The sequence below is a fragment of the Pelmatolapia mariae genome, linkage group LG17 (genome assembly GCF_036321145.2).
Source record: "Pelmatolapia mariae isolate MD_Pm_ZW linkage group LG17, Pm_UMD_F_2, whole genome shotgun sequence".
In the NCBI taxonomy this organism is placed as follows: Eukaryota; Metazoa; Chordata; class Actinopteri; order Cichliformes; family Cichlidae; genus Pelmatolapia; species Pelmatolapia mariae.
Window position 1 is genome coordinate 32,982,947 of NC_086242.1, and position 103,742 is coordinate 33,086,688.

A 103,742-nucleotide genomic window follows, 5' to 3' on the forward strand; every position below is an offset into this window, starting at 1 on the left:
GTGCACCTCAAGGAAGGAAAGGCTCATATATTTCTTGCCAGGTGTGTTACAGTCTTTTGCAGGGCCCTGATTAAAACACATTTATGAAATCTTGGTGAAATCTTGGTGACTGTGGAGGTAGCATCCACGATTCCAAAAGCTGTCAGTCAAGTTTATTTGGATCATGCGTATTGAAAGTGTTTTCGGAAACACTATGAAGGAAGGGAGGGAATGATTTGGATGGTGTTGTGGAGGAACAAGTGGAACACCAGATAAAAAAATAGACACCAACTATAAACGAAGGAGAAGTAAGGCAGAAACCAGAGAGAACGTATGGATGATGACACTAATGCTACAATTGTAAAGCAAATGCTGAGGTAATTATTTTAATTATCATGGAGATAATCCTTTGAGATACTCAAAACTAAAAAATGTGTAGAAGAAAGATGTAAAAAAAGAAATACAGTTCAAGATATCTCATCCACATTAGCATTAGAAAACATATTTCTAAAAATTGGAGTTTTATGTCATCCTCAAGTCAGTTTACCTTAAGGCAGACATTGAAGAATCAGGAAAGCTGAACTAAGGGCTAAGAGTATATGAAAGCGCCACAGTAACATCAGGTGCTTTAAATTATTTTAGACATCCTGCATGTTAGTAATAAATTCAACACAAGGAATCAGTGTAAGGAAAATGTGAAAGAAACCTAGCATCAAATACGAAGCATGAGCACTGTAATCATTTAAACAATGGTCAAGTCTACCAACGGCAACGTTGTGGAGACCTTATATAGCCAAGTGTAGCAAGCTAATATCTCAGAGCAAATGACTAAGGAGCACAAATGAGGTATCCTGTAGCACGGGCCAGGTGACTGCACTGATGCAATATGATGTCTCTTCTAATTGGTGCAAATGACTAGTGGTGAACCCGGAGAGCTAGTTAATGGCTGGTTTCACATGGATCCTAAGTATCTAGGAAAGCAATATTGAACAAACTGAAAGCAAACTTGGTGAAGCTTTTGTGCACCGAAACATTTGAACATCCTTCAAACTTGAAGGTGAAGAATCCTTATATACCTACTCATTTTTTAAAAATGTATGCTGCAAAGCCATGATGGATACTATCTTTCTGAAAGAAATGATCAGTGTGGCCAACACAAAAGCCACAACCACAAAGCTTTTTTACAAGATGATAGAAAGATGTTTGTCCTCTAATTATGGTTGACTTTATTAACGAAAATTGCAACACATCCCATTTTTGGCTGTGTCACAGATGACCGATCAGACAAATTTGTTGCACAAGGGCACGCAAAGGGAAGAAGGGGAAGGAAGAGGAAAATATGCATCACAACTATGACAATATAACAACCACAAATTTTAAGACACAGTGCAGTGAAAAACTCATGCATGTTGGGGAAAACACTAAAATACATAATCTACTGTAAAATTGCAATGAAATACCTACAAAGATTTTTCCATTGGAAAGGAATGCTGTTTAAAATATGTACATATAAGCAAAAGCTGAAAAGAGAAGCTTCTAGTTTGTTCTTTAAAGCATCCTAAGCTCTTCAAAAAACACCTTACAAGTTGTAAACAATGTAAATGATGGACCCTATGCCTCTAGGACAAAGGGTAGGATGAGCTGTAAATGGGCCAATAAGAGCAAGTACCGCTAAGTAACAAAACTAATACTAGTACCTCTTCACCTAGATATGCCACTTTCACTCTAAGGAAAACCACAGAAGAGAAAGCAGTTGCGCTTTACTGGGATCTAAGAGCAATTTGTACAAAATGAGGTTTCCCCCTCACAAAATAGGTCAGCAACAGCTGCAAAGTCCTTACTACAATGCCAAATAGTGTCTTGGCCAATACAGTAAATAAATAAATACATTTGAGGTGTGTGAAAAAGGTTATATGGAGTTAGTGTTAGTGTGACATTAGTGTGACTCAATAGTGAGTCCAGCACTTTTAATTTTAAGATCACAATCAAAGCCTATCCTTTCTGCTGTCAGGTGTTAGTTATTAGTTGTTAGTTCAATTTACGAGTCGTTCGGAATTCTTGCAATTCTTGGTGTTGCCAGCAAAATCTTGGGAAGTTTGAGTAATGGAAATGGGTCAGTATTGTGGTTTACCACAAGCAGTTAAAGAGTGGTGGATAGATTGGCCAGGAAAAGTTTGGAAAGCATGCTTATGTGGACTTGCATCACTTTGCGAGTGCGAGTCAGCTACCTGCTGCTGTGAAATGAGGTCCACCGAGTTCATTGCACCTTTTTGAATGGATCCTTGAAGAAATTCAGAAATACAGTACAACAAAAAGAGCCATCTCAGTGGAGCATCACACAAACCGAATTGGAAAAGAAACAGAAAAGCCTTTAATAAGTTAACTGTTTGTTTCAGGATGGAGTCTTGCATGTGGGAGGAGGACTCAGGTGAGCTGGCTTGGTAGTTGAGTCTTCTTCCCTGACATAAGCACCTTATCATTTTGACCAAACACCAAGATGTTTGCTAACTATCGAGAAGGCCAACAATTCAATTCAGTTCAATTCAGTTTATTTATATAGCGCCAAATCACAACAACAGTTGCCTCAAGGGGATCAACAAAATCACAAAATATTAACAAGCACACCGGTGACACAGGAAAGAATCAAGAAAGAAAGAATTGCTGCAGCAATTAAGAACACTATCTCTGTCAGGCCTGCCTGTGTGTTTCCCCAGATGGGCTAGTTTTCTCCAGAGTTAGCATTGACCATTATGGACCAGGATAAAGTGAACATTGTTTAGTAAAGAGAAAAGGGGTAAGCTTTAATATGTGCTAATCAAAGGCGCTTCCTCCTTGGATGCACACGCTATACACTAGGGCAGGAGGGGACTAGCGATGAAGATCTGCTAAGGTAATAATCAGTGCAGCCAACACAAAAACCACTGAACATTAGGTAATGCACATCATGTTCAGACTTTTCTTTTAAAACTGCTTTTGTGGACTATAATAGGGATCATGTGTCGAGGGCCATTTTATAGACACTGTGCAGTGCTTCATGAACGGCATCATACAACAAGTTGACATGAAACTGATGTCATGTGCACTGTTGCTAGCCACCATTTCTGTAGATTGTGCACTTCTTGTTTTATTGAAACCTGGTGCATTGGAAACCCTGTTTACCCAAACTTCTACAGCAATAGTAGCTAGTGTACTGTTTGGATGAAATGAGTAAGCCATCCAAGCAGTAAAAAAAAAGACAACTAACATCTGAGAAGACTTTTGTTTTTAATTGGCACTAATTTATACTGTCCAAAAAAGTGGCTGGGTAGCTACAAACGTTTTAAGCTAACATTAGCACCCACACCACACTCCTCTCCACCAAAACTGGGCATAAAAACTTGGCTTTTTCTCTTCATAATCATGTAGCAGAACAGAAGCCAACCCAGAATGATAAAATGTCTGCCCATTAAAGATTAAATTCTGGATTTCAACTGGTAAGAGGTTTCTTCCTGTTAAAAGGGAGTTTTTCGTTCCCACTGTCGCCAAAGTGCTTGCTCATAGGAGGTCATATGATTGTTGGGTTTTTTCTCTGTATGTATTATTGTAGGGTCTACCTTACAATATAAAGCGCCTTGAGGTGACTGTTGTTGTGATTTGGCGCTATGTAAATACAATTGAAAAATAATAACTATAATACAGCCAACTGTGCTGCTTAGCTTTGCTTGTTTCTATTGACAACTGCTTAGATGGACCACATATCTAAAATATGCCTGTCAGCAAGTCAGGCGAGGTCCCATGTTTTTACAAAGTCTGTTGCCGTGCTTTCTTTTTCAGTTACCTTTTTATAAAAACCCATTTTAAGGTGAAACCTGCAGCTGGCTAACAAGTTAAATATGTATTTTTTTTTTCAATACAGGCAAACTATTGGATAACAGAAGTAGCTGTAGACAACCTAAGTTCAAAGGTCAGATTTTTGAGTAATATGGTATAAAAATAAATCTAGGGCCACTGCTGTTCCCTTGTTACACATGTGCCATAGTCAGGAAGCTGGCAGGCTTTTACGATGTTTGACAGTTCTATGCTTGTGGTTGGTGTGTAAAGGAAACCCAGTGACAGATCAGCTCAGTGCAGGCAGCCAATGTTCCTGAGTTCACTTTGGTCCCCAGTAGCCTGGCCTCTTCCCATCATCTTAACTATTAAAAGGGCCAGCACACCAAAATAATCACCTCTTTCTGAAGTTGAAAAAAAAGATCAGTCGCACAAAATTGCACTACGACAAAAGGAATTAAACTACTTGTGGTGATGAATCCAGTCACCACATAAAACCTTTATTAAGGAAACCAGTTAATGAACAGATACTGTACATACTCACAGAGTGGATTATCGTCAGGGTTACATTTTTATAATGTTAAAAAAACTACAAAGGTTACTTCTCTGTATTACTTGTCAGCTTCCAAATAATTTCTCTTGTGATGGAAATTTGCATGCAACACATGAAATCCATCATGGTTTTTAAATCAGTCTATAACTCTGATTATATTCCTATAATAGGAGAGTTTGAGCTCTTAAAAATGAGGCAAGATATATACAGTCGTAGTTACATCCATATGGCAGTGATAGGCAAATAGTAAAAGCACAAAGATGACAGAGTAAAGCTACTTTTAAGTGCTACATTGGACATCTTTCCATCACAATTGATTGTCTTGACACTTGAGCGGCGTTGAGAACTTGTCGTGTCTTATTTGAGAGCACTGTCTTTTTCTTTTATTTTCTCTCCGTGAAAAGATGTTCTCCATTTTGAGAAATGGAGGGGAAAATTCCAGCACGGACACCCCACAGACCCTGTGGTGTTTCAGCAAGTCACATAGCTCCATATCAGTGCTCAGAGAAAAACTTCCATCATTATAACTGCTGGAAAAGGAAAAGATGGAATGCTGTATATGTTTCTCTAAGACTTTGTGTCTTCTTTCCTTTTTTTGTGACAGGGGTTCATAGTTCCCAGAAGGTTAGTAGCAGACACATCTATCCATCAAGGACCCAGCAGTATGCCTCTTCTCCTTACACCTGTAGTACTTCCAGACAGTGTCCTTTCACAGTCCTCCATCTATAGCTGGGAGGTTGAAGTAGAGCGCCTAGTCCTCCTGTCTTGACGCCTAGTGGGTGGGGGGTGGCAGTAACGTGGCAGCCTCCCTTGTGATTTTCTCTTGGAGCTTCGTGGCCTGCGAGGGTCTGGGGGGGCTGGTAGTCAGGCCTCCTCGGCTGTGGCATCAATCCCAGCATAGGTGAAGTTCTCAAAGAGAGCCATGTTCACATAAGCCTGAAAAACAGATTAAACCTCATGATTAAGAAAGTGAATGCAAGTGAAGTGTCTTACTACAACAACAACAAAAACCCTGTTTTAGCCCACATTTCTAGTTCTGTTTTTTATGCCCAAATAATAACAACAGGATGTTTTTGTCTATTCTTCCCTTTCTACCAACATAATGCAAATGAAGCCTTACCTTCCGGGCCTCCTGCATCCTGTTGAGCTGCAAAGAGATTTGGGAGAAGGGGGGTCTCTCATAGGGCCGATCTCTCCAGCACTGCCTCATTAGCTCATAACTGGAGACAAACATTAACACAGTGATAAATATGGTAAAACCCAGTGCCATAATGGGCTGTGTAATTTGATAATCACTAGCTATAAGATACAGATTACTTACACCTCATCATCACAGTTTTTGGGCTTCTCCATTCTGTAGCCTTGTGGCAGTTTTTCATAAAGCTCAGCACATGTCATCCCACAGTACGGTGTGCCACCTGAAGCACATACACACAGAACTTTATAGAACTTGAATAGGACAACGTGGGACGATGTGTAAAATGTCAATTAAAAACACTCTCACAATTATTTTATTCAATATTGTCTCATTTTGAATTTGATGGCAACAACACATTTCAAAAATGTTTCAGGGATATATTTATGTATCACTGTGTAGCATCCCCGCTTCTTTAAACAAGAGTCTGTGCACTGAGTAGAGCAGCGTTCTGGCTTTTGGGAGAGGGATGTTGTCCCATTCTAGTCTGACATATGATTCTAGCTGCTCAACAGTCCTGGGTCTTCTTGGTCATTTTTTTTTTTCACGGTGCACCAAATATTTTGAATCGTTTAAAGGGCTGGACAGGGCAGCTCAGTTCAGCACCCAAACTCTGTGCTGTTGTCATAGCTGCAGTATGCGGCTTAGGCTTGGCTTGCTGAAATATATAAGGTCTACCTTAAAAAAGATGCTGTCTGGATGAAGCATATGTTGATCTAAAACCTGTATACATCTTTAATTAATGACACCTTTCAAAATGTTTGAAGATCACAGGCATCCAGCATTGAGTTTTGACCTTGTCCACTGCGCACAGAGATTTCTCCAGATTTCCTGAAGCTTTAGTCCATGTACTCTATTATGTACTGTAGATCAGCGGTCCCCAACCCCCGAGCCACGGACCAGTACCGGTCCGTGAGTCGTTTGGTACCGGGCTGCAAAAGTTGTGGCTCGGGTGTGAAATTTATGGTTTTCAGGGGTTTTATTGGTTTTTATTGTTTTTATCATTAACTCGGTTTCCCTGGGTTTTGTCCCGTGTGTTATAAATAAATCGTCTTTTTTTGGTACCAGTACTGGTTTTATTTTGTTGTATTTATCCGCGACACCTTAGAGGCCGGTCTGTGAAAATACTGTCAGACATAACCCAGTCCGTGGCGCAAAAACGGTTGGGGACCGCTGCTGTAGATTATACATGGTTCAAAGTCTTTGCAATTTTACACTGAGTGCATTATTCTGAAGACACAGATTTTTACATCTTTACTTCTAAGAAACTCTGTCTGTGTAAGGTCTTCTTTTTACACCCAGTCATGTTACAGTCATGTTGCTAATTAAACTAATTAGTTATAAAATGTTCCTCCAGTCATGTCTTTGTAGTTCAACTCAAGTTCAAATATTTAATAAAATAGTAAAATGCTACAGCTTAAAAATGTTGATATTTGTTCTATATTCTACTGTGAATAAAAGATGAAATAAAATTTAAAATGACTGCCTTCTGCTTTTATTTAGATTTTACACAATGTCCCAACGTTTTTGCAATTGATGTCGTAAAATGTTTTCTTGAAAAAATGGCTGCTATAAAACTGCACATGTGACTTAAATAACATCACCTGAAGACAGAGGTCCTCAGCTTTGACAATCCCTGAATATGAAAACACATTATGGAAGTTCTAAAGAATTCTGAGTCATAACATTGACGCAGGTCTATAAGGGGAAGTGTATTGGTTTTGTACTGCCTTTTAAACAGTAACAAAGGGGAAGTATAAACATTATAGTATAAATACAATTGATTATGACTGCAAACTTTATTGTTGACTGTGTGATTGGTCGTCACGTGTATTTACATGCACATATGTGTTTACACATGTATGCAAATGTAAGTCATCCTGTTTTTCATTTGGTTTTAATTCAGATCATTTATTTTTTCTTTCCCATAGACCCTAGAAAGAGCAGATGCTTCATTACAAACAGTTTATGGGGATTCAACGTTTGTTAGCCTGTCACAATGTGGCTCTGACATCTGTATTAAATATATAGAAGTAAATGGTGTAGTTTCTGCACTATATGAGGCTGTATGCTTACCTAAGCTTACAATTTCCCAGAGAAGAACTCCAAAAGACCATCTGTTAGAGAAGATATAAAGATAAGACACAAAGCTTAGTAAAACTGTAACAAAGCTTAAACAACTTAAATACTGGCTCTTGGAAACATTTTCATGTTTCTTTGTCGATCATATCTTTGTTGATTATATCTGGTGCCTTGCAATGCAGCGAGCTGCAAAAATATACAGATTGTAGATGACAAATGATTCTGAAAGATTCTGATTATCATGCTTTTACAAGCAATATAGATACCTCTTACTCAAAATGTAAATGTTTAACACAACCACAAACATTAAACAGAATAACAGGAGGATATTTGATTCTTTAATCGTTAAAATGAAGATTGTTTGTAAAATGAACGCAGAAACTTAAGGGGAACCGAGCGTCAGAAAACCACCCTCTTCCCTGCCATCTGATTAGCAAATTTCTCTTCAGAGAAATACCACGGCTTTCATATGTCACAGAACAGTGTGGTAGATCATATGAGCAGACAAGTGTTGTTTGTGCCGTCAGCCTGTCCGTTTGTTTTGTTCGATTTCTTCCCCGCAGCACGTTTCGCGACGTCTCACATTGTGTCTCTTACAAATGTCTCCAACTCTCTGGCCTTCTGAGCACCATTCACACTTCTTCCGTTGGCCATGCTGCACTCTCTGCTGTGTATAAATAGGTTCCAGTTGACATGCCAACGTGTCTGTCTGTCTGCTAAGTTGTACCCAGGGCTTCCTGATTGTGCTTATCAGTTGTGCAGCACAGTATTATCACTCCACCAGTGACAGACGGATGATTTGTTGTTTTCTGTGGTGAGGCACTTTGTGGCATGCCTAATCAAAACTTTGCTAGGAGTAGTAGCAAATAAGGTTTCTGAAGATATTAAATAAGAAATAGAGGGAGGACTTATGATTATAAAGACCTATGTATTGTAATACGGAAACCAGGTTTTTCAGGAAGTGTTTGTGAAACACTTTACCAATAGTTCTCATTTCTGAGGAATAATATATCCCAGCATATTAGTAAAAAAAAATTAAAAAGACTTACACATCACTCTTTGTTGTATAAACACTGTAGTTCAAGGACTCAATGGCCATCCAGCGTACCGGCAGTCTCCCCTGAAAGTGAAGCAACAACAGATTCATGTCAAATCTTGCGGCTTTGGTGTGTTATGGCATGTTTTAATCTTGTTCTTGTTTGAGTATTAAATAGAAAAGATGAATGCATGAAATGATAATAAGAAAAATAGGGTTTAAGCTGTATTATAAAGTGGTGCCACATTACATTATTAAGTCTATGGCCCATTACAGTAAGATGGTAATCTGCTCTACAAACACTGCACGTGCTGGAGTTTACAAACCTAAACATGACTGCCCTCTGCAGGCGCTCTATTATTGTGAAACTCAGTGACTGTCTGAACAGTATTATACCATTAAAAAACAACAACAACAAAAACAACTGAAAATATAAAAAAATAACAACCTCTTATCCCCTTGGACTGTTTCATTTGATCAGCTTGATATAATCTTTTTAGCTAACCATATGTGAGATAATACAGATCTACAGATACTCTGACAGCCTAAAGATATGACTTTATGCAGTCACAGACTGCAGCGGCCTGCTGATAAATGTTTTGCTGTACAGCTCCTTTGTCTTCTGCCGTTTTCAGCATGTGAAAAGTGAGAACAACACACGCAATCCACTCTCATAAAAGGAAAAAAAAAGGGGGGAGGGGGGGGGGGGGGGAACAACATCTAACACTGCTTTGTTTTAGTCTCAAGCAACCGGTGCCTTCTGCAAGGCTAAACCAAAACATAACCCCCACCACTCACCATTGTCTTCTTAACATAGACTTCCTCACCACGGGACAGACCGAAATCTGCTATCTTAGCCACAAGATTGTCCCCAACAAGAACATTCCTCGCTGCCAAATCCCTGTGGATGAACTAGGACCAAGAGAGCAGGGGAGAGGAGGGAAGCGGTGTCATGACAAAGATACAGATACAACAATTTTAAGCAAAATTAAAAATGAACCTGTAAATGAATCTGAAAAAATCTAGTTTTAGGTCACAATTTCATGCAAAACTGAGACTTTGATCAGATCTAAGATCATTTTTTCAGAAAAAAAAAAAAAGCACCATCACCAACAGGCACAAAACAGCAGCTAAAGTTGCTCATCCTTCCTTCTCCTACCTGTTTGTCACTGAGGTAATGCATCCCATTCGCAACATCCACAGCAAACTGCAGCAGCTGCTGGGAGGTGAGGGTGGAAGCAGTACCGTGCTCTTTGGCAAAGGCAGGGTCCGTCTCCAACACCCGACTCTTCCTCAGGAAGTCAAGGAGGTTACCATAGGGGGCGTATTCTATGGCTATGTACAGATAACCTGGAGCAGACAGAGAGACAGATGGACTGATATCTCTGTCAATAAGAAAAGGCTATTCCACCTGCTAATAAACATATTACCTTCCATCTGTGCAAACTGTTATTGGCTCAGAGAGACCATTTTAATGAAATTGTATTATTTTTAAGACATACTGTGACTTTGACCTTGGCTGACTTGCTTGGATTTGCCTGGAAAGAGACCCAGCTACAGCTTGTACTGGGCTTGACCTTCAACTCTTTGGTCTTTGACACAGCAGAGGTACACCAGACCTTTCGTAAAATCCTCACAGAACTCAACCAGATGGCTGAAGCTTTGTTAATAGATTACAGCTTCCAGCCAGAGCCAGAGTTCCTACAGGCATTTGTAGTTGTTGGAAGAGTTTCATGTTGATTTCACTAGGACCAGGGACAGTGCCAACACAATTACTAAGTACCATATGTGGAAGGAAAGAATAACGGGTTTATGGGCAGAGTGGTCAAAGAACTGGAACATAATACAATTATGTTACTTGTGAGTTACAAAAGCTTCTGTTAATCAAGCACATGCTATGTTTCTTGCAATAGAAGAGTTTCTCAATGTGGAACGGTGACAGGTCATCTGCTCCGTACAGGGGATATAGTTTCAGTGAATAAAACAGGAAATACAAGACAAAGTAAAACTTGTGATGAGTGGTTAAGGTTTTAAAACCCCCATCACCTTAAGAATAACCTAGCTCAGTAAGAATGTGAGGTCATGTTAGTATTAGCACATAGCTGGAATAGAGAGAGAGAGACTGTGCTATGAAAGCTCTGTGGAGAGGCGTGACCTTTTCGTTCTTCAATCGTTATCTTCTACTTTTAAGAGTATATCAAATATCGTCTCACTTTATTCCCTCCTCTCTTGTGTTCAGTAGCTCAGCAGTGAATTCCTTCCGGACACACCTCGTTTTTCTAGTACGGGAGGAGAGCAAATTTGTTCCAGAGCTCGGTAAGACGAGATAGGGTGAGAGCTGAAAACGACACCATAATCTCTCCCTTAAAGACATTAAATGCAAAACTGACAAAAAGTCAAGTTTGTGTTTCCTCTTCTAGCCAGCGACTTTTCTTTACAGCTTTCCTTTTAAAAGAAAGTGCAGTTACACAGACAGTAGCAATACTTCCTGCCAATTAGCACTTTTTCTTGATGACCATCCGTCGAAATCTTCTTTGATGTTAAAATTTTTACTTGCTCGCTCTCCTCTCTCCCCACTTCCTCGCAACATTCCTCCCTCCTGACCTCTTTTCCCTCGTGCTCACCCCCTCCTTCCTCTGTTGCTCTTTCCATGAAATTAAATGAAGAAAACACTCGAGGTTTTCTTTAAATCTTTTCAAGTATGTGTGCTGCATGTGTGTGCACATGCATGTTCATGATTGTTAATCAAGGGTGTAAACAAAGAAGAGATAAGGTCTGCAGAGCTAAGCGCTACTTCGAAGCGAGCGTTTATTTTTTCAAGGTCGACTTGTTTGTAATGTCCTCACAGAGGTGCTTCTCATGTGCTTCCAGTCTTTGATCAAACAGAAGTAATTAAATGATTCAATTTAGAAGACACTGGTGTAAACTGATACTTCGAGGTAGGGACCATGAAGGAAACCTTATACAAATACATTAATGCATGCCACAGCTGTTTGGTTGTTAGGCGCGCGGACAAATCAAACACATGTGATAGCGCAAATGCTTCTGGCAGGCGAAGATTATTTCGTTTGGACACATTCTGGGGTTTTCCAGGTGCAGATGACAGAGAGTCAGATGGGACGGGCGTATCTGTTTGCATCTCAAGTAAGAAGAATTTAACCTGTTCAAGTACAGCGCTGCATATTAAGAAGGAATGAGCTGAATAAGGAATCTGCTGAGGGTACGGTTTGCTGAAGACAGGCTTTTGTATAAGATTACATTTAAATCTTGATAAAGATATAAAGATGCTGTATATTAGCACCATATTGTTTACCTATTTCTCTAAAGAAAACCTTTTTAGGCTATTTGAATCTTTAGAGCGAATCTAGGTGTGTTTTCTGACACATACCAATGTATCTATCACGCAGTTTGGCATATATTCTACAGATGAAATCACACCAACAACCAAACTAGATGGTGTATCTGCTTCCATGAGAAGTGACCAAACACCATCTGCTGAGGAAAGTCATATTGTATGGTTGTTGGGTTTCAACTGGATTTGTTTAGGGAAACATCAGATTGTTGATGTATAGGTTTCTGTAGTATACAGTTTATACAACCTGGTCACTAAACTGTAAGGCAGTCGTATACTTGTGGCACTGAAACAGTAGTTTGTTTCACCTGTGAACTACTGTTCCCGAATAGCCAATAGTGCGTCAATGCTCATTACAGCCACTAGATGTTGCTCACTCACCTCTGTTTTCACAGGCTCCTATTAAGTTGATGATATTGGGATGCTGGCCTAGTTTACACAGGACCTCCAGCTCTCCTGCAAAGTCTCTGTGGTCATTTTCTGAGGCAAACTCTGCAGGAAGAACAACATGATGGACATTGTTAAGCAAAGTGCAAGCAAAGCAGTATTTGAAATGAAAATTTAACATCAGAATGCCGTACAGTGTCTTAATGTTACTGCATCTACATGTCTGCGGTTTTATGTCTGACGACTATATCTGTATCAGTTTAATGATAAATGTGTGGCTCAGATACCTTTCAGCATCTTGATGGCTGCGCTCATTTTGTTGCCGTCCTTCTTGATCATGGCTTTGATAACCTGTTATTGAAACCACAGTTAGCTCAAGTGTTGCGAAGAGAATGGCAACCACAGGGAACATTGCAACGTTCAGAAAATCTAAACACCTGGCCAAAGTTTCCCTCTCCAATGACATCTTCAAACTTTATGTTCTCCCACTCAAGGATTGGATAGGTGAGGGGCTCTGGCGTGGGCTTTGGCCTTCGTGTCAGGGTCAGAGTTCCTGAGTTAAACTGCAGAATAGTTTCCTCCCCCTGGAGATATAAACAGTGTATAGTCAGCAAAATAATTTCTCTCAGTGGCTGCAAAGTCAACCGGAATAGAATGAATGCTCACCGATCCAGATTGGTAGGTAAACGTGCGACGACGGTTCAGCAGCGTCTTCCTGATGAAGAAAAGAGCCAACAGTGCCAACAGTATAGTCACACAGGTGACAGTCACTGAACCCACCACCGCAATTAACAGCTGATAACTGTCCCCAGTGGGCTGGCCAATCACATCCAGGGTGGTAGGGGTAAAGGTTGGAGCAGCTTTTTCTGGCATTGGGAAAAAGACAGAGTGAAAAAAAAAGAAGAGGAGAGAAACAGAAGATTTAAATACGGGGGAGATAAATATGGAATTTTTTGTGTAAACATATTACTATCTCAAGTAAAACCCCATCCATGTGTGGGTGGTCTGGTCAACTGGAGGAGCCAACCAAATATAGTAGTGAAGAGGTTGGACATAAGATTATGAGGTCCCATATTTGAGACTCAAAATTTATCAAAAATATCAAACTTAAGAATATAATACAGTCTCATTTGGAACCTTTTGCATGTTGCCGTGTATATTTTACCTTCTATGTGACTTGATCATTATGAGGAGCTTCCTGCTTACCATCCCCCTGTGTCTTTGCCTGAACATAGTTGCTCCACTCTCCTGGCACTTTAGAGAAAGCCCTCACTCTGAATTGGTAGATTGTACTGCCATTGAGTGCCGTCACATCTTTGGTGGTCTTGTTCCCATCATCCGTGTCCACCCAAGGGTGGGGGCTCGCCTGGCCGACTGGCTGGTACTCTATGATATATTTAATGATACCTCCATTTGGGTCGTCAGGGGGCTGCCACTTCACCTGAATGGCTGACATGGACAGAGGCACGGCCTTGATGTTGAGTGGGGATGATGGACCTTAGATACAGAAACATTAGAGCTGTTACAATCAATCAAAAATATTTTTTCTTACCACACATTCTGAAATCAAGCAGGTAATCTAATCCAGACGCTTCAAGACTGGTTACTTGAGGAACATTTGACTATTAAGGATTTAAAAGAATCATATGCATAGATTATGGCTTTACATCTATCAGCTGCTATTTTCCCCCTTTAATTTACACATAGCTTCTGGGCAGAGAGAGAGTTTCTAAGTAAAAGGCAAGCTCCAAATATAGCTGAGTGTTTAAACCAAGGCTAAAACCTATAGGGCGCTATATATTGCAATACACCTAATGTTGTGCCACAAGCTTCGAGAAGTGAATTATGAACTGCTTTACATTTTAAAACTCCTTAAAAGAAGACTTCTTTGCAGCTTTTTTTCTCTAACCAGCAGGTTTTAGTTACCCTGGCTGTTGATGTGGAAATGGTAGCGTTTGGAGGGCGGGCCCTGGCTGCCACAGTTGATGAGGCGCACCACCACAGTGTAGTCTTGTTGATACTCCAGGTTGTGGAACTTGGTGGAGAGCACATTGAGCAGGGTGTCAACCTCCTGAAGTTTCTCACTGTAGCGTGGCGGCCCGAAGAGCTGCACTAAAAAGCCAGTGGCTCTGCCAGCATTAATGGCTTTGCTGCCGGGTAATCGCCAGCGTACAGTAACATTGCGGCCTTCCACCGAGCTGCTGTCAATCTCAGGTTGAATTGTGGGCTCTGCAGCAACAGAGAACACAAGATGAGCTGTGGGGACTACGATCTATTGGTACACTTTTTGGTAACACTTTATAATATGCAACATTTCACTGTAATTAAATGGACTTCAAATGTATTGTGTTTGAAATTAAATTGTGATTATATTATATTCACCAACAAATACTTAGAGTGAGGTGCACAAGAATAAGGAGGTAATAAGTTGGGATGGATGTTCTATTGTTCAATTTATATATATAATATACACACTACTGGTTTAGGAACACCCCAATTTTTCCACTTATTTATTGCAATTCAAGTCATTCAAGTCCAATGAATATGCCAGAGGTTATTTTTTTTTAAAAAAAAGGTAGGGCTACCCAAAACTGAAAAATAATGTACATTTCAGAATTATACAGAAAGGCCTTTTTCAGGAAGCACAAAATGGGCTACCAATTTAAAACTGTTCTGCAGCAATGGAGGTGGATTAAACCTTGAAAGCTGGTGCTACTAATTCCTACAGGTGTTCCAACTTTCCTGGATTACTTACAACCCCCTCTGTCTGCATAAACACTGCAACACGCTGTGGTGCCATACCCTCGTGATCATCAGTTGAACAGTATTGTACCGCAGAAAGTAGTGTGTTGCAACAAAAACGGCGAGAAAAGGGAAATTAACAATGGAAGAGAGACAGACCATCATAGCACTTAAAAATGCAGGTCTTTCTTTCAGAGAAATTGCAAAGAAAGTCAAGGTGTCAGTGAGTCCAGTTTCCCTCGCCATCAAAAGGCACGCAGAAACTCTGACAGGAAGAGGTGTGGCAGACCCAAAGCCACAACTGAATCAGAGGTCAAGTTTCTGAGAGTTAAAAGTTTGTGTGATAGACAGCTCACAGGACAACAGCTTCAAACACAGCTTCATATTGGTCGTAGTAAGCAAGTCTCAGTTCCACTGTGAAGAGAAGACTTCAGGCTGCAGGTTTGACAGGACGAGTTGCAGCAAGAAAACCATTGCTAAGACGTCAGAATAAGACAAAGAGGCTTGTCTGGGTCATGAAGCACCGCCATTGGACTACTGAAGACTGGAAGAAGGTATTATGAACTAATGAATCAAAATTTGGGCAGCATGGTGGCTAGCACTGTTGCCTCACAGCAGAGAGTTTGCATGTTCTCCCCATGTATGCGTGGGTTCTCTCCGGGTACTCCAGCTTCCTCCCACAGTCCAAAGACATGCAGTTAGTGGGGTTAGGTTAATTAGAAACACTAAATTGCCCATAGGTGTGAATGTGGGAGTGAATGTGAGTGCGATTGGTTGTCTCTGTCTATGTGTTAGCCCTGCGACAGATTGGCGACCTGTCCAGGGTGTACCCTGCCTCTCGCCCTAAGACAGCTGGGATAGGGTCCAGCGCCCCCCGCAACCCTGAAAAGGATATGCGGAAGCAAACAGATGAATGGAAGGATGAAATATGAAATTTTCGGTTCATCACGCAGGATCTTGGTGTGCCATCAAGTAGGCAAAAGGAGGATTCCACAGTGTGTGGCATCAACTGTCAAACTTAGAGGAGGAAGTGTGATGGTCCAGGGTCGGTGAGTTGTACAGAGTGAGAGGCAACCTGAACCAAAACGGCTACCTACCCGAGTGGTAGGCCATGCAGAATATATATATATATATTTTATGTTATGTTTTATGTTATGAAGTTATGTTTCAACAGTGAAAAGTTAAAAAAGGAGTTTATACACAATCATATTTGTAAAGTCAAAGGGAATACTGAATAATAAAACATCTATCATGCAACCAATATAATGAATATTAAATAAAGATGTAAAAAGGCAAGATTAACCCCCTCCATAATATGGCCCGTGCCCTTTAAAGTACTCCATACTTACAGTAGGTTAGACGGGGATATATTGTTTTGTGTTGGATTTTTTCACTACAAATGAATTTGAACCCCCTAATTCTAGTGCACCTGCTTTTAAGTATTTGTAAGTAACATAATTACATTATAATTTCAAATAAAATAATTTAAATTCCATTCAGTCACAAGGTAATTAAGCCCTTAGTTGCAGATCATATTTTAGTGTTACCCATGTATCCTAATTGATGGATGCTAGGTGATTTTCTTGATGTTAATTTGAGTTTTCACAGAAATGGGGTGAGCAGCAGTTAGTTTACAACAGCGCTAGCTTTAAATGGCGCTGTGTTTGTCTGCTTTCCGCCCCTCAGTTATATGGACCTCGTTACTCTGTTCTTTTGTCTGTGATTAACCAGCTCAGAATGCTATATTTTCCCAAAAGGTAGACTTCAAGTCCCTTTATGGCAGTACATTTCAAAATAAAATGGACAAATGGCTAAGATAAATCCAGTATTTGTTGATGCACGGTTTTATTTATTTCATTTTCCATTCCAGTTTTTGACTTAAACATTAATGGAACGTCCTCAGTTCAATTCCAGGCAGGAGAATCTATTTAGTGTTGCTTTTCCAAAATTTACACTAATGTCAATAGTTTATGTTTGTGCAAGAGACAGGCATAAACTATCATCAACAGATCATTTTAGATCCATTTCACACGCGGACCTCAGATATTGTAAGAGACTCAAGCTTAGTAGAACTACGCTTAACTGCACTTCAAAACACTTTTTCATGTTCTTTTTTCTGCACTTGCTCTTTCTAATATGCTCTCTCCCTCTGCCCAACCTTCACTTAGGAATAAACCTGCTATTGCTTCTTGAATACAGGTTGTTACTGCTTTAAACGGGGTCGTGACGTCTAATAGGTCGATAAAAAAATTACACTTTTTAATACCTTCTATGGCATTCCGGGGTTTTTTTTTTGTTGTTGTTTTTAAAAGAAACAACCATAAATCATTCCACTTCCATTTTTCTATATTTGCTCTAAACTTGAGTCAGGCATGGGAAAAACACTTCACTATTACGCTAACCAGACTTAAAATAATTGAGCTTGCTTAAGTTCTGTGGTCAGGAAAATTGACATTTTTTCCCAGGCGAATTTTCCAGATAAATATACACATGTCCAAAGTTTGTGTGGTCTGTAACATTTATCTGCAGGTCTCACCAGGACAGTCGGTCTCCATTATGGCTTGCGGCCCCGGGGCCCCCTCTCCTCCTTCCCCGGGACGACTCAGCTGGACACGGACGTAGTAGCGTGTTGAGGGCTCCAGGTTCATAAGCGTGATAGGCTCTTTGTCACTATAAACTGAAAGGAAAATTGACTTAGGATAGGCTGGTGAGCGAAAGTTTTCATTCATTTTTAGATTAGGATTATTAAGCAGAAACACAAAGTGTCTGAAGTGTTTTAAATAACATTACACACATAAACTTCAACACATATGTTTAACATTTGTTGTCTTTAGGGGAAAAACAGATGTGAACTCAAACTTAACAGAACACGATGTCCAGTCTTTGAGAAGATCTCTTTTGTTTATAGACCCGATTGGGGTGTTTTTTTTAACAAATACAATTTGTTATTTTTTAACTTTTTTAGATTTTCCATTGAGAACAGTTTTTATTTTAAATTTGTGCAATCTGTTGCCCTAATCATGCTTCTTGCTTCAGCTAATACATTATATCTCTGGCTGAACTGAGAGTGTGTTGAAATAACGGAGATTTACGCAATCTTTGTTTTTGTTGCTGCAATGCAATAAAAGAAAAAGTAAAAAAATAATTATCTGTGATTGCTCTTCTTTCTGATAAAAACTGACTGCATGACTACATGATTATGTTTTTCCCGTATACCTATGATGGAGGACCACAAGTCTTCATTTTTATTCTCCACAGGCTTATAGAGGACTCTGATTGAGATGATGGGGCCATCTCCCACATAGGTGTACACTGGCATCACCAGCAGCTGCTTGCTTCTCTTTTCCAGCAATTTGGGAGCAGTAATGGGCATCGGGGGCACTGAAAAGAAGCAGGATTTTTTTATTATCATTTTGAAATTCACCTGTCTGTACAGAACTTTAAAATGTCATAAATCACACACCTTTAACAGTGAGGGTGAATTCACGGGAGTCCTGGCCTCCATCGGTGGACACCCTGCACTCCCACAAGCCTTCTTGTTCAGCGCTCAGGTTAGGGATATCAAATTCAGCAGTGCTCCTGTTTGAGTCCATGACAGTACGAGAGGCCTGCAAATAAATGTGTAACACAGGGAGGCAATGAAATATGCTGCAATTTTTTTTTTAGATCCATCTGCTGGGATATTTTTGATTTTTTCCACCACTTTGAGAAAATTCTGGTGGTCAAATTTTCTTTTTCTTTTTTTTAAAACAGTGTGTGTCTATTATCAAGGAAACAGCAGAGAAACAATAACACAGAAACTGAACATATCACTTAAAGGCAAAACATGGTGACTGCTGCACTGTGGAGTGATACAGCCTTATCTGGTTGGGCCATTGTGCTGCTGACTTCCTCAGAACATGCATTCATTGGGCTTGACATAAAAACAAAGTTTAAACCCCAAATAAGAGTTGTTTCATTTGTTCTATTTTACACTGTCTTTACTTTTTAGAGAGAGACTTTACAAATTTAAAGAAACAGTTGGACTTGTTTGAAGACTCTTCATAAATTTTCTTGCTCGATTACACTAGAAGGTCAGTCACTCTCATGGCTGTGTTAGCTATATCACTGTGTAGCATTAAGAGTGGAAACAGGGTTTCAGTTAGCTAACAGCTTACGGCTAACTTAAACATATGCTCACTTATTCCTGTAAAGCTGTGTAATGTTTTTGTTGTGTAGATGATAGCTTTTCATAGTTTATTTTTTATCTGAAACAGTCATTTGTAGGCAATAGGAAATTAAGTAACTATTTTCTGATCATTTATATAGCTGCCCAGCTATGTCACTTTCTATCACTTAAGCTATCCGGCCCTAGTTAACCTTAGCCTGGCTAACCAGACCTACATTTTTAGTTAATTTTGGTCCTAAATGAATAAATCTTTCCTTATTCAGTATAATCAGAACTGATTATTTCCACTTGCAGAGTCCATATTTGGGAGAATGGCACTTTTTGGGGGACTTCAATGCCTTTTTCCAGAATAGAGCAGGCATTAGTAACATCAGATGGAGGTGCCTAGGTTGCGGTGGGCTACAAAGCAGCTTGCAGATGTGCAAAAAATGTGGGAAAGCTAATGCTACAGTCACACTACAGGAAAGTTGTTAACCACAACACAAGCCTTGCATCAAGGTCTGTGACCACCCGCAGTCAGTTGCTATCTTCAAAGTGAATTTGGGGTGATAAAATGACATGATAAGACAGAGTCAGTCTGCAGCCAGTCTTTGGGACTAAATGGGTTTGGGTTGCTCTTTATACAGTAAATAACTGTGACAAATTAGAAAAAAAAACAAATACGTTACCATCTATTGCAAATCTGCTGCCATCCACTTATGCAGAAATTAATATTAAACAGAAATTCTCATTAACTGCTTACATTTTGTTACATTCCAATCAGAATCCACTAACAGTGACGTAGTTGCTGTAGTGATTTAACTGCAAACAGTTTATTTAGGAATATAACCACAATATAACCATTTAGCAACTAGTTGAGCTGAGTCTCCTATTGCAGGCAAAAAATGGTTTGCAAAGTTTTGGCATGCAGTCTGTGTTTACTAATTAGGCAGCAGTTATTTGCAAATGTTCAACAGTCTGTCCGACCGTGATTGCAGTCACTCTGATTCAAACCATGATAGTTTGGAGGCATGGTTCCTCCAACTGGATGACTATTTAGTTGCTGCAACTACTTGTAATCAGCTGCTGAATGGAAAAAAAAATCACTGTAATCACCAAGCAAACACATCATTTTCCTGGTCAACAGAGGTTGCGCTACTGCTTTTACCCTAATGTGACTGAGCCATTAAGCAGCTCAAGCAAGAATTTGGCAAATATCATATAGTAACAGATGAATGTGTAGAAGGATATCAGGTGAACCATTAGCTGATATGGGCCGACACGGAGGTCTGCCAAGATATTCAGCCTGAACTAACACTCTTGTATTCAGGCTTACTGTGAGTTTTCCTTGCCGGAGTGCTGCTGGCAACTGCTGGTCTTCCTACCTTAAGTACTGTGCTGTCCAACTTTCGCAGCTCAATGCTGTTGTGACTGGGCAGGGGGTTCCCTGTGGCTGAGCAAAGGATCATGGCTTTGGAGTTGAGATTCAACTCCAAATGCCTATCCAAGTCCAAAATCTGAGGAGCCCAGTCTAAAGATGTAGAGAGAGAGAGAGACGGGACAGGAAACGAAAAGAAAGGAACAGCAAAAAAAGACAAAAAATTATGCTTCACTAATGAGCACGGTAAAGAAAGAGATCATAAAAGCAGCAACTCTGCTTGTAAAAACATTTATATAAGTACACCCATTGGTCAAATTTTGAAATCACATCCCCCAGTGGTTGTACTTTTTGTGTGTGATGAAATAGGAAAAATACACTTTTGACAAATTCAGGTGCCAATACAAAGGCTGTTTGAGCTTTAGCATTAAAAAAGGTTGCACATTCAAGAGTAACTTGTTCAGTTAAATCATTCATTATGGTTTGTGTGTGGTGTGTGCAACAGTTTTATTAAGTTGCATAGCTGGTCTATATACAATATTTCAAGAAGAATGCAAATAAAATTGAAATAGTGAAAAAAAACCAAAACATGCATATCACTGTAACTGTTAAGATACCTACCAGACCTATCACAGTGCTGTCCTCTCCACCCTCTGGGACACTGGCATCCACTGAAACGGCTGCAGACGCCTCCGTTCTGGCATTTGCAGCTAAACTTGCAGTCTGGCCCATACATGCCATTATGGCAGGCTGACAACAGAATAGAAGAAAACAAAACTTCATAGTGTGAGACTCGATATGGTCATTATTGAAACTCCATTAAAAGAAAATGACATTGAAAAAAAGAAAACAGATGATCTTATTTAAATTATGTATCATACCATTCTCACAGTGGCTCCCAAACCAGCCGCTGGCGCAGGAACAACCATAGGGGTCTGGTAGGCAGAATCGAAGCCCCCTGCAGTTCAACTTGGAACCACATGTCTCCTGGCAGTTTTGACCAAACATTCCTTCTCTGCAGGCTGCAAGTCATCAGAGAAAGAAAAAAATCACAAATCTGTTTGTTTAAATTCCTCATGTTTTGCGGTATCATGCCTTAAAACTCTGAAACTCTTTTTTTCTTGGTTTCACAGTTGCATTAAATGTTTTACTGTACTGCCAAGAACTTCAGAATTTGTAGAATATGCTGTCTTCAGGTATCTCTAGTGACAGATTTAAATTCAGTGTACCTCATGTGTAGTTTTCTATCTATAACTATAACTGGAGCTCAACACACAAGACAATGCTGGATGAACTTCACCAAATATAAATTAAAAATGATCATGTCCAAGTTAGGAAATTTATGTTTGTTCAATTATGTTGAAAAGCCTGTTCATTTAACCTTAAATGGAGCCATGTTTATGAGGAAATGCATTTATGAGTTGAGCAGCAGAGTTGAGTATGTGAGCTGCTCCCCTGTAAAAACTCCTCTCTGCCAATGCCAGAGAAGACCATCCCATCTTGAAGGACAGACCAAACTCTGTCCTTCAAGATGACAGCGCTCACCCGTTCAGAGTGGGTTTTTATAAGAGACTCTAGAACTTGTGAGTTGAGAGAATGGAGCTGCCTGCCTGCAGTCCTGACCTCAATTGAACAGCTGAGAGATCAGCTTGGGCGTGCTGTTTGTGCCAGAGTGACGAGCACAGCCACACCGGGACTTGGAGATAATACTGGTTGAAGAATGGGATGACATCCCACAGCATGAGGAAGAGGATTTTTCATGGACGCAACTCACGTACTCAACCCTTCTGCTCAACCCACAAATGCCTTTTCCTTCCAAATGTAAAAAAAAGATTTATATATGTTTATATTTCGATGATCTACTAGTTTTCTACCAGTGGTTAATGAGTGAACTCATTTTAGTGTGTGTTTACAATATAGCATTTAGCGAGTTCTTTTTTCTGATTGGTTGATATATGAAATCAGATGCTTAGTTAAAAGCTAATCTATTTCATTCATGCATAAAAATTCTTTAAAAAACCAAACCCTAGTATATTGAGAAAAAAAAATACTTGTTCATATAGAGACAAGTAAGTAGTATGAACTAATGCTACATAGTTTCAGCAAACTAATGTGCCTTTTACTAGATGTTCTTTTAAATATAATAACCCTAACAATAAAGTGCATACAGAAAAACATGTAGCACAAAATAGCTACCGCATACAGATAATGACAGTAATGGAGTCTATGGCTATTTGTGCAGTTACTGCCATTTGAGAGTACGTGACACAAGGTGCTTTCCAGAATACACAATCTTTTGTTAACCAGTGTCATTTGCACAGAGGCTGATTAGTGATACAAACACCATTAAAACATCCATCACTCTAATGACTGCTTAACTTTCAACTCAGGTAATAAATCTAAGACTGCGTACAAGTAATTTCGACTCAAAAACTTGCATCTTTTCTCTAAGAAGTCAAAGTAACATCGCTTTGATCCTACAAGGAATAATTTACTCAGAACAACAGCGTTTCTGCGCAAGGCTATATTAATGCTTTAGACGGAGCACGTTCCTCGGCCTCACTTGATCAGCCTAACGCGGTTGCCAGTGTTTTTGCTGATTCATTTTTCAACCTTAGGCTCCACACTGGCGTCTCCCTTTAAAGTCTGTCTGTCTCTTTTTGGTACTGTTTATGTTAAGGAGTCAGACTGCGAGGCATTGACTCTGATTGTGCATATTTATTCCAAATGTGTAAGTGAGTCAACATAATTCATGTGACTTATTAACACTACTTTTTCACCTTGCACACACTTTTTGTATTATCCTCCTCTATCTTCCTTTTTATTGATCTCATTCACAAACAGAAAGTTCTCCTATACAATACTGCAGATGCAGATGTTTGCCTGAGTAGAGTACAAACCTGTCTCACAGCGTGTTCCCATAAATCCTGGAGGGCAGATACAGTCTCCGTTCACTTCATGACACACGCCACCATTAAGACACTCTTGACAATCTCTGATACAGTTAGGACCCCACTTCTGACTGGGGCACCCTGCAAAGAAACACAGATTCTTTACTTAGAACAGCACAGAGACTTCAAACACCTTCGATAGCATTTATGTGTATTTCACCTTTTGTGTAGTTAAATTCTGTTTTGGATATTTTTTTAAGCACATGTGACCTATTTAAATGAAAAAAAAAAAAGGATACATAGTACAGAATGCATGCTAAATGACAGTAAAATGTGCATCTGGTGGAGACAAAAAAGAAGAAGCCGGCTGCAGGTGGAGGGTGGAGATAGTGTTAATGCTGTAATTTTTCTTTGGGGTACTGAGATAAAGGAAATGACACAAACATATGTGCTGCACATGCCTTGCCAAATAAAATGTGCAGATGTAGCCTATAGTGAATTCACAGTTTAGGGTAGGCTAGTATTTAACAGTAACTTTCCACAAGCTTCCATTTAAATAGAAAGATTTTGAGCTGGGGAAGATTCCCAATCAGTCTAGCAGAACGTGCACTGAGTCAACCTTAGCATGTCTTGTGTAATCCTTTGTGAGTTCAGCTGCACATCTGAGCCAAAAAATGCTACAAAACCCTTGATTTAATCTGACACCGATTGATTGTGTGTGTGTGTTTGTGTGTGTGAGACCCAACAAACCTCTGACAATGAGCCTCATCCAGGCACCCTTGATAGGCGTGTCTCCAACGTAGCTGGCACTGTAGATACCTTGATTGTCAAGCTTTACATTCTCCACCGTTAGCTCAACAGTTTCATTGAACATGTCAATCCAGTGTGTCATATAATAGTAGTTTCCTGCAAAAAACAAGCGACAACATTAATGTCATTGTTTGAGCCTGCGTTTGCACAAAAATTTCCTTCCTTTATACCGAGTTGCATACGTTGACTCACCGTTGTACTTCCAGGTCACATCTCTCCTTTGGGGGTTGAGCAAGTGCATAGTGAGGTGAACTGTCTCACCTACATTAGCAATTAGTGTGAGGGAATTTGGAACGAAATCTGTTGTAAGGAACAAAGATGCTGTTATTGTTTTGTTTTTTTAATGGCACACCCTTGAAAGTAGTTGCATTTAAACATGTATTTCATGCATAATGGATTTAAGCAATAAAATAAATCTCTCTGAAGAAAGTCTTGTTTTGTGAAGTGCAAACACACCGTTGTCAAGGTTGTTAATCATTGTGATCTTTTCAACTGGGGGAACGTCCTGAGAAGATTCACAGTAGAAGATGCCAATGCTTTCTAGGCGACTAAAGTCTCTGGCCACAACCATTTTATTTCCGGACTTGTGCACTTTATATTGTGGGACACTGGAGAACATGAGGATTTTGTTGTCCTTCTTAATGTCCAACTTAGCCTGGGCAGAGTTACGCTCTCCATTGATACAAGAGATGGAGAAGTTCTCGGGTGTTCTGATCATGGCTGCAGAGAACATGGTCAGGTCGATCACAGCATCTGTAAAACAGAGCATTAGTCATTCTCTGATGTAAGGCAGCAGTGCGAGTTTTTTTTAATCACGTGTAACAAACTTTATTTAATTATTCAGAGAGATGGAGAGTTGTCTTTTCAGGGGGGAGACCCATAATTTTTAATCAGCTGTTAAGTGATTCACACAGTGACAGAAAATACATACACTACATCTTTACATATTTTTTTCAATTTGTATTGCTTTTCCCTAGAAATGTACACATTACTAAATTACTCCATTGTCATCTTGGAGCTCTTAAAGTGCTCTGTCCTTAGCAGTGTGGAACTACTGTTTCATTCCAGTTTTGATCAAGTGTCAGATTTGAAGTTCTGCATTAAATTAAAGATGATTGTGTCAACTTAGTTTCATCAATTTCATAAAACTCGTCTATCAGACACTATCAGACACATGGAATAAATATTGAATCTAAGGGGGAAATTGTAACTCTTTTTTTCTGTTAATAACGCCTTATTATCATATTGCGTTAAAATGGGGAAGATCATTCGATTTAAAATTACAGATTACTGAAAATACTGATTGGGGTTTGGGTTCAAACATAAACACCTCTTGGAGTGATTCATTAACAAAAGTGCCAAATCCAATAACATGAGTTTGCCCAGCATTCCTTCTCCCTGGTATGTGAGCCCCAAATCCACAGAACAATGGAAGGAAACATGGATGAGCTCCTTATTCCCTGAGGGTACATAGATCTACGCGCTGTGCTGACAGGGTCTCAGACAATCGAAAAAAATAGCTTAAAAACTATAAGTGGATGAAGGTTGCGTTATCTCTGTACAACTTGGACGTTAGATTTTATCCCACCACCCCACCCCCCGTTAATATAAGATTTCTCGAAAATGTTGCTCCATCTGTAAGCTACTCAGACAGGTTTTGAAATAGTTTCACTCTTACCTGATAAAGTAAAGAAGCACAACGCAAACACCCACAGAACCATCTTGGTATTTGTAATCCTCATTGGGGAAAGCTGGAAATCAACTGCCGGCGTGTGATTCTTTTCAGGGTGAGCTCTGCATCCAAAACGGTGACGCTGCGTCACGACGGTGCGCTTTTTTACGCATAACTCGTCGAAGCCTCCAATTCTCCCGTTCGGTTTGTAAAATCTCGTCGGTAACCAGCTGGTTTTAGGAGTTCACTCTACTGTCACTCTAAGCAGAGAGTCTAACTTTTGGTGAAGCTCAGCTTTCTCTGGGTGGGAAAGGAAGGAAGAGCGTCACCAGACAGCGGAGGACTGCTGGCGCTCCAGACCTCCCCGATCTACGATTAGTGTATATATGACTTCAAACTTTGTCACTTTTTGTTCCAATACAATGCTGAACGTTAAGCACTCGTCTAATTGCTTTTGCATACACTGAACAACATGTTTTAGAAGTAAAACAGCTGTTCTGTGGCACGATGGATTTAGGATGAAACTTTTTTAGGTTTCATCAACAACAGCAAAAACATGAAATATCAGCTATTTAGCATTTTAAAATATACACTGTTTGAGGAGTTATGAATGCATTTTATTAAAATATATCGACTACTATACCCTGCACTTCCCAAACATCTTCCAATGCGGACATTGTACCTAATTGCTGCCCTTGCGGAGACACCAAATACTTCGGCAGCCAAAATCACGTTTTGCCAAATGCAACAGCTTTGTTCTTTCACTTCAATGAGTAGCGCACAATCCCTGCAGCTTTTATGGCCAGTCAGTCTCTTTCCTTCACAATCATTCAGCCTCAGGAAATGATGAACAATATGCTTGTTGTGTCTATTCAGATCCCAACTTTTTAAAAGTGCTCTCACTTTGCTACGTCCATTTGGAAAAAACTGAACACGCCTTTTCTAATTCTCTCCACAAAAACTGTCGGACTTGTGTGGTGTTTTTTTTCCCTTGCAACTTCAGACAACCTGACACAACTTCTTATTGTTTGAGATTTCCTGTTTTCAATTTTGGGAGCACACACAGGCTGTTTTAAACTGCAAGGAACATTCTATTGTATTGTTTCCCTAAAAAAAACCAAAAAACCAAAAAAACAAAGGCTGCAATTTTATAAGCTTTGTAAAGTGTTGATACTTAATGGATAAATAAAACGAAATCCAATGGTCAAAATACTATCCAGAATAAAGAGATGTGCTGTTGATTCAACTTTTCATTAAAAGTTGAAATGGTTACACACAGGTTCAAACTATTTTGGCTACACGCTACAGTGATTCCATTTGGGCCTTGTGGCAAACAAAAGGCCGTGAGGTTCACATTTGGCTGTGGGAGGCATGGTCCTGTTTTGCACAGAAATCAGAACTTCTTATTTCCTCTTATTTCCCCTGCATGTGCTTCAGAATAAGGAAGAGCAGTGATAGTGAAATGTCACGTGAACAGGCTCTTACTGCTGTGGAAGACAAACAGTAAAGTTTACAGTAGAGCACTGTGCGACAAAGTGTACCCTTAAACTAGTTGTGCACACCCTCGTGAGCCTTTTTTCATTCGTTTACTCTTCATATATTTATTTTGCAGAGTCTTGCAAACTATGTCATTGCAGTTGAGAGAAACAACTGAGGAGGCGTGCAGAAAGGAAGAAGTTCAAGGACAGAAAAAAGTTCCGTATTGCAGACACAGCTTGGTGGAGCCACTATAGGAAGCCAGAAGGGAAAAGACCAAAGGCTAGGTCAACACAGATGCCTCAGTGTGCAGTGTGTGTGTTTTGATTTCTGTGCACAGATATGCTGTATATATCCATTTATAATGGAACACTGGAGTGAATCAACCCTCTATTGAATGCATATGCAGTGCAACTGCATGTGTGAACAGAATATTGTTTTTTTGTGTATAAAAATGAAGGAAATGCAGTATGGTAAGCATGCAGTACTGGAGCCATTTATCTTTGCTCACCCAACACAAGCCATTGTATCCTCTAGTTTTTGTTGTTCCACACTAATTATGAACTGTGGAACAACAAAGCCACTCGCTTAATGACACTACCAGACAAAGACACGGCTCAGTGGGTCTTCTGTCCAGGTTCAAAATAACAATATTACCAACAGCGCGACAAACAATAGCATGTCTTTGTGCACCGTTGTGTGCAGCAAGTAACAGAGAATGTGATGTTTCTTAACCATATATACTGTGCTGACTTGTAATGGTGTGTGAATCACCTTAAAAAATTACAGAGCAGTGTGCAATGTTTGAACTGCTGTATCTAAAACTCATGTTATCGTGAGCTTTAATATTTACGTTATTTATTGTAGTTGGACGAAAAATGGCGTCAAGTGGTAAATTCATGGCAGCGCGCTGCTCGACATCTCTTAGAGGTTTCTGACATCTTGTTGTGGTTGAGGTGGAGGAGGTGGTGATTGCAAGGCTGGGGGTGTCTGGAAGTGAGACCGGCAACAGAGGCGGGAGGTCTGAGAGACTTTGTGAGAAAGTTTGTATTAAATTCCCATTTCCCCTCATTGTGTGGCGAGCTGGCTTGGCTCCACACGCACTGATCCTACTGGGCCCTGGGAGCCTACGCAAGAGTGTCACTCACACCTCTCAGGCCCCCTAAAACAACCCCCTTGATTCCTCCCCAACTGCAGTTACAAACCCCCCTGACCTTCATTTTACCATAAGCTGTGCTCTCTGATAAACATTCCTTAAGATCGTGGATGTTTAGAGTGATGGAAATCATGCATGATTAGGGTGTTTGTGTATGTGTTGTCAGCAACAGGGTGATTCTGGGATTTGTGTGAAAATGATTGGTAGAATCTAAATACCTCCACTGAATCAAGTATAAAAGATAATGAGCTCCACGGGGCTGATAACTCTACGGCACTACTTCAGCGTAGGCTTTAAATGTGTTTACGCTCTCGTACAGATCATCTCTCAACAGCTTTTTTCTTAAAAGCAGGATTTCCAACACTTTGTGCTGACAACCTGAAAGGTTTACAAACTATTATCCCAGCTATATTTCACACTCACTTTAGAGAAAATGGGCAGCAAGCCAATCATGTTCCAGTGGAACTGAGAGGTGTTCAGCTTTCAACTTTAAAAAATAAATAAATAAACTGAGAGGGCTTTTTATTCTACAGCCTTCACTTCACAGATTAGAGAATGCATAAAGAGTATTTATTATAAAGGTGACCAGAGCTAAATACAATTCCAGTACTTCCTGCCGAAGCTGTCCACTCATATATGACAGCACACTCACAACAGGGAGAAGACAAATGCATACACATGCAGCGTGGACACACCGTAGACACTGTGGTACAGTGTCTTATGGATATTTGATTTGTCACCCACCTTTTGTTTTTGCATTTATTCGTTAGTTATTATTAATCCCTGGTTTTCTTCCACAGTGTGTCTTTTGTCCCATCTCGCTCGTTGTCCCCTACTAGACACAGAAGATGGCCGCCTCTCCCTGAGCCTGCTTCTGCCGGAGGTTTCTTCCTGTTGAAAGAGAGTTTTTCTTTCCCACTGTCACCAATTGCTTGCTCTTGATGAGATTTGCCAACAAATTAATAAAACTGAATTGACAGTTAAATTGAATTTAATATGGATGACCCACAGAGTGTCACAGTTAGCTTTTGACTTTTTATTGACTCAGATTGAAGCAAACTCACTGATAACTCTGTTATCTTCAAAAAAAAACCAAAAAAAAAAAACACTTTGAGCTTTGTGACATGGTGTGTTATTCTGCTGGAAGCAGGCATCAAAAGATGGGTGCTCTGTGCTCATGAAGAAATGGACACAATCAAACACAGTATTCAGGCAGAGTGCAGCATTTATACAGAGCTCAGTCGGTACCAAGCGGCCTTAAATGTGTCACTAAAATATCCTCCACCACCAGCAGCAGCCTAAAGCACTGATCCAAGGCAGGACGGAGCCATGCTTTCATGTTCTTCATGCCAAATTCTGACACTTGCATCCAAATATGGCAACATAAATTGAGACTCTTCAAACCAGGCAACATTTTTCAAATTGTTCTATTTTTGTGAGCTCATGCAATCTGTAGCCTCAGTTTCCTGTTCTTAGTTGAGGGGAGCGGCAACCAGTGCGCTCTTCTGCTGCTGTAGCACATTTGCTTTGAGATTTAGTATGTTATGTATTCAGAGACGCTCTTCTGAGTATTTTGATTTTATGTGTTTAATTGAGTCATTGTTGCCTTTCTAGACTTCTGGCATCCACAGACCATTTTAGCACCGAAAACTGCTGCTCACTGGATATTTTTCTCTTTCTTGGACCATCTGTAAATCCTACAGATAACTGTGTTTAAAATCGCAGTAGATCATCGGTTTCTGAAATCCTCAGACCCATACCCATCTAGCACCACCAACCTTGCCACACTAAGTCATTAACTGACCTTTCTTCCCCATTCTGATGTTCAGTTTGAACCTCAGCAGGTTATCTGGACCATTTCTACATGCCAAAGTTGCTACCGTGAGATTGGCTGATTGCTCTAATGAGCAGTTGAACAGGTGTACCAAACAAAGCAGCCAGGGAGTGCAATCTGGTATTAGTGAAACATGTGCCACAAAGCTGGAATATAAATAAACATTCTTCCAGTTTTCCCATGCACGTCTGCTTGTGAGGAAAAATAGCTTGTGTGTGCAGAGTATGCTTTATGCCATCCATGCCCATCATACCATTAACCTTGGTCAACTGTGGTTTGCATGAAGCTGTGACTCAGACCCTGGGTCATTCCTGTTGTAAGTGACGATTTATTATTATTGACATAAATTCATGCTTTCAAAAGATCAGATTTTTAGTTGAGTCAGTAAAAAAGAAGCTATATCCAAAAATACCACAGATTAACTATTACATTTGTAATTCTTTACTATGTGAAGAAATGAAGAACTAAAGTATTTTTTTGTTTTATTTTTTGGCACAGACTTTAACTCAGCAGGGGTCAGAAAGTTGCTGCAACTGCTCAGCCACAAATTGACATACATTTTTCAGATATGTGTCTTTGTTTATTTCTCCAACACTTGCATCAAGGAGCAATCATGAATCCAAAAATGGTATCTGAACCGAAGATCTGATGTACAATCAAAACATGCTGCAAATTGGTACCATTTGTGACTTTAGCGAGACACATGTGGTGCAAACACTTGAAGCACGGAAACTCAAATCTGTTATTGCGTTCACAGGAACACATTTGAAAGGTGCAGCTGTTAAATCTTGTTGTTAAAAAAAAGTGACTGGAGACATTTGTTCACCTCCTTGGAGCAAAGATGTGAAGACAGAAGTTCAGTTCACAGCACATGAGATCTCGAATTTTGTCGCATGTCGTTTCCCTTTCCCTCCCATCTTTCCTGTCTCTTTCCACTGTATATTTTCACACAAAGAAAAGCTGCCATTTAAGTAACCTTAAAGGGTAAATACTGCCAACAGATGGCTCAAGACATGGAATGATGGGAAATGACATGACAGGGTACAAAAATATACAATGTCAGTGTGGATGGGGTGAGCATGGGATGGGAAAAGTTGCTAAGATGCAGTTGTGGGCTACATTTGATCTAAATGTACACTTGCAGGCACGTATAGACACTCACCCTTGTTTTACCACACATGCACACAAAAACTACCTTCTCCTTTGGGAGGAAGATACAAAGTGAGTTACTGGCAGGTTTTAGGGCCTCATGATTCAGGTTTCAAGTTGCCCATGACAGGAACACTTCCTTTCTATGCCTCCCATTTCCTCAGGCTCCACCAGCAATCTTATTATCATTGTAATAGAGTTATACAGACATTAACTGGATGGTTTAATTCAAGCCATAACACAGACTAACTTTTAGATAGCAGAGATGGTCTTACCATCCAGATATTCCTGTGTGATTGTGGACCATGTGGCCAGAATGCTCTTACCCCAATTTGTAAGTGTCTCGAGCTTCAAAGAAAGAAAATGTAAACTGACAGCTGGCAGATTGTTTCTCGCTATCTGAGAAATGTTCACCTCTTAATGCTTTTGACACAAGTGGGTATGACTGTGAGCATCATTGTGTTTTCTAATCAGGTGGCAGATAAAAGATCACTGTATCACTGGTAATGCACCAGCCATGATTATCTTATTTCTAAAAAGCTATTACAGGTCCCTGCTTCTTCTTTTTTCTTTCAAATAGATGTCCTCAAGAGTCTGTGTAATATCAATTAATGTGAGTGCACACTGTAATAGTAGCATGTCATGAGGCCCAACATTAGACAACATTAAAAGCTTATTCTATCAGACCACTGTGTGTATAAATGTGTATTTTTGTCCCTTGTCCCCTTTTTTACGCATGCAGCATTGTGTGTGTGTGTGTGTGTGTGTGTGTGTGCGCGCGCGTGCATTTTGGCAGGGCGAAGGGGTTTGTGGCATGTTTGATGGGCACTCGCAGCACTCACTATATGATTTGTGGCAATTTCAGCATTTTTATTCATTCATTTCATTCATGCTTACACTTATTTTGTCTATGTTTCTATGATGTTTTCTCATGTTTATGTTTCTATTTCTACCACTTGTCTCACAAAGCAAAGCTGACTGTGTTGTATATGTAATCAATTTGGATATATAAATACATTTTCCAATCAGCACTGATGGAGGGAAAACATTCTTGCCAGTGTTTCTGGCCCACTGCACAGCTGTTTGTCATATTTATCACATCCTATCATAAAAAGCAAAATTGGTTATGTTCACACTATCACATTTATGAATAACCAGCAGTGTGGCTTGGCAGGACTGTTTTTTGACCATTTCCACCAAATAAAACTTGCCTGGGCAGAAAGCGCCTTAACATGCCACAACTGGTATTTAAATCTTAAAAAATTAAAAAAATAAACTTTTAAAAAAGAGTTTTTAGATTAGAACTTACAAGATGTACAGAAATGTAAGAAAGAAAGTTTTCACAGTTCTTTGAAAACCAAGTTCACCCTTACAGTTTCCATAGGAATTAAGAGGGTAAGTAGCAGCTAGGTAATCAAAATGTACATAATTAAACGATCATCAGCAAGTGTGAGTACCTCTGTTGAAGCAGAAATTTGGCAGTTTTCTGATCTGGAGGGTTCAGGTGTGTTTTAACACAATGCAATAAAAATTTCAAGAGTGGAAATTTACCCCAAGCTCAGAGAAATTGCAAAACACCCAAGAGCTACATCTCAGACTCTACAGACTTGATTTAGCATGTTTAATGTTAAAGCTGATGACAGCACAATCAGCAAAAGACTGGAAAAGCACAGTGTGTTTGGAAGTCTTGCCAAGACAAAGCCTCTCCTCTCTAAAAAGAACATGGCAGCACAGCGTAGGTTTGCAAAGATGCATCTCAACAAGCCACAAGCCTTCTGGAACAATTTCCTTTGGACCAATGAGACCAAAGTGAAGATGTCTGGCCACAAGAAAGACAAACACAGCATATCAGTGCAAATCCCCAGGACCTGGGTACTTTGCAGTCATTATGGTGAGCATGAACTCCTCTGTATGCCAAAAAGTTATAGAGTTAAATGTAAGATCGTCTGATAGTCAAAACAGGACAATGATCATACAACAGAATGGGTGAAAAACAAAAGAATCAAGGTGTCGCAACGGTCCAATGAAAGTCCAGATCTTGATTGTGTGGAAGGACCTTAAAGAGCCGTGCATAAAGGGATCTCTACAAACCTCAGCGAAATGAAAGAACGCTGTAAAGAAAAGTGAGCCAAAATTCCTCCGCAATGATACGAGAGACTGATAAATTCTTACAGCAAATAATGACTGTTAGAGCTGGTTGTACAAGCTATTGAATCATTAGGCGCACTTGGGTTTTCACAGGACCGCATAGAGACCCATGAAAAGTTTCCTTTTTCATGACAGTATGATACTGTAAGCCTTACATGTTTCACAAAGCACTCCGCATCATAAAAGCATGAGTAACTCAAGTTTACCCATTTGTCCTGTTAAAAGTACTGATGTTGCTCAATAGGCTAGTTGATCATTTTGTGACATTTACAGTGTGCTGACTTCACACTATGTTCATAGATACAGTTTAACTCAAAAACTTGAACTTTGTGCTTGGAGAAAATTCTGAAAAGAATTTTTAACAAGCCTGTTAATATATTGTCACACATTACCTGAAACATTTATGATCTCGGGTTAAAAAATATCTTTGTGTAATGCATTATTCACTTACATGACAATGTGTGTCAGTAATTTAAAAATCACCATAAAACATTTTTTTGAAGTACAACACCACACTACTAGTACTAGTACTACTACGATACTGTTACAAAAGCTGCAACTATTTTCCTGCTCATTCATCAGACCCACTGAAGAGAAAACATGGTCCAGAATCGAGGGTATGCAACCTACCACCAGCCCCATTCTCGCAATCTGCTTGCTGGGGTGAGGTCGGGGCACTGCGAATGGGAAAAGAGTGATCTGGGTCCATCACCAGCTGTAGAACACAGTGACCTGTCATTTTGACACCAACCAAACCCTCCATGTTGTCAGGATGTTGATGGATGTTGATGTTATGGCCCCTTCTGACCCTGAACAGGTAGATGGACTTTACACACAGGCACACACCTCATTAATGGTGTTATGGAAAGCCTCTGGATCAGACTGAGGAAGCCCTAATCATAACAGCATGGAGTCGACCTGCAGGTATAATGTGAAAAAAAAAAAGCTCTGAGTTCAATATGGGATCACAGAGGATAACGTGATTTCAGACAGTCAACAGACACAGCCAGATAACTAAAAAGGGGGTTGGGGAAGGGGGATTATTTTCCAGAACAGGCAAAATGGTTTTGCTGTTACTGTGGTGTTTATAAAGGCAAATGTCACATATAATCCTGAGAGCCTGAACCTTTTTGTTTAAACACAACTCCCAGAAGAAAAAGACCTTTGTTATATCCCAAATTCCTGTCCTTCTTTCTGTGGTTTGGTCACAGTTTTGGTTCCAGTTCAGGTTACAGCACTGAAATCACCTTTTATTCATATTATTGGGTTTGTTTGAAATCCACATTCTTTGTATGAACATGATAAAATTCAAACCACTCGCTGAATGGCTGTTGTGCTTAATTTTTCTGTGATTTATTAGTTGGCTAGCCATGTTTGATCACTATATATTGAGCTCGTTTTTCATCAGTATTATCATACAAGTTAGGGCTACAAATCCTAATTACAGAAATAGACTATCTGTCCCACTGGAACATGGGCATTGAGGAAATTGTGGAAAGGGAGTGGTACTGAGTACAGCCAACGTGTCTCTGGAATATTATAGGCAGTTTTGAGGAAGTTAAATAACACCCTGAGAGTGCTAAGCTGGAGTGTAAGATTTTATGCATATGTATGTTGAGAATATATTTGCAGAGGCCCCGGAAGTCAACTATGTGTCACCTGGGGAAACATGATGAAAGATGATGTTTTAAAATATTCTCAGACCGAGTTCCTTTTAAGTGAGAATTCAAGCAGAGAAAGCAAGTTAGAGGGAAAGCAAGAGAGTGCATGGAGGCATGGAAACACAGAGAGAGAGAGATGGATGAGCTGTTGTTGCTTGTCCACAGTATCCAGAGAACTTGAGCCAGATTCAGGAAGAGGTACTGCTGCTGGAGGCTGATATGTGTGTGAAGGAAGTGGAGGGAGCGCAGGGGCAGGAATCACCCTACAGGCAGGAAAAGGACTGTGGAGGTGATGGCGGGGGTGGAGGTGGCGGGTCTCGGCTCCTGTTTGATAGCTTGTTCGACAAACACACATACACACAAATGCACACTCAGCCACACAGCTCTGGGGGCCATAGTTTCTTGTTCCCAGCGTCTGGTGAGACGGAGGGACACAGCAAGTGAGATCTGGATGGCTGCTTGTGCCAAAGCATGCATGCCCCCGCAATTACTGAGGAAGTTAGTGATAAGTCTTGGATTAAGTTTTATTACATGCAAAAGTGAACACAGTGTTGTTATTATAGGAAACTGACTATTTTTAAAGTACCAGGAACCTCCAAGAAATGCAACACTTTGCTATGCAAAGCCATTTTTTAAAGACAATTTCTCACTGGTTTGGCGATGCTGTTTGAAGTCAAGGTTGATCAGGTAAGATTTGGAGTACCCTGGAAGGAGTAATTCATATCTACTGAGGGAGCAGGTCCCCATCCACAAAGTCTGCCATGCTACACTGCAATGTTCTTACCAAAAGACTGTATATTTAAGATGGAAGAGGAGCATGAGGCATAGGATATTCAGTTTGAAAAATTAAAAAACAGTTTTAATTTTATTTCTAGGCATGGCTTTTTTCATGTCTTAGTTCTTTTTAGCTTAGAAACACAGGCTTAATTAAACAAATATGTAGGACAGCTTTCTTTCACTTGTACAACATCTCCAAAATTAGAAACATCCTGTGTCAGAGTGATGCTGAAAAACCAGTTCATGCATTTATTATTTTCAGGCTCAAGCTGTGGTAAGAGTACTGACAGGGACCAGAAAGACAGAAACTATTTCTTCCATATTATCTTTTCCTCAATCATTTCTTGTTACATCCAGAATCAAATTTAAAATCCTTCACCTTGCATACAAGAGCTTAAAAAAATCAGGTCCAATCACACCGTAAAGCTCTTATAGTACAATAGAGCACTTTGCTCTCAGACTGCAGGCTTAATTGCAGTTCCTAGTACATTTAAAAGTAGAATGCAGAGCCTTCAACTTTAAGGTCCCTCTCCTGTGGAACCAACAGGAGAGCTTTTAAGATCAGGCTTAAAACCTCCCTATTGGACATGCTTATAGTACGCTCTGGCTCAGGTTACCTTGAACCCTCCCTTAGTTAGGCAGCAATCGTCCTAGGCTCCTGGGGGCTTCCCGTGATGCAACAAGTGTTTCCTCTTCACTCACCCCTTTTAAACTCTATGCGTTTATACATCCCTTTGCATTTAATTATTAGTTCAAAAATAGTAGCTCTCTTCCACAGCATGTCGTTTGTCCTGTTTCTCTCTGCTCACCCCTAACCACTTGTGGAATATGGCTTCCCCTCCCCTGGGCTTGTACTGGCAAAGGTTCCTTCCTGTTAAAAGGGAGTTTTTCTTCCCTTTCTCGGGAAGTGCTTGCTTGCTTTTAGCAGGTCATCTGATTTGTGTATTTTTTTTTCTAATTTTTTGTTTGTTTAATATTGTAGGGCTTGTAACCTACAATTTAAAGCTCATTGAAAACCTCTAGTTGCTAGAGAAAAATGGGTCTAGATGTAGCTTGGTTTGTAAACAGCTGTTTTGAAGTGCTGAGATGACCATTTCCCCTGTCACCAACATGGCAGTGAAAAACAGGGACAGAGAATAGAGCGGGTGCATTCACACTGGCTACTGATTCGTGACTGACAGTTTGTTAGCCAATGAGTGTGCGGTTTCATAGCACAGATCTTGAAATATAGGACTACCAAGATTTTCAAAGTAGACTCAATTTTTTATTCAGCAAGACCCCAAAGGAGTGTCTGAGTGTTGTTGTGCATTAGTATAATATAAATAAGACAGAACTAAATTGAATTTTTTAAGGTTTTCATGTAACATTATTTTAAACGTAACCAACAGCAAATATTAATATTAGTGTAAACCTAAGAAGTGGGCACCCTAAATAAAGTGGATACTAGCAGAGTGGGTACTTTTCTGCATGGCAAACCTGAAAAAGGAGTCTATCATTCTATAATTAAAAGTCAGATTTCTTGCTGAGCCATAACTGAATCCTGCCACACTCTCACTTTTCACATAAATATTCTCATAGCTTTCACGGAGGGATTAGAAAAATGCAGTTGGAGCTTATTAAAAAAAATGTGTTGACTTTTACATGCATTTTGCAACACTAGCAGGTCTACATTACAGAGTTATAACACAGCTGATATTTTCACTTCCACATAGGGTGTGTTTCTGTGCTACTGGGGCCATTTTTAAGCAGTGCGTTTATCAGTCAGGGTGCTGTTTAAGTCTGTTGCACATTCACACAACCATAACATCCAAAACAAACAGAAAAGTGATAGCACGTACTGATAAACACAGCATTTGGATAAGTCACTTTCCTCAAAGAGGAAACATTCACGTCATTAAACATGGACCTCAATGTATTAAAAGTTGGCAGGTATTCAGCTTTATGTTTTTACATGCAGTAGGTCATTTGATAAGTAGTATTCATTCACCTTGAAGAGTAAAAGAGCAGAAAATAAATACCCTGCAGCACGATCAAAGAGAGAAGCTGGGACAGTGATACTGAGAGTATCCATTTCTTCTCTAACGGTGTATACAATACGGTACCTGCAAGATATGGAAGGAGATCAAGTCAAACACACTCTTGATTTTGTATGCTAGTGCCAGCGAGGCATGTAATGTCACACAAATGAGAAGAGCTAGTGAGGAAACTCTTATATTAGATTAAACTGGATGAAACTTGCACAACCTCTGTGCTGTAACCGGGTCATTACAGAAGAGTGAAGGATATGAAGGAAAGAAGGACAAAAGGGTCTATTTTTGCAGAAACTCATTAGAAGACACCTGAATTACTGTTATATTAATTAAGTGATTATATGCAATCATTCTAATAAAGGACCACCCAAAATTACAAATTAAAAAAAAAGAAGAAAAGAACAGTTTAATTAAAAAAAATGTACAGATTTTTAACACATGTATAGATGGCCTTGTGCAGATGATCATATTTCTAGGTGGAGCACACTTACGTATGCAAACCCACAAATGTATACAGATGTATGCATGACCTTCAAAAAAACATACACTTAGAGAAAATTAGATTGGAGTAGACAATCCCGCTAGACAAAACTTGGATGCTTTTTTGTGCGACTGTCTCTTCTGCACACTAAATGTCCAGTGGCGTGTTCGTTTCTCACATATAACTTCCTCCTCATGTCCAAGTGTCCATTGTTATGTACAATTCAGCACGTGTTGTTATTTCCCTCGTCTTTAAGGACCTACCAAGGCTTTCCCATCTTCCCTACAGAAAGGGCCATGACCTCAGACCCCAACACTTCACTTAGAGGACAAAGAATAAACATCCCATGCCAGCACAAGTGGGGAAAGCCCCTGGCCTCCTTCTACAGCCTTATCCAGAGTCTGAGAACAGTTCCAGACCTGCCACGGATGACCTTAACCTTGTTTACATTGTAGATGGACTCAAAGCATTAGCAGCAAAACATTTGTAGCTTATCATGGAAAATCTGGATCTTTTTTGAACAAACTGATTTTCTTCTGCACATGTAAATATGTTGTCCTGAACCTTTTATGAGTTTTAAATTTGTTGAGACATAACATAAATATATTTCTGACAGACACAACTACAATAAGGAGAGGAGAAACGAGTAATGCATTAGTAAATTCATTATTTGCATAAAGTTTTGCATGCTTTGAGAAAAATCGTACTTCAAATTACATTGTTGATGGCAAATTTCTTTACAACAAATGATCTCATTAGCAAAAAAGTGTAGTACTTCCACTAATGCTAACATTTAAAGCTGCTTTAATATGTTTATTTTAACAAAGACTACATTTAAGGCATGGTAGAATTAAGTAAGGGCTTGATTAAAGTAGATACTTTGAAAAAGCAGTCGCTTCTTTGGCTTGGATGACTGGTTCAGCGCTAAACTCTGGTTTCTGAAAGGTTTCTGAAAAAAAAAACAACTTTAATTTTACTATCTGATTTTTTTTTGTTTTACATTTTACTTTATTGAAATAGAACTCAAGACCAAAAGACAGCGATTTAAAGAAAAATACATGCTTGCCAAACTTATTGACAAATCCAGTAGATGCTAAATGCAGTAGATGTTTTACAGCACGTCATGCAAAAAAAAGAGTCACCACGATGAACAACGTTAAAAGTCACGATTCAGGGTGAGGTCACTCACACTGAACAACAACGTCATTCATTCCCAGAGTCTGTTGAAGCAGCTCATCTCAGTCCTACATCTTTAAACATCTTTCAGCTCATTTCTATGGTCTTATGTATTCTCTGCTGATTCAGGTCCTTCCTGTAGTTCTTATCATTGGTGTTTCAAACTGTGGCAGAAAGTAGTGTTAAAGAAAAAAAATGCTATGTACTGTGTACTACAGCATCAAACAGCAGATAAAGTAAGTGGCTAGCTGGTTAATATACCGATGTATTTAACAGAAGAGAACGAAGCAGGGTTGAAATGAGAGGAAATACTGAACACGTTCATCATCAGATGTGACATTAAATATTGTGTCTACTCAGCATGTACAGGAAGACACCCTTTTCACAGTTTAACTCTTTGCTGCTACTGCACTTCACTGATTTTCCCACAATGCACAAGTGCAGTCTCAGGTTAGGTCTTTGCAGAATATACTAAAACACAGAATGCTGTTTACGCAAGGCACGGCTGAAAGTGACATCAAACAGCCCCTAGACGTGGTGGTGAACACACACACACAATCATTTCAGTGTCCCAACCTATCTACATATATGTCATCGGCTCCAAGACATCCAGCTGAAGCGTCCTGGAACATATGGAGGGAGAGAGGGAGGGAAAGAGGAAGAGTAAGGAAGGGAGATGTAAAGATGCAGGGTGCACTGATGAGTGGCCAGGAAGTGGCCCTATTGTTTTCAGGGTCACCTCGCTTTTCCTTTCAGAGCCTTTCAGAGCCTTTCAGAGGTCTGTCCTCTCCAGCGGGCGGCGTCTTACATAAACATGACTCCTTGTCAACCCAAAAAAATCTATCTTGTCTGATTTCCTTTCTGATCTCAGGAGGTCTTGGACAATAGTTTGCATTTTAAATAGTAAGGGGTGGCATTAAACTACAGTTACGATACACAAGAAGAGGGCACGCGCAAAGCACGTAACAAACAAGATTATATGATTACTGATGGAACTGTATCCACAGCAACAGGATACCAGTGTTTGAGAAAGAAAAAACAAAAAACAGGTTAGACCAGATCATATAGTTGCACCTGTATGTGGGTATTTACATATAAAGAAAATATGAATACAGCTCATAAGTCAAATTCTACCTCTTCCTGGTTTGGCAGTGCAAAAACGACAACATTGGCTCCATCCAGTTCTGCTGTGCCATTGGCCAGAAAAGAGGCAGGAGGCGGGAGTGAGAGAGAGCGTACCTTAGTTACAAAGTTACCTATTAACTGGATGTTCTCGGAAGCAGCTGCTGAGCACACCTCGCTCAACCTTTGCATAACCTTTCTCCATTTCATAGGGAAGGCAGGAGAAAATGTGGCTAAGGTCGACATGAAATGTGCGAGCCACGGAGATCTACTCTGACAGGTGAGCAGGTAAGGCTTTAAATCAACAGGTTGTAGAAGAGAGAGGTTGCCAGTGTCTTCCACACACTGGGATATGTGTTTTGGTTTGGTTTTGAACTGAGACAAGGAATTATATTTGAATATTGTGCAACAATATCACAATGGGATTAATTTAAAAAAAAAAGAAAGAAAAAGAAAAGCAGTATTTAGCTGTTCCAAAACCATTAAGTGTAACATACTTTTATTTACAACTCGACTGGTTTCGACTGAAGAAGGAGGACAGTTTCAGGCACGCATTGCCAGAAAAAATCCAAAGTATATCAAAAAATAATATGGTTTTCATTAACAGTGGAAATCAGTAACATATTTTTTTTCCTGCAGTGGAGTCATTTAGTGCTGCAGCAGCTGAAGGCCATTCTTTCTCAAGACAGAAAAAACACAATATCAAAGTGTGTTTACATTTCTATGACCTGCACTGCCCTACAAACTGAGCACACAGTGGTTCAGAACTGTGTGCTCACTGCTGTGCTTTATTATTTCAAAGTATATTGTACCATAGAAAATGAGTGCATCTGCGGCACCTTCAAAATGTACAAAAGCAATAAGCAGTATTTCTGCTGTGTGTAGTTCCTACAATACTGTTTGTATTGGAGCCCAGGCTCCGAATAAAACACCACAGGCTTGGTAAACTGTGAGCTGTAGGACTTGTCAGCACCGAGTTCTCTGCCAAAGAGAGACAGCAGACATTGTAGCCAAGTTAGGTGAGGGTTCATCGAGGATTAGCTTTAGTTTTAGCTAAGGTTTAGCTAGTGGCTTTTACCTAGCTGTCACTGTAAATGGGGAAAAAAGAAGAAATCTTTAATGTAGTACATATGACAGCAGCTAAAAGAGTTCATATCTCGAGAAAACAACCCCAACAACAGCAAAAACATTTTAACCGATATAATAAAAACTCAAAGATCCTAAGGAGTTTGATGCCGACCTTTAACCAAAGGTGAATGTAAAGGTTTTGGAGCAGGTACATGTTTTATCTCAGTGATTTGTTTGGGTAAAATTATGACCTTTAAGAGAACAGTCGAACACTACAACCTTTAAACCCTTTCTCCCACTCTGTAGTTGCTACTCGTCTTAAAGCTACTCAAACCTTTACCTTATTTCTTATGAAGTCACGGCAAAATGGCACACAATTTATGAACTCTTTTACTTATATGGTGTCCGAATGACCCTTGCTGAATACTCACTGACATGTTTTCCACCTGCTGTTTTTACCCCAAACAAAAGAACACCATTAACGGCTCACTCTCCTTTAAACAGCACATGTCTCTAATTTCCCACTTTAAATGTGTGGAGTTTAATTAAGGAAGTGTTAAAAGTAATTTTAAAATATCAAATAACGTAGTTTTTGGTCTTGCTGCAGGTTGATTATTATCTTTTTAATTAGCCATCCCTAAGCTCGGGTTTTATTCTTTGTGTGGCTGAGGCTTCTCTGTTGACACTGCCATTATTCCAGGACCAAAAGACAAAAACCAAACATGTCATTTGCGAGTTCATTTAAGCTATTATGATCTTGGGTATAGTTAGACAACGCCAGCACAATACACTAATCATTTTTCAGGGCGTAGCTTTCATACTTCCAGTATGTGAGTTAAATAATCAGGCTAATAAACATTGTCTCTGCCAGCTGTTTTTAAACCCGCTGCTCATTTAGATCTTGTGCCTATTATCACAGACAAACAATAGCATGGCCTGACTCCTCCACACATTTACAAAGGAAGACAAAAATACAAAACTTGGCAGTGGGATAAGAGGCAAAGGGGGAGGCCTGCACGCTGCACTGTAGATTGTTGGGGTGAGGGTCACCCAGAGGACGGCTTGTGGTTTGAATATAAATATCTGTGATTATTTCAGCCAGGCAGAGAGCGTAAAGTGTGAGCTGAAAAGTAAATCCATTTTTGTGATAAGTGCTTATCAAAAAGCCTGTTTTTCATGTCTGATTCTGGCTCGCTGTTACATAAGTTGAAAGAAGTTTACCATATAATTTGGTGTCACCTCCTGTTGCGTAATCAGATTTGAAACCATCAAACTGCTTACAGTTAGCCTTTTCAAAGGAGCCTCATCACACTACGTGAGCAGAACATAATTTTGATGTTTAATTCAGTTTGATGACAGGGAGAGCATTTCACGCCCTCTGGCCATCATTAGCGTCTACAAACTGACGCTGGACTCACAATTTGGAGAGGCGAAACAAAGTAAGGCTGCGAAAAACTGGCTCCTTGCGTTTGAGAGTGATATTCAAACACAGGCGCAAATGCAGCTTTTTCACAGACGCAACTTCGCATACAAGCACAAACAAATGTACAGCGGCAGTGCGCAGTCACACTCTGACACACATATTCTTGGCTCCGGGTTGATGTGTATGTTTTGCTGTGCTACGCCTGTGTGAGGACAGAACGGGAAGAGATAAAGGCAGCTCTGTCGGTGTGTTTACAGCCAACACTGCTGAAGAGAATAGCCTAAGAAGATGAAGGGGAAGTCGCCTAATGGCCACAGCTAAGGAGCTGGAGCTCTCTTGCTGTGAAAAATCACCTCAGAGCCAAAAAAGCGAGCAAGAAACACAGAAATCTTAAGCACACCCTTTAAAGCAACCACCACTATTTTGGGGGAAAGAAAGACACTGTAAATTCATTTTTACATCTTTATAAACCACAGTTGGTTTGAACTTTTTTTATGAAGCTGGTACAGGAACAAAGTCATAAAAACTAAAGTCATAGTTGTCACATTGTGGGAACCAATGTTCTGCGCTCTTCCTGTGAACTGTGGCGGAGCACGTCACCTAGTCACTAAGGCCTAATTTCAGTGGGTCAGCCTTCTGAATAAAATCAGGCTGCAATATTCATGACTACTCCAGCACTTCCCATCACTGCTGACTATAAATCAGTCCAGCCAATCTGCAAACCAAACCAAAATGTGTCAGTTTGGTTTGCAAATATTAATTTAGATGTTATAACAGTTACAGTTTACATGTTGATTTTTTTTACTGCCACTTAACTGCTTTTTCTACAGTCACACTAGTGGAAACAGTGGTTCATCTGTGGCAATGTGATAAAAATAACAAATCTGTTGTTGTATAAGAATATAGAAATTCACATTCACATTAACTTGCCCACAAAAAGTGAGGTAGCCCCTGCAAGACAACGATTTAACTACAAAATAGCATAGGTGCTTATCAACCATGTTTTTATATAGGAATACAACCAGAATCCAAGAGGTTGGCAAGCGGTTGCGATGCATCTATTGCAGAACAACTCCCAAAGTGTAACATTAAATGCTAGGTGACAAATCGTTGGTTTATTACCCTTTCGGCCACCCAACACGTCCCTATATTACTAGTTCGGAAAAACTAGGAAACATGAGAACCTTTTGAAATGAATCTACACATGTTCACTTATTTTACTTAAATGGCTTTGGAAAACACTATCTAACATGATTAAGGTGGTGGTTAAGGTTAGGGATAAGGTCATGGTTAGGGCTGAATTACACAGCTGGAACGTGTGTTACCGTAGGAGCGTCATTCTATTCGATTTCATCCACGATGTCACCTTTCCCGTTTCCATTGAACGCTTCCGGACATGACAAATCGTCGGTATATTACGCGTCGGGAGTGAGAACAGGCTGTGCAGATAGATGCATCGCAGACAAGCTGTGCTCATCAGTGCAAACCAACCCAGATCAACTGGAATGTTATGACAATTTGTCTGCAATTATAAATTTGGTGGCAATACTTGCAAACCTTTTCTAATCTGTATGAGAGTAACTGTATTCCATCTGAGACACAGTGATTATGTGGAAACAAAACTGCCTTCCAACAGGCAACAGGCAATTGTCTTGTGATGTAAAGTGTCAATGCAGTGTTGCTTCTTTTATTTAACTAAGACACATTTCTATATTTATAGTGAGCTATAAATCTATCTACAGTCAATATAAAGGTTTTTAGCAACCCCCCCCCCCCCCCCCCCCCCCCCAAATCTTATGATCTAAAATCTAGATCACAAACATAAACATATACTGTAGGTCCTAGTAAAAAACAGTTAAGAATGGACATCACGGACAAGAGCAAAGCTTATTTGACTGCATTTTTGCAGCTCCAGTGTAAATACAGGGGGTCAGCCCTTAGTGCTGTGCATGCAAATATGAGTCTACTTTGCAAATAGCTGTGCATAAAGGTTCTCTTGTGGACGACAGGTTTGTATTTGCATTAAGAACATCGCTGATATGCTCCTGTCAACAAAATACAACAAGTGGAACAAGCGAGTTCCTGAATGTAAGCAGAACACGGGGGTTTATAATCCAGTGTGTGTTGCCTATTCTGGAAATATGATGATACATTTGACAGCTGGTTAGCTAATTTTGGGGGGAAAAAAGTGGGTGGAAACGCCGATTCTGGCTCTTTCAGGGAGGATCACACGTGTATTAATAATGAGTTTGTTTCATTTCATAAAAGCAAGATTTGTTTTATCGCTTTTAAAAATTGTAATCTTTGCAGACATCAGTAGAGAGTTCTGTCTTTCAGCCAAACTAGACAGGCTGTTCCCCATTTCTTTTTGCTACACAGCACAAATGGAAGTGATGTCCCAAGATGCTGCACTTTTCCCATGTGGCTCAAATTAGATGGAATTTCCTCTCAGCACTGATTTTCCATGAAATTCCATTTTAATTTTTCTATAATAAACAACAAATGTAAGATCTTCTTGCCCATTAAGTCTGAAGTTTTGTAGGAAGTTGTTAAACATGCAAAGTTAAGATTCCTTCACACACACACACACACACTCACAGATTACTCATTTTGCCAGTGTTTTGTGTAGCATAAAGGAAGGGTTCTACAGTATGTGGGACTTCCTGTTTGTGACACACTTTTCCTGTTGTGCATGATATCCTCCTGATTTCCTGACAGCTCGTGCTGAGTGATAATTTCAGTATTTAAAAGAACCTTTAAAAGAGCTTCCTTTAATGATGAAACACTCACTCTTCATAGATACTTAGTGAAATATTTAAGCCGTTTGATTGTTCAGTTTCGTTTTGTGTGGCTTAGTTATGAAATATGCATTTAATGCCACAAAGATTTCAAAGCACCAATGCACATGGGTATCGTTTACTGGTAATCTACATAACTGAGGAGCTTTTTTCCCCCAGTTTTGTAAGATGCCTTTGTAGGAAAGTGTGTAAAATAAAAATAATCATGCTTCTTTTCTTCTCTTTTCTACTTTCTCCAGATCCATATGTAACTACAGCAAGAGGTCTGTGGCTCATATTTCATTGCATGCATAAATCGATTACGATACCAGCACCATTCAGCTGGTACTGAACTGAGGCCTCCCCCCCAGTCACTCAACCTTGCCGCCAAGCGGCACTCTGAAAGTTAAACTCCTCACTAGTCAACAGACAACTAACTCCCTCATCTGGGGAGATGCCAGCCCTACAACATCACTTCTGAATCCTACAGTGGTTTTAATTAGATTAAGGCAATATAACACAAACCATTGAAAAGTGCCAGCTTCAATTAAAATGAGTTCAAGGGTCTGCTGGATCTTGTAGAAAGAGAGTGACATATGTGTTTGACACGCCTGCAGTCCATGGTTTCACGCTTGAGTTAATGGTACCGCAAAGCAAGAGAAAAGCCTCATTCATCAAGAAGCCAACTGAACTACAAAGTGGAGGTCTCTTTCTAGAAGAGACTGCACAAATAAGAGGCAAAGATAAATGGAACCATCACTAAATGGCACAGCTTTACCAACAGCAGCAAAAAATGGTAAGAGTTCAGTTGTTTTAGTAATGTCAGATAGAACGTTTATCAGCAGGAAATTTGTCTCTGTATCTGCTCTAATGGCAGAAGACGGTAAATACACAGTTCACCATAGTTGAAGCTTAGTGTGGGTATCTGGGTTCTTTCCACAGTTGTGCCACCTCAAAACCACACTGATTAACTGGAATGGGACTCCTTGTCTTCTCTTACAGACACTTTGACAGTCAAACAGACTGGCCACAGCTGGGAGTTTTTCGTGGCCGTCCTCGTCGCAGCCATCTTAGTCACTGTTATTATTGCCATTATGGCTAAATATCAGGTGTTTCGGCGCTTCCTGGCGAGCTACAGACACACACGGCTGAGGGAGAGTGATTCTATTAGCCACTGTGACCCATCAGGTTTGCTTTTTATGAATTCAATTTTAGAGATTACTGCATGCTGACATTTGTTTGTACATTCAAAACCGAAAGCAGAGCCCATGCCCAGAGTACATTTAACATCTATAAATTCATGCAACAGATTGGATAAGAAAGCATTACACAAGAAAAATAGCAATATGAAAAAAGTGTACTTGTGCTCATAGTGTGCTTTGTCGCAGCTTAAAGCATGTTTTTTTAAATCAACAATAGACCAAAAGATTATGTGTATGATGAATGACAGGAATTATAAGCTACCTCTGCAGTTACTGTTAGCGCTACAGTGGTTTCCAGCTCATTGTCTTTGTTTTCCGGCCCTGCTGCTTGTGGACAAAATAAACAACCAGCTCCTGTAGATGGTCAGAAATTAAAAGCAGATAAAAACAGAAGCAGTCCTTAGAAGCTGATGGAGACCAAAACGCAGCACAACAATGACTAAATATCTGAGTTCAAAAAGACAAAAACACTACTGGAGATCAGTGTCCAGTGCTGTGTTCACAGTGCATTCAACTGCCTCCAAGTGGAAATGAAAATATCATCTAAGCCAGTGAACACATAACAACACGGCAACAATTAATTTTTGTACTTCGGATGCCATGTCCAGGCAAATAGCTTGCATAATGTTTCCAAAAATGAGAAATGCAGACCTACAGTAGGAGCAAAACCAGACTGCGCAATTATCTTTTGAAAATCTTTTATTAGGCTGCAGGAGAGCTGTTTAGAAGAACTGTGTCTTTAAGATGCACTTTCCGGTTATGAGCTAATACAGCAATTAAGAGCTCATAGAAATTGATCCCTCAATTCCAAAGCTGTCTACGCTCTGTTGACTTACTAGGCGAGTCTTTTTATATTTGCAAATGCTGATAACATGGTTGGACAGAATGACTTACCGGACTTGGTTTCTAATGATTGTTGGCTATGGGTTTTTTTATTTGCCCTTCTTCTTTTCTCATCGTTTTCAGGCCTGGAAGTGGGGTTTACCATGCACGGAGGACGTGGAATGCACCCTCACTGTATGCCTCCAGTGAGCGAGGAGGATGACGACGGCTTCATTGAGGACAACTATATCCCGACAAGTGAGAGACAGAGGGCCGAGAGAGCGGCCGAGAACATAGAAGAGGACACGGAGGAAGAGATTTATGACAGCGAATTTAGCATTGGTTAGAAGGGATGTCTCCACACCTTCTGAACCACTGTTCTGGTATTTGGGCCAGAAGTGAGCTATCCGTTTCACTCCATCTGATCCTTTTCCATGGGTTTTCATCGTTCCTATCTCAAAAACTGATCCTTGGTTAACAACTGATTACGTGCATAAAGATAAAAAAAAATTCCATTATTTCTGGAGAGTTTGGAAAGGAATACCCTGATGTCAAGCGCATTATCATGGCAGTAGTTCTCAGTGTGGGAGAAAATTTCAACATGTTCTTATGGGAATAGGCTCGGGTTAAAAACACATATCATGAAAACTGCTGGATTTTTGAAAATGTACTTGAACAAAAATATCTCCCATTAAAAAAATAAGTACATTTTGTTTAAAAAAAACAAACCAAAATAAAATGTAAGTATACCTTTAAAAAACAAAACTTAGGTACAACTTTTTAAAAAAGGAATTACACCTTTGTTTTTTTTTTGTTGTTTTTTTTTAAAAAAGGAAGTATACCCTGTTTAAAAAAAAGAAAAAAGAAAAATAGGAAGTACGCCTTCAGCTTCAAAAGCTACTATTATCCCTGTTAGCAGGGATAGTTAGCTTTTTTCATAATTCTTTGCCAGTCTCTGATATCAGCTTGATACGATTTTCTTGATCACTTGTTCTTTCAAAATTCTCAATTGCCTCAGCATCATTTCAAATATTTTTTTCCCCATTCCAGAACTCCATTTATTTCTCTTCATCGGTATATTTGAGAGTGTGCTGAGGTCTATTCCCCCTTTACTCGAATGGCCTCAGGTCATAGCTGAATCAGTGACTGATTAGTGACAAGCTGCCTAATTTGTGAGGCCTGTACCACAGTATAGATGTACAGCTTCCTCTTGCACCTCTCATGCAAAGCTGCATTTGGTGTGGGAAACATAGCTAAGGCAGTTTTTTTTAGCTGATTAACTGATTACTTGATTTGATTTGATAGCACTGATTTTGGCAATTAATCATATGCCAACGCATAGCCATAGTTAAGTAAGACTGACAACAAGAGCATACATTGCTTTGCTCAGTGAGAGTACTTTAAGTACCATGTACTGTATAACACTTGCACCGTTTTCTTTTAAAATGTTTTTTCTGACTTTCATTGTAATAATTGTATGGTTTGGATGTTGCCTTACAAGAAAATTACAAGAGTCATATCATTCATTTGTGCTGTTACGGTACATTATTATTATTATTATTATTATTATTATTTTTAATCTGCCACGGTAAATTTTTTAAATTAAATTGTACTGCAGCTCACATATATCATAAACAGTACTTGCAGTTACTTTTCAACCTTTTGAATCCTGTTTTTAAGAAACTACACTGAGATTTGTACACAAATTCAGTTAGACCTCAATAAATATCTACCTGTAAGTGAAACACTTGCTGCATTGTCATGTATTTTCAACTGAAATCTGTCGGGGTTATTTCTGAGGGCCATTTCTCCACCATTAATTTGTGGATTTTGCTTGTCTCATTGGACACAGAGTGGAATCATTACACTCACCTGTCCATTTAAACTTTGCGACGATGCTATAAACAACCATAATAAAGCCTGACAGTGCGCCTGGAGCAGAGGCCTGCAGCGCTTCGGATCCCAGGAGACGACGCCGATGATGAGAAGGGCTGACAGGTCTGTGAAGCTGTCAGCCGAGGCACCCGGAAACACGGCGTGTAAAGTTGACACCGAAACCGGAAAAAGACAATCTCGCCTTCAAAATAAAAGGATAATGGAATGTCGTTTGCTATGATGGGTGTGTCTCATGTCTTAGAAACCCCCCACCCACCCACTGCCACTACCATGACCAAAAAACAGGAAAAAATAATAACTAAATGATACTTATAATAATCATAAAATATTACCACTCCCACTAATCATGACCATTCCTTTCATTCAGAAAAGGTTAAACTTCTTTTTTATGCTGCCATATAGTTTAACCTATAGATACAGATCGTCTTAATGTCACAGTAATGTAAACCAGATGGCAGCCTTTTTCCTGCAAATATTATTGTGGGCTTTGGAAGTAGAATAAACGAAAGCATGAATATTTTTAAAGTAATGTGCAACTGAATGTATTATTTCTCAAGAACAGAAACATTAAAATATGATTAGCTTAAGGTATTTGGAGTTATTTATTTAAAAAAAAATAGCCGGAAGTCCTATTTCCGTGACAGTAGCTAGCTTGATGCTACGGTCCGGAAAAGCAGCGAGTTGCAGCGAAACGCGTTGACTGTACAGTGTGGAGGAGAGGAGGAACGAGGATGATGGGAGCGAATCGTATTCCACTCAAGTGACCCATATCTTACAGTAGACCCAGATATTATTTAACCTACTTCTTGTTCTCGAGGATTTTTCTCCGTCAAGATGTCGGCGTCAGCGATATTCATCCTGGACCTGAAGGGAAAGGTAAGTTTGTGGCGACTTGTTGGTGAGGAAGTTGACATTATCAACGCAGCACCTGCCTCAAGATAGACAGTTTGACAAAAAAGGGGGGGAGAAAGTCGCACAGGATATTTTCATTTTTATTGGTGTAATCTGCAGCTGTACATCACATGCCACATACACTTTTATTTGTCGAAAACTCTTTGCTAATTTAACTCTGAACCACCCGTACAGAGCACACAGGAAGAGAAGCTCAACTTGTCAAACTCGTTTCACCAATGTTCAGTATACACAGAGGGCTTGTTCTTGTGCAGCGATGCAGCCTTTATTGTACGTGATGTGTCCTATTTCGAGGTCTAAAACTTTACCTTGGGCAGCCCTTACATGCCATGCAATAAACAGTACAGTGGTCGGTTTAAATAATGGGGAAATGTGTGTGGACATGAGGATGACATACATTAGAAATACATCTTAAGAGACAAACTCAAGTGAAATGCATGAAGGTTATGTGATCTCAAGGTGAAAATGTCATTTATTTGTAAATTTGTACTCATCAGTTAACTTAGATAATTACAAAAAATCTGCAGTCCTAAAGGTAAGGATTTGTCACTTTTATGTATTTCATTAATACTTATTTGATATTATTATTACATAACCTTAATCAGTCCAATCTAATAATTTCAACCATAAATGTCATAAAAAGCAACTACCCACAGCAAAATGTGATGTTTTTAGTTGATCTAGTTTGTTTGGGTAGCTTACAAACCCATCACTGTTTTGTTTTGCTCTCGTAAAAGCCTGAGAAAACTAGCTAAAGGTCACATTAGGAGACAAGTCTCAAGTTTATTTATTATTTTTGCAAAAAATATACTTATTTTTATGTTGATCATGTTACCAGAATGCTGAAACACCTGATTTAATTGTTTCAGTTCTAACATACGTGTAAGTTTAGTTAGACAAAACAAGTAACAAGTATCTGTAACCATAACGCTAGGCTTGGTCTACCACCTGACCAAACTATTTTAGTGATTAAAATGACAGAGTGTGGTAAATTTTGACCCCATTATGTTGTATAGACTTCCTGTTGTGTTTGTTGTAAATATACTCTCTCCTTTATCTATGACAGCTATTCTAAAATGGTTTAATGTAATTGTAGTTTTACAGTGATTTTTCTGCAAGAGGATTGGAGTTAGTTTCAGGGCTCCTGCTGCTCTAGACCTAATAGCTGTGCTCCACTGTAAAACATTAAAATGTGGTGATTAAAGTGGAAAGTAATGATAAAATAATTTAAAAAAAGCAATATTGCTAAAAATGGTTAAACTAATGCATAAATACATATATATTTGTTTTTAGGGTCTGTTGATGACCCTGGAAAAGACCTTTCCATTATCCTTGCCCCACCGGCAGCCCATTTCCTGGAAAAACACTATGAAAAGCTGTACACGTTCACAGTGGGAAACATTTTTAGGATTATAAATATCACAATGTTACATCTAAATATACAGCTGGAATTATAAATGACCCCAATAACTCATTAAAAGGATAAGACTATCTTCACCATGTATTTTCTCTAACCTTAACTTACGTTTAGGACAATGAAACAGTGTTTGTGGAAATGATACTGAAAGTCATGAGGATCATGAATGAGGCAGTACTTGCTGTTTTCATTAATTGTTGTATTTTTTTTTTAAGTATTTCTACAATTTCTTTCTACTTCATATGACTCTATAAGCTTGTAGAGTTAATTTATGTGGGGCCAAAAAAGAATTGCTGAAGAAGCCTTATATGCTTGACAACATTACCCATTAGGGAGAAGGATCAGTCCCGTCGTAGCCTGGATGTCTTATTGTACAGATTAAAGGTTTTCTCTTTCCCACTCTTGCGATCTATCCATCTATCTCTGCCCTGAGGCAAATCAGTAGTATCTCTTTGCCTTCAGTCTTCACCCTCTCTCTGCCCTGACTAGATGAGGTCCTCTGTTGTAGCAGAAAATTGTGAAACAAATCTGAGATGGAAAAAAGCATGAGAACAGTCCCAGTGACACTGTAGATAAAAAAAAAAAAGTAATAATAATATTAAAGGTTGTGGTCATTAACCCAAAGCAGTTATGGATACATAGGTAACCTGCTTAACTATACAAATCCATAGACCTTTTGAACTATTGCTACTGCAGAAGTCTGTAGCATTTTTGTGTTTTCAAGTGTGCCAACCTACCCCAAGCCCTTAGTGCCTCGTCATGGGCGCTAGACTGCACTTGCTGCATAGACCTAAATGTCAGGCTATTGAAATCAGCATGGTATCATTTGTTCTCTGTGATTCCCAATAGAATTTTTAATGAGCGAACATGCTCAAGCTGACTTTTTGGGTTGTAATGAGTCATGGCAGATTCCAATAGCTGGAGGCATCTTGATACATATAGTATATTTGCTCAAGAGGCTACAGCTCTTAGTTTTTGTAATATATATTCAATTATGTTGGACAATGCACATTCATCAACATCATAATGGTAATGTGCAGAACCTTTCTAGAAGACTGACTCATTTTGATTAGGTTTTTGTTAATTTAATTGGGTCCACCATGAATCCCAATTTAATTATTTTCATACTGGTTGATCTATCCATCTGTCCACCCATCCATACATCACATCCTCTATGACTCTCACCCACTAAGAGTAATGATTTTGGGGAAGGTTACACCCTGCACACCTTGGATACCGGTCTTTTGCAGGAATAACAAAGAGAGACAGACAACCATTCACACTCACGTTCACACCTATTGCCAATTTAGAATTGCCAGTTAACCTAACCCATGCATGTCTTTGGACCATGGGAGGAAGCCAGAGTACCCAGAAATAGCCTATGCAAGCACAGGGAGAATATGCAGGCAGAAAAGACTACTGGAGGGATCGCCTTCAGATTGTTTTAGATACATTCCATGACCTTAGAGGATGAATGTGCATGACTTGGGTAATACACCTTTTGCTAACAGTGTAACAGTTTGTGGACTGACTTACAGCTAGATCACATTTGTAATTTAGTCACTTATTTAGATGCAAAACAAATGACATTCTCGTCATCATCTGCTTGTGTTGGGTATCATATTAGCATGCTGACACACTAAACTGTGATTAATATAGTAAACACTGTACCAGCTAAGCAGAAGTAGAATGCGAGTTTGATAGAGCTGCCACTATGTCTGTAGACTTAGTCTTATTGGACAAAGAATGCTGCAGCTGCAACAAGCCCCCTTCTCGAGGCCCTTTGAGTATTAACAATATTTAATGGTTGCAGTTGATGGACCAACTCAGTGGTGTCTTTTTGCACTTTTCAATGGTTCATTATTTCAGCTACAAGTCACGTACTGTTAACTACTAGCAGCTTTGAAACGTCATTCAACATTTTCTACATAGAAAGTTATTTTAGTACAGGAATTCATCTCATAGTCAGATTGAACTTAGTGGGCTTAGTGTAATTTGCAAGAGGGTTGATGGGTGACACAAACTGACATTAGATTTTGGGTTTTTTTGTTTTATTCCTGTTTGCCTTCCGGTCATACGGCCCAGTGAGGGGTGTCTGTTGCCATGTTTCTTTAGAGGTTAGCAGTGAGTGCTTTCTATTGATTTCAAACATTGAAAACAGTCATTGATTGGCTTGTGTGACCCAGTAACAAACTCCCATCAAATCCCCACAGCGATTTTCCCTGGCTGATTATGTTTTATTTCATTTATTTATTTTTTTAAGACCACTGATGGTTTTAATATATAATACTTTGTTGTGCTGGTAAAAGCCAATTATAACGCCAAGAATTGCCTTTTGTCTTGTAGATTAAACAAAGAATGGATCAGCACATGTAATTCAGTTTATAATAGAGCTAATTAGCTGTATTTTATACTTCAGTTTTTATATTATGTTTCCATTGTTCTTATTTCCTTTTTTGTTTTTTCCTTTTGTTCCCACTGAACACAAAAACATTTCTTGGTTTTGAAATGATTTAGTTTTACATAAAGATTTTTAGCTCTCTGTCACAGTTGAATGCCATTTAAAACAATTAGATATAAAAAATATTTGTGATGTGCGTTGATATTCCAGCAAAACTTCCCAAACTTTAAGCAGACACTACTCCGGGTTAACTTGAAAGGGATACATTCCCACTTGGTTGTAAAGAGACCTGGATTATTAAGTAGCTGTGCTTTGCTTTGGGGCATGAAATATGCTAACTGATTGCACAAGGTTTTCTGTCTCTGCTGAAAACAGTGCAGCACTGCTTGTTTTTCTGGAAATTTGAGTTTAACTGACACACGTTTGAACCAGAGTGGCACGGCAGTGATATGTTGACACTTCCGTTTCCTAAAGGTGATATAAAAGTTTTTACAAGTCATTCTTATGATTGGCACCGTTATTGTTACCACAGACTAGTTATTTTCAGAATCATCGTAATTGGATGATGTGAAATGTCTCTCAGATGCAATTTTGGTGGGTTTTCTTTTGTGTTGTTTTTTTAAAGGTGGACATCAATGCACTAAAAGAGAGAATTACACAGAGGAAAATTGGTGGATAAAGCAGTCAATAAGAAACTCGTCACAGCTCATCACAGTAAATGAAAAGAGTGATAAACTTTCTTGGTCTTTTATTGATTTATTGTCTCAAATAGAAATTAACTTCAGCCAACTTGTCAAGTATGTGCACATTGGTTGCGTACGGCCAGCGATGTTAGTGGCCTTTTCTTTGCAGTCCACATGTTCTATATGCCATTGTAAGTGCAGTAGGAGGCAAGTGTTATAGTGTTATATATTTGGGCTGTTTATACTTTATTTTTTCAATTTTTTCAATTAGAAATTGATACTGTTATATGTAAAACAAAGAAAATAAGTGAATCATCAAATCAAAAATGCTGGACTCAGCAGATGTCTGTATCTTCTGTTGGAAAATCACTGTTGACTAAGTAATTAATTATTCCCCTTTTTGATGCAGTAACCAGAGATGATTATAACCACCACATAGTTAACCTGCTGTTGAGTCAAGTCTGGAACATATGTTTGCTGGTGTTTTTTCCACCAAAGTGTGATTTTTAAAACTGGCAATTCAAAGGACACTCTTCCATGGGCTTTCAATATTGCAGCTCTTTTTTGATATAGACTTGCCTATAGCTCACTCTCTGTCTGGTCACCTCTGAACTGTTGCCTGTGTGTGTCCTCCTCTCATAGAATCTGATCAGTGGCCTGTTCATATCCTTCTTCTCCCCCAGATTACTTTACTTTGCTGGAATGTCCTTTTTTATTTCTTATTTCCTCCTGTCTTTGTTGCATCTGCCCCTTCGTGACCTTTGTGCAACAGAGGCTCCTCTATTAAAGAAGATGGGAAGCTTTTTGTGTTTGTGTGCGTGCATGCATGTGTGTGTGTGTGTGCGTGCATGTGTGTATGCTTGCCATCTAGATCCCTGAAGCGTACAAGCTTTGATCTCTTTCTTCACTTCACCGTGTGCGTCCGGAGACTAGAAAGACTGCTAACTCATCTTGTTGTGTTTGTCTGTGTGTGTGTCTGTGTGCGTGTGTATGTATGTTTTCATTAAAATTAGGAGGTGTGGTGCTTTCTCTGGGCTGAATGAAGCAAGTCTTGTCATATCTGTGACTAGCATCGCATGCTGATTGGAGATGTTACGACATTCAACCTCAAGTCTCAAGACAGACTTTGATACAATTACACCCCACCCACCCCCCCAGTGTGTAATATAGAACAGATCTGAAAAATGTTCTCAAACATAGTTTAAAACTACACTTGTGTGATATGAACGTGTACACTTTTGTCATCATTTTAAATCCTTGACTTACAACAGCGTAAGAAGAGTTTCTGGGTCATCTTTTTCTTGGTTCAGTCACGTATTGTTCTTTTTCATGCTGTGTTTTATTCTCATTGTGTCCACAGTGGAGTTTTTTTTTTTTCTTCACAAAGTAGACGCTGTGTCTTGTGTAGACGTAGCAATTGGCTTATAAAGTCAACTAAAGCAAAGCCAATATATCAGGATCTCTTGTGACAGTGGTCTGAAAAAACCCCCACAAAAAAACAGAATATGTGCAGTCATAATTTTTTTTATTTTTTACTTTTAGAAGTTCAATCACAGACATGTACTCACTTAACTAGATTAGTAGCTGTGGTGGGTGTGTAAGCTCACACCCGCCTTTTATTACAAACCGGTTCCAGCTCTTTTTCGATGGTTGTTGAGTCACTGACAAAGAAGAGGACTCAAGGTTCACATTGAGAAAGGTCTGTTAGATGTGTGTTTGCACATTTTCCAATTTGCAACTGTTTAAAAGTGTGTCTGTGACTGATGGAAGTGCTATTAGTGTTGCGGGTATATGGTGATGAATAGAGTTGTTGCGATACTAGAATTTAAAACTTGATACCGATACCCAGGAAAATACTCAATATTTGACACCTTTTTTTAAATAAAGGAGGAAGGAAAAAATGACAAAAAAATCAATAGGGTTTTTTTTTTTGTAAAGATTAGAACAATACAAATCTAACATCAATCACAATGTTTTTGAGTTGTCTGGCATATAAAGTAATGTAACTGTAACGTGGTGCAAACCCCCCCAAAAAGGACAATAATATTTATAGGTGGTTTGAGGTAGTACTGTGCTTCTCACGACTTTGCACTTTTCTTTACTGATCATCTGATGAAAAATGTATCCTCTCCCTTCTAACTTCAAGCCATATTTTCTAAACTGGGGCTCTAATACACAAAAAAGTGCTTAAATATGCCTATCTATTCCTGATATTATACCAATTGCTTATTATCAGTAGGCTAAACAACAATAGCTGGTCAACTAACATTTTGCTAGCTAATGTTGGGTTTGAGTGTCCTAAAAATCCCTCCGATAAACCATTAAATTTTTTCACTCTCGCATTTATTTGCTAAGAAACAGAGTCCAACAACATTAGATACACTTCAACCAAAGTTTCACTAACACTAGGCTAATAGCAGCTAACAGTGCTATGAGCCTACAGCAGTGCTTACGGACAGAAATTTTCACTGACTCATCTCCTCTTATTTGACTCCTTTCACAAAGTTTTAAAGCCTTGAGTAAATGGACATGGACACTATTGTCAGCCTACACTTAATGCAGACAAATGGGTTGTTTGTCCTACAGTGGCCACCATAGCCAGGATTATGCACTTGAATTGGGAGGGGTAATAAAACAGAACTTGGACAGCTAGTGGAGAAATTTGTCACACTGTACCTTTTAACATTATCCGCTAGCCACAACCTCAATGATGACTTAAGAAACGGCTAATGTTGCTATCTGGTAATTGCTAACATATAAATGGTTAAAGGTATCAATGCTGTAGCGAATGGGTATCTAAACTGATAGTAATTCTTATTAGTTTATTATCACTTAGTATCTTAGTACTGTTTCTTTCAGACATAAAATGAATTTTTATAAGGGAAAGGCTAAGAATTAATGAGAATTTATTTTAAATTTGGTTTTAAGATTTTTCTTTTTTTGCCAATTGACAGCAAGGAGGAGAATATACCATAAATGTCTAGTAGGACTCGGGGACATTGCATGCCTTGGCTATCATTTCAAACCTGGAAATCTTCCGACCCTTGCTAAGGTCTGCTCTTATTCTTCTTTCAAGTTGAGAAGTTGGTCATTCATCATTCATGATCAGATACCCATCAGTCCATTAAAACTACAAAGGAGAGATTCAAGCTGGAAACACATTTTGCACATTTCCACGGAGGATGGAAAAAAAAATATAACCCCCATTCAGGAGGTTAGAGGGTTTTTTTGTCAGCCGCTGGCTTCTGTAGCTTCTTTAAGCTTGAGTGCAGGTTTGGTATCTTTGCCAAAAGCTATAAATATTTAATGACAAAGTCCTCTTTAATATCATCCTCCACCTCTGTATCTTGTGTGTCTTTATGTTACTCATCCAGGTTCTGATTTGCCGTAACTACATGGGAAACATGGACATAAATGTGATTGACCAGTTCATGCCCATTCTGATGAAGAGAGAAGAAGACGCTGAGATGACGCCGCTGATCAGCCATGGCTCCGCACACTTCATGTGGATCAAACACAACAACCTTTACTGTATCCAAAGAGAGTTTACTGCTGTGTGATGTGCTCTGTGGTGCCTGCTGAAAAGAAGCCTTCACTGCAGACACTATAAATATCTATGTGAATTCTCCACTTTACCACAGTATAGTTTTCCATTCTGGCTGACATTCCTGCTTTAGTTCTTCAAAGTGACAGCCCTCCCATCAATCATTTACAGCATGTAATACATATACCTTAATTGCATCTTTCCAGGACAGATCTATAAGAAGTCCTGTGTTTCAGGTTGCTTCTGTGCTTCTCCACTTAAAAAATTGAACACAGATTCACTATGATGTGTTATTCACTGTCTGCAATATTCCACACTCAGTCTTACTTACACATTATTAATTCAGGAACATATTCCAGTTGTTAGTAGTATTCCCAGTGCACTGCATTACACAGCTGAGTCTTTTACCACCCTGTGGCCATGTTTTTAGTTGCTTGAAAGTCTCACACATTCTGTTAACTTTCAATTATGCTGCATTCGTCTCATAATTACTCCCAGTAAAGAATAAAACATGCCTGCTTCATGTCTTCTAACAGATTAAAAAACGTTTGCCTCTTGTAGATAAAACTTTGTTTCTTAACAGTCTTTTTTTCAGTGGTGGCAATAACTAAGAAGAATGCTAACGCTGCTCTCGTGTACTCCTTCCTTTATAAAATAGTACAGGTGAGTGTGATGTTTACAGTTCATACTTTTTATTCCAAGGAAGGAAAAGTTGCATTTGCATTCTGAAGTCGTCTGATTTTCTATGTAGGCAATACACATGGTTTGATTCTATTGATGAAATGCAGGAACAGTTGGTGTTTCTGCACCGACAGTCTTGGTTTTTTGTTTGGGTTTTGTTGTATTTCTTGCAAAGTACTTTGTGACATGTACGGTAAAACAACAATGGCACTCACAGAATACTTATATATTACATTTATAAGAACGTGACCTGGAGTGGTACCACATTGTAATAGGCTCCTTCTTTGATCTCCACCTCTACCTTTCCAACACATTTCAGGAAATATGGCCTAGTAGCTGTTTCGCATAATTCTGCTAGCAGACGGCCAGATAAACAAACAGCTCTTTTCTTGCTAGAGGAATAAATGTAACCAGCTCATTGTATAAATTATTGGAATAGGTCTTAATAAACTGCAGTATTAACCAGCTGACTATGAAGTGCAAGCGTATCTATTTGTTTTTCCCCTATACATATCTTTTCAGCACTGATATATGAAAAGATAATAATAAAAATCTTACTGTGGGATAGTAATAACATACAGTATGTGTGCACTCAATGTAAAAAGTACAGCTCAGCAGCTTGCATAGGATTTTTCATAGTAGCTGTTTGTATTTCTGTTTCTAGGTATTTAAGGAGTACTTTAAGGAGCTTGAGGAGGAGAGCATTCGCGACAACTTTGTGACGGTGTACGAACTGATGGACGAGGTGATGGACTTTGGGTTCCCTCAGACGACTGAGAGCAAGATCCTACAAGAGTAAGACAAATGTCACACAAGTTGACAACAGTCCACAAACCATTGCGCCACGTCTGTTTGTTCAAGTGTAAAAACACAATACCTCAGACTGGGAAGCATTTTAGATTCAAATAAATAATAAGTCAGCATTTTATCAAAATATGTAAGCATAGACGGAAATCCAGTAAATACAATTAGTAAGGCAAAAAATACTGTACAATTCTAATGAGCTTAAAAGTTAATATTTGGTATGACCACCTTTATTCTTCTACACAGCCTGAACTCTCTTAAGCAGCTTTGTAGTCATTTCTTTAGGTATTTTTCAGGAATAGTTCTCATGCTTCTTGAAGGACATTCAAAGCTCTTCTGTAGATGTTGGCTGCCTTTTGTTGAAAATTTCGTGCTGAAAATTAAACTTCCGATGGCATTGCATGGCAAAATCTGACAAGCTCTCCAACACCACTGACTGAAATGCTGTCCCAAACCATGTCAGAGCCTCCACTGTTTTTTACAGACAACTGTAGACACAGTAGTATCTCTTGTCCTCCTCTGCACATTCCGATAAAAATTTAAACCAAGAATTTTACATCTGGATTATCACTTCATTAGACCAGTTGTCGCTGATTTTCAGCCCAGTACTTGAGTAATTTGGCATACATCGGCCTTTATTCCCTGTTTCGCTTCCTTAAAAATGGCTTCTTGGCAGCCACTCTTCCATTGAGGCTACAGTGAACAGTAGTAGTTCATCTCTCAGTTCCAGTTTCAGGTCTTTGCTGAATTTCATATTTCCTAAGGACATGGCATGTCTGGTGAAGATATTTTTATTAAATTTTTTTCCTGCCACTTCTTGTTTTGTCCTCCACTTATCCAATTTCCTCACATTTTTTGAGGTAATGCTGCATACCATGGCAAGACATACCAGGTTTTTGGCACGTGGTTCTTTGGGAATCACCTTGTTGGTACAAAGATAACACAGTTTGACAGGCATAAAATGGTATCTTTGGTATTTGTTCTAGATTCAACTGGAGAAATGTGTTTTTGCGACAGGCTGCTGGTAACAAAGTGTTAACAAATATAAAATGGAGTCTTTGTAAAGTTGTCTGTAATATTAAGTAGAGATGGACCGATCCGATATTACGTATCGGTATCGATCCGATACTGACCTAAATTACTGGATCGGATATAGGAGAGAAATAAAAAATGTAATCTGATCCGAAGTATCACAAAATCACCTCACAAAACGCGCTACTTGGCGTAACCCAGCTCAGTGCATCGGAGCAGTATGTGTCACGTGATAGAGCGGCTGTTGTCTGCGAGACATGTCGGTGGTCTGGTGGAGCATTTGGAGCCTCGCTACATGCTTCCACACCGCGGCATTCCATCTCAGAGAAATCTATCCCAGAGAAGTAAAGTGTGTAAGTGCATCTCTGAATGTTTGCATAGTATTTCCACGTTAAGCATAACAACTGATATATGGAGCCACAGCTGGACTGGCCATCGGAGTTCCATATTGAGGCGAAAAGGAAGCAATTTGTCCCGTACTTCAGCTAGAATGAAAAAAAGGCACAAAAAAAAGGCTGGAGTTATTCTGTCTTTGCTGCACAGCTGCCTCTTCCTCTCTCATTCTCTCCCCCCTCCCTCCCCTGTTGCTACTTCAATCATGGAACTGATCAATGATCAGCTGGTCAGCTTTTCTGTCGCAAGTCCCGTCTTACTTGTTTGTTTATCGCCCACTTTGCACCAGAAAGAGGAGACCAGCGGATAAAGAACATATGCTTGATAAGCTGTTGTTAGACTTGATTTAATATTAATTTCTAGTATCAGCTGATGTTTGCTGGAGCCATGGCTGTAAAAGCTGCTGGTCATGATATCTGTTTGGATATGTGGTGAGAGGGAAACATGTATATGAAACCAGGAGATGTCCTTACTGAATCATCAGCTGAACAGTGATGGACAAACAGGTTTACCTGTTATGTGACATGAATGAGTGGAAGGGAAGCTATGAACTGTTTCTGAGAGACAAATAACACCAGGATCCTTTTCTATGTAGCTGACAGATGGTTAACGGTGCAGGGGCGGGTCTAGCAAAGTTTTGCTAGGGGGCCAGGTAGGGCATTAACAGGAAAAGGGAGGCACAAAAAATACTTTTCTTTGTTATTTCATTTAAAATGACTAACTTTTAATAAATAATAATCTGAATCTTACAACCAAAGTGGTCATCTGATTAAATGTATAGAAATCCATTATTGTATATAGTAACTATTAAGTCTAATATACATCCTAGTAAGCTATAGTACTTTTTCCTTTGGGAAGGTACCATCTGTGCAGTCTGCAATTCTGTTGTAGAAAGATGTTGAATCTGTATAAATATTGTAGAAAAATAATTGATTTCTGTGCATTTGTTTTACACGTGCATTAAATTAAAGTTGATTATGTCGATTAAGCATTGTGAGGTGGAGGGTGGGGGGTGGTTCCCTAATATTTTTGCTGGGAGTTTGCAAACCTATTAGTTAGGTTGTTTAATATTTCTGCTAAGTACTCTTTAAGATACCAGAATAGGAAGGATGGTGCAGCTTTAAGTTTATTAGATTGATCAGTTTTGCTGAACTATAAAATATTTTGGGTGCAGTGTATTTTTTGCATACAAGTATAACAGAATGGCTTTAGTGTTTTGTTTTTTAAAACTTGAGTATGAACTTATACAAAATGCAGCAACATATTTATAAAAAACAGTTTTATTGATTAAAAAATACGCTATATCGGATTCATATCGGTATCGGCAGATATTCAAATTTATGATATCGGTATCAGACATAAAAAAAGTGGTATCGTGCCATCTCTAATATTAAGACACAACACTGGTTCATCCCCTGAGTTATGTGCAAAAGAAAAAAAAACATTCCAAAAATGTCCACGTCTGAACTAAAAATGAGTGAAAAAAAAGGCAATGTCGGAAGAAACCTGAAAAACCCTCAGAAAGCCTTGAAGGACTATTGCAAAAGAGAAAGCTCCTTGGAGGTAAAATATAAAGAAATGAGTGGTGAATAAAGATTTTTGCATAGTACGGTATATTTCTTTGATATTTGTGTTTAAACTATTTTGAAAGTATTAGCTAACCTTTCATTAAAAGAAAAAAGGAAAAAAAGACATCATGAATGGCCAAACGCAACAGTAATAAAACTTTAATACATTACCTTTCTCATTGCAACACCATCAAACTCTGTCTTTTGATATTTTCTCAGAGAGACACCCAGTGGCAAAAATTACACTCTGTGCGGTGGAAGCAAAAGAGGGCTTGTAGAAATTGCTTCGGTGATTTTATATTGGACAAACCGTGAAACAGCATGGCATTTAAAATGAACACTAATCAGGCTGATGAGGTGAAAGTTACAAACTGTCAAAGGCCATAATTGCTGCATTCCTGTCTGATTTTAATGTAACCACATTTACTCAAGTGGTACCTGTATCATCCATCAGGGAACAAAACAGGAGTTTTTCAGCGAGGTAACAGCTTCATATTTCATGGTGCAAGTTAGCGGGAGAGAGGGAATGAGAGCAAATGATGATTCTGTTTGAAGTGCTCTAGGCCATTTTTTTTTCTTCTCATTCAACTGAGCACAACTGGTGACTAAAATTGTAATGAATGGCTCAGCTTTATTCACTGAGTGAAATGAAGTGAAGCCACTGCTATTCTTTGGACCACTCGTGCTTTGCGTTTGAGCTGTACACAGGGTTGTTTTGCTTTTACCCTCCTCATGGCTCCACAGAGAGACTTTTGTTTCCAGGAGAAGGATCAACATTCACTCTGAAGCCCACAGCACCACAGGCACATAGGCTTATCGCTTAGTGTGTACATTTTATTTGATTATTTTATTTTGCTGTGAATATATTGTGCACGCAATTTCTTTGTCTTTTTTTTTTGTTATTGCTATTAGCTGCTGCTGTAACAATTTGTCACCATCTTTATTTACAGGGTGCTTTTATCAGAAAATTTCACATTTGCATAGTGTATTGTTTACCTTTTTCATGTTTTATGTGTAGTAATACATGATTGATGTTTAATTTAATGTGTTTTTTTTCACAGAGGTTTGGCTTTGGTTACGTATGTGTGTGTGCGCGCGCGTGTGTGCGTATGAGTGTCTGAGCGTCTGAGTACTGCTGATAATTACCAGGCTCCTGTTGGCACTCATACACAATGACACCATCAGCTGGACACACTCAAGACACTCAGACAGAAATCCCTGCTCTTCTCTTCCCCAAGGAGCCACACAATTGTGGTCTCTCACACACTCTCTCTTTCTCTCTCTCTCTCTGACACACACACACACACACACACACACACACACACACACACACACACACACACACACACACACAAGTTCTGTCTGCAGGCTACTTCAGTTCTCTGACCTTTTCATGCCCCCAACACTGCTCTTCTCTTACATTTTAACACTAGCTACCTGGCAAGAGTATAACTGTGTGTCTGTGTGGGTGGATGCAAGTGTGACTGGAGGGTTGTGCATGCACGTGAGCGAGTTCATGTGTGCACATATGTAGAAATCTTCATCGGCGTGTAGGCGTGTATGTGTGTGTTTCCTTTGACTGCTATTGTTATGCTAATCCATCAGTTTGCTGCCAAATCAGCTTCCAGACCCTTTCATTAGCATTTCTGAGGAGAATCAGGGCAAAACAGAACAAACAGCAAAGCAGCAAAACAATCCGGCGTCAACCCCAAACCCACTTGTCGCCGCCTTTCATCTCTCAGCACTTACAGACTTTCCTACATGTCAGCATGCATTCAAGACCCGCTAGGTTGGAGGAACTAGGGCAGAAAACACAGAAAAATCTTCTGCCTCAATCCGTCAATCAATCCAAAACTTGTTTATTTGGCACATTTTGTGGATGAGATTAGATAGAAAATTTTGATTTTAAGGGAAAACAAGACTCTTTTTGTTTAGCAGGATTTCACACAGTTAGAAATCACACAATCTTACAGTCAAGTATGTTTAGAACAATTGTAGTTAAACAGTTTTATAATAAGAATAGAAAAACTTAGCACAGAGAGCTGCCAAGCAAATCCTTCAGTTTTGGAGGCTTCACAGCACGTTTTGTTTATTTTTGTCCTTTTTTTTGGTGTTGTCTGCTAAAAAAGGGGAAATATTTTAGATGGCATTTTGTGTAATAAAAAAATACTAAATTTGAGCAATATTGTCTCCTTGATGCTAAGAAAAAAGTGTTTATTGCAGACTTGAGGAACAACTTTTTAAAAAGTTAATTTTCTGGACAGTATTTTTATACGTTAGTCTTTAGAAGTAACACGTCTCCTTACAAGATTCCTGCCATTAACATTAGTCTGTTACTTTACAGTGATACGTGACAAAAGCAACTTGTTGGAGCACTTTTGTGTTACCAAATGTGACAGTACTCTGAAGTCGAGCTATGAAGTATTATTATCCATATACACACAATGTGAATACTTTCACAGTGTCAAGGGGATCTTCTCTGCCATTATAATAGCCAATATGTCAAAACGAGGCATAACTTACCTTCTGCTAGTAAGCAGCTGTGAGGAAAGGGCCAGAGACAGAAACATTGCTAGCACATTAGGGTATTTTTATTTTATTTGTTTTATTGAAAACAAAATGAAAAGGCCAATATAATACCATATTTAACAGCAATGGATTGCTTATTAGGAAAAAAACCCCTAAGATCACAAAAACAAAACTAAACTAAATGATTGATTTTCAGAATGAACTCATTAGATTAAAGTAGTGTTTAGTACTTTAAGTAGTTACAGTGTAACACATTATGCCCAGCGATTTGATGTACCTGCACTTATAGAACATCGTACTGAAGTCACATTTCTTTTTAACTATTCACTGATGGTGTACATTCATACAGCTCACACCCACAGCCAATTTAAATTCACCAGTCAACCTAGCATGCATCTCTTTGGACTATGGTAGGAAGCTGAGCCAATCAGAAGATTAAAACCTGTAAGCGTTATTCTGTGGGGGGACAGCGCTAACTACCACACCACCATGCTGCCCAGTACTGTTGAGTGGTTGGGTCAGTGGCTTAGATGGCACTAATAATACAGGTTACATTCAATATATTCCTGAAAAGTATGAAAGGTGAAATGATAAAAATTGCATACCTGCTTTAGAGATTCTCATTTTCAGCAAATAGAGATTTTTGAGGTTTGGAAATGCACCTGGAACATTCAGGTCATTGATATGTGGTTTTATCTAAGGAAAGCTTGAAGGCCTGAGTGGGAGAATGAAAAGATGAGAGACGGCTAAACGGAGGAGGAGACAGAGGGGAGGAGAAAGTGTCAGAGTAATGAACTCGGAGGGTGGAGATAAGCGACTGCTTCAGAGAGTGCATTTTGGATCACTGTCAGTCTGTCTTTTTTGTGCCAGTGTCAAAGAAACTGATTAAATTCAATTTAAGCTGATACTTTTTCGAAGTATGATGAACTCTAATTTAAATTTCTCCTGCCAAGTACCAGCATTTAATCATACATACAATACAAAAATGATTAATAACCCTTAAACTGGAATAACTGTTTACACTTCATATTCTGGGGGGAAATAATTGGGAGGCAGAAATATCCAGACAGCTCTGCAGTGGGAATGAGGCCACTGAGAAGTAAACAGTGATGGGGGGCAGGTGTTTGGGTAAAAGAGGCCTGGTCACATGATGTTTATCATAGTGCAGCTCCCTCTTATTCTCATGACAAGTCATTATACATCCCTGGAGTCGAAGAGGACCGGTGAAACAAAGCTTTACAGCTTGGTTAAGAGAGATGAGGTAATGCAGTGCTCTGTTCTCGGGTAGAGGCAGAATAGTTACATGTTAAAATGTATAATGAGTTTATTGATTTGTTCTTAGTACAGTTAATACTAGACCTAATTTAGAGCAGTATATGTACATTGTTGACATTTTTCAGAAGTTGCACCATTAATATTTTTGTCATCAACCTACCACTTAAATTATGTAAATGTATGTGTTTAACAGGAAAGGAGCTTTCTGTGTCGGTATATCCTGAATAATATCACCCAAGTGCCATAATTCTCTCTTAGTATTGAGCATTTTTAGTGTTTTTTAGCACATTGTTTTAGTTTCACATCTGAGGTTTTGATTCGGCTTGAGCAGTCTTAGGAAGCAGAGGGTGGCTCATTTCCGTAGACAAGATCTCTGTCTTAAGACTCTAATTTAACTTTCAGTACCAAAGAGCTGACTGATTATCTGCAGAATGCAGCAGCAGCTAAAGAGTTGGTTGGTGGCATTAAAACTAGAGCTGAAAACAGAGTATGTATATATAACTGAGCAGAAGCATGAATCCAACTTTAAAGGCTTTACTTCAGCCAGTAACTGATCATCTTTTGTCCATCAGAATTTTCCTATATTGTGTCAATAAAAGGCCTCTACCCTCCATTATCTCTGTCAGTGCATCCTAACACAGTTGCAAGCTACAGAGAAGCCTCGACAAATCAAAGAAAGCTGACAAACTTGCTTCAAGATGCGTTACACGCTGCAGGTTCGGTTCCTTTGAATCAGCTGTCCCAGTCTTTCCTCATGGCCCAGTAGATACTCGATTCGTTGGTTCGTATTTACCCAGCCAATATGTCATTGTTTAGTCTCATGTAAACAAATGCATGTATCGCATTATTATCTGTGTCTACAGCCCCAATTGATTTATGTAAATCTGTTTTCTAATTACGTTCATGAATAATCTTCGTACAGCACAAATACAAAGCTCCTTTAATTTATCCACGCTTGAGTAACTCATTTTTTTAAAGTCGTGGGGTGCGATTAATGCAAAGCGCAGAAACGTTCCTCAAGAGAGATTTGGTTCATGTTGCTAGATAAACACGCTGTTTGTTGCCATTTTCCATTTAGATATCTTTGAGTTAAGGATCTCACTGTTGTTCTTAGGCCTCTGAGAAGCTGTCAGTCTTTAGAGGAGATGAGGAGATTAAATTATAATTTCAGCCGGCTGCAGTTTATCATGGTACTCCTCCAAAATTAGAAAGTGCTGCCCCAGACACCTTCATGAAGGCTGCGATCATTAGTTTTCAAACTAGCTTGATGAATGATGTGCATGGGTTTCAGGTGTCCTACTCAGCAGGATTACAGACTGACTTTGAACACAGCTTGAGCTTCTCTCTGCCTTTGTCTCCTTCAGGTACATTACACAGCAGGGCCATAAATTAGAGGTCGGGGCACCGCGACCTCCTGCCACCGTCACCAATGCTGTGTCCTGGCGGTCAGAGGGCATCAAGTACAGAAAGAATGAAGTGTTTATGGATGTTATAGAGTCGGTAAATCTTCTGGTGAGTCAATATCACAACATCATAAAGAGCTGTACAGTAAGAATGTTCATTTCCAGCCATGCGGTGACCATGGTGTCATCAAAACAAATTTAATGTACATAATGTGGCTCTTTTTCATTAGAATTTGTATATATTTTTTCATCATTGAATTCAGTTACAGGAAGTAAACTAACATAATAGAAAACACATGACTCTCATTTTAATTTCACTATCAGTTCGTACATTGTTCAAACACCATTATCCGTTTTTTTTAATCCATTGTCTAAAATCGCTGGACTTTCTCAAGCAGTTCAAAATAGATGGCTTCCTTGAGGCTAAGTGGATGTGCGTTAGTGCTAAAATTATCTTTCCTTGAATTGAATCGCTGAATTGAATTGAAATCAATAATCATCCATTCTGTTCCAGTGCAATATTTTCGTTGTGTTTTCATTGAATGACTCAGTTTATTTCTAAGGTTACTCAGTAAATCAAGCAGACAAAATACCTCAGGACAAGTCACACACTGTTTCTTGTGAGTGAGATGACTTTACAGCATTTTTAGTTAATACATGGTCTAACTGCTGGAAAATAGAAAGGTTCAAATGCCCACCTGCTTTATTTCAGTAAATACTTGGTGGAAAACACTTTTCTTAACTAAAAGTATGGAAATGCTAACATCCAAAATATTTCATTACATTGTAATTTTCCCTTTTTTACAGTTATTACATTTGTCGTCTCCCCCCCCCCCCCACTGGGCTTAAATGGACAGTAATACCACGGTGTGCAAATGTGACGTTATCAGGCTTCATGACCCAATTAGAAGAACTTCTATTTTTATTAAGGTCTAAGATTTCCTGCAGCAAAAGAAGAACACGTTTGAATACGTGAACATGCTGCGTCTTCAAATGCACAAAAGAATCAGATCTTCTCTCATGTGCCTCGTGTTTGAGGCAACACCTCAAGGACAATCAAGTTACAACTGCAGTTATGAGTCATGGAAACTAATTTGGTGGAGGTGTTCAACCACTACACAAGGGTGTAAGAACCAGTAACCGCTTCCTTCTCTGTGAACAGGGACTTTTTTTATGTTGACAGAGTTTTATTTCTTTATTTTTTTTATTTTGAGGTGTTTTCTCCTTTATTGAACAGTGCAGTAGTAAGGAGTAGAGCAGGAGAAGACACAGCACAGGGCCGTGGGTTGGACTCACACCCAGGCTGCTGGGTTTTAGCCATGTGGTAAATGGTTGCCTCCTCACCCAGTGAGTGAAACTAGCACCCCCAATTTTTTTTTTTAGTCTTCCTCACCAGTGTTTTACTTACAGTTCTTACACTGCATGCTAAAAGACTTTCTGTTTTGTCCCTCAGACTGTGTGCATCCTCTGAATGGTTAGGTTGATTGGTTTGTTGCTTTCTTCTTCTGGGAACTACATATCTGAAAAGTGTAATTCTTCAAATAACGAATATGTATTTGGTTCAAGAAAAGATTGTAATCATCAGACTGAGCTTTCACAGCTGCAAGGGGCAGATTTGACTGTGTATGTATTCACAGAATCTAAACAAACTAATGTTAAAATGTATTTTTTTCTCTGTAGGTGAGTGCCAGTGGCAGTGTCCTGCGCAGTGAAATAGTGGGTAGCATCAAGCTCAAAGTGGTCCTGTCAGGGATGCCTGAACTTCGACTGGGCCTCAATGACAAAGTGCTGTTTGAGCTCACAGGCAGTAAGTAACAGTCACCCACAGCCATTTGTGTCACTAGAAGCCTTTATTACAGAGCTGAACACTCGTGCAGGCAGCTGACAGAATGAAAAATGATCAGAATCCCTGTATATCTGTGGATTTATCTCAGTATTATACATTTAAAAACAACATCCAGCACACATAAGGGTTGTAACACTTGAAGTCAGTGAGGGAAATTTAATTGGAGCTCGACCTGCATGTGTTTACAGTAACTTTTAAACATTATTATGTACCGATCAGGCATAACATTATGCACGCCTAATATTGTGTTGCTCCCCCTTTTGCTGCCAAAACAGCCCCTGAAGGTGTGCTGTGGGATCTGCCACCAAGATGTTAGCAACACATCCTTTAAGTCCTGTAAGCTGCAAGGTGGATCAGACTTGTTTTTCAAGCACTTCCCCACAGATGCTTGACTGGAATGAGATCTGGGGAATTTGGAGGCCAAGTCAACACCTCAAACTTGCTGTTGTACTCCTTGAACCATTCCTAAACCATTTTTGCTTTGAGGCAGGGCGCACTATCCTGCTTTCATCAGTGGTCAAGAGTACTCACTTTTCTATTAGAATCAGCATTGACATTTGTAGTAATTTGAGCTACAGTAGTACACGGGCCAGCCTTCGTTCCTCACATGCATCACTGAGCCTTGGCCGTCTATGTCCCTGTTGCGGGTCAACCACTGTTCCTTCCTTGGACCTCTTTGATAGATACTGACCACTGCAGACCAGTAACAGCCCACAAGAGCTGTTGTTTTGGAGATGCTCTAGACTTCACGATTTTGCCACAGTTTGTTAAATTTGCTGAAATCCTTACACTTGCCCATTTTTCCAGCTTTTTGTACACATTGATTTGGGGACAAAATGTTTACTTGCTCTTTAATATACCCCACCCACTAACAGGTGCCAGGATGAAGAGATAACCTGTGTTATTCACTTCATATGCCAGTAGTCATAATGTTTTGCCTGATCGGTGTATTTTCTGTATCTGATGAAATGACAGTAAGCCTCTAAACGATCAGTAGAATGCTTTATTGCTTTTTGATACACTTTCTACTTTGTTTGGTGCTGGTTGAGCTTTTGGCTTTCACTCTCCCCTTGAACTCACCCTCACGCTTTAGCTCCTCGTTCTGCCTAAATCCCATGCATAACTCTCTTCCTACCTCTACCTCCTCCTCTCTGCCTACCAATTTTTCCACCGGTGTTTCCCACTGCTACATCTTTTCTCGCCTACTCCTGCATCCTCCTCCTCCTCTTCAATCTCTTCTTCCTCCTCTGCTTTGCCTTCATTTCTTCCCCCCCTACTGTTCCTAGTGAAGGGGAAAGGCTGCTTCACTGTCTAGCCTCTTTGCCTCTGCGTTAATCCTCACCCCGGGCTACAGCCCTGCAGATGAAAGGTGAGGGTCCGTGGCTATCCTATGCAGCCCTCAATCCCCCTGCTGTGTGTAGGAGTCTGGGAAATAGCATATCCTCAGAAATAATGATCAGAAATAATGATCAAACAAACGCACTGGCAGATGCAAACACACACACACACACACACACACACACACACACACACTCAGGGTGAATGTTAAATATTAAAAAGTGTTTTGCACTCTCATCTCCTGCAGTTACATTTTACATATCATTTCCCAGTCATTTGGATTATCATAGTTGCTTGGTTTGTACTTTTTAGTCACAGCTTGATGCAGACAAAAAAGAAAGAGGAAGTATAAATCATTTAATGCTGCCCTCCGCTGGCAGAAGTCCAAAACTGTCACCAAACGAAGCTGAAATAACCATAACACAAGTCACTCCTGTGTTATTTACTGACTGAAAGCAAGCAAAGAAATCATTTATATCCCTTGAATGTCTACAGCTGCTCGCATATTCTCTAAGTAATTCAAAATTCTCTCTCAGTGGGTTTTTAGGTTTTGAGACTGTGTGGATTGGGTAAAAATGACAGACGTTTTCAAAGCAGCCCATATAATCATATTATGAGCTGCAGGCTACTTTGCATGCAACTAACAATTATGTTGTTATCAGTTTGCACTCTTATCATTTTCTTAGTTAATCAGTTTCTCCACAAAATGTCAAAGACTTGTAAAAATGCCCAGGGTGACAGCTTTTAATTACTTACGTTTATAACTGACTATCAAAAACGGGGAGGTATGTTGTTTCAATAATATACATCAAACATTAGACTAACCAATCTTCACATTTAAGGCGATTAAATATTCCTTTGGCCACTCGAAGCACCATTAAGATGCTTTAGGCATTTACCAGATGTCACTATAACCTCTTTTTTTTCCCCCACTGTGTGACAGTGGACAGAAAAACAGATTAGGTTGCTCCTGTCTACTACTGTGCATTAAAGACATGCTGAGAGTGGCCGTAAAGGTGAACCACAGGGGACACTGCTGCATCTTCAATTCTCCTGTGGCATGTGCACTCATACCTGTCTCTTCTTTGGGCCCCGAGGTCCAGGGAATGACAGACAGTATCCTGTATGACCTTTCATTGCTTGTCTTGATAACGCTACATACAAGTGTGTGTATGTGAGTGTGTGTGTGTGTGTGTGTGTCTATGGTAGTGGCACAGAAGGACACAAATGGGAAGCGTTTCCTGCTTTTTCTTGACCAGGAGTGTTGGGTTCTCCATGGCATCCGCCTTTCTCCACTTATGCATTATAAAATGTCACACACACAGACACACACAAAATCAATAGAGAAACAAGCGCGGTACACAAATCTGCAAAACGGGCATGCATAAACACATGCACGTACACCAACTCACGAGGGAGGACAGTGAAGAAGAATACACACAGAATACACAAATACGCACATCCACACACAGGCAGGCACATTCCCTCTGACAGGCCTCAGTGCTGGTCCCGGGGTTGCATTCTGAGCAGGTGAAGCAAGCTTTAGCTCCCTATTGAACGGGGGATTTAGCTGAAGGCTCACAGGCCCACAGTCATTACAGCAGTTTTTCACCACTCGGCACCCTCAATTAACCACGGCGGAGGTGAGCATCAGGCGTTCTCCAGCAGACATCAGATGCTGCCATGAAAGAGATTCCCCTTACAGTGTAACTGATTACTGCAACAGTGCAAGTGTGTTCACTCTAGGTAGCAGCTTTTGTTTAACTTTGAGAGTGTTTTTGTGCCGAGTCTATTCAGGGATTTATTTATTTTTAATGGTTTTGCTTTTGTGAATTTAAAATTTTGGGGGGCAATTGGCTACATAAAAAAAGTAATCTGAATACATGGAGGCATCATTGTCACATTTGAAATACTAAATAAATTGTTATAAACAGCTAAAACAGCAGTGCGTACAGTGCAGGTGTGACTATATCAGAAGTCATTCATATCGCTTGAATGTCTGCAGAAATCAGTGAGTTTCATTTGGGGGGGATGATGGCAGCAGGTATTAAATACAAACTGTGTGCTTGTGTGTAGCAGCAAAACTAATTGTTTAGTGGAGGATGAGAAGAAGGCACTGTGAGCTGGTAACACACTGCTTTCAGTGTGTGTTTGTCTGAGAGCGAGAGAGAGAGATGGAGTGAATGTTTGTCAGTCATCATTACCTTGACCTTGATTTCCCCAAGCCTGTGTACAATCTTTGTGTGTGTGTTTGTGTCAGGAGAGAAGAGCAAGACAGTGGAGCTGGAGGATGTGAAGTTTCATCAGTGTGTCCGTCTGTCACGCTTTGAGAACGACCGCACCATCTCTTTCATCCCCCCTGATGGCGAGAGCGAGCTCATGTCCTACCGCCTCAACACTACAGTGAGGACACATAAACATGTTTTTTTTGGGGGGGGGGTTATCAAAAGAGCACATTCTTTTCACATTAGGTCAAATGACATGACAACCCAAAAAGTGTCTTTATTTTATTGTTTTTATACTCTTTGATGTTCATTTTTGCTGTATTAAGCTATCTACTTATAGTGAATCTTGCTGTTCATAACTGATCTTCACGGTCATAGTTAATTGGTTAAAGTTGTTAACATCCAACCTTCGTACACTTTAAAAGACTCAATTTTAAAAACAGCATTACCCAGCTCTTTTTGGTCAATTGCAATAAAGACGTAAAACTTTCACTCCTTTAGTGTACTTGCATGGACATTACTGTATCTGAGTCGCTGACTGTATTTATAAAAATTAGATGTAGCCTCCACAATGTTACCCAGTGGGGTTGAAGCCTTAAGCCTTGTTGGAGTGACCTTTTTTTTAGCTTTGTTAGCAAGGTGCACCCATAAGACAGTATTGGTGTATTACATATACACAGATAAATAGTGATTATTGGTAAAGAAATATCAAACCACAAACTTTATGTCAGTACAAGTAGCAGCACATCAGGCCATATTATATGACATTTAACTTTGATTAAGATGCTCTAAAAAGGACCAAGAATAAAAAAACAAAACTCAAACTAGCTGATGTCATGCCTAGCAAGTGGCTAGGGGCACCTCTGTTGTCACTCACCTTTCACTCAAAATGTTTAAGTACTTCTGTTGGTCTTCAGCAGCTCAGCCAATAGTTTCTGCACAAACAAATACTGTTAGGAAACCTGGATAAAATAATTATTCCAGTTACTACAAGATAGCATGATGAGACTTTAAAACCAAGATAAACACTCCCCTGGATCTGTGAAAACCAGGATAAAATGATTGGATGTGTGAATGTTATTTACAGCCTTCTACAAGCACAGCCTCAGCACTGTTTGTCTTGTTATGATGTGTGCAGCGATGCACTCGATTGTGCGCTCGGTGCATTTCTGACCTTGTGTCCACTCTCTGAATCCCTCGCCGACCTTTGGATCTCTGACAGGTGAAGCCTCTTATATGGATTGAGAGTGTGATTGAGAAGTTCTCTCACAGCCGCGTGGAGATCAAGGTTAAGGTAACGATGAATGACACACAAATCTATGAATGCACACACATAGAGTAAAATGCACCATATGCTTATCTGGGTTTAAAGTGCATTAGTGCCTTCACTAAAGCTGATCTATAATTTATGACACATTCAATGGATTGCTGTTTGCCATCTGTTTGTTCGCAGTGTGGTGATGCAAAGTAACAACACTGTTGCGTATTTGCAAGGTCTTATTTGAATTTGGATGTGCATGTGCTTTTTGTTATAAAGATCTTTAATGACGCTTGAACTCTGTTCTCTGACACCATCTGCAGGCTAAAAGTCAGTTTAAGAGCCGCTCCACTGCCAACAACGTGTCCATTCTGGTGCCGGTGCCCAGTGATGCTGACTCACCCAAGTTCAAGACCAGCACAGGCAGCGCCAAGTGGGTGCCTGAGAAGAATGTGGTGCAGTGGAACATCAAATCTTTCCCTGTTAGTGTGGCCTGTAAACAAAATATATCATGTTGTCATTACTGATATTTTCTCACAGACACTCACAGGCATAGTGCTTCTCAACAAGCAGCAATAAATAATAGATTAAATCAAATAGACTGAAAACGACAGACATTCTTTAGCTGTTTCGGAAAAGTGTTTTCCATTTATTCTTGGGTGAAAGAGCATAACTGCCGAAAATCGACCTGTTCTGAAATATAAAATTAGCCAAGTGCGCACATCCAAAATGATTCTACTTATCATTAGATTTAAATGATAAGGATCTTTAAGATACTATTTAAATTATAATATGTATTTTAATTTTACTCACGTTTCTTTATAATGCTAAAGCAGGGGATTTGTAGCTTGAGATACATTGTTGCTTTTTGCCTTATCTTAGTCTGTAACAACTTCTTCATTACACCAGTTTTTAAAAATGCTGTTTGTATCATCAGCTAATATAATCAGTTGTTTAAAAAAAGGATATTAATTATATTTAGCTCAGCCAAGGAGGTTGTTTTGGGTAGCATGTGTGCAAGTGTGTACAAGAGCTCAAAAAGTTTTGAATAAATTCAAATTTAACTTGGTAGGGGCGTAGAGTGGGGTCATGTTAACAGTCCATTAAAATTTGGCTCACATCCATCGAGGTGTTTAAGGTCAACTTCATGATTTATTCGTTGAAAATTAACAAAAAGCTTTAAAACTTAGAAACCACGACTCTTACAAGTGTGGTGTGTATTGTCAACATAAAGAAAGAACCGAGGATTTAAAATATCATGTTACGTTTGACCTCTGACCTCTCCTTCAAAGTCAAAGTGATAATAATGCTACATAGAGTGATTTAAAACTATATTTCTTCCTGCCATTGTTGCTACTGACAACATATAGGCAGATAAGGGATGATACATGTGGATTCTAAATATAATGTTACTTTGTACCTGTGCAGCTTTTTCAAGGTCAAATAAGCTGAAACTTAATAAAATGTCTTTTATCTTTAAAACTATGTTTGTATTGGCCACATTTAGAGCATGACATAATACGTTATAAGTTATTCATGTCCACTTATTTACAAATCTGTACCTATTATTCATTACCTACTTCTACATAATGTTTATATACAAAATCCAATATTAGTCCCTTAAAAGTAAATACTGCCCAGCGAGTGAGCTGCCTTGACCGAGGTTTGCGTTCTGAGAGTGCTTCCTGTTTATACTATAATTCATATACTCTGATCTATGTTAGACACGTGTGTCCATTTTTCAAAACGTACAGCAGATGGCGCAAATTCTGCTTTTGCTTTAAATGTAGTGGCTCAGGACCAACTATGGATCCACTATATATATATGGAGGTTTTTAAGCTCCCCTTTTCCCAAGTGATGCTTTGAAAGCAGAGCAGCAGCAGCTTGATGCACTTCTACATAATCCTGAAACAGAATATCTGTCAAAAATGAAGATGTGTTGTGACAAATATTAGACAGCAGCCATTTATCACTTTATCGCCAACCTCCCCGCATACAAAACCAGACACAATCACATCTTATCTCCCTATTTTCCACTTTGTTTTCAGTTTGTGTCAGTTTCTGCTCTGTAGGCTCCTCAAAGGAAAATTTAACTGGCTTGAAGCTGAGGTTCTTGTATCTGTCAAGTCTTGATATCCCCTTTTGTAATTCATTACACATCTAATATGTCAGGGAGGGTTAGCAATTGCAGCTGTAAAGTATAGTTGACTAACTTGCGTGTGACTGTGCAGATGATTTTTCCATCACTCGGAACCTTTGTACCCTGTAAAATGACGTATTCTCTCCAATCTCGAGGTTTAGATTGAGGAAACAAACAGAAAGCGGTTATAGAGAGCGCTCATCCATGGTCAACCAGCTGTAAGCTCCACCCAGCTACGTCTGACTCTGTTTTTATAAACACCAGAAATGTTTATGCAGCATTTATAAGTCAATTTGCCTTCAGCTATTTTATAGGCATGAATATATGTATCTTTGACATATTTATCATTTATTGGATATTTCTTATCAGCCTTAAGCGAGGGCAGAGCTGATAAGGTTTCCCATAGCAACCGTATAATGACAAGAAAAAATGTTTCTTATTCAGTTCAACAATGAGGTTTTTTTGTTTGCAGTTATTTCGGTTTGTCGGTTTATTAAAGTTTAGAAACGACATTACCAAATGATTATTATGCTTAATCAGCTTCTTCCTGTGACAGATGGGTTGCTGCATGAATGCACAATTTTCCGCCACAGTTAGAATAGTTATTTTAAAGCAGAGTGTTTCTGTGTTTGGGCTTCTGCCTGAGCTCTTCTCTTCGGTTCGATGTGGGCAGGGTTCAGGCAGACAAAGGTGATGTCACATACAACAGCGTTTCTAAATTGTAATGACACTTGTGTTGTTTTTTTTCCTTTGTTGCCAGGCTACTTGGACAGAAAAAAAGAAATTCACTTGCACAGTACTAGTGAAGCAGAATAGATTAGTTTTTGTTTTTTCTTTTTCTTTTTTTGTTAACAAATGAGCAAGAATGCTCCAGTTGTTGCTTCATCACTCTAAAATCAATCCATCCAACCGTTAGCTTGAGCTCCTTATTATTTAAAAAGGTCCTCGGGTGGCTGGAGCTGGAACCAATCCTAGTCGACTTTGGGTGTAACAGGAACACCCAGGTTAAAGTCAACAGTAAATATATTATATTATGTGGTTTATATTATAAACCAAGTGAATAGGAGGCTTCAAGAAAGTCAAACCAGAGAACAAACTTGCATGTGTTTAATATAGTATATAGATGCTAAATCCTAAAAAAAAAAACCTATATCTGGTTCACCTTGCTATGATAAGGTAGTTGCCTCGTGTGGCTGTGTATTAACTGGAATGGGACGCCTCCTTGAGACATGAGCTTTATAAATGGCATCATCCTAAATTTAAGAGTTTACCTAACAGACCCAATAACAACTCTGTGGCCTTTTCTCTTTTCTGTTCGGGTGTCTAGGGGGGTAAGGAGTACGTGATGCGAGCACACTTTGGGCTGCCCAGCGTGGAGAGCGACGAGCTCGAGGCAAAGAGACCAATCACAGTTAATTTTGAGATACCCTATTTCACTGTGTCTGGGATTCAGGTAGGAGATGACAATGCACCGTTTGCCTTCACTGCCTCCTTGTACAGCTGCATCCTGTAAAGTAAAGATTATTACTGGACTAAATGGATAACTTATTAAGTCATCTTTTAAGTTCATGGCAACGATCTCCTTACACACTTTGTCTCAGTTCACTCCTTGTTGAATTTAAACCATAGAGCAAAACTACCTTCACATTCCAATGGCAAATGTCTTTGATATTTAGGTCATTTATAAATGAGCTCTACCTGACTACATTAGAGTTCACATGTTTCAATTTTACCTTCTCTCTTTTGTTACAACCCATTAAAAATGAGACATTTTTTAGTTCTTCAGAATGTCTTTTATTTCTTCAGTTAGTGAGGGGAAAAAACAATCAAAATGTGGAGATCTGTGGTTTTTGCTAGATAGAAGGCGTTTATATCTGCTGTAAACTGACAGAAACCTACCTGAGCGCACAGTCTGTTTATAGTAAATTGTAATGTCAAACCACTAAAGAAAATGAGGGTTCATAATGTGTTTGAATGAGTGAAATAACTGTAGTTAAAATGTCAATGTTCCCCCAGGTGCGCTACCTAAAGATCATAGAGAAGAGTGGTTACCAGGCGTTGCCATGGGTGCGCTACATCACGCAAAGTGGAGGTGAGAAAAAAACGCAGGGAAATGGAACTCATTACAACTCACCCTTAAAAAAACCAAACACAAACACTGCAGATTGGCCACTTAGGACTGTGGTTTGGTTTTTTTAACATGGATATGCTGCTGCTCTGATTTGGCAGCACGGTTGATGAAGTTTAAGAGAATTTTACAAATACTTTTTGAAGGATGAAACTGCCGATCTTTCATGTATGACAGAGCTGCAAATGCCTGCATCTGTGGTTTAAAAGCCCTTGGATTTAAAATAGTATTTCTCTCATTAAGTAATAATCTTCTCAGGTCAAAGTAGTCATCATATCGAGAATCATTTTTGTTTTTATGAAATTGTTCTCAAAAGTCTAGGCAATCAGGGAAGCAGGAATAATTATTCTAATTTAAAACACATTCACAATTTTCAAAAATACTCATTTTTAGCTTTGTCCAAATAATAGCAATAAGATAGTTGGGGATAGCAGACCTGTGACAACATGGACCTCAGGTGGTTAAGGTTTAAGATAAAGATAACTGAAATGCGTTTTTTTAAGGTCATTATAAGTTTGAGACAAAAAGAAAAAACACAGTTTGCTTCATCAGGACTGTGTGTCTCATCTCATCCACAGATTAGCTAATTTGAAAAAACCATCACATAAAACATGACAATTAACATCAAGTGTCCAAAGACTAAACGGTTCATGTTTTTGAGCTTTTTTTGGATTCCAAGTTGGTGTTCCTAGAAAGACAGAGGAGTAAAGTCCCAAGAGAGATCAGAGTCACAATCGGTCTTCCTGCATCAGTATTCAGTGTGTGCCCCTCGAATGAACCCAGCTGGATAGCATCTATCATATCTATTACCTGGCTCTATCACCACGAGCCATGTCATCAGGGGCTTAGAGTGACAAAATGCAGGTTGCCAAGGATAGAAACCTTCTGGCTTCTTCGAGGCTTAGGTAGCGTGTTTAATGTCCAACTTTGAACAGAAACAGCCGAATTTCTGCAGCAACGTTAGCACCTGGGATCTTGAGATTCAGTTGCTGCCCTGGGAATGAACCCACATCTGTCAACTGCTGACAACAAGGGCGACAAGGACCAAGAAGTGTTTGTCAGCTTTGAGCTTGTTTCATCCCATTAACCTGAGATGTTACCTGCAAAGCATGTTGAAATAAAAAGCAGCATCTTCGCCCCAAAAACACACTTGTCATTTGAACAGGTCAGTTTAAAGCTGCAGTTTATTGATGAGACTGCAGCAAAGTCCTCCACACAGGCTCACGGGTTTCAGTGGGGACGCAAATGATAATGATATGGAGATGGGAGCCCAGTACCTCTGCTGGACAACCGCCAGAAATCTTCAAGTTTCATACCTGCTATCTGCCCCAGGAATGAACCTGACTGCATTACATCAATCATATCCATTACCTGGCTTTGTCAGGGATGAGTCAGGGGATGCAGAGGTTGAATGATACCACAGGGTGCCAGGAGGCTCCCAGGGTGGCAACTTGGCAAATGCCAAGGTTACGATCACCTTGCTGTAACATCAGCAGAGAAGCAAAGGAGAGAAAGCGAGAGGGATCGAAAGGAGAAAAGATGAGAACAAGTTAGAGAGGGAAGAGGGATGAAGTTTGGGTGACTTGGAGAGATGGCTATTCCCTTTCTCTTACTGTTAACATCAGCAGCACAGAGGGAGACGGGCGCGATCACATTTCACTCGACACTACAGGCAGACACTCTCACACTGATTATATAATACCCTGATGCTGTGTACTGTAGCTAGTGGCTCATTAATGATTGATGAACAGGCATTTGCTTGTACTGTACAGCAGTAAAGTCAAAGTGATGACCACTAATATCTGACTGATCAGGTGATGATGCACATTAGCTGGATGTTTAACATGACACATCACTGATCCAGGTTTTCACTTTAGCTCTTAATGGAGATGCGGTTCTTGATATCATAAAGGACTGCTTTATTTCAGTGGAACCACATCTGCCTCCGCCTCACCCTCTGTCTAGCATCTTCCTCTGTCACACCAACCCTCTGCATGTCCTCCTTCACTACATCCATAGAGAATCTTCTCTGTGGTCTTCCTCTTCCTCCTTCAGGGCAGCTCCATCTTCAACATCCTTTACCCAATATATCCCTCTTCCCTCCTCAGGTCCTGCCTGTCTTACTTTCTCCACTCTTACTTTGTAAATGAACCATCTACTTTTAGTTAAGCAGATATTTAATCCCCCTTTTTTCTTGCTCCTATTACCAACATATCTGTGCTCACCCTGACCCCTGGAAACACCCTAAACTCACCTCTTTCACTGAGTTGTTGATATTTAACTCACCGTCTTTTAAGTATTATGTGCCATACTCTGGGAAACTATTCAAAGGCTGTGTTGTCAGGATTTTTTTTTGTTGTTGTTTTTAATTAATATATATATGAGCATGGTTCAGTTAACACACACTCTGTATTCTATGCCACTGATATTTACCTTAAGTTGAAGTTCAAAAGAGTCAAAACAAAAGCGCATAACATATGCAAATGGGATGTTCGCATACTTCTGCTTCATCTTTTTTGTGACACCTCCGGGGGCGCACACGTGCATCGTAATTATTCTGTACACCTTGTTTTGAGATTTAATGGCGCCATTATAAAGTGGTAGTGATGTGCAGGAGCGCTGAGGGGAAGTAAGCGGCACGTTAATGCTCTGCTGTTACGTCTCTTGGCAGATTACCAGCTCCGGACGAACTAAAGGGCACAGACGCTGCTAGACGAATGGATATTTTCTTTCTCTGTCTGTCTTCGTCTCGCCTCCATTTCTCCAGATTCCTCTCTGCAGCGGACAGCAGAGGACAATTGCAGGAGGACAATTTTTTTTTCCTTCCCCTTACACTGAATGGCAACAGGACATCATCCCTTCCTCTAAAACTAACTTGACTCAGATGGGAAAGTGTGGTGCAACACCTCTGACCTGTAATTTCTATTTCAGATTCCTCCAGTCTTCAGTAAAGCGTAAATAATAAACTGAGCTTCACTCTAAATGAACATGGAGGGCTCATTTAGAGTGAAGTTTCTGGACTCTTAACATTTTTTTTCTAGTTTTCTTAAGAAAGGGAAAAAACATGTTATTGTAGTATTCGAAACATGGTCAATTTGGGCTGCTCAGCTTGTCCAGTGGCTTTCTGCTGTGTACTATGTAATCTGACTGATTATGTAGTCCCAGTGTACAGCAGCTGTGATTGTTTATCACCACTTGTTATTTCTCTAAGGGCCATAATGTTGCAGACTGGTGATTTTTTTTTCTATATTGAAAAATGCCATGTACTCAAGTTACATGTGGTTCCAGGCAGGATCTTAGCTTCGACACAAAACCAGTCAGCATCTTTAACATTCATCTTTCTGAATCACTCCTATGACCCGTCCTTTATATTCAGTGGTTGATTTTTGTCCTCTCGGAGCATGTTTTTTTCTAGAACCTCTGTGTGGCACGTTCGTTGCCTCAAAAAATGCCTGCGTCTCATCAGCCCTAGCACTGTGAACTTAATCCCCCAGTGCACTGAAATTAACACCAGCAACGAGATCAATGATTAATAAGGCACAATATTGTCAGAGGCATCGGCAGTGTAACGCAACACCGTCGACACACTCTCATGGGGCCTGTAACCTTGTCCTTGTGCTCAAAATCAGCTTCCAGCTCTGAGCACAAACTGAAGGAATGAAAAAGGTGGAGGGGTGTTTTGGGGTTTCTTTTTTTTTATCCTTATATCTGTTGTTTATACTGTAATCACTAATCAGTGCAGAATGTGAGAATATTGACAAAATGGTGAAGAATATTTTCCCCCCCAGGATTCTTCTCGACTCCCTCTACTGTGCACGCTTTTCACCACATCAGTTCAGCTGCATTGCTAACAACACAGAAGAGTCCCGAGTCATTTTTACCATGTTTGCTGTTAAAACAAAAACATACTATTACAATCAGTCCTTTTTTTTTCATGTGGAGACCTTTTTGAGACCCCAGTGACGATTTTAATAGATCTGTGTTATGTGTTTTGATTAATTTATCAAGGACAATTTGTCCATAGGAAACAAAGGGATATATTTGGAAATAAAAAATTTTGTATCTTGTTATGGGATATCAGTGTTTTGTTTGTTTGGTTGTAATTTTTGCACATAGTTCCTTACTACATTGGTCAAGCAAATTTTAATATTTGTGGGTAAAATAATGTTTGCCAGCTCTGAAATGTAGATCAACAATCTGTCACATTAGTGAACAGATCTCAGATTAGTGCTCCATTAATATTCTGAGTTAACGGCATAAAGCTGCTACATTAAGGTGCAATTCTTTTAAATGATTAGTCTGACATTTTGTGAAATATGCTAATAAATTCTTGCGGGACGATAGATGAGGTAATTGATGCCATTCTCATGTCAGTTTGCTACACGGACCAAAAAAATTAAAGTAGCATTTTGAATATACATGAGATTTCAGTAGGAAAAAAACATGCTGGATATCTATACTGATATGGACTGGGTACTGTTTCAAATGATGCAACATTGTTTGATGGAAATGACAATAATCGGCCTACAGAGGGCTAAATTCAAAGACACCCTGAAAATCAAAGTGAAAAAATTATACGGTAGGCTAGTCCATTTTTCCAAAATTTAATTTCAGCAACTCATAACGACACTCATGAGGTCCCTTTGTAGAGCTCTGACAATACCAGAGCATGCCCCTAATGAGATGATGGTTGGTGCCCTGGGAGCTATCTTCCCAGGTCTAGACTGGGGCACCACTGAGCTCCTGGACAGTCTGGGATGCAACCTGGTGGCACTGGATGGATGGAAACAAAGTCCTAGAGGTGTTCTATTGGATTTAGGTTAGGTCATTGGTATCAGTTGTTTCATTTTCCAGGAACTGCCTGCAAACATACTGCCACATGAGGCCAGGCTATGTTGTGCACCAGAAGAAACTCAGGACCTCCTGCACCAGCATATGACAATCGGACTCCACGGTGCCGGGCACTAGCACAGGGCCAACTAGCAGACGTCGGCCCCTCAAGGCCACACTCATGAAGTCTGCATCTGATTGTTTGATCAGAGACATTCACAACTTGTGACCTGCTGGAGGTCATTTGGTAGCTCTGGCAGTGCTCATCCTGTTCCTCCTTGCACAAAAGACCAGATATCAGTCCTGCTGATGAGTTAAGTCCATTCCAGCTCTCCTAGAGTAACTGCCTGTCTCCTGGAATCTCCTCCATACTCTTAAGACTGTGCTGGGAGAAACAGCAAACCTTCTGGCAATGGAACATGCTGGAGGAGCTAGACTACCTGTGGCATCACTGTAGGGTCCGGGTATTGCCTTGTGTTACCAGTAGTATTACCGCCAAATGCCAAATTAATGAAAAAAAAAAAAAAAAACAATCAGAAGGAAAAATGTTAGTGGCCTCCACCCATAAAACCATTTGTGTTTGGGGATTGTCTCACTGTTGCCCCTCCTGTTGTTAATTTCATCAACACCAAAGCATCTGCAACTAATTAAAAACCCTCTCTGCTACTTAATTGACCAGGTCAATATCTCAGACGTTTAACTGACTCCATGCTGTACTCTGATTAAAAAGTGTTCTTTTGTTTTTTGAGCCAACACTGAAGCCATGCACTGGTAAACATAGGTTAGCATAAAGACAGGAAACATAGGAGACAGTCAGGCTTACACAAAGGTCAAAAAACAAAAACTTCTTTAAAGCCCTCAAGTTAAAACAAGACAGTTACATGCCTTAACCAACTAAGGTCATCATACGTAATAACCTTAACTATATATTTTGTAGAAAGCCAAAATTGAGTTGGTTTTAATAAAAGTGAAAAGGGCATGTTTTGGTTGCCTGGGGTTAGGGATAATTGTTATCTAGTTAGACCGCAGACAGCTAAGTAGTCATTGGAATAAATGTATGCAACATGCTAATGCATAGCGTTAAACTAGAAGAATTGTGAGTAGAATTTGAAGGGCCGCCATATGCATCTTCACGTCTCACCCACAGATGTTGTTTGGCGTTTCAGCAATACTGTGTTCAAAATGAAGCCTAGTTTTGGAATCAAACGAGAACTCCATTCAAATGCAATCTGGGGAAAGTCTTAAGCAAACAGAATGCACCTTAACAAAGTTAGGAGGGCCACAGTACAAGGTCTGAATATTTTAGTAAATCAGAATTTGGATTTTTTTTAAAAAAAATTTTTATTCTTCAGTGGAAAAAAACATGTTTTTACTGCAGTGTAAACTTGTGGACAAGAATGACCATTTTATCCTTTTAAGATGAATTTAACAAAACGATACCAAGCAGAAGAGCGGTCTGAATGTCTTTCAAATCCAGTGTATAGCAGAGAAACAATTTGTCCAGTTTTTGTATTCTTTCTTCTGTTTAGCTTGACAGAAAAGCTTTGAATCCTCTCCTCCCACACAGTCCTCTCTCCTCAGTATCAGAACTGCCTCCCAGTTCGCTCTGCTCACCTCTTCTGGCTGTCATGCATGGGTTCACAGCCAGTCATTTCTACTGTATAGGCACTGCAGGTCAAAAGACAAACTTATGTAAGTAAAAGTCAGAGGATTTCTACGTGTTGTCAAAATCCAGCAGGGTCCATGCTATTTTATTTTTCTGTGTGTGTGTGTATTGAAAGAAAGCGGTGCTGGTCTATGCCAGCCCCTACAGATCACTGTGTTGTGCATTGTGCCTTCAGCTTGCTGTCCGTCATCACACCAACAATGGTTAACTGTGTGACCCTTTTGTCTCAAGGCAACAGCCTGTGCGTATGTGGGGACAGATAAGAGGCGTTACTGACTTACATACGCACACACAACAGAAACACAATGCAAGGCCATTTTTTAGGTTTTTCTGTAAGCGTTTCGCAAACACGAATGACCTTTTGCATCTTCTACTCTGATTCTGTCCTTGCGTCTTAAAAGTATCAGATGAACTTTTCCAAAAGGAAGAAACATGATTGCTTTTGCGATATATATTTTTTTTAATTTCTGGAAACAAGCAGGATTAAATGATACCAAAGCCATATTTTCAGCAGCATAGCGTGGAGTCGTCCAATTCAGAGAAAAACTCATGTAGACATATCGACAACCCAGTTTAAACGATTGCAAATGCACTGAAATTCTATGACTGGCCAGGCTGATGCGATGGATTTAATTTCACTGATTTTTCTTCGTCTCAGCTTTGTGAGGAATGATTATGGCTTATTATCTGAGCCAGAAATAGCCCACATCTAATAAATTCAAAGTGCCGAGACTACAGATGACACTTCCAACTATGCACCGCGGTTAAATTAAAAGTGTATTTTTGTAAAGTCTGAGTATTATTTAGAGAAGTGCAATAGTGGTAGTGTTGGTATCTAAATGGGTTTTTATTGTAAATAAAAAAATCTGGATTAATGCATGATCTGAGTAATGAGCCAGCAGGTCAGTACGAGTGTCACACCAACTGGATGTTGTTCTCTAAAGTTTAGTTAGGCAACGCAAAGAGACGTGCCATGGTGCCCACAAGAAAACTGTCAGCAGCTTAACAAGACCTCTCATAAGAAGCATCTGTGATCAAGGTGATCTTCTGCATCCTCATTCCAAAGATTCTGGACCATCTTTACAGGATCACCTAAAGCTTTAAGGAAATCATGGCTAGAAGATGAGCCTAGTGCCAAAAGGAGAGTTGGAATGAGAGCTTTCAGATTCAACAGCATGTTTTGACCAGCCAAGTATCCCACACGGTGATGTGACCCATAGAAAGTTTTTCCCAAAAGTCACCTTCTGAAGTTTTCACCAGTGGATTGCCAGAAAGTAAATAAAACGTCCAGTGTGCCAATGCTTGTTTCTGCTACTCTATGTGATAGACATTAAATTTGCCTAGTTTTGTCACTGAAACTATAATATATCCCATGAGATTAATGCTCAGAGTTGGTTATTAAAAAACATTTATGATAAACAAAAAGATTTTAACTTTGCATTGTGTCACTTGGAGTGGTTGAAAAGGTGATTCTATTGCGATTTTTAACAAGCCTTAAATGTGTTTTCTTCAAAATCATCTCCCGTACTTGCTGGAAAAACTGTAAATTAAAAAGCAAAAAACACAAAACCATCCAATATGTACTTTGAGGGATTGTAACTCAGAAAATATTCACATTTTAAAGGTAGAATTTCACATAGTTATGTCAAAGGTAATGAAATGATTTTACTTTGAAGAAAAATGTTGATTCTAAGTTGGCTAGGTGGGAGGCACTGATTGATTTTGATTCATGAAATAATCCTTATAACGTATTTGCTTCTTGAGGCCAGTACTGCCATGCTGTCATGTTGTTCTTGTTGGAAACACCTTAAATAGACTGGATAAATGCATGCCCATACACAGCTCATACACACAACTTTCCTTATGGATCTCTGCATTTCGTGTTGGTTCCAAGTTTAAAGTCCAGATGCCTTTTTTTTTTTTTTGCCTTTCCTCTAAAGCATACTGGCTATTGTTTTCCAGAATCCCTTAGAGTGCCATCAGAGTAAAATGTGCCCCTGGCATCACCAGCTGTAGATAAAACTACCATGAAAGCAGCTGAACGTGGGTTCGTCCAACAGCACAAGATGTAGCCATGAAATTTTAAGTGTGTAGCTGACATCAAAATAAAGGCTCAGTCTGAGCACGACCATGAGCCAATTCTTTATCTAATAAAGAAATAATGAATACTGAGTAGGCTATTCATGGCTGAGAATGTGAACAACATGTTGACAATTGTCGTGGCTAATGTGATGCCATCACAAGATAGTGGGTACAAAATCAGAACTGGAGACTAACTCCTATTATTTAAGTCTTAATACAGCAAGATTTGCATTATCTTTTTTTGGTGGTATCAAAACTCTAATGCTCACCCTGGCTGCCCACCTGGACAATGAGAGAAATCCATGCAACAAAGCGAGACTAAATGAGTCTACAAAGCTTGGTGGTTGTTCTTTATGACCTCCACGTTATTTTAAATGAGTGTTTTACAGTACACAGTGGAATGCGATGGCGTGACGATATCAAAAATCTCGATTAACACTGGTTTAAGATAACAAAGCGCCGCGAGAGTCACAATTAAGACAGTACAGTGTTGATGCACAAAAAACACAAGTTATTCATACATTCTAAAGTGCTGTGATACAAGTCTCCAACAATCACATTTGACAGGCTGCCACAAACACTATATCTCCGCAGCATGAATTTTGTTAAATTATTATTAAACCGAGGCAATAAAACTCCCAAAGAATCCCTCGTATTCATCATCCCAGAAATTGCAGAGGCAATATTTTCACATATACACGAAGATCATGAGGATGGGATATGAATCAAAAATTATAAATAGGATTTGTTCATGTTCATGCTGTCCCATTTCTTGCAGATTCCATCTTATTCAATTTCCATTTCATCCATTCAGATGACACTCTCATCCGCAACTACGAGAGCCTCAGTGAGCAGGTAGTGGTCAGATGTGTGGTCCCTAGTCAATTTGACAAAGCAGATCACAGATGCAAATCACATGCATAAATTTGAATGTGCTGCCCTCCAAATGAGGACTCAAAAAAAACATTACTTCATCTTTTAGAGAACAAGATGGGTTTGTTTGGTTGTAGGCTTACAGTTCTTGGAATTTATAGACAGGGAATAGCTCAAAGTTCATTCATGGACTTTACTCCTGCTGTAGGTTAGCTGTACTCAGTTGTAGCTTGCTTCTCCTGTGGGATAAAAATTGTGCTTGTAATTTATCAGAACTGGCTTAAATATTTTTTTGTTGTTGTTCTGTGTGTCTTCTCCATGCTGTTTAGCATTTGTCCTGTGAGAATGGAGTAACATTTACCCACTATAGATAAAAAGCAGACCATCACCATGTACAGCAGTGTTCAGTTCTTCTGCCATTTTCCATTTTTGCATCCTTACTCACAGAGATCTGACTGCCAATAACTAACGTGTTCACTAAGAATATACTACACACTCAACTATTTTATCTCGTACACAGTCTGCCAAAGCATGTATGGTATGAATCTGTGTCTGGGCATAAAGCCAGTTCTAATTTAGTTGAGCCAGTGGGCAAAAAAAAAGCTTTATTGGGGTTGCATCTCATATAAGGTTAGCCAAACTGGAAGTAGTCTCTCTTCGAGCATGACGGTCCATATGTCCTGAAACAGTGAAGATGTGCAAAACCCGGTCTACAAACCGCCGTCCGTGCCTCGTCCTCTCAAGAAGGATCACCACTACAGAGTATATCCCAACACCCACAACTGCAGCTCCACCTCCAGCCAGCAAAACCACTCCAGAAATGTACATGTCATTAAGGGCTTGGCCAGGCTTTGGCATATGGTTGGCAAGGGCCAGACGCAGTAGAACCCCTCCACAAATCAACAGTGACAGCCCGGTAATTAAAACCACTAGAAGGTCAGATAAACCGCCGCTCTTTAGCATGTTGATCCGCTGTCGGCTCCGAACGCAATTCATGTCCTGCACGGCTGAGCTGAGAAGTTGTTTGAGCAGGACTCCCAAGGCTAGCAGGCACAAAGCTGTGCCCGTGCCGAGCCGCCACTCACTCGAGACGCTGGTGGTAGTCGAAAGAAGGCCGACGCCCCCGAGTCCGCAACCCAGGATGAGAATCACAGCGACACAGTAGCAGAGGACAGACTTCCCAGGATCTCTGAACCACCACAGCTCCACTTGTTCCTCTAGGATGCTGTGCTGAATCTGTGCTGGGTCTGCTGGACCATTAAGGCCCAGTTCAGGACTCCTGGCTTCCCTCGCGGGGGGAAGGTCGTCCAACTCCGGCATTGTAGTGGTACTCCCAGCCTGCTGAAGAAGGATGCCACCACCACAACGAGGGAAGAGAATCCACAAGGTTACTTCAGTCCTTCTTAAATTTACCAAAGGTTGCTGCAGGTCGATCAGGACAAGCAAGAGATTCCAGAAGTTTTATGGGGGAATTTGCTCATAATTATCCAGAAATTTTCAATTTTTAGCAAATCTAAAAAGAAGTTAAATGTAATTCCCCAAAAATGTTCCAAAAAAATTTACTGAGATCAGTGTATTGTATTTTATCCACAATGGTTTGTACTCAAAAGTTCCACAAAGTTAGTTTGGATGCATTGTTCCTGAAAATTCATGGAGTTTCTTGTAGTTTTTCTTGTAGTTAACACCGGATACAGAGGCAGATCCCAGTCTTCCTTAATGCATTAGTTTCTGAATCAAAGAATCCACACATCGACAAAAGTGTTAGTTGGTAGCAGTCACCTGGAAGATAAGACATACAGTTCATTCAGTGCTGTAGGTGGCCTCTCCAGCTCACTTAGTTAGATAACTGTCTTACTAACTAGTACATAGATTCAATTACTAACCAAACAATAAGTCACAGCACAGAAATGCATGGATAAGAAGTGCTCGTCTATCATTTCTTCCCCAAGGACAACGTGGAGAGGAGTAATAGCTTAACTTTCAGATCAATTCAGTTCAATTCAATTCAGTTTAATCTACACAGCACCAAATCACAACAACAGTCACTTCAAGGTGCTCTAACCACCCACGTTCAACAGTGTCTGGCTAAGCACAGGCTTATATATGAAGACTTTTTGACTTCTGTTTCTTCCTTCTTGTTTTTAAGGGTCTCTTTGTTTTCCACACCCTGAAGGATGTGATCAGTACAAGATAAGTTAAAGAAAAACTTCAGACCAGCTAAAAATCCTCTGCGTGCTGAGCTCCAGAGATTGAAGTTCTTTGCCTCCTATTCACCAACAAGTTTGTTTTTTGTTTCTGCTCTTTTATTTTCTGACACTGTGTGAAACCTGAGAAGCAACAAGCACAAACAGTGTTATTCAGCTCGGTGTCAAGTTTCTCTTTAAAATTTTTAAGTTTGTGTATATTTTGCAGCAACGGATAAAAAACAGCCAAATTAAAGACACACGTACACACACATATACACACAAAGTTTCTATGTAAAAAAAACTTGGTGTGCTGACACCGGCAACCTTTTCTATCTCTCGTTATCACTATGGTAATGAGTTGCCACTACAGAGGCGGCTGGATAAAAGGAGCATCAGCTGTCGATAGAATAAACAATTCCTATCCACGCACACACACAGAAAATCAAACAGCTAATCCACAAATGTAAATTTTCGTTCTTTTCATCCTTCCAAACAGACACCCACACAGCCTCACTTGACGAATCTTTCTATTACCTTGAGTCCAGTAAATCTTCTTTTCCTTCCTCACATGCACTAACACAAATTGGAGTAAACCCCCCAAATCACCACCAACCCTTTATTTAACCTTCCTGCTGACCTCAGCACATTTAGCATCCACACTGTAGTTTGTAACCTCTTCACACGCCCGTAACACAGTCATGTAAACAAACAGCAAGCAAACAACCTCAAGGTTATGGCTCTCCACAGCTTGTCTTTCAAAAAAAAAAAAACTGTCTGTGGCTTTATTTCTATCAAAGTCACAGGCCCACACTGTCCAACAGAAGCTGACAGTAGTCACAGTTTGTCCTCAGCGGTCGTGGATCCAAATTGAAATTGAAATCGCATCTTTGAATACCCCACCCACCCACACCCACACCCACACACACGCTGTTTGGAAAAGACTAAACAAAAATGCAAGATCACATTTTTTGTCAGTATGGACAGGTACCGCCTTGTATCAAGGTGGAGCAGTTATACCGTGACACGGGGAGATATGAGTTGCATACACAAGGTGTGAAATAAAGAGTGAGGTAATTACAGCCGAGGAGGAGGGTGTTTATTGGCAACATGCTGTTCTGGAAGCTTTTCACATCCTGTATCTGGTGGAGGGCTGTGTCAGTATGTGCGCGCGCGCGTATGTGTGTGGTTGGCTTTTTTACAGTTGTAGATAAGTAGTCAAAAGAAATGCTATAAAAAGAACATGTGAGTTATCATGTTTAATCATATGATAAGCCTGTGCATGTTTCACTGTGTATCTGCATTTGTTTTTGCATATGTGCACGTGTGTGTCTTTGTGTGTGCACCTGTGCATGTATGTTGAGTCACTAATTAATCCCAGCTGATTTGAGCTCAGTGTCGCTGACAGGTGAGGCCAAAAACACAGCACAATCACTGAGATGAAGAAACATATGGTTTAAGGTGAAAAAAAGAAAGATGCTAGAACGCCATCCAAAGCTGTGAAACTATCCCTTTGATTCCTGCTGAACTCGTTTATGAGACATTATTTCTACTCTTTCGTTAAGCTCCTAGTAACATGAAGCGCGCGATCAACAGGGCGACAGAGCGAGAGGCACAGGCACGTGACACAAGATGAAACTGAACCCTCGATGACGCGAGTATATCTTACTTCATGTTCTGTTTTTCGCAGTCGAATCCCCACAGAGACAAAACACAGAGACAGAACTGCTGGGCTGTGTCTGCCTTTCTTCTTTTTATCACTTATATGACCTCTAAACCCTGTCATATCATCCGTGTCTTATTGGCCTCATAAATATCTCCACAAAAGCACTGACTCACTGCCTAACTCTGTGCTGTCCTCCTTTTAAGAAATAGAAAAGAAGTAGAGAGGCACAAATAATTTACACAAACACATTATTCAGTTTTTCCACTGTGCTCTGCTCAAGTCACTAATGTCAAAAGTTGACTTTTTTTTATTTAGTAAAAGCTTGAAATAATCTTTGGTTGTCAGTCTGAAACCTTGATACAGTCTGACACAGATTGTGAATGAGGTAGGGCCATCTCCTCGTGCTCGAAAATTCAAAAAGATTTTGCGGCACTGCTGTTGCCCAAAGTCATCTTCATCCCACTGTTTTACACCCGTGCGCTAAAACGTTCAGTGCACCATGTCTAACAATGAATCTTCACACCTTTAGCCGTCGATTTTCACACTCCCACAACTCTTGGCATATTCATAAAATATAGATCCACAGATGCACTACTGCCGCTGACTGTAAAACTCAGCGAGGCTGAGTTGACAAGCAGCATTATTGACAATCTGCTTCATCCCTTCATTTGGACTGACAATCCCGGCATTTGTCGTGACCTATGAATGTGGCAGGTACTTGCATATCAAAAATGTGCTGATTATAAATCAGCACATCTTGATGTCTAAAGTAGCTTATAAAGGCATTTGAAAGCTACTCTAGTGATTATTATTCCAATTTATCAGAAGACACAGTGTCTGAAGACAACCGTAGATGGCTGTCTTTTAAGTGACAGGAATAATAAGTGTGTCATGGACACTCAGCTCTGCACAAGTACTGAAATGATTGAAATGGGCTGACACTACCAGTAAAAATGTTCTCTGTACTGCTAATGCAACCAAAAGTTAATTAAAGTCATTAAAAATCCCAAAGACACTGTAATTGTAAACCCCGGACACAGAGTATCATCCTCTTTCTCTTTCGCTCTCTATGTCTCTGCTACGTTTTCAGCCCACAAGGTCACAAGAGGAGCTGTGCTTTAGAGTAAAATACAGTATACTGCACTCCAATTACCTGGGAAGCTTTGGGACTCCGGTATTCCCGCCTCTGTTATGTTGGCCAGCTGAATTCATTTCACCGGCCATTAGTGCCTCGTTTTACTGTTGATGAGGGGTTCTTTTTAAAGCTGGATGTCAGGATATCGTATGCTAATCAGAGTGCCGGTCAGCAGAGTTTGATAGAAGAGAGCAAAAGCATCCAAAGAAAGTGAAGTAGGCAAAATTTTGCTTATTTTAAAAATACAAAGAAAGAAAGAAAAATGCAGGGACTCAGGTGGGAGAATGAAAGCGCAATAACCCCAAAAAGAAGTGGATGTTTGAGTGCTTGGCAAAGGTGCAGTGCAGAACGTGGTAGCTTACAGCAGATAAAAGCATGCGTTGACATCCAGGGAAGCTCGGACTGGAATGCAATGCGTATTACGTTTTGACTGTCAGAGGAAAAAAAGAGAAAACAGCTTTATTCAGGTAAGCACAGCACAATGAGAAGTGGCTTGTATGCTGTTTAAAAAAAAAGCTGAAATATTGTTTGCCAGGCTGTTGCAACTTCTGTGAATTCATTCTGGAGCACACAGACTGGAGGGGAAGAGGAAGTCTGGGGCTCAAAACCAAACTTGTTGTGCTATAGACAGCCTTTCCTTCAGTATTTGCAGTTCATTTGCTTTCCTCTAAATGATGTTCGCTATATTTAGAATTTTTTTTTCAATCTTCACGTCCTCTTACTGCACAAATGTAGAACAAGGCATCAGTGCCAAATAATCAAAGCAAAAATATGTCAGAAAAAAGATAGATCCTTCTGCTCCTGCTGCTGAATTTCCTGCTGTGTGCATTTTTAAAGGCATTTTTTATCTGAGGACGGCGGGACAGGCTGAAGGGGAGTCCATGGGAGATTAGACGATGTGTTGCCGTGGTGACAAAGCAATGCTGTACTTCCTGTCTCCCCCCCCTTTTACACTCGCACCCACCCTCTTCTCCTCTAGTCAGGCGTTGATTCTCTTGGCGTCCCCACGGGCGAAGAGAGGGGTCAGGGTTGGCTCCATCTGTCTATGTGATGGGCATCGGTGCCAAGCGCCACGGGGGCTGGAGGGAGAGGAAAGAAGGCTCGTGCGGAGTGGGAGGGTAACGGATGTTTCTGAGCAGTCATCTGGGACTCCGAATGGGGCTGAAACTGGGCCTGGGGAGTGGGAAAGGGGTTCAGGGAAGTGGATTGGGGATAAGGGCGTTAGAAGCAAAGGGACAGAGGGAAAGGCTAGGGGCTAAGGAGAGTGCTGAGACTTCACTCTTGTTCCTGGTATAACAAAGGTGGCTGGCAAAGAAGAATGATGCTGAATAGGTCTTTATGCAGACAAGCTGGATCTTTCGTCTGTTCTCTAGTCACAATGGACAGGCAAGGCACTCGGGGAGCCTCGCTGTGTCCGGAACCAGTGATGAGACAATGGCCGAGTCAGTATTACTGTCCTCACTCTGCCAGGCATCACAAGGGAAAACCTAAGAGAAAAAGAAAAGACTTTTACAGGAGCTGTACATACTGTTCTTTAACCCCTATGGTTCACCTTAAAAGCGCTTACACATTCATTCCTCTCCTGTTCTGCCACTGAAATTCAGCTTCTATCCCTCTAACGGCAAGCAAATCACTGTGTTCAAATGTTAAAGATGCTTCAAGTCTACAAACCGGTGCGTGATCGTCAAACTGATTAACGAGCTTAATTAAAATCTTGCACATTATCAAGGAATGGTATACCCAGATGAGCCCCCGCAACACCGCAACCAGAGCCATGTTTCTTTATCAGAAACTAATGGTTTGTTTTCAGCTACATAGGCACTGGGGTTTTAAAGATGGCAGTGTGGGTTGGATTTAACTAATTCTATAGCTGGTGGATGGACTACCATGAAATCTACTGCAGGCATTCATTTTCAGTTTGTCCGGTGCCACCCGTCAGGATGAACTTTTGGTCCCGGGTGAAAAGTCTCAACAAATGAGAAGTGGTTCAAGTACATTCTGGGATGATTTATGATGAATCTGTCGATGCCTTAAATTTTAATCTTGTGCCATTACTAATTAATGACTCAAGGTGTGATTAAGCCCAGAGGGAACACAGTGGAAATAGTTTGATGTGATTCCTGGAGTGCTGCAGCGAGAAACTGCTAGAATCACACTTCAGCGTGCGACCGTACCTGGCTTTGGGACTTTTGGGGTGGACAGGGACATTAATCTAAGCGGTAAGAACAAATGTGAATGGATTGCCGTAGTTGTGATTAAAGAAAAAGTGGTTTAATACCAGATATGTTACTGCAAAACAATGTTTCTCGATTGGATTCCTCCATCAGCTGCCACAAAGGTCATCCAAATGACCGTGTACGTGGTCGGCAGCTATGTATAACAAACAGATCCTTACCACCCTCTGTCCATCTTGAATGTATTGTGTCTCAAAGTAAAATGGAGATAATTATGCATGGCTTTATTCCATCTTGTCTTGATTATTTGTTATCCCTTATTCCTCTGACTGAGCAAATCATCCCGGGATCGCCTACAAATGATCCGGAATGCCTCTTTCATGCACCAGGTCCCATGGGATATAGATTTTGTCTTCCTTACACCGGTTCCCCCTAAAGTTTACGCTTCAATTAAAACTTTTGGTAAGCCCTTTCAGAGCCCTCCATGGTCAGATAACTCTGTATGTCAGTGAATTACTACAACCAAACATAACATCTAGATCCCTGAGGTCTGTGATCAATAATTGCTGACTGCACCTAGATCCAGGTTAAAGACAAAAAATAGTGACTGTGCTTTTGAGGTTGTGGCTCTCATACCACAATACCAGCATTCATTTTAAATTTAAGTTCCTTGTTGTACCACATTGACATTATGATTAATTAAGCTCTTCACTTTTTTTATAATCTATTTAACTGGGCTCCTCTTTTAGCACAATCTTCTACCTTTATGGGCTATTGAGCTACACATTTCTGATGTTTTGGCAGCTATACCGCAGTAATTTCCAAACTTTTGGGATGAATAAGTTGTTGTTTTCTTACCCCATCTATTGTCATAAACTTTGGCTAATTGCCAACCCCTTCTACATTAATGGCATTCCCAACTGCTCCACCTGCACTTTGTTGCTAATTAGCTAGCGTTAATATGGCTAATGTGAAAATTTGTCGACATTGCAATCTGATGCATTAGGCAGCTTCACAGAGCAGCTAGTGTGGCTGCAGACCTTCAGTTGTAAGGGATATTAATATTTTTAGATGCTTTAAACTTCCCATTTCCATTCTCCTCCTTACCCACTGCCTCATCTCAGGTGATTTTCTTCCTTCCCAAATGAGCTTTATATCTCAGCTTATGGCACAATATCACCCTGACTGGCACGACCAGCCAAGACCTTCCCCCCTGACACTTTATCCACAACCAAGCACACACACTCATCCCCATCTGCTTTCTTCACACTCTTCCTTATCTCCATAGCTTTACACACGTTTCCTCCCTTTTTTCTACGCCTCTCATATCGTTCTCTGTCTCACTACCAGTGCTCCTCTGTGTGGCTACTTCTTATCTTTTCTGTCTGCTCGGGTATTTGGGTGTTGTGAAGGCAGAGATGTGCATGGGGTGTGGAGGGGGGATTACTCACAGAGGTCCCTCTGGATTCAGGTAAAAGCCTGTTTGACTCAAAGCCCCAGTGGCATAATGCATGCAAACATGTGTCATGCACACAGCTACCTGGACCTTTTTCCCTGTTTTGGTGTTTACATTGTTTTCTCCTTGAAATTCTGATGCTATTCTCCCTTCAATCATTCTTGTATTTACATCCCATCATTACCAACATTAAAAAATGTGCAAATTCATCAGCCTCGGTAAAACTGCTGAGTATTGTTAATCCCCAACGCGAACACGTGTTAACAATCAAAGCCAAAACTCGATTTGCACAAATTTGTTATCTGGAATATGGTGTTCCTCTCTTTTTAAATAGACTTCTTCCTCTCACTGGAAACACTGCTGTTGACAAAAATGTAGACCAGTCGAATTCAGCTTAGCAGAGGCTCTGGATCTCATTCAGCCGGTACGACAGGAGCCAAATGGGGCTTTTAAACACTGAGTGCAATTCATAATGGCTCGAATATTTCTGCTTCCGTCAGACTGGCTCCTTTACCATGACTCCAGAAATCCAGATTTTTTTTTCTTTCTTTCTCTCTTTTTTTTTTTTGAAAGTTGAAGGAAATTAACTGAATGACGTGCATAATGATTAAGTTGTGTAATAACCCTCAGTTCCCGAAGTGGAGGAGTGTTGATTAAAAAAGAAAAAGAAAAAGGGAAGAACCTCTGTCCAGCCGGTTGCTTTCCCTTGTCATGCACAGCTGCAATATTAAAACGCTAATCAAATCACCAATTAACATGCTGGTCCCCTTCTGCTTCCCTCCTGCTGACGATGGGAAAGGCTCACCCCCACCTCCCCATCTTCTGTCTTTGTTTATTTTAACCCTGACCCTTTCCTCTTGTGGGTTTTAAAGGTGATATTCAACATATTTTAATTTGATATTGGCTGTCTGGTGATGATAATTGTAATGAATGAGATGGCTGTCTCAGTGTCTGGCTATTTCCTCACTACCTGAACTGATGTCTCCATCCTGCAGCTGCACGTTGTGGCTGAACTTTTAATACAGCTTTTTAGTCTTAGGTGACAGGAATTTTTTTTGACATCTATGTTCCCCGGAGGATGAAACCTAACAACTATAATGAGCTCCCAACTTTCTCTGTAGTGCCTATATGAGGAGGACACCTGCGGTTAAGTGAGATGTTCTAATGACTATTGTATCGATAAGATTGAAAAAACACTGATGCCCCCACACTTTTATATGCTTAATATGAAACTAGAGCGAGCAGCTTGCTATAATGATTTTATATATCACAGACAGAGAGCCAGCAAGCAAACTGATACATGCCAGAGCATTGATAAAGTTTCAAAAATCTCTCCCCGTGCTCTCCTTTATCTCCTCTTCCCCTCACTCCCTTACCAGTCACAACAGATGGCTACCCCTCCTCTGAGCCCGGTTCTGCCCGAGGGTATCTTCCTGTTAAAATGGATCTTTGTCTTCCCACCGTCGCAAAATACTTCCTGCTATGAGATTGTCAGATCATTGGCTCTTTATTTTATTACATAAATTGTACTTGGGCTTGATCTGTAACTTCTTGGAGTCTCTACTGCTCGCAAGTACCTGGAAAGCAAATAGCCTTCCCATCACGGTCGGGTTTCTTTAATAGCATCGTTCTACCAATAGTAAACACATGTTAATGTGTTAACCAGTTAAAAACAATGACGCAAGTGCTAAAACACCAACATGTTAGCAGTGGATTTAAAGCTGCAGTCCTGATCACAAAGGGAAAAGCAGTCCGTGGATCTACAGCGGCTTCATCAAACTTAAACATGCCTCTTTGTCAATTCAGTCTGTTATAGAAATAAATAACTGATTAATTCATATATAATGCCAGAAAGCTCCAGCGTAGACTGCACTAACAACATGGTATTTTTTTATAAGCTGCGTAAGTGAAAACCTGAATCATGTTTGGAATGGCTATTAGTCTCATCTTTTAAAAAGGTGGGACCTCCCACTGATGAGACAAAAGTGGATCCTGCCAACATGATGTGAAGGGTTTCAGCGGGAGAAACTGGTAAGGAATACAGGATGCTGACACTCAGCTATATCTGTGTGTGCAGTAAGCATTTTCTCACTGATAAGTTAGAAATCAAAGTGTCATTTTAAGCTTACTGTATTTCTGCAGGTTAAGCTGAAGCATTTTTGACATTATTCAGCTTGTGTTACAGACGTATTTCAGAATGATACGAGTGACACTGTTTTGACTGCAAGTGCCTTCGCTAACCACAGCAGAATGCTTATATAGCTAACATTAAATACCAGCAAAGATTGCCAAAATAATCCTCTGATGTGGTGAAATCTAATATTTTTAGCCAGCTGCAGTCATTTTGCGAGTGATTCAGCCCTTGATTGTGGTGCCCGCTGTTCTCCCCTCTAGTGGAGGTGGTGTTCAGAGGTAAAGCGCTATCTCTACAAGCTGCCGGTATGGATGCGTGTAGATGTAAAAACAATCTTGTGCAAACAGCTTAAAGTTATGATCGTCAATTTGAGGCAAGTACAAAAGGAAGAATCACCTTTTCTGAACACAGTCTGGCAGTTTAGCCTCATCTCACCCCTTTATGGAATTCATTATGCTTACTGATGGATGTGTATTATACCCAGGGACAGGAGTGGATGTAGTCATTACAGCTCCTACCGATGCCACACTACATACCTGACTGTGTGCATCTGCTGACGGTGGAGAAAGGGGGATATTTAAAATTCTTGTCTGATACTCTCTACTCTGATTTGTGTGTTGTCTCAAAGCCAACACACAAACACATACAAAAAACGCACCCTGTGTTGCACGGTTATCCACAGACTCAATCACTGACTCACTTTGTTTTTCTCCTTCTTTCATCCTGCACTCTGTGTTGACTTCAGGCTCTTTCTTAACGAGGTCTATCACATGTTGTTTTCAGCCTGACTTGTTTTTAAGAGTTAGACCTCATCTTAAGTGATCCTTAAAGTGCTTTCGGTGTAGAGAGACTGACAGTCAGCATGTAACCTCGGCTCATTTAGATGCCCTGCCATGATTCATCTTCGGCCTTTAGATTAGTACCAGCAGATCAAGAGGTTATGAGCAAAGCAGCAGGGGTCATGCCTGGACAGTCTATTGATCTGTTGCAATTGCAAAGGCTTGAATACAGCTACAACACTCCCTTTCTATGTGGTTTATGGATTTTCCACAATGCAGCAAAACTGATAGCTGAGTATATGACAGCAGCCCTATGAAGTGATGATCTACAGCGTATCTGAAGCCCTATGTGTTTGATAACTGTGGACCATCCTACCAGAGCAAAGGTTAGTGGGTATGGCATAATGTCAATATGTTTTACTTCCTTGTTTTCCTCAGTGTAAAATAGACAATTTATTCTTCCGGGAAAGTCCAGAAAGCATACGAGCATGACAATGCAGCTATTGTGGGAAAAGTGACACCAATATCCAGGCACCCATTATCTACATACAATGGATTTCTTTAAGAAGTCATGCTTACATCTATCATAAGATAGATAGATAGATAGATAGATAGATAGATAGATAGATAGATAGATAGATAGATAGATAGATAGATAGATTTAGGCTTTTAGTTAAGTCCTTACAAAAGCCAAGAGAGAAAAACATTTTTGAAAAGAGACACGGATACTGACCTTTATATGATAACACTTTAACAGTTTAGTATACAACTCACTAAATTGTTATTTTTATTTATTTTTTAATAAAGGTGCTATGTCAGTGACACCAGCCTGCACTACTGCGCAGATGAGCGCTATTATTGCTATTATTATTACTGATCGACAGTGACGTTCTTTTATAATCCTTTTTATAATACTGCTGTTCATTCGGGAATAAAGGAACGTGAATAATGTAGCAGTTACAAAAACTCGCATGTAAGTTTTAAATAAATCGGATTTAAGAAAAAAAGCCTTTTGTTGGTAAAAAGTTGAAACTCCTCTGTGTTTGGAGCTTGTTTATTAGAAGCCACTCTTACCTGTGCGCTAAGCTGTTCACACTGAATGCCTTCAGCTCCGCGCAGTAGCTGCTCTCGATTTCTTTTCAGTAATTCCCAGCTCGTTGTCCAGATCATCAAAGTCCCACAGCCGTATGTCGCCGCATACCTTCAGCCGTCTTTTGGATGAGAGGGTCCAGAGCAATGAAGGTGCCGTGGGTGCCGCGCTTCCCCCCCCTTTCGCTCTCGGTGAAAGCCCACAGTCTCTCTGCCTCTCCACCGGACGGACTTCCCCCGTTTAATGCAGGTGTGGCCGCGCACGGCGACAGGGGACGCCGATGGGAGGGGACAGAGAGTCAGCGAATCGACCTCCGCACTGCCGTGGGTCCCCAGAAGGAAACCAGCACATGAAACGAAGGACGGCTGCTCCTGATAAATAAAAGATTCACTGTGATTGTGGTGGAGGGTTGTCAGGTTTACAGAGCAGTATTGGTTTAACCCTTCCAGTCCACAAGGAGGCGAAAAGTCTGCAGATCAATAGATTAATTAATAACTGTAGCGAGTGTTAACAGATTGATATAATATTAATCTAACTGATTAACATTAGGGCTATAAGGCGGTGCACTTGTTGTTTTTCTGCCATTCATCACTTAGCAGTGACATAAAGTGATTGATTCTGAGACAGAAAGCAAATTTCTGAGCAATTTCTATTGCTGCTCCTGTGGAACTCTCCATCATGCTGATGTTTGTGCGCTATTGAGCGCTTTAATAGATTGTTTTAGCAACTGCGTCTATGATAGGCTCCGTTGGTCTTCTTAGAAAAACAATTTCTGTTGTGTTTCCCCATGTATCCAGCCTATATAAGTTTAAATCCATACCTATTCTTATAACGTGTTTGGCATATATGGATGTGTATGTGTCTGTGCCCCCCCATCACCACAGTTTCTGCCCACAGAAACTAAAAAGACTGATTCGACTTATCTGCTAAAGCGTGGTCAGGCTGGGAAGCTGGGATCCGATAAAAGGCCAGATCTGTGTAGTTTATTGGCATGCAAAAAAAACATTTTTAAAAAATTAGAAAAAAAATATTGTGTTATTATACTGTGACATGTCCTTCTCATGTACAATTTATTCCACTTAAAGGCCCCATGAAATGACAGAGTCAAGCAAAAATAATACACTCTGGTTACAGTTTTACACCTTGAGCCAAAAACCTGCTTCACAATCTTAAATAGAACTACTACAGATGATATGATGCATTTACAAGTACTAAACAAATAAAGTAAGTAAGTGACATTAAATTTCTATAGCATTTTTCAAGATGCATTTAAAAAAAGGATTAAAAAAAAAATAAAGATTAAAACATCCTTAAAGAAAGAAGAATGATGCTCCAATTTTATTACTTTGTATTATTTTCAAATGTTTCAGATGGCTATGCCAAAGTTCAGACAGGCAAATTCAGATTTGCCCTTTGACCTTCAGCTTTTTCACATGTCTTGAAGTAAAACTCATTTGCCCATACTTCCAGTTTATATTCAAAGCACAACATCATTTGATTCTTCTAACAAAAGAAACTTCCAGAGCCAGAAAACTCATGTGTTTGGTTTGTTTGTGTGGACGTCTGGGAGCTACATCCACGTAGATCACATCTTACGGCACTGCACTAAACTGGTGCCTCTCCTCATCTGTTGATCATTTGGAGTCTGGATCATATTCAGCACATCAGCAGGTTTCCTTCTTCCAGCACAGTCTTCATTGCATTCGATATTTTCATCCTCTTCAGGGCCACATTCCAAAATTAGATCAAGTGCTTCATTCACAGTTAGTCACTCACGTACTGTGGTGCTACCACAGAATGTCATGTGCACGGAGAGAAGTATTATTTTTAGACCAAAGATACAGGAGCTGATTAGAGTAGATGTGTT

The 103,742-nt window shown here is 39.8% G+C and overlaps 4 protein-coding genes across 6 annotated transcripts; 2 read left to right on the forward strand and 2 right to left on the reverse strand.

Moving 5' to 3' along the window:
* Positions 1–4,243: 4,243 nt before the first annotated feature.
* Positions 4,244–26,330, reverse strand: tie1 (tyrosine kinase with immunoglobulin-like and EGF-like domains 1). 2 transcript variants are annotated; one of them, XM_063501421.1, is made up of 24 exons: positions 26,038–26,330; positions 24,816–25,112; positions 24,552–24,659; positions 24,300–24,455; positions 23,559–23,690; positions 21,540–21,680; positions 21,280–21,408; positions 20,666–20,811; positions 18,597–18,741; positions 18,350–18,514; positions 17,670–17,810; positions 14,318–14,620; positions 13,598–13,888; positions 13,058–13,257; positions 12,829–12,975; positions 12,679–12,742; positions 12,386–12,496; positions 9,812–10,002; positions 9,451–9,564; positions 8,666–8,736; positions 7,611–7,651; positions 5,661–5,757; positions 5,460–5,559; positions 4,244–5,275 (listed from the first exon to the last, which is right to left on the reverse strand). In XM_063501421.1, exons 1-24 carry the CDS (start codon positions 26,099–26,101, stop codon positions 5,204–5,206), a joined length of 3,426 nt encoding a protein of 1,141 aa, XP_063357491.1. In that variant the 5' UTR covers positions 26,102–26,330; the 3' UTR covers positions 4,244–5,203. The 2 variants fall into 2 exon arrangements, with proteins under 2 accessions (XP_063357491.1, XP_063357492.1); XM_063501422.1 differs by lacking the exon at positions 14,318–14,620.
* Positions 26,331–47,179: 20,849 nt separating this feature from the next.
* On the forward strand, positions 47,180–48,680 carry lg17h1orf210 (linkage group 17 C1orf210 homolog). The gene is made up of 3 exons (XM_063500560.1): positions 47,180–47,192; positions 47,312–47,497; positions 48,478–48,680. Exons 1-3 carry the CDS (start codon positions 47,180–47,182, stop codon positions 48,678–48,680), a joined length of 402 nt encoding a protein of 133 aa, XP_063356630.1.
* Positions 48,681–50,906: 2,226 nt separating this feature from the next.
* On the forward strand, positions 50,907–83,877 carry ap1m3 (adaptor related protein complex 1 subunit mu 3). Its single transcript, XM_063460375.1, has 12 exons — positions 50,907–51,105; positions 59,017–59,173; positions 59,782–59,849; positions 60,532–60,662; positions 68,833–68,980; positions 70,552–70,678; positions 74,316–74,458; positions 75,503–75,574; positions 75,862–76,020; positions 79,007–79,132; positions 79,696–79,771; positions 82,479–83,877. Exons 1-12 carry the CDS (start codon positions 51,064–51,066, stop codon positions 82,499–82,501), a joined length of 1,272 nt encoding a protein of 423 aa, XP_063316445.1. The 5' UTR covers positions 50,907–51,063; the 3' UTR covers positions 82,502–83,877.
* Positions 83,878–86,022: 2,145 nt separating this feature from the next.
* Positions 86,023–102,177, reverse strand: LOC134615745 (transmembrane protein 125). Of its 2 annotated transcripts, none has more exons than XM_063460370.1 (3): positions 101,860–102,177; positions 94,261–95,729; positions 86,023–90,986 (listed from the first exon to the last, which is right to left on the reverse strand). In XM_063460370.1, the coding sequence occupies exon 3, from the start codon at positions 90,576–90,578 to the stop codon at positions 89,880–89,882; it is 699 nt and encodes a 232-aa protein (XP_063316440.1). In that variant the 5' UTR covers positions 90,579–90,986; positions 94,261–95,729; positions 101,860–102,177; the 3' UTR covers positions 86,023–89,879. The 2 variants fall into 2 exon arrangements, with proteins under 2 accessions (XP_063316440.1, XP_063316439.1); XM_063460369.1 differs by having other exon boundaries at positions 86,023–91,037.
* Between the last annotated feature and the right edge of the window lie 1,565 nt (positions 102,178–103,742).

Excerpts from the sequence above, each read along its gene's own strand:
- tie1 (XM_063501421.1), bottom strand. The coding sequence starts at position 26,101 with ATGAGGATTACAAATACCAAGATGGTTCTGTGGGTGTTTGCGTTGTGC. Across the intron at positions 24,456-24,551 it reads TGTGACCTGGAAGTACAACG|GAAACTACTATTATATGACA; the intron begins GTGAGTCAACGT and ends TGTTTTTTGCAG. Across the intron at positions 18,742-20,665 it reads TGGACAGCACAGTACTTAAG|GCCTCTCGTACTGTCATGGA; the intron begins GTAGGAAGACCA and ends ATTTATTTGCAG.
- lg17h1orf210 (XM_063500560.1), top strand. Across the intron at positions 47,498-48,477 it reads TAGCCACTGTGACCCATCAG|GCCTGGAAGTGGGGTTTACC; the intron begins GTTTGCTTTTTA and ends CATCGTTTTCAG.
- ap1m3 (XM_063460375.1), top strand. The coding sequence starts at position 51,064 with ATGTCGGCGTCAGCGATATTCATCCTGGACCTGAAGGGAAAG. Across the intron at positions 59,174-59,781 it reads CAAACACAACAACCTTTACT|TGGTGGCAATAACTAAGAAG; the intron begins GTATCCAAAGAG and ends TCTTTTTTTCAG. Across the intron at positions 76,021-79,006 it reads GGAACATCAAATCTTTCCCT|GGGGGTAAGGAGTACGTGAT; the intron begins GTTAGTGTGGCC and ends TCGGGTGTCTAG.
- LOC134615745 (XM_063460370.1), bottom strand. The coding sequence starts at position 90,578 with ATGCCGGAGTTGGACGACCTTCCCCCCGCGAGGGAAGCCAGGAGTCCT.